This window comes from Osmerus eperlanus, chromosome 19 (genome assembly GCF_963692335.1).
Source record: "Osmerus eperlanus chromosome 19, fOsmEpe2.1, whole genome shotgun sequence".
Lineage (NCBI taxonomy): Eukaryota > Metazoa > Chordata > Actinopteri > Osmeriformes > Osmeridae > Osmerus > Osmerus eperlanus.
The window spans coordinates 958,938-1,091,024 of record NC_085036.1 but is presented as its reverse complement, the minus strand read 5'-3'; the positions used below and the strand labels follow the sequence as shown (position 1 = coordinate 1,091,024).

Genomic DNA, 132,087 nt, shown 5'->3' with positions numbered 1-132,087 from the left:
GGTCTAAACAAATTTCTCAAACTGGCTTTGACTGGCTCTGAAATGAGCTAATACCTACCACCTCTAGGCCTCTTCAGGCCTCTGTTTTCAAAACAAAATCTAGTCGGGGATAGAAACTTTCAGTTTCCTTGTGTTCAAGCTTCTATTACACTAGTAGGACTTACAGGGGTCCTAACAACAGGGGAAATAACTTCAGTGTCACCTTTCAAAAGAGACCATTTACATGCATGTACTCCAAATGGTTAAACAACAGCTTTCAATGTACTTTAACAGGACTATTAAAAGGTTAAACAATTAAAATGCTAAGTTTAATAATGGATTAAAAATCGATATGCTCAGTTTAATAATGTGACACGCGAACGTTTGCTGATAACACACGCCGCCACAATAACGTGAAATGATCAATAAGATCAATACTAATGGGAGATGAATGCCAGAGCTAAAATGTATGCTTCAAACGACGGGACAGAAGATAACTAGATCGACTACACACAATAAATGCAAATTGCTTCACACAGTAACAAATGGTTGTGATCACTTTTGAGAAGTTTAGCTCTACCTTAGATAGTTAGAGATGAAGCGCGAACGTTAGCTGCGCTGCTGCATGCATCGAACACATGACGTTCCACTAACTTCATTCCATGCTGTGTGTTCAAATGCTTCTTCATATTTGTAGTATTTCCTCCCTTCGCCGAAATAGACTTTTTACACGCGTTACAAGTGGCGTTGTTGTCATTTTGTCGTGTGAAATACAACCAAACTTTAGAACGCTTCTTCCTAGTTGCCATGTTTGCTGCAGTCTGTCTATGCGCGAACTTTTATAGTTTATTCAGACAGACGTTCGTGTGTCCCATTATTAAACTGAGCATATCGATTTTTAATCCATTATTAAACTTAGCATTTTAATTGTTTAACGGCACAGAGAATCGTTAACAGAATCGTTAAGGAATTTTGCTAACGATTCCAAGGAATCGATTCACTGGGAACCGGTTCTAAACAAGAACCGGTTCTCGATACCCATCCCTACTGATTAGTGAACACGCATACTTTAGGGTCGATGCTCTGATCAAGCAGACTATTTTTACCTATGCCAGAGTTTCATGTCATTAACTGTTTAGCGCTCAAGGTTACAGGTAACGCACTTGTGCACATTTCAAAAATTGGAGTCAGATATTAACGAGTCAATTATCTCCCTGAACATCTAACCAGAATTGAATTGGGTTTCCCAAGCCGGGGCCAAACACCAAGCGTCTCCGGCCTTATGATCCTCTTACCTACAGTGGTATCTGCTTGCAAGGTCGATTGTTGAAAAGAACTCTGCACCGCAGAGTGCATCCAGACTTTCATCAATGCGAGGCAATGGAAACACGTCACGCCTGGTCTTGAAGTTCAGCCTCCTGTAGTCTACACATAGTCTTAGACTTCCATCCGACTTGCACCAACACGATTGGTGAGGCGTAGGAGCTTGAGTTCTCTTGGATCACTCCTCTCCTTAGCAGCTCAGACATATGCTCCCTTACCTCCTTGTATTGATTGGGTGGTATTCGCCGGTAGGGCTGGGAGACCGGTGTTTCGTCCACCAAAGGGATTTCATGTTCAACTTGAACCATGTATCCCAGATCCTCCTCCTGAGTTGTGAACACATCTGCATACTTCATCAGCAGCCCTCCAAGCTCTGCCTGCTGTGCTGGTGTACCTCCTAGGTGGATGTCACTGTTCGATCCTTTATCGTCCCTCCGGTTTATAGTCACTTCTTCATGGTTACCGTAAATACGCTGAAACTTCACACACCTCACAGGGGTCACCCTCATTACATTCAAACTTGACTATAGTGGGTAGCCAGACACCCTCCGATGAGAAGTTAATTATCTTGACTGAAAATACATGACTGTTAGTCGATACTACAGTAGGGCTCGAACAGAAGGCTGGAGTCTGTATCAGACTGTCTCCTGGTGCCCCTTGTATTGACCGTGGTAACAGATAGAGCGGGTCCCCATCACTTGTACGTCTAACTCTACGTAGCCCAACTAGGGTAGCGGTAATTTGTTGGCTGCTGTTATTCTAAGCCACTTAGCTGTACAGTGCATATCCTCATCTACCCCATGAAGATGGTCTCTGAAAAATCTTTTTGTCAAAGTGCTTACATTACTTCCTGTGTCTAGTAGGAACCTAAAAGAAATGCCACCTATCTGGATGTCTACTTCTGGACACTTGCCTACAACGTTTTCTAAGAAGCACTCTTGGTCTGGTTAACGGATTCTTTGAGCCTTCTGACTTTCCTCGCATTGCCCGACTCGAGCAATGGAGGGGTCCCGTTTCCATGCACCGCCGGACTACACTTCACAGTAGATTGACTTCCTGGCCCACACGTGGGACACTGTCTAGCCATATGCCCCACATCCTCACAACGCAGACATATGGGCTGACCATCATTCGTATACTTTGGTTTCACTCTGGGTCTATCACCTTTACTACCACCTTCTGCACCGGCAGTCTGCAGAGAGTTCCCGGACGGCATTGGGTAGCTCGCCAATTGCTTTACCCTGTTGCGCAATTATTTTTACTACTTCCTGCAAAGCCATTGTCATATCAGTCGGTACATTACTTGTCAAGTTCACCTTTCTCGAACCCTCCTCTGGGCCACCAACTGCTAGATTTCTGTTTCTTGCCACATTAGAGCTACGGGGATGATCCTCAAGAGTCCACATCAGCGCTTCCTCTCGTACATCAAACAAACGCACACCTTCAATTAACTGATTTCTAAGTGCTAGCTGTGTAACAGCTACTGCATTAGGGGATTGTTGGAGGGCCAAAGTAAGTAACTGAGAGAGCGCATGTGAATAATCCCTCAAGTCTTCCCCAAGTCTCCTTCTAGGAGTCAGGTGGTTGAGTTGTTAGGGAATCGGGCTAGTAATCTGAAGGTCGCTGGTTCGATTCCAGGCTGTGTCAAATGACGTTGTGTCCTTGGGCAAGGCACTTCACCCTACTTGCCTCAAGGGGAATGTCCATGTACTTACTGTGAGTCGCTCTGGATAAGAGCGTCTGCTAAATGACTAAATGTAAATCTAACTGTCTGCGGGCATAGAAAGCATGTAACAGTTGAGGCGTAGTGCGCTTCTCTCTAAACGCTTCCCTCAAGTAGAAAAACAGATCACTAGCTTGGATCAGATCACGTATCCTGTCGCCCCATATGAAGCTTAACCTCCTCTAGAGATGAACACTTTAGTGATAGAATAAAGTGTACTTGATCCTCCTCCCCTAGACCCCTCGCTCTCATCACCCGTTAAACCTCTTCTATAAACTCATCCACAGTGTGCATGTCTTTCCCAGATTCCCCACTAAAAGGCACAATCTGTTTTTCCCTTGGACTGTAGACAATAGACCTAGGCTGAACATTACCCAGATTTGCAATACTTGACATTACTGCATCATTTTGCTACTCAGATCAGAAATCTGTGACTGCAGTTGTACCAAAGTGTTACCTTCACCCTTGTACAAAGAAGCAGGTGGGTCATCTCCATCACATCTCCATCTCCATCACGGCTCATTCCAGCCGCATCATACTCCTCTTCTGACATTCTGAAGTGTCTCTTATTGTATCTTTATTATAACAAAGGATAGTGCAGTCCCCAACAGCTGCAATGTCTCTCTGTCCAACAGCTCTAGAAGACTGGAATCAGGCAGTCCCCTCCTCCAGAAGTCCACGGCAAAGATGCAGACACCCCTCTCGTCCTGGAACACCAGCCACACTTCACAAGCAGCCACTCCAGGAAGAACCTCACGGCAGTCGTCACATTCACTGTTGCCGGGACTGGACCCTTCTTCACCACTATTGTTGCCTATACTCACTGTCCCTATCCGACCACATCCCACCGCTGTCACCAAAAGTCTGTTGCCCGGTAATAGTACGACCGGACACAGAAATATAGCGATTATTTATATTTATTTGTGGGGTTTTATTCCCTGACTGCACTTAGTAAGAACAGTGTTAATCTTTAAGCTTTGAGGAGCTTTCGGAACAAAAATACTTATTTCTCTTCCGTTTTCAGCTCAGGTTTTGTATAGGCGGAGCCAAAACCCGACCAATCTACGTCACAGCCACCTATCTACGTCAGATCACAGACGGTTGCATTCTATTACTCAGCTGGTACGATGCAAAGACAAAGTAATTAATACATAAAACACTCAGAGACTGCAGGTAGGTCTGTTCTGATATCTGCAATTGATTTAGCTAGTGTTGCTGTTGTTGCTAAATTCAATAAATTCGAGGGGGCGGAGCTTCAGCTCCTTCAGGTGACACGCCCCCCCCAGTCTCAAGCAGAGAAGACTGCTGATTTTCTCATGATTTCAAAGCCTAATTTAACATACTTGTCTGTGGGGTTTTTTCATTCGAATTTGGATGGGTAGTAAACAACACATTCTTCTGTGGTGTGATGAACTTAAAACCCATTTTCAATTCCAATATACAGGATCTTTAACAATAACTGTAAGCTAGTAATAGTAACTCATCATCATTATAATAGTAACATAGGTATAGGCTTAATTTAGCTTGCTTTGCCGAGCTAGAACAACGACGGAGCCAGATATTAAAGTTTACAGTTTCTTTAATCCGACACAAAACTTAAGCAGTCATACTAAAAACACGAAGCAAAAAGAACAACGTATATTTGGTGAGTCTGAGTCGTATGTGGAACGTATGTTCCATCTAAAATAGTAATATTTATAAAAACCAAGTGAAAGGAATACTACAGTAATAATAGCATTGATTTTTGTAAAGTTGTATCTGCTTCTTGATGCCTTAGCTCCAGCTCACACGCTCACGACTGGTTGTCGCAAAGTATGATGTGTACAGCTAGTTGCAAGCGTGCATGAGTTTCGGAGCTAAGAACAAGCTTCTGCGCAAGACCGGACGAGTCGGTCTGTTAAGATGGCGCGGTCCATTTCGCGCTCTCGCTTGCCTCACTGCACCACTGAGCACTTTTCATAGAAATGAATGGGGACGCCATCTTGGAAGAGAAAATCTGAGTCACATGACGTCACTGTAGCTTTGTGCCGCCATCTTACCGACCGACTCGGTCTTACTCATCCCTGCAATATGTTGTGCAGTTGGCTGCAAAAACAGCCGAAAGAGGAACCCCAGACTGGTATTTCATTCTATACCAAAAGACTAAAGGCCAATTCTCCAACTATTGTTATAATGGATAGCATAATAATAGTTGGGGTCGTAGATCTTCTGTAAACCTTCTGTAGGCCTCCCTTCCCTTCCCTTCATGTTCTTCCAATGAGTATAAACACATCTCATCCGCTTGTCCGGGACAAGTGGATTTTTTGTAGGGCAAGTGGAAGAGAAATGTACTTGCCCCACTGGACAAATTATACCTCAAACATAATAAAATGCCATGTTACTTAACGTTATGTGCAGTGCCATTCATTACGTCTATTTAACCGATTTTAAAGTTGCTAGCTTTTTTCCTCTGTGTTTCGGTGAAGTTGATAATTTAATCTCGGTGAATTCTGCACCAAAAAGGTTGAAGAGGACAGCCTTTAAGAGAGAAAGGGATTCCCCATTGATATGTCGCATCAGCATTTTGATTTGGGTCACGAAAGTCTTGAAATTTGAGTGAGAATGCGTCGTCCGCATAGTAGGCGGCAGCCATGTCTTGGTCCCCCGTTACACTTAATAATGTGCAGCATCAGCTTGTAGTGTTTGCATCACGTCGCGCTACCTTGCCTTATATTGACGTATAATCAGGGTAGGAAATTTACATATTTTTTAGGGGGCAATTTTTCCCCCCACTGACTGAAATCCAGGGACATTTTTTTTAAATTGGGGGCACTTTTTGAAAATTGTGAAATAACATTTAACCTTTGTTCAAGATAATAAATATTCTTATTTAGGCTAACAGTAAATGAGCAATTGTCACCAAATGGCAAAAAATAAGACTAATAAGCAGTAGTCTACAGATTCAAAGTGTTTTCTTAGACTCTTTTTACAAAGAAAAAATCAGACAATCATATTCGTTTAGTTCTTTTTTTTAAGTAACTATTAAGTAACTTTTTTCTTTTTTATAATTATAACTTATTATATTTATATTTTATTATATGTTTTTATTTTGTTACCTTTAATCATGTTGTTCCTACCTAGTAAAAGAAACAGCCAAAGAACAACAACAAAACACAATAAAAGGGCTATACATGGATTAATTGAATTAAATGTCATTTCAGAAAATAAAAAAGTACATATTAAGCTATATGTACAGTGGAGAAAAATTATAAATATGTACGGTCCACTCTGCCATTACATTTTCTACATCACAGCCGTTTTTCATTAGTATTTTCTGGAAATGCTCTAGGAGCAGCAAGACCTCCTCGTTACCATACTCAGTCAGATCTTCAGGCCAGTGCTTAGGGTCCAGTTTACACATGGCCATGAGGATTGTGTCTGTTTGATACCTTTCATCCAGGCAGGCCACAATGTCATGGATGAGTGGCTCTCTGGAACTCTTCAATCTTTCCTCAGCATCTGCATAAGTGTCAGAAAGCGCTACACCTCTGTAACTACCACACCTACACTCCACCTTCACTGCTCTCAGCTTTAGGCCATCACCTTTCGCCATGTATTTTAGCACCTCTTTGGAAGTCTCAATAGCCTCCACAGCTGTGGGGAGAGAGATGCTGTCTTTCTGGAACTGGAGAGATAGATGGGACAACTCACCCAAAACATCCATGTAAAGTCCTACATGGAGGAGGAATTCATTGGACTTAACCTTCTTGAGCCATCTTCTCACTCTTGCAGCATCTGCTTTCTTTATATCTTGCCGCTGATCACTTCCAACCTCACTTAGATGAGCGATGACTGCAGGGATGTTCGTCTTGAGTGCTTTAAGGGCTCTTCTGCGGTGATCCACCCATCTGGTCCCATCTACCCTAGTGGGTGTCAGGACAGACTCGTCTAGCAGTTCAGCCAGCCGGGCCAGCTCCCGTCTTCTTTTCCCTGACCCTTGATAGAAGGATGTATAGAAAGATAGGAACCCATCAATCTGAAAAAGGAAAAGAAACACACAAACAAGGCGTTGAGAATCAAAGTCCCACAATGTTTATACTGTTTGCTTTAGGTGCGTCACAGTCCTGTGTGACAGGACTGTGACGTTTAGGCTATGACAGGGCCTGACAAATGAACGATGAAATTATCTGAATTATGAAGTTATCACTCACCGTAGGCAATTGCGTGTTGCTTGGTCGCCTGGTGACGAAAGGCCACGTATTTCTTGATATTTTCACTCCCCTTGATGAAATCAGCGGAAGAATTTGCCTGTGCTGTATTGACGACTTTGGCAGCAACTCGTTGAGCACAAGATCGACAGGCTTTACAAAAAATGTGTCTTTTTCTCGTCATTTTCCTCCACCCCGAGCCAATCTAGCTTCCATTTTTCTATGGTCGCTGGGTGAGTTCATTAGTCTTTGGAAGCAGAGATGGTGATGGAGACTGTGTTTGATTAACCTCAGGTGTCCTCACACTCGCAGGTCTGATCAAGAAGCGCTCCATTTTTTATTTCCCCACAGATGAAACTGGCCCTTCTAAATGTTAGATCACTAAATAACTAAACATTTCTAGTTAATGATCTGGTCAAAGAAAACAACTTAGACTGCATCTGTCTAACAGAAACCTGGCTAAACAATGACACGGCAACAGCAACTTTGATAAAAGCGTGTCCGCCCGATTACAGCTTTCACCAAGTTTCTAGGAAATCAAAAAAAGGTGGAGGAGTCGCAGCTATTTTCTCCTCTAAACTGTTGTTCAAAATCACTGAGCTAGGTGAAATCACATCATATGAATATCTTGCTATAGAGCTCAAAACCGAATCAATACTTTTTGTTATTATATATCGGCCACCCAAGCACTCGCCAATATTCATACAAGAATTCTCTGAACTATTATCAATATGTGTCACTAGATATGACAAAGTAGTTTTAAACGGAGACTTAAATATCCAAGTAAATAAAAAAGCAGACCCAAGAACTATTGAGCTCTTAAATCTCCTCGACAGTTTCAATCTAACTCAACACATAACAGACCCAACACACCGGCACGGAAACACACTAGATCTAGTGATAACAACTGGACTAAATATCAATAATATTTCAATAACTGATCTACCCCTCTCAGACCATCATTATATACTTTTTAATGTGGAAATTATCCTAACAAAAAACAATTCTTAGTCCATAGAAGATATTTAGACGATACAGCTATGATGACATTTTCTGAAAAATGTGCTCTATATGAGCCGACTAATCATGATTGCTCTCCGAATGAAATGATAGAGAACCTCAATGATGCACTATTATCTGTGTTAGACTCTGTTGCACCACTGAAAACCAAAAAGAAGTGCACAAGCAGAACCTCCCCATTAGTGATGGGTCGTTCGCAAACGATCCGGCTCTAAGAGCCGGCTCTTGAAGGTGAACGTCGGGAGCTGGCTCGCATATCTGAAGAGCCGACTATTTTTAATAGATTAATACAGCCTATAAAAACTAAATGATTATGAAATAATGAATTTTAATTGTATTTAAAATAATTGACTAATTCAAAGAACAACAAAAAATACTTGTAGGCTTAAAGGCGCACACGATCATCCTCACATTCTGTTCCTGTCAATCCTGCATGAGGGAGGGCCGAGCCAACTCACACACAGTCAGAGAGTAGTCAAAACTCGGAGGAGAGCCATGACAAATATATGCATTTTTAAAGATATGTGGTTACGGTCGAGTATGATTTAATTTCATAATTTAATTCAAATTGTTTTCACACCCATCATAGTCAAATTCATAGTTAAAACATGTATTTTTTAAAGAGCCGTTCAGGAGCCAAAAGAGCCGGCTCTTTTTGGTGAGCTGAGCCATACGAGCCGGCTCACGAAAAAGAGCCGGAATGCCCATCACTACTCCCCATGGCTGAGAAATAAAAATGTTAGTGAAACTAAAAGAAAATGCCGTGCAGCAGAGAGAAAATCAAGGAGGAAAACAAAGACAGGGCTGCCAACTCTCACGCATTGGCCGTGAGACACACGCATTTCAACCATTTCACACGCTCTCACGCCACACCTTGTATATCTCACGCTGAAAAGGCAACGCCAACCAAGTAGCCCTGTTAACGTTGTAAACAGGGCCGGTGGGTAATCGGGAGAGTTCCCGGTGGGCCGCTTCACTTTTGGGCCGGTCAAGGATTTTTTGTTGTTGACATTTGTCACGTTAGTATTATCTTCTCTTAAAGTAGGCTACACACGTTCCGCATTCTGACACCTCAGCCTCTGCATGGGTTGTACCATGTGAGGGAGTTCTCCCCTCCCAAATAGAGTTGGTTGGGTCCATAGCCCGTCTTTTCCCAAAAGTTTTATCAGATAGGCTACGGATAGCTAGGCCGGGGGGCCCTACCGTAACGATACGCGTCAGCGAGGATGGATGGGAGCAGGGCCGGAGTGATGGCATCACTAGACAAGGTTTTTTGATAAACGTCTATGTTTATTTTACATAAAGCTCAATTAAACTATTTTGCGCTGGCGCGCTATGCGCGCTCGCATTACGTGTGGAAGTCCCTATCTTGCATCACATCAAACCCATACGTCCTAGGTTTGGGCTAAGCCCATAATGTTTACAAAGTCTGGCTCCGTGCCTGATTAACACTCGGATCGTTAGCAGTCTCAAAAAATTTATCAATATAAAAAATAATACGATCCCTTTCTGTAATCATGATACCCCCCAGAAAAGTTCACTCCATGGTTTTTGCAAAAGTTGGCAGCCCTGCAAAGACTATCCACTACAATATCTACAAAAATACACTAACCACCTATAACAAAACCATCCGTCTAGCAAGGAGAGAATATTTCTCCAACATTATTACAGAAAATGCCAGAAATTCCAGAGTTCTTTTCTCCACCATTGACCAGCTGGCCTCCATCCTCAGCAGTTAAATGTGAAGAGCTTGCTTTGTTCTTCAAGAACAAAATAACTTTGATCAGAGCTAGTATTATTAATAGTGGGGTCGAAACTGACATCAGTAGATTCTGCAACATAACCATGAGCACATTTACCTGTATCACACTTAGTGAACTTTCCAAAATTGTCAGCGAATCTAACTTCACAACCTCAGATATTGATCCTATACCCACAACATTCTTTAACCCTTGTGTTATCTTCGGGTCGTTCTGACCCATCAGTCATTGTGACCCACCGTCGTATTGCGACAACTTTACCGCATACAAAAACAAAGTGAAGCATTTTCTTTTAACCGTTGGGCTGTCTCAGACCCCCCACATTGCGAAGGTTAAAAGAAAATTATTTTTATTTGTTTTTGTATTGGGTAAAATTGGGTAAACACAACGATGGTTCGTTATGAACCTTTGGGTCATGTGACCCGAAGGCAGCACGAGGGTTAAGCGAGTGTTTTATAGTGTCTCAGGTTCGGTGCTAGAGATTATAAACACATCCCTTAGAACTGGCATCTTCCCAGATGCCTTCAAAACAGCTGTTGTAAAGCCCCTATTAGAGAAACCCAAATTGGATAACAGTTTACTTGCAAATTACAGACCAATATCAAACCTTCCATTTATTAGTAAAGTACTGGAAAAGATCCAATTAAATTATTTTCTTGAAGAAAATAACATCCTGGAAGTCTCGCAGTCAGGTTTCAGGAAATATCACAGTACTGAAACTGCTCTCACCAAAATAATTAGCGACCTCAGACTAAACTCTGATGCAAATAAAGTCTCTATCCTTATCCTGTTAGATCTCAGTGCAGCATTTGATACCATTGATCACGACATCCTAATAAATAGACTGGAAAAGCTTATTGGGTTCACGGATAGTGTATTGAACTGGATGAAATCATATATCACAGGAAGGAAGTTTTATGTTAGTTTAGGAGACCATAGGTCCAAGAAACATGAGAACAGCTACGGGGTTGCTCAAGGAAGCTGCTTAGGTCCATTTCTTTTTTCTCTTTATATGTTACCACTCGGCGACATAATCAGAGAACATAACATAGATTTCCATAGCTATGCGGATGACACACAACTATATATATCTGCTGAACCCAATGATGCAACGGCCATCAATTCCATTACCAACTGCCTGTTGGCAATAAACAAATGGATGAATGATAACTTTCTTTGCAGCAAATTAAATGCAGACAAAACCAAAGTCCTACTATGTGGCCCCAAATCCAAAAGAGAGATGCTTACTAAGAATCTAGGAGGCTTAACCCCCTGTCTTAAACCAGAGGTGACGAGTCTCGGTGTAATCCTGGACTCCGATTTGAATTTCAACTCTGACATTAATAAAGTGACCAAAACACCTGAGGAATATAGCAAAGGTACTGTAAAGAACTGATGTCCACTCAATAAGTATAAGTGCAAAGTTCTCTATTGAACAAACGTGAAGGTAACACACAGGCAGGTAAATCCAACTTATCACTTTAGCATCAACATAAGACTAACGTATCTCGCGTGATCTCATTACCGGTGACGTCACTCATAAGGTCACATATACATGTACACATTATATGACATCTCCCCTTTTCAGCTTGTTTCTTTCTCTCAGAACAAAACAAGACAATTACATTTCCTGACTAAACATTCAGAAGATACTGCTTTCATTAAATCAGCAAGACACTGATATTACTTAGCTTATCAAACACTAAATTATCAAAATCAAAATCTGAGCATTTTATCAATTAGATCATTAGAACATTAGCTTATTTCACAGCTTCAGTAAACTTTTAAATTCACAGAATCAACAACCTTATTTTTTTCTCTTTCTTTTCTTTCCCCTCCCCACAGTCCATAGCTTAATTACTGAACAAAATAGCAACATACAGCACAGTGAACATGTGACATTCTTTCTTTTTTTTTTCTCTCTCTCTCTTTTTCACAGATTCAGTCTTTCCCCAGGTTTACTCTGTCTGCCAGACCGGGTATGAAACAGTCCATTCTGTGGGTCTGGTGGTTTGACACTTGCTGTTGGTGAGGTAGTGTCAGTCGAAACTGGAGGGTCGGGCTGCTGTCCAGCAGCTCCCTGCTGTAGTCCATCTGGAGCTAAAGGGTGTGCAGCTCCAGCTGTTTCAGGAACATGTTGCAAGTGACGGCGGTTGCGTCGCAGTGTTGCACCCTGGGGTGTTTCAATGACAAAGGATCGAGGTGTGATGCCTTCTCCAGTGACAATGGCGGGTGTTTTCCAGGACTTCTGATGGTCCAATTTCATGAGGACCGGATCACCTGGTTTTAGTGGTGGTAGGGGTCTGGCTCCATGGCGCTGATTAAAGTAGAATGCTTGTTTCTGTTTTTCCATTGCATCCTTATTCCTGACTAATTCCAGATCAGGCCATCGAGGCTGAAGATTTGCCTCCAGAGTCGGAAGAGTTGTTTTGATCTTCCGGCCCATAAGCAGCTCTGCTGGGCTCACGCCTGTGGTGGCGCAAGGCGTTGACCGATAGCACATAAGGGCGAGCAGAGGATCTTTCTGCTGTAGGATTCTCTTTGCGGTTTGTACTCCTCTCTCAGCATGTCCGTTCCCTTGGGGGTTGTGTGGACTAGAGGTGATGTGCATAAAGTCAAACTGTCTTGCAAACTCTTGAAACTCTTGGCAAGAGAACTGAGGCCCATTGTCTGAAACGACCTCATCTGGACAACCAAATCTTCCAAACACTCCTTTCAGCTTTAAAATCACCTGTGAAGCAGTGGTTGTTGGCAGGTGAAGTATCTCAAGGAACCGGGAGAAGTAGTCCGAGACAACAAGGTAGATGAGTTTGTTATGGTCACACAGGTCAATGGCGAGTCTCTTCCAGGGTCTATCAGGTAAAGGGGTTGAGATCAGGGGTTCCTTTCGCTGTGCGGGTTTCATCTCACGGCATACCTGACAAGACTGGACTTTGTTTTTAATTTCAGATGAGACGCCGGGCCACCACACAGACGCATGGGCCCGCTCTCGGCACTTTGTCAGACCTTGATGTCCGTCATGTATTCGATCCAGGATGTCTGCTCTCATGACATCAGGAATCACCATGCGGTTTCCTCTAATGATGATCCCGTTGTGTTCAGACAGTTCATTTCTGATGGGAAAGTAGTCTTTAATCACTGCTGGAACATTGCCTATATACTCAGGCCAACCGGATCTGACGTACTGCAACACTAACTGAAGATTGTAGTCAGCTGCTGTAGCTGTCTTTATGGCCATCAGTTTATGTGGAGTAGCTGGCATATTATCAACAATGGCTGCTATGTAACACGCTACATCTGAGTGAGTGTCAGCCTCTCTTTCTACGTACTGTAGCGGACTTCGCGAGAGTGTATCTGCCACTGTCAATGTTTTTCCAGGTGCGTATTCAGCTGTTGGTTTAAACCTCATCAGTCTCATGAGTAGCCTTTGGCATCGTATTGGCACATTGTCAAGGTCCTTTTTGTTCATAAGTGGCACCAAAGGTTTGTGGTCTGTGACCAACTTGAAGTTTTCAAGGCCACAGAGGTACTTCTCGAATCTCTCACACGCCCACACACTAGCCAAACATTCTTTCTCAATTTGGGCATATCTGGTCTCGGCCTCCGACAGACGACGCGAGCAGAATGCCACTGGTTTCCAGTCCTTGTCGTGCAGCTGCAGCAGTACCCCGCCAATGCCATAGCTGCTGGCATCAGCTGATACAGCAGTTGGTCGGTTCACATCGTAGAATTTCAGGACTGGAGAGGTAGACAGAATGTCTTTCAGGCGCTGGAATGCCTCCTGTTGAGAATGGTCCCACGTCCAAACTGACTTGGATCTTAACAGTTCATATAGTGGCTGGCCCACTGTTGACAGGTTTGGGATGTATTTCCCTAAGTAGTTAAACATACCCAGGACACGCCTTAGGTCATTCACATTCTGTGGTGGAGGGAGCTCACGGATTGCTTTGACTTTATCAGGGTCCGGCCTCACGCCTGATTTGTCAATTACCTGGCCCAGGAAGTGAAGCTGGTCTTGTCTGAATTTACATTTTTCTTTGTTCAGCTTCAGTCCGGCCGACTCAATCCTCTCCAACACCTTGCTGAGACGCTGGTCGTGCTGCTCAGGAGTGTCACCATACACTAGCACATCATCCATAAAGATTGCCACGCCTTCCAGGCCGTTGAGCGTCTCCGTCATCTTGCGCTGAAAAATTTCAGGCGCGCTCGTGATACCAAATGGGAGTCGTTTGAAGGCATATCTCCCAAAGGGCGTTATGAAGGTGGTTAATTTGGTGCTTTCTGGGTGGAGAGGAATTTGCCAAAAGCCAGAGGCGGCATCCAAAGATGTGAACATGGTTGCGCCACTGAGCTTTGCAGTGATTTCCTCTGCGGTAGGAAGGACATATCTCTCTCTACGTACACCTTCATTTAACCTCTTCAAATCCACACAGATACGCACTTTTCCATTTTTCCGTGGGACTGGCACCATTGGTGCACACCAGTCTGTAGGTTCAGTCACGGCTTCTATCACCTCATTCTCCTCCATTCGCTGCAATTCTTCTTTTACTTGCTGCAACATGGGCAAAGGGACGCGACGGGCCGTGTGCACTGTGTATGGCTGTGCGTTCTCTTTTAACAGGATTTTAACAGGTTCTGTTTTCAAAGTTCCAAGTTCACCGAATGCTTTGTGAACTTCTTCGATGCGCTTCACAAGCCCCATCGATGTTGCTGTGTCTCTGCTCAGCAAGTTATTTGCAGTTTTGCCACTGATGACGTACACAGGAAAAGTGTATGGCTTCCCTTTGTATTTTGTGCTAGCTAGAAATTTCCCTAAACAGTCCAATTGACCACCTGGACTACACAGTGTGATATTAGACGGCTCTAATTTCTTCTTGGGAGTTAATTTGTTAAATGTCTCTTCTCCCATAATGTTTGCATCTGCACCTGTGTCGATCTTAAATTTGACTGGTGCTGCTCCAATTGTTAACTTTATTGTCCATAGTTCGTCATTTCTGTTTGTGTTAGTGACTGCACCCAGGTAATACGGTCTCTGTGAAACTGTCTCTTCAGTTACTTCTCTCACTAATTTACTATAGCATTTATTTTCCCAGTGACCCACCTTTTTGCATCTGTTGCATGTTGAATTCATGGCTGGGCACCTTGCTGGATCGGTGTGTTTCAATTTCCCACATTTTCCACACTTAGAGTCTCCTTGCTCTCCACTTTCCCTCCTTTTGGGTTGCCATTTAGATTTCCCTCTGCCTGCTGCATTTCCACGGACCTCCTGCACCGCAGCGTGTGCTTCACCCTGCTGGTGAACTTGGAGTGTGACCTCTTCAGACTGGCGAACGTTTTGAACGGTTTGAGCAAGCGTCAGTTCAGCCATCAGTTGCAATTTGCGTGACAGTTCTTTATCGACAATGCCCACAACAATCCGGTCACGGATGTGCTCGTCTCTGTTCACGCCAAATTCACAGTGTTCTGACATCTCATAAAGGGCTCTGATGAACATTTCAGCTTTCTCACCGGGCCGCTGCACTCTCTGGTGAAAACAAGCGCGCTCGTGAATCACGTTGCGTTTGGGATAGAAGTATTCGTCATATTTCTTTAACACAACGTCAAACTTTTTCTCATCCGCTGCATCCGCAACGTTGAAAGATTTGAAAATGTTCTCAGCTTCACTGCCCATGGCATAAATCAGTGAACTGACCTGAACTTCGCCACTCTCTTTAGTAAGTTTCGTCGCCATCCGAAATCTCTGGAAACGTTGCTTCCAATCTGCCCATTCATTCGGTCGGTCGAAAGCAAAACTTTCCGGGGGGTTAAACTTGGCCATCCTTTCGAAGCAATGTGTTCGTCAAGCGCTTCTGACACCATGTAAAGAACTGATGTCCACTCAATAAGTATAAGTGCAAAGTTCTCTATTGAACAAACGTGAAGGTAACACACAGGCAGGTAAATCCAACTTATCACTTTAGCATCAACATAAGACTAACGTATCTCGCGTGATCTCATTACCGGTGACGTCACTCATAAGGTCACATATACATGTACACATTATATGACAGGTACGACCATTCATAAACCAAAATGATGCAGAGAAGTTAATTCATGATTTTAAATACAGCCGGCTGGACTACTGTAACGCACTTTTCACTGGTCTTCCCAAGAAAACCACTGAAAGACTACAGCTCATTCAAAATTCTGCAGCTAGATTATTAACCAAAACTAAAAGGAGAGAATACATTAGTCCTGTCCCAGCTACTTTACACTGGCTCCCTGTTACCTTCAGAATTGACTTTAAGGTCCTTTTCCTCACATACAAAGCTCTACACGGACAAGGACCTAGCTACATTGCAAACTCCCTTATAAACTACACACCAGCTAGAACACTGTGATCATCAAATTCAGGCGTATTAGAGGTCACCAGAAGCAGTCATAAGAAGATTGGTGATTCGGCCTTTGTCAATTACGCCCCAAAACTATGGAACAAATTACCCATAAATATTAGGGAAGCAAACACGCTAGACATTTTTAAAAGACAGCTTAAAACCTACCTTTTTACCGAAGCATTTAAGTAATTTTATCTCAGAAGGGTTTTACTACTTTTATTAGTTAAATTATTGTTTTTATAGATTTGCTATTTTAATTATTACTTTTATCACTTGTATTATTGTTTTTATTGATTTTATGTAAAGCACCTTGAGCTACAATTCTTGTATGAAATGTGCTATATAAATAAAGTCTTACTTACTTACTTTCTTTTTTTTAGAATGTTCAATTATATACGCACATGCAACATAGTGACGAGTGATGCCAGTAACGCGTTACTCTAACGCGTTATCTAATCTGACCACTTTTTTCAGTAACGAGTAATCTAACGCGTTACTATTTCCAAACCAGTAATCATATTAAAGTTACTTGTCCATGTCACTGTGCGTTACAATTTTGTCATTAATAGTAAAATATAGATTTGATTTCTTCTTGCGTCTCTGGGAGTTAAGCCTATGCGACAATTAAGTCACGTTTTCAACCCTAACCCTAACCGCAGTTCTAGGACCCTCGTTTTATCTGACAGCGCCACCTTGCGAATTGGATGACGAAATATATGTGCGTGTCACTAGATCGCAACATGATGGGCTATTTGAATGGTTTGAAAGAGGCAAGGAACAAGGAAAACTGGGGAATTTGATTATTCAGATATGGATATATTTAAAATATATATACAATAATAAACAATAACAATTTCAGTATCACATCCATCCACCCCTCCACCAAATACACCTGCTTCGCTCCATCCTACTCTTCATCCTTACCTCCACCTCATCAACTCTTGAGGCCAGGGACGGACTTACCCATTAGGCAAAGTAGGCAACAGCCTGGGGGCCCCAGCTGCCAGGGGCCCCTTGAAAGACTCCATAAAAATACTATATGATCAATAAGAACTATAATAATAATACAAATCCATTAAAAGTCATAACCTTCCCCAAAAGTATCAACAAAGATACCAACAGAGCGTTTATTCTATTTGTGTCAACGCAGACTTCCCCTCCCAACCGATACTACTGTGGACTATTCCATCGATTTCAGCAACTGTGCAGCAAAGCACGTCATATCAGTTGGTTAATATGAGACAGTAGAAGAGTGAATTTAATGCAAAACCCAATTTGCTAAATGAAACACAACTCCCCGAGCGGAGCACAAAAGAGAAAGACAAAAGAGGAGAGTAGACAAGTAGTGCCTTTTTTCTCTCCACTGGTATCAAATGATGCGGCAGCTAGCACAAGTGCTGCTCTATGAAGTTTGGCTAGCAACAGCAGCTAGGCTAGCTTGCTCGTAGCTCTATTTACCGGGGTCAGCTTCTCCACGCAGGGCTCTAGACTGAGACCAAATTTGGCATTGTTACTGACAATGATCGCTTCCAGAAAACTTTTTTGAATTAGCCATTTCCCCGTAAATAAATGTCAATCTTAATTTCTTTTTTGGGGGGCATATTTTCCGTTAGCATATGGTACCGTTTGAATCGCGATTCCATCTGAAATACTGCCGGTGACAACGTTGTTACAACAGTTTGTTTCAAAGGGGGTTCTTAATGAATGAATGCAATATGAGTAGGCGAAATGCTTGAACATATCACTAGAAGGGAAAAACTTAAGGTGACAGAGTCATAGAGGTTATGACCGTTTTACACCGGATTGTCCAATATCTTTGTTTGATCCATTTTTCAACTGAGGCTGCTTATCAATATTCCCTCTTGCAGGGGAAACTAGAGAGGGTACAATTTCTGGGGAAATTGTAGGGTGCTTGCTTGCGTCGGTTGCAGGTGTGTCCGTCCCCTTAAAGGAGCGATTGATTGCAAAACCGATTTTACCTTGTCATAGTTGAAAAATGACAGTTTGGTGTGTAAAATGGACATACAGTGAACCTCAAAGTCCATTGAAACCTATTTCCTTTAACAATTTCACTTCTCACTACTATTTAGAAACTGCAACTTGCAAACACTAGCTTTTGAAACAGTGCATCAACTTTGTCACGCCCCAAAATTTACATTTACCCACCCTCTTGTTTTTTTTCTACAGGTACACTTGCACTTATAGCGGTTCATGTTGTTTAATTGTAACTTGTTTAACTACATGTTCTTATGGTTCTTTCCTTTGGCACTTACTTTGGTTGTTCACAATGTGTGCTTCATGTTTTGAAAGTAGCGACCGCCGACTCAGCCATCCTGAGCGTCACAGCACAACCGAACTACCAGACAAAACGCAACCACTGACCACACACGGACACACTAGCACCAAAACAGCCCCAATCGATACCACGTAGCCAGTCCCTACTCACTCCACATCGAACACCACACCTAAGACACCAGCCACTGATTCGCCGCTAGAGCATTGGGAACCGATCCCGGACGAGCCCCCACCTGTTACGTACGCCACCCCGGAGGGTGGGGACCGACAGCCCGCTGCTCAGCGACAACCAGTGGACAGTGAAAAGAGCATGGAGTCGTGGGTGCGAGCAAGGACACAGAGGCGAGGTGTACAGTGAATCAAAGGGTTTTTTATTTACCCGGTCAATGCTGGACGGAACCAAATCAAAGAACAGAAAAGAAGACGCTCCTGCCGCCTACCCGCCCTAAGCTGGCACACGATCAAGGCGCCCTGTCCAAAACACAGAGGGTGGTCCGCCCAGACCTCGCCTAACGCGTCTAACAGTGTTTGTCCTACGGGAGTAAAAAGAGAAACAGTTAGAGACACCAAAACAGGACTGACAAATGTCCGACCCACCAAATGAGAGAGAGAGCGCGAACTGAACATTGGACGGCTTTTATGTCGTCCCAAACCAGCCTCAGCTGGAAGCGCGCTGATGAGAGGGTGGGGCTTGACGAGCACCAGATCGGAGACACTGGCTGGAATCAAGGTTTCCTCTCCGACCCGAATGGTTCCTGCTTGGTGACTTAAGTGTGATACAAAACACAAAACAGCAACAAGCAGAACAAACAGTAACAGCAACCTGGGGGACGTAACACGCCCACCACAAAACGAGCAAACCACCACGGTTTGCGATCCGCAATAACCATACACAATAGTCTTCAATAAAAGAATCACGAACCCCAGGGTTACGCTCGGGACAAAGCATCCGCAACCACGTTCGCAGATCCCTTGAGGTGCTGTATATCTAGGTTGTACTCCTGTGCCACCAGAGCCCACCGCATAAGCCGGCGGTTCTGATTGTACATCCTATTTAAGAAGATGAGTGGGTTGTGGTCAGTAAAGACCTGTACTGGCTGAGAGCTGCAACCCACATAAACCTCGAAATGTTGTAGTGCCCACAACAAAGCTAGAGTTTCCTGCTCTATTGTGGAATACCTCGACTGACGGGTTAAACTTCCGGGAGAAGAAGCTAATAGGCCTATTTACCCCCTCGACGTCCTCCTACAATAGGGCAGCCCCCACGCCCACAGCAGTGGCGTCCACCTCCAGCTTGAAGGGTTTACTGAAGTCGGGGGCAGCTAAAACAGGTGCACTACAGAGCAGTGCTTTGGCTGCCTCAAAAAAAGCGTTACACTCGGGGGAACATACAAAAGGTACTTTCGGGCTTAGCAGAGACGTGAGTGGCGCCACAACGGTGGAAAAGTTCTTAGCAAACGTGTGATAGTACCCAACCATACCCAGGAACCTACGCAAATCTCTGCGAGTGGTGGGAGCAGGGAACACAAGCATCGCCTCCACCTTACTAGCTAAGGGACGTACCTGACCCCGTCCCACCTGTTTACCAAGGTACGTTACAGTTGCCTTGCCGAACTCACATTTAGCGAGGTTGAGGGTTAGAGATGCCTCCTCCAACCGCTGTAACACCGTTCTCAAGGTGGATAGGTGGTCATGCCAAGTAGGTGAATGGTACTTCACCTACTTGGCGTACTTGGATGACTACGTCATCCAAGTACGCGGTACAGTTCTCCACTCCTGCGAATACAATATTAACGAGCCTCTGGAAAGTAGCTGGCACATTGCGCATTCCAAACGGCATGACAGTATACTGTGCAAAACTGTCAGGCGTCACAAAGGCAGATATCTCCGAGGCACGAGATGTAAGAGGGACCTGCCAGTACCCCTTTAACAGATCTAGCTTACTCACAAAGGCCGCAGACCCAATGGTGTCCACACAGTCATCGATCCTTGGCATAGGAAAAGAGTCAGGCACAGTTACAGAATTCACACGCCGGTAGTCCGTACAAAACCTAGAAGTACCGTCGGGTTTAGGTACGAGGATACACGGCGAACTCCAGGCACTGCTGCTGGTTTTGGCTTTTCCGTTCTCCAGGAGGTAAGCTACCTCTCATCACCTCCCTCTTCGCAGCGTTAGCCCGATAGGGGTGTTGGCGTATCGGGGCAGCACCTGCAACATTCACATCATGCTCCAAGACGGTTGTCACGCTTGGAACATCGTTAAACACATTGGGGAAGCATTTGATAAGGGCCACAAGGTCCTTAGTTTGACTGTCGTCTAAGTGCTCGGTGAGAGAACCCATGCTGTGTAAGCATAATGGAGTTACTCAACCTCTCACACTGCGGGAGTGAATTGCGGAGCTGTAACCCGTCCTCGTCTTGTTCCTCCAGGTCGGAAGAGCACAGTACCACCGTGGCCACACTGGACTTGGTAGACTGGCTCAGAGCACCTGGACATGGAGAAGGTTTACGGACATGATATGGCTTCAGCATGTTGACGTGGCACAGTTGAGTCGTTCGCTCTGGAGTCCTAACCACGTAGTTGGTTTCACTGACTTTCCTATCAACGGTCAGTGGTCCACAAGCCGACAAAGAGGAGCCCTGAACTGGCAACAGCACTAGAACCTGGTCACCTGCTTTCAAACCGCGGCTCACTGACGATTTGTCATAGCGCTGCTTCATGCGTTGCTGAGCGGACGAAAGAGACCCCTGTGCTATGGCACACGCGTCATGAAGCCGGTTACGCATGTGGTGAACATACTCAAACACATTCTTCGGAACACCGGTAGGTGTGTCCGCTGAAAGGATATTCTCCTTCATTACTTGTAATGGACCCTGCGGGGTGTGACCAAAACTAAGTCAGCAGGGCTGAAACCCAGTGACTCCTGCACGGTTTCCCTTACGGCAAACAACACGAATGGCACCCCCTCGTCCCAGTCAGCCTGGGTGTCCCTGCAATACTTGCGTAGCATGACCTTTAGCGTCTGGTGCCACCGTTCCAGCGCCCCTTGGCTTTCCGGGTGGTACGGGCTGGAGACCTGATGTTCGATAGACAGATTCCGCAAAACGTGTCTAAAGAGTTTGGACATAAAGTTACTACCCTGGTCCGACTGAAGGACTCTTGGAAGGCCAAACGTGGTAAAGAACTTTATGAGTGCCATTGTCACTGTCTTAGCGGTGATGGTGCGCAACGGTATTGCTTCTGGGTAACGAGTAGCACAACACATAATCGTTAGGAGAAACTGGTTTCCTGATCTGGTTTTGGGTAACGGGCCTACGCAGTCAATGATCACCCACTCAAACGGTTCCCCCATCACTGGAACCGGACACAGAGGAGCGCGGGGAATGACCTGGTTTGCTTTACCCATTACCTGACACACATGACATGTCTTACAAAACTGCACAACATCCGACTTTAGCCCTGGCCAAAAGAAGTGCTGGAGAATGCGGTTGTACGTTTTAGTTATGCCAAGGTGGCCAAGCCTGGTCATGGGCCACAGACAGCACCTGCTGCCGAAACGAAGTGGGCACCACAACCTGGGAAACGACTCCCCAATCACCATCCGCCACATGCGCTGTCCATTTTCGCATGAGCACCCCGTTCTCTGAGTAGTAGGCATTTCTCTTGGCCTTAGCCTCCTCTGGGGAAACCACTGCTTTAAAGCACTTAGTCAGACTGTCATCCGCTTTCTGGGCCTCACATACCTTGTCATAGGTAGCAGACAACAGTACTTCGCTCAATTCGGCTTTGTCATCAGCTCTAGCCTTGTCACGAGTTGTGACATCACATGGCACCTTGGTGCGGCAAATCCACAACCTCACCCAGCTTACGAGCTTGTGCTCTGGTGACCACAAAAGCGGGGAATACATGGGGAAAAGCGTTGGACAGCTCGTCACCCTCAGCCCCTGTGGGTGGTCCATCTATGACCTCTAGCACAGGGATCACTTTTCCACCGGCGATGTCGTTTCAGAGCAGTAGAGCAACACCACTGACAGGCAACTCGGGGACCACCCCCACACGGAAACAGCCAGAGACAAGGTCGGTTTGTAGGTTAACCTAATGTAACGGCGCAGAGGTTATACCTTTTCCTAACCCCTGTAGGAGGACTTGGGTCCCCACCGACGTACTGTCGGATCACGGCAGCACGCTGGCAAGAATGAGAGATTGCGCAGCCCCAGTATCGTGTAACACGTTAACAGCCCTGGTGTCAGCCACACTGGCGGCTAAAGACACCCAGCCCTTCGAAACGAAGGGTGAATAACTCGGATCGGGCACAGAGGTGGGTTTACATGACCGTGCTACTGACTGAACCAACCCAACCTCTTTGGACTGGCGTTGGGGTGACTTAGGCTTACTCTTCAAGGTAGGACAGTCAGCGATCATATGGCCTACCCTGTGACAATAATAACACTCCCTCTGTTCAGGTCTCTGGCCTGCCTCGCTAGGCAGCGGACGAGTACCACGGGTTGGTGTTGTAGGCTTTCCCTCATAACGGGAAGCCGGGGCCGCCGAAAACACGGTTTTATGGGTCAACGCATACTCATCGGCTAGAACAGCTGCCTGGGATAAGGACTCCACCTTTTTCTCATTGAGATGCACTACAATACGGTCAGGCAAGTGGTTCTTAAGTGGTTCTTAAAATCCTCTAACAGGAGTAACGTGTGGGCCTGGCTAGCAGCGCACCACTTGTCAAACAACGTTTCCTTGTCCCTAGCAAACTCGACATATGTCCTCGTCTGCACTTTCCAATGGTTCCTGAAGCGCTGCCTGTACGCTTCAGGCACCAACTCATATGCCCGTAACACTGTGGCCTTTACTGTGTCATAGCTCAGACTGTTCTCCAGGGAGAGCGAAGCCACGACTTCTTGGGCTTTACCTGACAACCGACATTGGAGTAAGAGGGGCCAAACCTCCTTAGCCCATTTGAGAGCCGTTGCCACTCGCTCAAACGCTGAAAAATAGCTATCCACCTCAACCTCACGGAACGGTGGAACAAGAGCAATGTTCTTGCTCACTTCGAAGTGACCCTGCACACCGCCAGGCGGAGGTACCGCGTCCAAACCAGCGTCCAGCTCCATCTTTCTAATGCGTACCGCCTGATCTGCCTTTATCCTTTGACTCTCCAGTTCGAACTCATGTTGCCTGGCCTGTAACTCAACCTTTCTAGCGTGTTCTCTGTCCTGTTGCTCTGCCTGCAAACGGGCCAAGCGCAGCGCGAGACGCGCTCTACCAACCGGGGTACTCGTAAGGCTGGTAGGAGAGGTCGGATCGAACCTGGGGAGGGTAACAGAAACTTCATCCTCAGTTAGGCTGTCCCTCGACGGCACCGGCGAGAGGTGAGGTAGTGTCACCTTCTCCTCCTCGTCCACCTCCTCTTCCTCCCCCTCTACAGTGAGAACCCCCTGTTCTATCAAAGCAGCCTTCACGGTCTCGAACAATTCCGTTTTACGGGCCTGCTTCCTAACCGCTATCTGGTAGTGGTCTGCAAGCACGTACAAGTCTGCCTTGCACAACCCCACCAGCAACTCCAGAGAAGGGGCCTCAATGAAAGTAGCGACCGCCGACTCAGCCATCCTGAGCGTCACAGCACAACCGAACTACCAGACAAAATGCAACCACTGACCACACACGGACACACTAGCACCAAAACAGCCCCAATCGAGACCACGTAGCCAGTCCCTACTCACTCCACATCGAACACCACACTTAAGACACCAGCCACTGATTCGCCGCTAGAGCATTGGGAACCGATGCCGGACGAGCCCCCACCTGTTACGTACGCCACCCGGAGGGTGGGGACCGACAGCCCGCTGCTCAGCGACAACCAGTGGACAGTGAAAAGGGAATGGAGTCGTGGGTGCAAGCAAGGACACAGAGGCGAGGTGTACAGTGAATCAAAGGGTTTTATTTACCCGGTCAATGCTGGACGGAACCAAATCAAAGAACAGAAAAGAAGACGCTCCTGCCGCCTACCCGCCCTAAGCTGGGACACGATCAAGGCGCCCTGTCCAAAACGCAGAGGGTGGTCCGCCCAGACCTCGCCTAACGCGTCTAACAGTGTTTGTCCTACGGGAGTAAAAAGAGAAACAGTTAGAGACACCAAAACAGGACTGACAAATGTCCGACCCACCAAATGAGAGAGAGAGCGCAAACTGAACATTGGACGGCTTTTATATCGTCCCAAACCAGCCTCAGCTGGAAGCGCGCTGATGAGAGGGTGGGGCTTGACGAGCACCAGATCGGAGACACTGGCTGGAATCAAGGCGTCCTCTCCGACCCGAATGGTTCCTGCTTGGTGACTTAAGTGTGATACAAAACACAAAACAGCAACAAGCAGAACAAACAGTAACAGCAACCTGGGGGACGTAACAGCTACTCGCAATGTTTTTGTGGCTATCTTGTTGTTATTATCAGTGACCTATGCACTTTGTAAAGCTCTCTATTGGAAGTCGCTTTGGATAAAAGCGTCTGCTAAATGAATAAATGTAAATGTAAACATTTCACTGGGTCTTGCAGCTGTTTGATTGACTGAAATTATTATGAAATGTTATGTTCTACTAGCCATTTGCCTACTTTTGCAAGTCACAGTATTTCCAAGCCCTGATAGTGTAACTGAGAAGACACAGTAATTCCTCTTTCAAGTAATAAGCCCCCGTTCAAGTGTTGAGCGTTAAATTAGCTGCACGGTCTGTAGAGATATTGGGACGGAGCTGCAATACAGTACATAACAGAAAGTGTTTCATTCTGCAGAAATTGTGTAAATCTTTAATGTAACATTTTTTTTTTTTATAACAATTGTTATAATTAACAATTATATAATAACAATTACTTCAATTGTTATCATTTGTATAATATTACAGCTCATCTTCGTTGGTCAAAGGCACAATCTTTACCCGGACGTGACTTTTGTGCATGGAAAAGTGAAACGTAAATGTAGGGCTACTTGTCCAAAGATCAAGTGCCTCAAAAATGTAATGTCAGGCCCTGAATGATCACTGTCACTAGAAAACGTTGACTTTCACTCAGTGCTATTCACTGACAGTAAAAAAAAGTTGTATATGTGCACTGCTGTTCGTAGACTAGCTCCAGAGATCGTTGCTGCGTTGCTAAATGATAGCAACTCACCAGGACACCAACTCTCCACTCATTCTCCTCGGACCATCCATTTAATTGGCTTTGACGGCCATCAGGTCTCGGCAATTCCTCTCATGTCTACTTGGTTCAAAATGATACGGCTGCGGGCCATCATACACATTAGTGGTTTTTGCCACCTCTTCTTCATCCCAGTCAGTCGCCATAGTTCTAGTACTAGGCTGAGGCTTCTTTCCTCCACGACTCCCCCGTGACGTCATCACCGATTTGCGCTAATATGCTAATGCTAACACCAAAAACGACAAAAGCTGGTCTTTAACACCATTTGGAGACACCATTTGGAGATATTTTAAATGATATACATATCTTGAGTGCTTCATGTACCTATTAATCAACAGTAGTGTTTAACCTGCCATATGGCCTTTAAACTTTTGTTGCTGTATTATTTTAGTTGCAACCCTGGCAGTGGCAAACGATCGTTGGAGCAAATAAAAAAGAAATATAAAAACATAATTCAAAACGGTAAGTAGCAGTAGGCAATACTTGCACATATTTTAATGCCAACAAGTACGAGGCTGAATTGCCTGAGTCAGTCCCTTTTGTAGGATATTGGTATACAAAGGGCTTATAGAACAATGAAATTGCTTGCAGCTAAATAATATGTTGTGCTTATTAAAGTTATGCATTGTGCTTATTAAAGTTATGAACTTAAATTTAGACGATTACTATGTTTCATCGTACCTAGTCAAACCAACAGTGGTGGGAAATCAACCGTTTTTGTGTATTGTCCTTGTCCAAGGGGAGGTTAGAGTCCTCTCCAGGGGTTAGAGTCCCTAAACTCGTTGTCCTTGTCCAAGGGGAGGTTAGAGTCCTCTCCAGGGGTTAGAGTCCCTAAACTCGTTGTCTTTGTCCAAGGGGAGGTTAGAGTCCTCTCCAGGGGTTAGAGTCCCTAAACTCGTTGTCCTTGTCCAAGGGGAGGTTAGAGTCCTCTCCAGGGGTTAGAGTCCCTAAACTCGTTGTCTTTGTCCAAGGGGAGGTTAGAGTCCTCTCCAAGGGTTAGAGTCCCTGAACTTGTTGTCTTTGTCTAGAGGGAGGTTAGAGTCCTCTCCAAGGGTTAGAGTCCCTGAACACTGTCTATTTGTGTTGAGTCAGATTGAGTTGAATAAAAATAGAGAGGAGTGTGGTGTGTTTTTTCCTTTGACCAAGAAGTTAAAGAAATCCCGAGGAGAGATGGAGAAAGGTGGGGGCTAAAAGAGTCCGTTACGTTGAGATCTTACAAAGGTTATCCCAGAGGATATACCCCTGGTTTATAAATTGGTTCTAATACAATTGGAAGAGTTATACTAGAGCAAACCAGCTGTGTTGGTCAAAGAATGGTTTGAGGAAATGTATGTGAAAAATTATGAGGAAGCAATTGGAAAGTTACATAAAGGATTGGTTTAGAGAGGATCATGGAAGGTTATGAAATAAAACAAGAACGTTTTGTGGATGTGAAGAGATGATTGGTTTAAACACTGATGTTTTGAAGAGGAAACTATGAATATACTTTGATGGTATATGGGATAACATTTTAAGTCAAAATAGTAAAATCTAGGGTTTTTAAGAGTTTTGATAAAGGTATTAGATATAATTTGGTTAAAAATGAGAAAGAGAACATAACTAAATGTACTTTTATTTGGAGTTTAATTGTAATTTGGTTTTAAGTTTTATTTGAGAGTTTTATCAGAGCCTGGCATACTGTTTGGGATAAACAGTTAGGCTGTGATAATGTTGTATTAATAAATGGTATTAGTGCATGAAGAGGATTATTATAACATTCAGTTCTGAAATAATTTGGGAACACTCATCAAGTCTGATAAATTGTGGTTATGATGGTTTGAGCTAATTGGCTCGTTTTGAACTGCAGCAAAACGAGTTATGAAGTTCTACCTATCTGACCTTTATAGAAAATATATTTGGGAAAAATGTTTGGTTAATAGCTGCATTAAGAACATTATTTGGTCTATATTTCATTTAAGAAGCATACAGATTCTGGTTTGGCATAATGAAAATTGCTTTTATCATATCTTTGATAAAAAGAGGTGTGATTTGGTAAAATAGAGAATCTAAAACAATATTGGTCTTAAACTTAACTGTTTTAAAAGACAGAAAAGGTTTTTTGGAGTGAAAGAAATTAGACTAACAGTTGATTTTCTAAAGAAGGGAACAAAGAAACAGATTGTCATTTCTAGGCATGACTAATAGGAGTTGAATATGGGGGCTCGTTATTAGATGCTGTTACATGTGTTTGCTCAACAATAAGAAAACTGAAGGGAAAATACTGCCTGGTAATTATAGATACAGTATGTTTACTATGTGAATTGAAGTCTTTCCCAGTCCTATACCAGGTGCATAACATCATTTGAATTGATTTATTGGAGATCATATGTAATACCACAACTTAAACCTTTCACATAGCATGATGAAGAGGCGAATCAAATGGTTAACCAATTTTATAAAAAAATGCTAACTAGAAAAGAGATGTCTTCTGCTAAATTCTGTTCCAGGTGAAGCAGTAAACCAAAGAGTGGAGGAGTCAAACGAGGAGATTGGGTATTGATTAAAGTTATCAATGAAAGGAGGGATCTTATGAGAACTTTAAAATATCCTGTCTAATTTCTGGTTTTTCTATTTGTTTCGAATTTAGTTATTACAATTCTAAAAGCTTGGCTAAAGTTGTATGTATGTGGTGAAGGGGGCCTGTGAGCATGTCCAGGTCTGCCGTGGATACATGGATGTCGAATGTCCACTCTGGAGTGACGGTGGGTTTTCCCCTATAACATCATTAGGGTTTTCCCACTGTGTCCAGTGTGTCCACACCACTTGGCTATAACGCTGCATAGTCTCATCATTATTGTATGTCAACATTGTGTAATCGGTAATGGGATATTTTTTGAATTTGGGTTTGTTGTCACACCCTATAAGGGTGTGAAAGGAGGGATTTATTTGAACTTTAAAAATATCCACTTTAAATCCTGAAATGGGTTCTTGATTTCAATATCTGTGTTTAATCATTGGTGTTCGACTGTTCGCATCTCATTTGACTCAGTTACTGCTTGATCATGGGAGATAAGGTGATGCTGGGACTGTAACTCTTTTCTGCTTCAGGACGAGTCAGACCGGCGGGTCTGACTACCTAACCCCTGTTCTGAGGCCCCATTCCCCTGGAGACCCTGCCCCATCTGCCCCTATGCCCCATCAGACCTAGGAGTGGTCTGGCCCCCCCCTTCCCCTTGAAGACCCTGCCCCACCTGCCCCAATACATCATCAGATGTTCGGGGAAGCCTGTTGTACATGTATGGACAGGACCATTCAAGGTCATCGAGAGAACCTCGCACGCCCTAAGGGTGGTGGGGAAAGGAAGTACGTGGTACCACTGGAGCATGTGTTGTGCTGCTCCAGAATCCAGTCGTACGTTGCAGGAGTTGGTGGAGAAGGGCCAGTGAACCTTTTGCTATTGCTACGAATGTGAGAGTCCAGAAAAGAGGGTTACGACTAGGCCAAGAGTGATACTGCTTGACAACACTAGAATTGTACTGGACTAAGAAGGTTTCCGCTATTTTACTTAAGAGTGTGCTATATCAATATCAACATGATTGTTGCTGTATCCCATGTATCAGGTCCCTGTGTAACAGGATCATTGTCTCGGCTGAGGAGAACCCGACGAAGGGGTTCCAAATGCCGTTGCTGGGGCTGGCTGACCAGGACGAGGAGGCGGTGGTTGGTCCGGGCTATGTTGATTGATCTCTGGTGTTTTCAGAGATCAAAAGAGGGATTAAAGAATATGTTGTGCTTATTAAAGTTATGCATTGTGCTTATTAAAGTTATGAACTTAGAAGTGTGCTCAGGCTTAAACATTGGGTCTCACACTGGGTGTGGGAAGCAGGCTGTTCTTTGTGTCTCTATCTCTTCATTTTCAGAAACAACCTTGAAACCGGGTGGAGACGGCACCCGAGCAGGTGGGACGCGTAGGCAAGAACAACTCCCTGATGCACGAGAGAACAAGCTCAACCCTTTTTTAATACTTGTGTGTTTCAATTGCACTGTATAAATATATGCTGGGGAGGGACAGATAGCCAGTTGGACTTCGTGAACCAGCCCAAACTCTGTTGCGGGTAGGGAAACTTAGACAACCCCAGAGCTCTGTACTTGTTGATTTCCAACTGCTGCATTAAAGCTGATATTATCGGACCTCTGCGACTCCAGACCACTCTTTCTAGAACACAGATTTGTGTCATTGGATACCATCATTACATATTGGAATAGACACAAAGACTTTGAATCCTTCACAGCCAACAGGAAGAAAAATTATGGAAAGAAAACTGGAGTGGGCCCTCCTCCACAGGACTTAACTCCTGCTGAGGAGCTGGCCCTCTCCAGCTATCAGGGTCGTCCCATGATGGAAGGGGGCATTTCTTCAGACCCTGGTGGCAGCAGCTTGGAAATCCAGGCATATGTATGTTTCAAGTAATCTATGTGACAATGTTCATTCAATAATTATTTATGAATATTGTAGTAGTGAAATGTATTACTGTTCTCTGCAGTGACAGGAAATACAGTGGTGTTGCTGCCACCGCCCACTGTCGTCCCACTGTGCCATACAGAGGTAACAGTGAAACTAATAGTCATACGCCAGTATGTATGCCATATGTAGTTGCTGAATATTGATCAAATATGCCATTTACTTTCTCAAGTTGAGGTCCTAGATGATCAGGAAACTGTGTCTGCCTGCTCAGAGAGCATTTTGGGGGTACACTTTTGAGTTTTTTTTACCACTTGCAACACAGATGGTGAGAGTGTGTGAACGTGTGGCTGTGATTGAAGTGTCTGTAATGACTTGCTAATGGTGGTGGTCTGAACATGAGACACAAGTCCTTAAAGTGCTCATTTCAAATATGACTCAATTGATGAAATTTCTATGGTGTTAAACTCAGCAGGAAGAGGAACGTCTTCCTCCCCCTGAGCCTAGGGCCTCCACTTTAAGGCCAAGACAAAGACACGAGGTATAAGCAATGAACCTTGAAACACAGTAGTCAAATGGACACCTTCAACTTTCTCCAAGTGTGCCTTGCAAAGGGACAATGTTCTTTATTTGTTTCAGGTTGGAGCAGACAATGTGAGGGCCCTGTATAAAAGAACCCTCAAGCTCGATATAGAGTATCCCTTACAGAAGGAAAATATATTGCAGTGTATTGGAAAATATCATGTGATATATTAGGCAATATATTTCCATATAAGGGATTTAATATCTCTATTTTATAAAACATTGCAACATATTTAACATGAATATATAATATATGTGTTTATATATCCCAAAATATATGCAATTTTTTATTTACAAATACCACCATAATGTATTCCGATTTATATGGGAAAATGTATTGGTAATATATGTAACAATATAGTGTCAAAGGTATGTTTAATATATGGTAGAATATATTTTAATTATATGTAAAAATATAGCTGCAAGCAGCATTCCTCCTTCAAAATGGCGAAATGTTGTAAAATTGACATAATAGATAGTTACACTGGGATTACACAGAAGACTGGAAACCTTTCTTTCCAAAAATAATAATAATACCTATGACTGGATTTGAACCTACAACCCTTCGTTCAGTACCGTAACGGAAACACATGAATATCGAAACTCAAGCTTTTCTTTTGAGGGAAATGTATTCAATCAGAAAAAACTGCTCAAACAGAGAACACATGTATTCCAACAGAAAAAAACATAAGCTAGGGCCTATCAAACAGCTCAAACAGAACATATGTTACAACAACATAACAAATATACCTACATATAGTCGATACACCGGTAGGCTACTTTCTACAGGCTTGCAGGTGAATACACATGTGCGCGTCTTTTAGCAAACCTGTGTGCAAAGTCTTTAACCACGCTCTTTACATCTAAACTGCGCGCACGTTTATTCTCTATGCAAAGGATGGCCAGACCTGCCAGCCTCTCTTGTGACATGGAGCTTCTGAGATATGTTTTGATCAGTTTTAGCTTGGAAAATTACCTTGACGGCCCAACAATAACACCAGTCCGCGTAGCAGGATCCGAGCTACGCTACAGTTAGCTACCTATTTGCTGCGGGCTCTCCGGTCTGTGTGACCATCTGACCTATTTCGTCACGTCACTTACCTTGCTAACAAAGAAAGCACAATTAAATATACTTTTCTTTATTTTTATATCAACTCTGGAAACACAGACAAGACAATGAGACCATAGTGTGCATCCCATGTAATTCAAATTGGATTAAAAAAAAAAATAAAACGCAAGGCCCCACCCCTCCCTGCGAGGCCCCTGGGGCTGGGGGGGTAATCTCTAGGGGTTTGCCTTCGTTTACCAGCACAACATCTCATCCAATTGAGCCATTCCCAGACCTGGACTTTGCCATTTTAGGTAACTGAATAAAAAAGTAAGACGTTTCTCCTATGGAAAGCATTGTCAGATTTGGTCCAAGCTCAAACAGCTGTAATTCAGTCATATTTTCACATATCAAGGTTAAACTTTGCAGGGTACTTCAGGGGGGTGTCACCTTAAAGCCTATTCCTGTTGGAGGAATCCTAATTATATGGAAAGATATTGGAAATATATACTGACAATGATCGCTTCCAGCAAACTTCTTTTGAATTAGCCGAAATAAATGTCTTATTTACGTTTTTGGGGGCATATTTTCAGTTAGCAGATGGTACTGTTTGAATCGCGATTCCATTTGAAATACTTCTGGTGACAACATTATTAGAATACCTTCTAGATGGCTGAGTGGTTAGGGAATCAGGCTATTAATCAGAAGTTTGCCGGTTTGATTCCCGGCAGTGCTAAAATGACGCTGTGTCCTTGTGTCCTTCCCCGAGTACTTATTGTAACTTATTGTAAGTCGCTCTGGATTGTCTGCTAAATGACTAAATGTAAATGTATATATCACCATATGTACATATATGAGAACATGTACATATCATACATACACTCATATATATACATATGGTGATATATACTCCTACACATACATTGTACAATATATATGTACATATATTTCATGTATGTCTTTCCATATCATTTTACATATATTTAAAATATATTCTACCATATATGAAGCATACATGACACAGACACTATATCTTTACATATATTATCCATACATTTTCCCATATACTGCGGCATACATTATGGTGGTTATTTATAAATACATAATTGCATATATTTTGGGATATATAAACACATATTATATATTCATGTTCAATATATTGCAATATATTGCAATCATTTGTATATTCTGCAATGTATTGCAATATATTAATAATATATTTATCATCAATATATTATCCCATGTATTTCCATATATAATATATTTCTAAATGTAATAGAAAATAATATAAAACAATATATTACAATATATTTCAAGTTATATATTGGTGAATATATTTTCCTTCCGTAAGGGATAAGAGGCTCGATATAGAGTATAAGAGGCTTTAAAAAAAAAAATTAAAGTCTGGAGATAGAAATGAGGATGAGGATGTACAGTTGCTTACAGTCAGTGTGACCTGTTTTAGACTGAAATCTAAGCACTGTCATGTAATGTGTGGCATTACAGTAAACATGATATTACTGACTATAAACACACGATTTCTTTACCAAAACCCTTTCCCCATGCATAAACCACCATAATTAACATGTTCAATTACTCAGAAGTGATGGGAAAACCTTTGCCCAAAAGTTACAAACAAACCAATGCAATTGCATTGAAAGCGCTATTCAGTATGGAGGATTATAGAGGCCAAAACGAAATAAATAAATACTTGGATAAATAAATAATTATATAACACAAAGCTTAAATAAATGACTAATTATATAATGAAATGCCTAATTGACATACAAAATATATAAATCACAAATTAAATGAGACACTAAATATATAAATGTTACATGTATTTGTGTGTATATATATATATATATATTTACGTTTTAATGTGTTCACATTTATTTATACTTACATTTATTTATTTATCCTTACATTTATTTATTTATCCTTACATTTATCCACGGTGTAACTTGCTGCAGCAAAATAAATCCGTTGTCCGCCGTCACCAAGTCAGGGGGCGGGTTAAAGCCTCTGATTGGTGGTTCAACTTGAATCGTATGCTTTTGACTCATTCAAGATGGCAGCACATAGTGCGGATTCAATGAATGAAATATTGCATGCTACAGTGGTTGGAATTTTGTCGGTAGCTGAAGAGATGGAGGCAACTGCCAGTTCACTTTTTTTTTTACATCATATGGAGAGCTTCACTGAAATAGCAATGATATCGGCCCTGACTGACACAGATATCAATGAAAATGTGTTCATGATCCTCGGCGAGATGGTACAGCATAGGGGTGGGCAAATCGATCTCAAGCCGATAGTATCGATACTAACGTTGGTATCAGTAGCCTATTGATTGATACTGGCGTGATAAGATCGATAATTAAGTTTCAATTTCTGTTCTCTACATTCAGTACGCAATTCTCTTTACATCATAGTGGTTGTAATTTGTGCAAACACCGTCTAACTTCGCTCAAGCTCACTTTGCCCCTCCCCTGCTAGGCTGTGAGTTGTTGCCGGCGTGTACGTGCAGTAACACGACTCAGCGGCACACACTAACAGTATTTTTGACAAAACTCTTTGTCCTGTGTTTTATTATGATCATAATCATGAACAAGTAATTCAAGGAAAAATCATTAAATGATCATCCATCATCCATCCATCCAGCCATCCATTAAATGATCATGAAAATTCAAATTTTAATTCAAATTTTCATATTGATGTTGCATTCACTTCATAAATTATGAGGCATTGCGCCCTCGACACGAAAGTAGATAAACTGCTTTTCTAAGTAAAAAGTAATGTTGCAAATCAGCAATATTGGTATTGGAAGGGGCGCCGTATGGCCCTGTATTTACATTTAGCAGTATCGCACACCCCTAGCAGCTGCAGAGTGAGGCGATAGCCAAACGTGGCTGCCTCCAACACGGCTATCAGGCGACTCCAGTTGAAAACAACAATGGCCGCCAAAAAAGAATTTATATTCGTAATGGCGAGCGGCGATTGGAAGCAAAATGAAAGAGGAGCTAAAAACCGAGGGTGGGGGCTTGGTCAGCACACAATTTCCAGAAAGCATGTGTGTGTGTATCGCCATGCTCGCGCGTGTGTCAAGTAGGGTGCCCACCTGTCCCTCTTTGCGCTGTATCACACATCATTTTCAATATGGGACGTGCGGGGCATGGGGTGATAATGCTGTGCGACACAACGCAAAGCGTGACAGGTGGTCACCCTAGTGTCAAGGGGCAGGATTAGTCTGAGAATTTGGAGCACAGCTATGGAGCAATTCAATTGAATTCAATCATATATTGACATATCAAGGTGAAATTGCATATGGTACTTCAGAATGATGTCAACTTGAAGGCACTTCAATGCACTTAGGAAACTAACATGGGGTCCAGCAAACCATTCCTAAGTACCGTTGTACTCCCGGAACAAGTGTGTCTTGAGCCTTTTCTTAAAGGTGGGGAGACAGTCAGTGTCTCTGATAGATGTGGGGAGTTGGTTCCACCACTGGGGGGCCAGACAGGAGAAGAGCTTGTGTTGGGACCGGGCGCTCTTGAGCGGTGGTACCACCAGGCGGTTGTCTGAAGAAGACCGTAGGTGGTGGGTGGGGGTGTAAGGCTGCAGGAGAGACTTGATGTAGTCGGGTGCAGTCCCGTTCACCGCTCGGAAGGTCAGTACCAGGGTCTTGAATCTGATGCGGGCCGTGATGGGTAGCCAGTGGAGGGAGATGAGGAACGGGGTAACATGGGAGCGTCTGGGTAGATTGTAGACCAGGCAGGCCGCCGCGTTCTGAATCCTCTGGAGAGGGCGGGTTGCGCATGCTGGGAGACCGGCGAGCAGCGAGTTGCAGTAGTCTAACTTTGAGAGGACAAGTGCTTGGACTAGCAGCTGGGAGGAATGCTCAGATAGGTATCTCCTGATCTTCCGGATGTTGTAGAGGGTGAATCTACACGACCGGGAGACCTCAGCAATGTGGGCTGTGAGGGAGAGCTCGTCATCCATAGTCACCCCGAGGTTCCTGGCAGAGGATGAAGGGGTCACCGTCGCCGATCCCAGGGTGATTGAGAGATCGCGGGAGATGGAGGGTTTGGCCGGGATGATGAGGAGTTCTGTTTTGGCGAGGTTCAGCTGGAGGTGGTGCTCGGTCATCCAGGCGGAGATGTCTGTGAGGCAGGCCTCGATCCTAGCTGAGATTCCCGGATCAAGTCGGGGGGAACGACAGGTACAGCTGCGTGTCGTCAGCATAGCAGTGGTAGGAGAAGCCATGGGAGGTGATGATTGGTCCAAGCGAGGTGGTGTAGAGGGAGAAGAGGAGGGGTCCAAGGACGGATCCCTGTGGGACACCAGTGGAGAGCTGGCGGGGGCCTGACACTTTGCCTCCCCAGGAGACCTGGTAGGATCTTCCCGACAGGTAGGATGAGATCCACTGAAGTGCAGTGCCAGTGATGCCCATCTCAGAAAGTCTGGCCAGCAGGATTTGATGGTTAACCATATCAAACGCTGCAGAAAGGTCCAGCAGAATGATGAAGGATGACCTCGAAGCCGCTCTGGCAGACTGGAGGGCAGTGGTGACTGACAGGAGGGCAGTCTCTGTGGAGTGGCCAGTCTTGAAGCCCGATTGGTTGGGGTCAAGCAGGTTGTTCTGAGAGAGGAAGTTTGACAGTTGGTTAGATACAGCGCGTTCAATTGTTTTAGAAAAGAAGGGTAGTAGTGATACCGGTCTGTAGTTCTGGAGGACAGCTGGGTTAATGGAGGGTTTTTTGAGTAGAGGGCTAACTCTGGCCTGTTTGAAGGCAGAGGGGAAAGTGCCGGAAGTAAGAGAAGAGTTAAGGACATGGAGAAGAAAAGTTATGATGGAGGGAGAGATGGTTTGAAAGAGAGGGGAGGGGACTGTATCAAGGGGACAAGAGGTGGGGCGATGAGAGAGAATGAGGTCAGAGATCTCTGCCTCGGACAGGGGAGGGAAAGCGTTTAGACATTTAGTTGGGTCAGACATAGAGGGTGAGTGGGTAGGAAAGGTGGGTTCAGGGAACCGACTGCTAATGTCAGCAACTTTTTTCTCAAAAAAGGAGGAGAAGTCGTCTGCTGTTAGGGTGGAGGGGGAGGGTGGGGGAGGTGGGTTAAGAAGGGTGGAGAAGGTAGAGAAAAGTTTGTGAGGGTTTGAGGCAGAGTTAATTTTGTTCAGGAAGTAGTGTATTTTAGCATCAGTTATGCGGGCAGAGAAGGATTTGAGGAGGGAGTGATACTTATCGAGGTCCAGACCGTCTTTGGACTTGCGCCATCTCCTCTCAGCTGCCCGAAGGATGGACCGTTCTTCACGAATCACATCCATGAGCCACGGGCAGGAGGGAGAAGATCGTGCAGGCCTGGTTGACAGGGGACAGAGAGTTTCGAGTGATGCAGTTAGTGTGGATAACAGGGTGTTGATGGCAGTGTCAGTGGGGTGGCACATAAACTCGTCAATGGGAGGCAGGGAGGATGTTACAATGGAGGAGAAATGGGAGGGGGATAGGGTGCAGAGGTTGCGGCGGAAAGTTACGAGGGGAGGGGAGGTAGGAGGATTTGGAGGGAGAGACAGAGAATTGGATGAAGGAGTGATCAGAAATGTGTAGTGGGGTTACAGAGGTTAAGTCAGTGATACAGTTACGTGTCAGGATGAGGTCGAGCTGTTTTCCTGCCTTGTGGGTCACCGGTGTGTTCAGCAGCTTCAGGTCGAAGGAAGTCAGAAGAGACTTGAAGTCGACGGCCTGCGTTCCTTCGAGGTGGATGTTGAAGTCCCCAAGGAGTATCAGCGGTATTCCATCATCCGGGAGGACGCTGAGGAGCATGTCCAGCTCCTCCACAAAGTCGACTAGCAGCCCTGGTGGGCGGTAGAGGACAACTAAAAATGCTTTGATAGGATCAGTTAGCATCACATAATGGTGTTCAAATGATTTGGCAGTAACAGAGAGTGGGGTGGATGTGTATTTAATATGTGGGGAAAGAAGCAAACCTGTCCCACCACCTCGCCCGGTTGAGCGGGGTGAGTGAGAGAACGAGTGGTTGACGGAGAGAGCAGCTGGAGTTGCAGTGTCCTCTGGGCGGATCCATGTCTCTGTCAGCGCAAGGGCGTGAAGAGAAGCATGGGATGCAAACGCAGGGATGAAGTCTGCCTTGTTCACAGCAGACTGGCAGTTCCAGAGCCCTATAGAAAGAGAGAGGGCAGGTGGAGAAGATCTGGATAGGTAACTAAGATTAGAAGTGGACCGTATATACTTTGTGACATATCTACGTCTGCGAGTGGTGTAATGAACGGGAATGCTGAAGAAACACATGCTAGCTATGAATCTGTTCTAGGTAGAATAGAATACAAATAGGACATACGTCTAGCTGGTGTTCTGGAGGATGTATTGGTGGCATGTCCGGTGCAAGGGTGATCTGTTCGCACCGGTGGCTGTCAGTGTGGATTCTTTTCAGATGAGCTTCAAGATCTTTCCTTGTTGTTATGAGTTTGCCGCTTTTCTCTTTCGTGAAAAGACTCTTTACAAACTTGAAGGGGTCTTTGAAGAAGCTCGATCTTGCATGCTCCTTCCTTTTACGCCTCCTTCTAAGATTCTCAGCCCTCCTCAAAGTTGACAGCCTGTTTTTGATTTCTGCCTGCAGCAGGTTTATTCCCTCCTTCTCCTCCTCTGGGGCTTTCCTCCACTGCTTCTTCAGCTGTCGTCTCTCCTTGACCAGTCGCTCAATCTCCTGCTGTCTCCTGGACTTTGTTGGGATGGTTGATGTTTTTTTCCTTTCCTCTGTGATTCCAAAGCGCTCAGCACCATAGCTGTAAATCAGCTCTCCCATCTTCTCCAGCTTTTTAATTGCAGTTCCCCTCAGTTGTTCAAAGAGTTTGCTGATGTCTGTGTTGATCACTTCCCACTCCTTTTTCTCACAGGACTTAGGCCACTTGATAAGTGGCTTAGGCCCTGGGATCTTTGTTTCTGTTGCGAGCTGAGGTAGACTGGGTTCAAGGGGCTCTGCTGTGCTTGGCTCCTCTTCCTCTGGACCCGGGGGATTGATGTCCTGCAGACTTTGGTTTTGGTCCTGCTGCTGAACTTCACTCGACTTGCTTCGTAAGAAGTAGGGGTCGATGCAAGGTCCCTGTCCGACTTCCTTCAAGCACTTTTTTCGACCTTGATGTATTCTAAGGCCTGCATAGGATGTTACTTTGGCCCAGCCACAGCTGCACCTCTGAAGCTTGATTCCTGGAGTAGATGTTGCAGTCTCAGGTATTGTGCCGATCATCTTTGTCGTTGTCTGTTTCGTTCCTGGGTCGATTACCGTGTTGTCTACCGATGAGTCATCTTCCGCCCCCGCTCTCGCAGACTCTAGGGGTGTTTTCTTCTTTGAATTTTTAGAAGCCAGTAAGTGGGTGGGACCTGTACACTAGCAGTGCCAGGTTCCTCCTACCATAGGGAGCTAGCCTATGGCAGGCCCGTTGGGGTCTTTCCCTCCGGTCAGCTGTCTTTCCATGCTGTCGCTAGGTCTTTCCCTAGTTGCCAGCTGCTCTTTCACATCTAATCTTATAAGGGGAAAGAAGTTCAAGGGGGTGTTGAATAAGCACTATCAGTTAGCTAACCGTAAAGCAACACCACTACACTAAGGGACAATAAAAATGATAATTTCTGTGATCTTATAATATTACTAATACAAATATAAATGGAAAAACATGACTATAGAATCATTGCATTAGTTTATTTATAGATATCAGTAGGTCCTACATCAATTATGAAATAGTAGATGCATTGAATGAAGTTGGAAGGGCGAACTCCCAAGTCAATCAAGAGTAATTGGCAAGTTTATAAACTTGAATAAAATGTAACGGATAGATAACCTATATCGAGTTAGAAGGGGGAAACTTTTACTTTGAAGGAACAGGTAGTGCTGACGACACATTCGGCCAATAACAGGCATTTCACAGTTAGCTCCACCCACGTGAGAAAAATCGAAATATAAAGTAGTTTATGGTTTGTGTAAAAAAAACGAGAAAACAAAATAACATGTCAATATCCGTTTTTCCGTAAAAAAAAAAAAAACGCGAAAACGGACTCACAAACGTTTTTCGTATTCATGCGAGCCTGATGAGACTCTGGAACCATGTCCGATGTAGTCCAATTTTGCATTGAGGCTCGATTGCTCTGCAAGCAATTTTATCGTTCATCTGCTCTGCTATGCGCCCTCTGCTGACATCCTGAATGCATAGAGTTAATATAACTAGAGGAAGCAACTTTTGTCTTCCAAGATGGCGTCCCCCAGGCAAACGAGAGTACGAAACTGGACCGCGCCATCTTTCCACTTCCGACTCTTCCGGTCTAGCTTTAAACAGTGGCTCTTTTTTCCCCTAGCTCCGAGACCTCGTGCACGCTTGCAACTAGCTGTACACGTCATACTTTGCGACAACCAGTCGCGAGCATAGATTTATATGGTTGCGAGCGTGTGAGCTAAGTCCGATAAGAATCAGAGACATGATGCAAACTTTACGGAAATGTATGCTGTCACTGTATAGTATTCCTTTCACTTGTTTTTTATAAATAGGCTATAGGGCTAAATATAGGGCTATTCTAGATGGAACTCATCACATATGTTGTTTTTTTTCTTCGTGATTTGAGTATGATTTCCAACGCATTGTATCGGATTAAATAAACTGTTAACATGAACACTTAGCTCCGTCGTTGTTCTCGCCAGGCAAAGAAAGCTTAATAGTTATTTTTGTAACAGAAATCTTCCATAATGCAGACTTACCATAGCTTACTGTCAACTTTATATTCAAACGAAATGCCACGAAAATCACACTGCTTTCAATTTAACATCAGTTTAGAAATGTGGCTTGTGTTTTATATGTTCAACAAAACCAATTGGTTTTGTAGGGTTAACCCTAACCCAAACGCCTATTAATGGATATAACGTGATCTAACAAGACTTGGTAATAATGTAATAAATTGAGAAGTGTGAGAAGTCTAAAATATAATCTACTTTATTGAACGTGCCTTTGAAAGGGGCATATTAACAGAACTATATACAAGACGTTTCCATCAGATATAGGTGGGGGTGAAACATAGAGTCACTGAGGACCTTCATTGTCCCACAAAAGCAGTCTGGCTTTGACACGATCAAAAAAAGAATAATGAGTGTGTTTAACAAAAGCTTCTGAAGGCAAGACTAATAGTATTTAAATATATACAGTATATCATTTCCTATTGTGGTTATCAGTTAAAGTACTATTAATCTTCGTCTTTGCTCCAGATAGACATGTCAACAATCTATGCTCACGCTTAACATAATATAATATTTGCCATCATGTCATGAACGTTTTTACAAAAAATCAAATCTATTTTAAAATAACAGGATAAACTATATTAACAACATTTCATGTATGTGTGACAACCACTTGCTAAACTTGCTACAACAGGGCAGGCAACTCAAGCCATTTCTTTCAGCTCCAGGTAAATCGGCTATCGGCCAATGTGAACTTTTGTGCTCGTGAATCCGTGTATCATTCGTTCTTTCGTTTTTCAATTGATAAACCAAAAACCAAAAAGTATTCGTTTTTCCGTTATTCAATTGAGAAACCAAAAACGAGAAACGAAAAACGATTGTTTTTCTTGTTATTCAATTGAGAAACCAAAATCCAAAAACCAAATCCAAAAACGGGGCACTGACCGAAAATGATTTAGAAATTTTGTTTTGGGTGACCCGGAAGTTGTGACCCAAATGACTTCTTCGTGTATTCCACTAATGTCTCTTAATCTAGATAGCCTACTCAAACAATCATGGAGAGTTTTATATTGTTTAGAGGAACAAAACGTGCGGCCATGGTGTCGACACCACTGTTACTCAAAGTGGCTCTTAGCGCAGCGCTGGGTTTAAAGGCAAAATAGATAGGCTAACCTGGAAGGTCCTGCCGATTTTTTCGGTTGTCATCAGGGTTGTAAATTAACTTTTTTGATCACCAGCCAATGTGGCTATGGTAACAATTAGAATTTCCACTAACCACATTTTTTTCCCGGTGAAAATAAGAGAAATTATGAGTGCCACTGAATGCATTTGATCATTTTATTAACATTGTTGGCATGAAAAACAAGTACAATACATACAACAAAATATACACTGAAAGTGCAAACATTCCATTTCAAGTTTGGGATCTATCTATATTCTTCCTTGTGTTTTCTGGTGGACGCACGTTTCCATGGTTTCTCGCTCTGGTTACACTGCAAACTGCGCGCAGCCAACGGGCGTATGAGTAACAACTTCCGGGTCACCAAAAACACAATTTCTAAATCATTTTCGGTCAGTGCCCCGTTTTTGGATTTGTTTTTTGGATTTTGGTTTCTCAATTGAATAACAAGAAAAACAATCGTTTTTCGTTTCTCGTTTTTCGTTTCTCAATTGAATAACGGAAAAACGAATAATTTTTGGGTTTTGGTTTTTGGTTTATCAATTGAAAAATGAAAGAACGAATGATACACGGATTCTCGTGCCCTGTTAGTATCCGCGAGCACATTTGCAGGCAACTTTTATTGACGTAAGCCAATAAATGGGGTGCTAGTTTACCCATTTCGGATTGGTTTCAAACTTAGCAAAAATCAGGAAAATTATTCTATGAAAAAGATAGTAGTATGAGCCAGGTTCGAGAATCAAAAAAAATTATTGGGGGAGATAGTTTTGTAAATGTTGACTGGAGTTAGAATAAAAACGACCGGAAGAGTCGGAAGTCAAACACGAAATGCAATACCACCTACATCCACCGGGGCCGTTGCTTCAAGCCGAGGGGCGAGGGGTGGGGGCTTGCCTGAATGTGACTGTCTAGCTCGTGGGAGCAACTTCCGGGTCACAACACAAAAATCTACGCAAAATTGAGAAAGAAGATTTCCACACACTATTTTAATTCCCGATTTCCATGTTTAAGCACATCAAAGAAAATCAGATAACGGGTCGTTTTTTTGTTTTCCGTTTTCTATTATCAAAACCGAAAATGGAAAATGGGTCGTTTTCCGTTTTTTGTTTTCCTATTTCTAAATGGTAGTCGGGAAACAGCTCAGCTCGTTTCCCGATTTTGGTTTTCTTATTTCAAAACGAAAATCCATTGGGCACAAAGTACACGGACCGATGTAGGCTATCCTCGCTTTTCGATATTCGTTGTCTTCGTGGTCGGAAAACACAGCTTCACCGTCGATGAAAACACTTTCTTTTTTCAGACTAATGTAGACTAAACAAATATCCTGCACATACAATTCTTAACTGCCGTACAATCAGGGGCGTCGTTAGACACTTTTTACTGGGGCACGTGCCCAGTATAAATCTGCTGTGCCCAAGTAAAATCTAAAGTTTGAGTTTTAACAATTTACTTTATTAGTCAGTGCATTCATTTAGATTGATAATCTCTGAAAAAATAAACGCAGTATCCCAATCAACGCTTGTAAAAAACAACAACTGTATTTGCGTTCAAATGAATGCAGAGAAATGTGCGCGCTCGCATTAACTATTGATGTCCCTTCCAAAGCAAACTTGCGTCCCTGAACTGTTGTATAGTGGGTTAAGCAAGGGGAGTTCCTATAGCCCAGGGCTCTTCAATTAGTTTGGAGCTGGGGCCGGTTATTGAAACTGAGGCAAAGTCAGGGGCCGGAGGATATGAGTAATCACGGTAACAAATAAAGAAATTACAACAACATACTGAAGGAGTCAATATATTATATTTTTTAAGTGCATATAACAACATATGCCCAAGAGGCCGCATAGGCCCAAGGATTCAAAAATCTTATATCATATTAACAGACAATTGGAGAAAATGCAATTAACTAACAAAAATGGAAGACTAAGGGCGGTGGGGGTCATTTTAGGGCCCTACCAACTATACATGACTTTAAATAGAACAAGATGATGCATACACAAGCTACTATATGTATTTAGAGATCACGATTCTGAACAAACAACTAAACAAAATAACATTATTTATGTGAATTGCTGAAGTATATTTAAAATGTTTAATTAATCTGAATTATTAAAAAAAACTTGCTTTGAATGCATGATTCAACTACTCAAATACTTCACTTGATTCATGGATGAATCAGCATTTTTGAACGAATCTCCTGAATTAACGATTCAATGACTAAATGTTCCCCAATGACAAAACATTTTTTTTAAGTTATTAGGCGCGTTCGACATGGACTGACTTCATGCAGCACCCTTGAATCTGAGAATGCCAATGGCTGCTTCAAGTCAGCCGGGCTGCAGGCGGCTGCAGACGACGCCGGCGCTGCATGAAGTCGAACGCAGAGCCATAGAAAAAGAGAGTTGCGACACTTCCATAGACTCCCATTGTTATCGAGGAATGCGGAAGTAAAGCGTGTCACATGCGACCTGTAGTTCCAAACATTGCATTTTCCACCGTTCAACCCCATTCATTTTCAGTGTTTCCGAAGCAAGTTAGCTGGTAAATTGATGAAAATCCTTCATTTTTTCATATTTTTACCACCACATATCAAATGTTATTAGTAGTATTTCATATAGCTAGCTTTAGATAAAGTTTATCGTAAGATTATAGCTTGTTTGATTCGAAACGCAGCTAGTAACATAAGCAACACTTTTACTGAAGCTACCTAGAGAGCACGTGTATCATAACCAGAAGTCAGTTGGCTTATAGTCTGTCAAATTAGTTCTAATTATTGGTGTTCGTTGGCATACAAAGTAAGTCTTCTATATATAGCTCTTATTAGCCTAGTTAGTAGAGCTAGCAACAATGAATTGCAAATTAAGTGGTCCGAAGCAAGTTAGCTGGTAAATTCACGAAAATCCTGCATTTTTTCATATTTCGACCACCACATATCAATTGTTATTAGTAGTATTTTATATAGCCAGCTTTAGTTAAAGTTTATCGTAAGCTTGTTAGATTCTAAATGCAGTTGGAGCTAGACTGTAGGTCTACGTAAGCAACACTTTTACTCTAGCTAGCTGTACATGTATCATAGCCAGAAGATCACCGGATCACTACAAACAAAAGGAGTGGAAGAACACAGGACATATTGTACAATAAAATGTTTTATTGAATGCAGTTGGTTGCCTTGTTTATTCTGTTCTATTTACCAAACTCCTTTCTTGTCTTAAATTGAGCAGTTGCTGGTGATAATGGTTAGATTCAACTTGCATCAAGTACTACAAATATAAGTGTTGTTAATGTGGTAGGCTAAATAGTAAGTGGATTGATGAATAAAAAAAACGTTTAACAAGACCCATTTACTTCAACCGTCTAAGGTTAAACGTTAAGTGGAACAATATAGTCCTCATTAGGCTACTGTTTGGTATGTACAGTATGGTACAGTACAGTTTGTACAGTATGGTAGCTAGCATAGCCATTTCTAGCTCTGCTTCACAATATTGCGTTATGTATAAGTTCATGTAATACATACATGTTAATAAAGTATCAGACATACATGATACAACACACCAGTAACCAATTGACATTATGTGTTAATATACCGAAAATGTCCGTGAATCGAGATTGTGCTGCTGTCTGTCCCGCCGAAAACCATTTAAACAGGTTGACAGCAGTGGGGGTTTTGTTTAACTACAGGGAGCTACCGGAACCACGTGACAAAAAAGCTCTAGCTTTTTTCCTGTGTTTCACTGGCAGTGAGTGTTCACAATGTTGTATTTCACTCCATTCTACACCAAACACGTCAGGGAGGACTGCCTTTTGTAGATACGAGTCTGCTGAAGATAGCCAGAATATCGGATTTCTTTAACCAAGCCTGTTTCATTCATCATTTGCCTGAGAAAGCGACTTCCGTTGGCCAGCTTCATTGAAAACCATTCAAACCGGTTGACAGCAGTGGGTTTTTTTGGAACTACAGCGAGCTACATGAACCACGTGATCACGTGTCGGCGAGATCAAAGCGTGTCGAAACTCTCTTTTTCTATGGCTCTGGTCAAACGCATCTAAAATACCATGGTCTGGGTGAATACTCGATTCTGATTGGCTGCAGCCAATCAGCCAAGTAGTTCCAGCAAAATTGTTCACCGTTCTAAATTATTGGGCTGGCTACGTTGTATGAGCAAAGAACAGCTTTCCTTGGTATGAGCCTGTACAAAGTGTCTGAAATAAGTAACAATAACATCAGGGACGCAGTCACGCAGTCAAAACCTCCGTTTACAATTTTGAGAAACTTTACCAAGCTAACATGTAATTACAAAAATGAGTGACTTCAATATTTCTTTTAACCTATTTGGAAAATGTTCCTTTTCTGAATTTACTGTGTCAGTCAGTGTCACGTAACCGCTCATCTCACATCCCATTCGATTCACCTCGCTAGTCAACCTAGCTCTACTTTAGACATGCTGCGGCCAACACATAAAAATCTTGATTTGATTTGGGGACAATGACATGGCTAGATTGCTGGCTAGTCTTGTTGTTAAACATACTGTCAAATTATAATTACTGTTTGGAGAATGTCAACTTTGATGCGATCCTCTCACATCCATTTGCTATTCAACCCGCTACACATGCTGCGGCCGTACTGTAGCCTAGTACTAGTATATGGCCGATACCTTGTTCGTGAAAACCTTGATATTGATTTGGGGACAATGACATGGCTTGTTAGCTAGCTAGTCTTCTTGTCAAACATATTGTCAAATTATATTTACGGTTTGTCAACCGTACACAATGTTCTTGTCTATGAATCTTGCTAGCATAACTTAGCTTTCTGGCTAATAGCTCAGTCCTCCGCTGCACGTAAACGGGCAGGGCCCCCTACAGGACGGGGACCATGGGCTGGAGCCCAGTCAAGCCCAATGGTAAGTCCGGCCCTGGTCACGAGTGAATTTTTGTTGTTGTCATAGTCACGAACTGAATGAGGTTACCGGACCACACTCCGGGGGCCAGTCCAAAGCTGCTCGGGGGCCGGATTCGGCCCGCGGGCCGCCTATTGAAGAGCCCTGCTATAGCCTATAGTGCATTGTACGCAGCAAGCCAGACAGAAAAAAAGGAATACTAATAGGGGCCTGTGCCCTAGTAGAGTTTTATGTCTAACAACGCCTCTGCGTACAATACTTGGGCCAACTAACAGGTTAAGTCTCCAAACGTGTATTCTTAGCCGAGCAGCCAAACGTAGCTCCCTCGTCTCTCGTTCTGCAGGAATTCTGGGATACCTCCTCCAAGTGGAAAACTAGTATCGTTAAAAGTAATGGTTATTCTAATTTCTGATTGTCTTATACCCAATCACTGTGCATAGCTAGAATCTAAGCTTTGGGACTCTGGGAAACTGAGTACTGAAACTAAGTTACAGCTTAGTAATAAGAAAACAATAAAACTGGTGCAATAAAACACATTTCTATAGAGAGCCCTACAAGTAGTATGTGGATAGGATGAAATACAGTTGCTTTGAGTCAGTTTGACCCGTTTTAGGCTGAAATATAAGCACTGTCATGTCATGTGTGGCACTGAAATAAACATATTACTGACTAGTAACACTCCATTTCAATGCCAAAACCCTTTTCCCATGTATAAACCACCAAGATTAACATGGTAGAATAGTCAAAGTTGATGGGAAACCATTCACCCAGAAGTTTCATACAAAACAATGCAAATGCATTGAAAATCCAATTCAGGAGCTGAAAAGCACTTTAAAGCAATACAAATAGTCTCTAAAACTGATTCTGAAGCTAAAATCTTGTCAGTAGTATGTGGATAGGATGAAATACAGTTGATTTGAGTTAGTTTGACCTGTCATAAGGCTCAAATCTATCAGACCTGAGACCAGCCTGATAGACCAGCCTGTTAGACCAGATATGAGACTAGCCTGTTAGATCTGATCTGACACCAACCTGTTATACCTGATCTGAATCCAGCCTGTTAAATCTGACCTGGACCAGCCTGATAGACCAGCCTGTTAGATCTGATATGAGAACAGGCTGTTAGTTCTGACACCAACCTGTTATACCTGATCTGAGACCAGCCTGATGTATCTGACCTGAGACCAGCCTGTTAGATCTGATCTGAGACCAGCCTGAAAGACCAGCCTTTTATATCTTATCTGAGACCAGTCTGATAGATCTGACCTGAGACCAGCCTGATGGATCTGACCTGAGACCAGTCTGGTAGATCTGAACTGAGACCAGCCTGATGGATCTGACCTGAGACCAGCCTGATGGATCTGACCTGAGACCAGTCTGATGGATCTGACCTGAGACCAGCCTGATAATGATTACTCTGTAGTCCACCAAATTGGATTATTGCAAATTAATTATAACCTAATGCAAAACAACACATACATTTTCATTTATTAGCCAGGACACAAATGTTGAATATAAAACCTTATATTGATGCATACAAAATACCCAGCATGACAACCCAGCATGACAACTTAACATTCCAATCATGACATCCTGCCCTGTATCTAGGTTAAGACTAGTCTTTAACTTTTAAAAAATGTCAAAGAGTTGAATATGATGGCACAAGCAATTTGCGTAGATGGAATGCATTTATAAAAGTGGTTCAGGACTCTTATTTTAGTGGGGTGTCTGGGCTGTAAAATGGATGAGCAGTCTTTCAGTCTCAAAAACTGAACTGGTTCTTGATGTCCTTGATCTGTTTCATCATTTCAGCTATGTGCTCTCCCCTGGAAAGTAAAAGAAGAGAGAATAACATTCACACAACTGACACAACTTTCCCATGTTTGGTAGGATTCCCCAGAGGTCAACATAGTTACTTAAAGACTAAACTTAAAAAATGTGACATGACAATTAAAATACAATAGACCATCCATATGATGACATGGGTTAAGGCAATCTGATGTTTGTGCCAACTAGAGTTTCCACTGTGCCAATACTTACTGTTCTTTGATGACACCCTGGACACACTTCCTCTGGTGAACGTTGAGGGAGACAGTAGCTCTGGCTGGAGACACGCCTTTATCCATCTGCTTCTTTTGGTAGTCCATCTTCATGTTCACCTAGAGACACCAAGTCAACTCGGGTCATTACAGAAAGCAATTATGTAAATCGGCTGGTACAAAGTCTGACATTTTTTTCTCTCTCCATCACACAAAACGAGCCCCTTGGCGATTATATATTACACTTCTTCCATCAACTAGGCTGGCTTCTCACTGTTGACACCCCCACCACCACCCATACCTGTCAAATCTCCGGTGACAGCGCCCTGGGGTCTCGCTCCCAAGCCCCTCACCTGTTTGATGCCGTTACCCAGGTGTCGTAGCTGGTCGTTGATAGTCTGCAGCTCCTTCTTCATGTCCTTCTCACTGTCTGACAGGACGGGCAGCTGACTCCTCATGCTCCCCAACACCTGCTTCACCCTGGAGGGGGGGGGCGACAACATAGGCTTTCAGCAAGATCAGGGGGAATTTTTTCTTTATTTTTATCCTCAGTTTTTTAACACAAGTATCAAGGGACTGCAGGAAGGGAGTTCGTTAGCGTCAAAGAGTGCAGTCCCATGAAAATGGAAGGCAGACTTTAAATCCACGTTGTGTGAGGCATTACCTGTTCATGATGGCCTCCTGGCGGTACTTGGCGTCTTCGTACTTGTCGGCCAGATGCTCTGCTGCCTCTCGCAGGCTCTTCCTAACAAAGCACCATGTTGGGAATACATCCATTACTCTTGTGTGCTCATCCTAGATACTCTCTCACAATGTGCTAATGTTTAGCTTGCAGTAGCATTATGAGTTATTTTCAATAACATGATCATAGTGGTTATAGATTGCGGGAAACAATTGTCTATTTCAGAACTAGTGATCATTTTCTGTCGTTATCCTTTGGAACAGAAGCCTAGCTGCTTTTGAATATACTAGAGTGACAGCAGGTCTTGGAAAAAGGCACTGTGTCACATTGTATTGTTCAAGTGTTATCCCGTAGTTAGGTGGCATTTCTCTGTCTGCACGTCTGTCTGCTCTGGCTCATCATGCAGTGCTTCACCCTGTATTTTAACTTCACCTCTCTCTGTCAAATCTGGAAAATGGGGGAAAAGGGCAATGTGAGTTAAGATTAAAGAATATATTGTGCTTAGTAAAGTTATGCATTGTGCTTATTAAAGTTCTGTCTTATGAACTGAGAAGTGTGCTCAGGCTTAAACATTGAGTTTCGACCACAGTGTGGGAAGCAGGCTGTTCTTTGTGTCTCTATCTCTTCATTTTCAGAAATAACCTTGAAACTGGGTGGAGACGGCACCCGAGCAGGTGGGACACGTAGGCAAGAACAACTCCCTGATGCACGAGAGAAAAATCTCAACCCTCTTTTCATCTTTCTGTTTAAATTGCACTGTTGGACTTTGTGAACCAGCCCAAACTCTGTTGTGGGTAGGGAAACGTAGACAACCCCAGAGCTCTGTACTTGTTGATTTCCAACTGCTGCATTAAAGCTGATATTAATCGGACCTCTGCGACTCCAGACCACTCTTTCTAGAACACAGATTTGTGTCATTGAATACCATCATTACATATTGGAATAGACACAAAGAATTTCAGTCCTTCAAGATCTGGTGATGTCTTCTTGGGACAGAAGCACAATTGCTGAAGGGGCCTTGGGAAGGTCTTTCTCTGGAGCAGACCTGGGCCACATCAGCCCCACGCTACCTTTGTGCCCTTTCATCAAGTGCATGCAATACAATGAAACCAGTCGAACCGCCCTCCCAAAGGTAGGGCAGTGGTAAGCGTGAGTTTCTGTCCGTGCGTACCTCTCCTCTGTGCACAGAGCCAGGTCCTCCTGCTGCTTGTTCTTCTGTCCCGTCAGGAGTTTCACCCTGTAGGAGAACGGACTGTCAGCCAAAAAAACAACAAGCCTTCGTCCACACACCATATCCAGGAACAATGTATGTGTGTGAGAGATGGCGACCTTCTCTGCATCTCCTCCCGGGCCATGTCCTGTTTAAGAATGTACTCTTCTCTGAACACCTGTGTGGCTCTGCTGAGAAGCTGGAGACACTCTGGGGGGGGGGACAGCATGTCCTTATCGCCCGCCCTGACACAAACACACAAGTATTAGAGAGCAGAGCATGGAGTAGAGCTGTAGACTAAACTAAATTGGAAACCCCACACTCGGTTTACTACATGCTTCAGGGTGCGGGTATAGAGGGAGAGATGGGTGTTTTAATTCTAGAGACATAGTGGGACTCCTGTGCAATGCATTTATCTGAATGCTATGCTTTCATCCATTAACTATATAGGGAAGGCAGTATACAATCCCAATTCCCAAGAAGTTGGGACGCTGTGTAAAATGTAAATTAAAACAGAATGCAATCATTTGAAAATCTCGTAAACTCATAAGTCATTCACAATAGATAACTGAAAACATATTAAATGTTTAAACTTAGGAAATGTACAATTTTAAGGAAAAAATAAGGTAATTTGGAATTTGATGGCCGCAACACGTCTCAAAAAAGTTGGGAAGGGGGTAATAAAAGGCTGGAAAAAGTGTTGCTAAAATTAAACAGCTGGAGGAACATTTTGCAACTAACTAGGTTAATTGCAAACAGGTCAGTAACATGATTGGGTATGAAAAGAGTATCTTAGAGAGGTAAACCTGCATCTACATATTGTGGAACCAATTCAGAATAATGTTCCTCAACGTAAAATTGTGAAGACTTTGAATATCTCATCATCTACAGTACATACAGGGTTTCCCTGCAGCACTTTCCAGCACACGCCTGCCGCCTTATCTACATCGTCGTCAAAAAACAAAACAAAATGTATATCCGCCGTGTTACTCTGTCCTGTTTTCTCCCTTTCATTCCAAACCGTGACCAACGCCAGTCTCCCCTTCTCTGCCGAACGCATGAAAAAAACAAAAAAACAAACGTTCCATGAATTTGAAAAGAATCAGTTTTTACAAGCTTTAAATATGTGATATGCCTCCGAATCGTGTGATGTGTCAGAACAGCGGCATCTGGCGGTGGTTGAATGTCATTGCGCCATCATCGTTCGCCAAACATTCTACAACATTCTTTATCCGGGGAAAAGAAAACATTTGGGGGGGGGGAAGATGCTCATCTGGCATTTGGATAGCCGACAATCAACCTGTCGCATCGAGGTAAGATAATTATTCTAAATTATCTAAATTCTATAAATACTACTAGAACAACCTGTCAACTGTTCGCTCTAAGTATCTGAAATTATTATGATAGGCGTAATGATTTCTTATCAAGGTTAGTTTCGTTTACACGTGATTGTCTCATAGCTATACGTTTGACGATTGCACGTGATTTTCTCTCGCATTGTACACAGCCAAATGGAACGAAAAACAACTTAAAGATCCTGTAAAGTCAATTCCATGATTTGTTTCTCAGTACATTATATACGTGTGAAATGAGTTCCTAAAAGCATGTGCAAAGCATTAAAACTTTGTCGCACCGAAATGTGTAGTTAGACCGTAGAACAGTTTCTCTTACGTTTTCAGATCAGGTTTTAATGGGCGGGGCCAAAAAGTTACCCATCTACGTCATTTCGACCCATCTACGTCAGATCACTGACTGCTGCACTGTTATTGTAGCCTACATCAGATAGATAGCTAGATAGCTTCAGGATGTCTCCCTCCACCTGCAACTGCATCTTCCCTGGATGCAAAAACTTGAGCTGCGCTGCAACACTATTTAATTTCCCTATTGATGAGGAAAGGAAAAATAGGTGGATTGATTGTGTGAAGAGCCACGCTGATGGAAAGCTTCGGATAAACTCCAACAGCCGCCTCTACAGTGGATAAGAGAGTCTGCTAAATGACTAAATGCAGTGACCATTTCACGGAGGATAGTTTTAACATGGACCAGAGACAGACGGGGTTTGCGGACACACGGCTTCTCTTGCAGCGCGGAGCCGTACCGAGCATCGCCCTCCCGGCCGTTCCTCTTCCGGTTGCACCTGGACAATCCACCGCCGCCAGCAGTTCATCACTCTGTTCTGTGTGCTTGTTATAATTATACTAAATAACTTTTCCAGAGGTATCTCTGCTATGAGTTAATGCAAACTGCTAAATTGATATTAGGCTACTCAGTGTAGAATGATGGTATTTTGGTGAAATGGTAGCTAATGTGTTAGAAGTAGCCTAGTTGGGAGCTCACTGTCTGCTGTCTCTGCTGTTACAGCTCAGGGGAACATTTCATTTATATGCATCTGTATGTTTCACTCATTGAACAAATGAATTATAATTCTATACGGTTTTGTTCGGCTTGATGTAGCGTCCATTATCTGGGTCGGAGGTAGGCACTAGGCAGCGAGGGGCGGAGCTTCAGCTCCTTCAGGCGACACGCCCCCCCAGTCTAAAGCAGAGAAGACTGCTGATTTTTTTTCACGATTTCAAAGCCAAATTTAACATACTTGTCTGTGTTATTTTTTCATTCAAATTTGGATGGATAGTTAATAACACATTATTCTGTGGTATGGCAAACTTAAAACTCGTTTTCAGGTCCACTTTATTAGTAAAGTACTGGAAAAGATAGTTTTAGTCCAATTCAATTCTTTTCTTGAAGAAAATAACATCCTGGAAGTCTCGCAGTCAGGTTTCAGGAAATATCACAGTACTGAAACTGCTCTCACCAAAATAATTAGCGACCTCAGACTAAACTCTGATGCAAATAAAGTCTCTATCCTTATCCTGTTAGATCTCAGTGCAGCATTTGATACAATTGATCACGACATCCTAATCAATAGACTGGAAAAGCTTATTGGGTTCACGGATAGTGTATTGAACTGGCTGAAATCATATATCACAGGAAGGAAGTTTTATGTTAGTTTAGGTGACCATAGGTCCAAGAAACATGAGAACTGCTACGGGGTTGCTCAAGGAAGCTGCTTAGGTCCATTACTTTTTTCTCTTTATATGTTACCACTCGGCGACATAATCAGAGAACATCACATAGATTTCCATAGCTATGCGGATGACACACAACTATATATATCCACTGAACCCAATGATGCAACGGCCATCAATTCCATTACCAACTGCCTGTTGGCTATAAACAAATGGATGAATGATAACTTTCTTAAATTAAATGAAGACAAAACCGAAGTCCTACTATGTGGCCCCAAATCCAAAAGAGAGATGCTTATTAAGAATCTTGGAGGCTTAACCCCCTGTTTTAAACCAGAGGTGACGAGTCTCGGTGTAATCCTGGACTCAGATTTGAATTTCAACTCTCACATTAATAAAGTGACCAAAACAGCTTTCTTTCACCTGAGGAATATAGCAAAGGTACGACCATTCATAAACCAAAATGATGCAGAGAAGTTAATTCATGCTTTTATATCCAGCCGGCTGGACTACTGTAACACACTTTTCACTGGTCTTCCCAAGAAAACCACTGAAAGACTACAGCTCATTCAAAATTCTGCAGCTAGATTATTAACCAAAACTAAAAGGAGAGAATACATTAGTCCTGTCCTAGCTACTTTACACTGGCTCCCTGTTACCTTCAGAATTGACTTTAAGGTCCTTTTCCTCACATACAAAGCTCTACACGGACAAGGACCTAGCTACATTGCTAACTCCTTTATAAACTACACACCAGCTAGAACACTGCGATCATCAAATGCAGGCCTATTAGAGGTCACCAGAAGCAGTCATAAGAAGATTGGTGATTCGGCCTTTGTCAATTACGCCCCAAAACTATGGAACAAATTACCCATAAATATTAGGGAAGCAAACACTCTAGACATTTTTAAAAGACAGCTTAAAACCTACCTTTTTACCGAAGCATTTAAGTAATTTGATCTCAAAAGGGTTTTCCTACTTTTTAAAGTTGTTTTCTCTCTTGAACAGAGATCTTATTGGGATTTTTATTTTTGTTTGAATTGTTTATCACTTGTATTATTGTTTTTATTGCTTTTATGTAAAGCACCTTGAGCTACAATTCTTGTATGAAATGTGCTATATAAATAAAGTCTTACTTACTAAAGTCTTACTTTACAGGATCTTTAAAATTGCGGGCTTCTTCGTACGACGAACCAGGCCTACCTCTATGGAGTCAAATTAGGGTAAATAATATTTGGCATCCGTAGAAATCGTTTTGCATCCGTAGAAGTGTTGGTCCAAAATATTTAGCATAATGCCACACTTTTTTACGGATGCTTATCTATTTCTACGGATGCAAAACCTTTTTACAAAAGCACAACTTTCTCTACGGGTGCAAAGCGTTCTCCACGGATGCAAAACTTTCTCTGCGGATGCAATGTTCCCAGACATATACAGACTGTTGTTAAAAGAAGAGGGGATGCTACACTGTGGTAAACATGGCCTTGTCCCAACTTTTTTGAGACGTGTTGCTGCCATCAAATTCAAAATTACCTTATTTGTTACTTAAAATTGTACATTTCATTAGTTTAAACATGTGATATGTTTCCTATGTTCTATTGTGAATAAAATATGAGTTTATGAGATTTGCAAATCATTGTATCCTGTTTTTGTATTGTATTTTACACAGCGTCCCAACTTTTTGGGAATTGGGGTTGTAATAACAAACAGCACTAAGTCATTGAAGTTGTGTTGGCGATGTGTGTGGTGTGTGTCGCGGTACTTCCTGGTTACCACACCTCAGCATTAGGGGATTGGTGGAACTACGGGCCAGGATGCTGCGGATGTGCTGTTCAAAGGAGTCGTCGGCCAATCCCCGCAAAGGGGAGCTGGCCAAATCCATCCCTAACTGGGAGCAGAGTAGGGGGGGCGAGGGGGGGCGAATGGAATTCCTGAAAACACACACGCGTACGCACACTAACACTTAACCAGCGACTTATTTGAGCCTCAATGAATAAAGAATGTTCAACTGCCATGAGAGTCGATTCAATACATTCAGTTAAGGACAGCCAAATATAACTTTGTGGTACACAACTGTCAATTTAGTCAAGGATTGACTACATTCAAATAGAAGTGTTTTGTGTGCGTTTTGACAAACCGTACAGCAATGGCAGCAGAAGACACTCATAAGTGCTGGTGATGCAGACCATGGTGGCTCCCAGAGACAGGTCAGACACAATCCAGAAACCACGCACTGGGGCTGACATGCTGGGGCAAGAGGATGATGTGAGAGGGAGAAGTGAGAGTGAGAGAGGGAGGAGAGAGAAAGAGAAGGAGGGGGCAGGAGGATGACAGTAGAGGGAGGAAGGGGGCAGGAGGATGACAGGAGAAAGGGAAGAGGGAGCAAGATGACAGGAAAGGGAGGAAAAGAAGGAGAACAGAGAGAGAGGAGGGGGCAGGAGAATGACAAGAGAGGAAGGAAGGGGGCAGGAAGATGACAGGAAAGAGAGGGAGGGAGGGACAAAGGATGGAGGGAGCAGGAGGATGACAGGAGAGGGATGGAGCGAAGGAGAGAGTGAGGGAAGGGAAAGCAAAGAGCGAGATACAGACTCCATCATTATCGAGGTGACATGTTGCAGCACATGACAAGAACAACCCAACTTCGAACATATATATCTCGGGGGAGGAGTCGAGTGACGTGGAGCCCTGGAGCTGGCTCTACCTGGTAGTGAGCGGCCGGGTGCAGAGTATGTGCTCCACGATGCAGCGGTGCTCCGAGGCCAGCTCCTGGAGACTATCCTTATCCTCCTCACCTGGAACGGGACACAGACAGGGAGCAGTTTGAATCATGTCGACTCCAATGGGAGACCTGGGCCCTGTTCCATAAAGCGAGTTTACCGAATAAGCCAGGCTTATGTCAGTTAGTCGAACTCATTTCATTCATTCGGTTCCATAAAGCCAGCTCAATGTAGTTCAAACTCAGCTATTATGGCAACTTATGCTGCGAAATTAACCTGGGCTGCGTTCCCTGAAAGTATCGTAAGCCTAAATTGATCGTAGAATTCATCGTACGACGGATCTTAGTTTTACGGCCCGTTAACAAAGCCATCGTAGCTAAAGTGTCTCTTGAAAGCGCTTAGATTAGCCTGCTCCCTACGAGCATGTTTGGGAAACGCACGTAATAAATCATGATGGTTTCGTTATTTGCTCGATCGTTGCTAAGATCCATCGGTATCGAGAAACGCAGCCCTGGTCTGGGGCAGGCTAACACACTTAGCGTGTGTTGTTGCTTAACCAGACGTTACACGTAACACTGACCCAAAGAAAAAACAATGATGGGGTACAACAACAACTGTCTGGGGTAAGGCTTTTTTTTCTTTTTTACACCACTATCAGTTCAATATGTACATTTATTGAAAATCTACAAAAAATAAATGTATGCATTAAACAATGATGAACAATGATTTCAGAACGATACTAACCTACATTGCCTACTTTAAACTTTTGGCTATATGGTAGTTTGTGATGTTTAGGCTGATGCTACATATCTCATTCTAAATGATCCCAGTATAATTATCATAGATACGTAATAGTTAACAGTAGCCTACAATTGCAAAATGAACCTAAATCTTTCCTCCAATTACCCGACACAAAAAACATGTTAAAAAGTTAGGCTACTGGATAATGTATTGGTTAATAGTATTTATTTAAAACAATGTCCAAAAAATCTATCTAGATGTGTTTAGAGGGTGTATGTTTTTTTAATCAATGAAGTAAAGGTCTATAAAAAAAGTACCTCGACCTACGTAGCCAATTGTTCATGTCAATCATGGCGTATCATTTTATTTTAATGAAGTGGTGGATGAGCTGGCATAGCATGGGGCTTAAAGAGAACGTTTTTTTGGGAAGAAGTCACGTGGTTGGGAACATTGCATTTTGCCGTGTTGGATCGATATGATCTTTATTCTACCACTCGGCTGCTAAAGAATGGGGTGCACCCGCAATTATCTTTACTTCTTGAATCTGACTTGAATTAGTGGGATTGCGTGAACTAGAATTGGCCTTTATTGAAACGCTTTAGCCCTGACTGACTTGTTAGTTTAATTCAAGTTTAGGACTTTAATCCGTTTTTGAGCAGCCTTTATGGAACAGAACTGAACGGTTAGAAGCAGTTCAAGTAGCATCCTGTACACAATAAACAACCCAACTTTGAAACCAAGTCAACCTTTCCTGGCCCCCTACTCACCGGACTGAAGGAACTTGTGGAGTTTGTTGAACCAGGTGAGGCCCACACTGTGCACCCCTGCCTCGTGTGTGCAGTGATATCTGTGCTGGCACAGCGGGTCTGAAACAGAAGACAAGCATTGATCAGGGAACATTCTATCGCGTAGGAAAACTTGAAATGACTAAGCACGCCATGAGTAATTTCCATCTTTCCAATAAGTTCTATCTCCAAGCTGGTGTTAAACAGTTGCTCCTGCCCCTCCTCTCACCTCTGTGCAGTCTGATTGGGCAGGTGAAGTCAGAGTCGGTTGGCTCGTCCTCTTCCTCACCAGCAGCCAGTCTGAGGGTGAGCTCCAGCTCCACACACTCAAACACATAAAGGGACGGGACCGCATCCACTCCACGGACCCACCTCTCCACAGCCTGTCCATACAGGCGCAGCCCAAGAGACAGTGGGGGGGGGGAGGAGAAAAAGAGGGCGTGCGGGAGAGATGGTCAGAGTGAGAGGGAGGGGAGAGAGGGCAGGGGGGGAAAAAGAGTGTGGTAGAGAGGGAGAGAGAGAAAGAAACGTAGAGAAGGAGGGAAAGAAGGAGAGAGAGAAAGATAAAAGGGGAGAGAGGGAGGGAAACTGCATTGGTAAACATGGTGCGGGGAGAGAGAGAGCGATAGAGAAAGTTTATTTGTGGTGGTTCGAGTGGTTTCTAGCTCACCCCCACCTCCTCGTCCTCCTCCTCAGCCTCCAACACCACACAGTGGTAGAGCGTGCCCGTCTCAGTGGCTATCACCAGGATGTTGGGGACGCAGGGCAGGCAGAGCACGGCGCAGGCGTCGTAGCCGTAGTTATCCTCCGCTGCTGGGTACATGGGCAGTGGGCCCACAGGCTTGCTGAAACTGTTGCCACTGATAGAAAAGGACGATTGGAGACCAAATAAACAGACCGGTATAACTTCTTGTCACCTATATCTAAATGGAAATTAAATTCCATTCAAACAACTTTATTGTCTATCACATGATGATAGGAAATTGTCTCTGGTCACAAACAGCATGAAACAACCATGAAAGACTCGCATTCAATAACATAAAAACACAAAAAGTCCATGAATAAATAAAGAGGTGTGCAAAGCCGCATTAAATAGTAGAGACTGTATATGATCTCGTTTAAAATGCCTGATAGGAGCATTTGGTTGGAGGCTAAGCTGCATGAATATTAATACCACACCTTGGAGAAGCTACAGTGGAGTGTGTTGATCCCTGTGTGCTATTCGAATTTCTTAAATAATAGTCATATTCAAATTCTTAAGACATTACTTTAAAGGGGGGGGGGGGGGGGGGGGAGTACTGTATTGCTTCCTAAGCCCACAAGCAAGCGCATGAGCAAATATAGGCCCTGCCAAATCAAGCATCGCATTTTTTATTTAAATGAAATTACTTTGTTTAAAGTGCATATAGTTTTTAAACAACCATTCATAAATCTAATATAATTTCCCAAATGTGCATCAGTAATATAAGAAAGCACGCTTCAACAGACAGCATAATGTATTAGGCTATGTTTAGACAAAATGGAAAACTAACATTCCGAAACTCCCATTCGGGAAGAAAAGACTGCATGTGTGTTCTCAAGTTTGATGTTATGGAGTGATATAGCAGCGGTAAAAAAATAAAAAATAAAATAATAAAAAAAAACGTATTTTGTAAGTACTGTAAGAAACGCTGTTATATCACTCCATAACATCAAGTTTTTACACACATGCAGTCTTCTCATCCCAAAGAGTTTTCTTACATTTACATTTAGTCCTTTAGCAGACGCTCTTATCCAGAGCGACTTACAGTAAGTACAGGGACATTCTCCCCGAGGCAAGAAGGGTGAAGTGCCTTGCCCAAGGACACAACGTCATTTTGCACAGCCGGGAATCGAACCAGCAACCTTCGGATTACTAGCCCAATTCCCTAACCACTCAGCCACCTGACTCCCTCTTGAGTGTGTCAGTTTCAGAATGACAATTTGCCATTTTGTCATAAGATCCTCTCCAAGTCCGACTCCTCACTGTCACACTTAAAATTTGAATGCATGAATGTGCAATTTGTATTTATTTATTTCAATTCTAATTTGACAGCACTACAGGTGACACGTTTTTACCTGTGTGTGAGGCTGGTATAGCTCATGTAGGTCTCTCCGTTCTCATAGAGGATGTAGAGGGGGAAAATCAGCATGTTCTCCTTAGAGCGCTGGCCTGAGATGTGGCGAGGGGTGCCAGACACCGGCCCAAAGTCGAACGCCACGGCAATCTCTCCCAGAGACGCTGCATAGGAGCGCCTGTTGGATGGACGAGGGGGAGGGTAGAGGAGATTGGGCAATCATCCCAGTTGGAATTGGAGTAAGTGGTAGAGAGACTTCATAACCCAGAATTCTGTCAGGGTAAGATTCTAAAATAGCCAGTTGTCTCACCCCCGAGTGTGAACGCTGCTGTCATCCTCCGACTGAGACACAGAGAGAACTTTGGAAGGAGTATGAGGCTCTTTCAACCCATAAAACCTACAGATACATACACACAGAAAATAACAACTATTGAGTTAATTTCAGTTCATTAACAACTGAAAACTACAGTTCTGGAAATAGGCGTGCTTACTAACACCACAGCTACAACTCAACGATAAAGAATCCAAAACCCATAATTTTACGTGAATAAGATGGAAACTATTGAAATGCTGTGGATGAATACTTGATAGTGGTACTGTGGACCAACCTGACGGTGTTGTCAGAGGTGAGCAGCACCAGGTGAGGCTCTTCCGTCTCACTGGGGTACCAGGTCGCCTGCCGCAGGGTCACTGACGCCGAGCTGGTGAAGAAACGCTCCGCAACAGGGATAGTCCTGACACACACACAAAATAAAGTAAAAACTCACTTGTGCTAGTAGACATTAGTTTTCCTACTTCTCCGGTCCTCATTTAAACTATTTTTGGAAGCTGCTCTCTTACTTTCTACTTCATGAACATCAAGCTTAGAGATATGAGGAAACAAAACTGAAATACAGTCACTAACCATATCTAAATAGGAACTCTACAGGATGTTCTACAGACTTAAAGTGATCTTGAATAACTAGTGCCCAGTGCCTGTGATGCAGTCGGTGATTAAGATGCCAGTGAAACACACAAATTCAGATTACTTGAACTATGCACAGTGCCCGTGATCAAATTGGTGGCACACACACTGGAATTATGGATAGAGCACAGTGCCAGCAATAATCTCGGTGACACATATTTCTGGAATTATAGATTACAAAAATTCAGCAGCAGCGGCGGGTCAAAATTCCTTGAACATTTTGGGGCATAAATAGACTCGGACCCCATCGCATCTTTCTCTTCTGGGAGTAAAGATTTTAGCTAACAAACTCATCTGAAAATACAATCAAGAATATTAACATATATTTATACCTATCTTAAGTAAACGTTGTTGGAATTTATTTTATTTACAGAAGTTACGTTACTGCTATATTCACTGAGTTTGCTAGTCTAACTAGCTTGAGTAGTGTAGTTCTAGCTCTAGCTCTAGCTCTAGCCAAAGTTACTAAACTAGCTGGAGAAAAAAAATCACAATGAATTAAATGATAATAATTAATTGGCCATCAACATCACAAACATTACATTGTGAATATTAATTTCAACAAATATATAGCTAACTTAACGTTAGCTAGCTAGTTAAATGTACGATTTCTCTTGCGCTAACTGGATGATCCTCTGCCCTGGCTGAGCGGAGATAAGTGGTCCGTAGTGATGGGAAGTTTGGATCATTTTACGGACTCTGTTCTTTGAATCTCGTTCATTAAAAAGAACAAATCCTTTTTCAATTCATTTCACCTGATTCAAATGCATGTTCGTTACCAGGCTTCTACAGAGCTAGATAACGACCCAGTTATTTGAATCAGGTGTGTTGGAGCAGGGAAACATCTAAAACATGCAGGACAGGTGGTACTTGAGGACAGGTTTGAGAACCACTGGCCTATAGGAATGACCGGCACTGTCTAGGTGTGCTTCTCAGGAGGAAATCCTAGTGCATAACTGAGATGAGTAACCTAAAATAATACAACTAGCCGGCTTATCATACAGTGCAATAGGCTATAGTTTATTTGTGCCTGCAACCGAACTAAAGGTTGTTAAAAAACGACACACACAATAATATTAATAACAATAAACTAAACTAGAGAGGGTACAATTTCTGGGGAAATTGTAGGGTGTGCTTGCTTGCGTCGGTTGCACAGGGGTACGTTTTTGAATGACATTTTTACAACTGATATTTCTGTATATTTTATATAAAAATGCATAGGGCCTACTTATTATTTATAGAGATTACATAGATTTTGCTGCTCAGTTACAACTCAAAACACGAGTAAAGTGTAGAATGAAATATGATGTCTTCATTTCCCCTGCAAGAGGCAGCCTCATAGCTGAATCAAAACGAATACATTTGGCAGACCGGTCTAAAAATTGACCTAATCTCTATGACTTAAAACGTCCTTTTAAGTTTTCCCTTCTCGTGATATTTTCAGGCATTTAGCCTACCGCATTCATTCATAATAAAGAACCCCCTTTGAAGATTATTCTACGACGTTACCGGCAGTAGAAGATGGAATCGCGATTCAAACAGTACCATCTTCTAACTGAAAATATGCCCCCAAAAACGTAAATAAGCTTGACATTTATTTAGTGGAAAATCGCTCATTCATAAAAAGCTCACTGGTAGCGATCATTGTCAGTAACAACGCAAAATGCGATATAGCCCTGTGTGGAGAAGCTGCCCCGGTAAATTCTACTACAGTACACTAGACTACTGCTGTGTTCGTCTTGGTAGCGATTGCGCTGGTTGAATTCGATTGAACGTTCCGTTGTACGGTTTAGGCTGAAATTAATTATTTTCATGAACAGATTGACAAAGTTTAGGCTGTGGCAATGAAGTTCAGGTTAGTAGTCAGATAGTTTCACCTATTGAAAGACTTTTGATTTAAGTAAGGGGAGTGCCGAACATGTTCTGTCGCCGTTTGACTTCCTAAACAGCTGTGTACTGTAGATGTTTTTGTAGTGTCTCGCGTAAGCTACAGCGTTGCAGTGAGCAACACTGGTTTGAAACCACAGGTAATGATAATTTCACCAACAAATCGTTTACTTGTAATGTAATGTCATAATAAATCCTACAACGAAAATGTATTTGTGAGGAATGTTTATTTTAACGATTGAAAACAGATGCATCATAGACCACTGTAGTATGTGTTGCCCGGGCAACAGAGGCTAATGTCATGCTAATGCTTCAGTGAAATAGTAGACTACCGTTTCCGAAAGTAGATGTGGGCCTACTTCCTTAATAATATCAGCTAATATTGTACATTACATTTCACAATTGTGTTTCACATCACAAAGTAAAATGAGTAAATAGTTATCACCCTGGCCTCTTTGCTTGTGGCGTTTCTGCAGCTGCCTTGCAGTAAAGCTATAGTTAGCCTAGCTATCCCCCAAGTTAACAGATGCGAAACGAATGTTCTGCTACAGGTAGTCACACGTGTTTTCGTGACGTTAGTGACGTAGTGACGTTAGTAACGTCAGTGACTGTGGTTAGCAAATTAGCCACCGTTAGCTTCACTTTTCGCCACAAAAACTTAACTTCAGCCTAAACCATGCAACGGAACGTAAATAAAAATACAAGCAACTCAATCGCTACCAAGACGAAACTTTTGACACCTAGGTTGTCTATGTAGGCCAAATATTGACAAAGATTTAGGGGGGCAAAAATAAATAATAATAATAAATATATATGTGAGAGAACAAAGGTTGTGCTCTCGCCGAAGGCTTGAGCACACCCAAATATGAACCGGGTGAAATGCGTGAGTGAGACTTGAGATCCCTGCATTAGCTGCGTTACAGACTCTGAAAACAGCGAAAACTAAAATAAATGGTATACCTTAAAGTAAATTGACCTAATTCTGAAAGAAAGTAGGTACACTATAAGTAGAACCGTCGCATGGGTTGTGCCAACTGTGCGACCGCACAGGTCCTCGCGCCACTGGGGGCCTCGTGCCTGCATGGTTTGCAATCACGAAATTCTATTTTAATTTTTTACTTTCAATATTTTTTTTTCCTGTTCTGGACTCGATGTGCACTAAAATGAAATTACTGTTTGTCAAAAAATCGAATATATTTTTTCATTCATGATTTACGTTACGCCACAGGGCGTTTGTGCACGCCCTGTGAGAGTGCGAGGAGGAAGGAGTGTGTGATTCTTGCGCATGCATCACGGTGTATGTCAATAAGCAAGGCCTCGTATGTTAAGTTCGCACAGGGCCTTACACCACCCCTGCGACGGCTCTGACTATAAGATAACACACGTGATGACACGCATGTCCGTTTTCTTGAAGACACAGTAGCCTGCAGCTTTTATCACTGTGATTCAACTGCATGTTTCAGAGCATAAAAGTACTGTTTTTTCTTAATGCCAGTATCGTACTGTTCCTAAAAAGCCAGTACCTTGGAACGGTACCAGTACCAGTATACTGTGCAACACTAATGTACATGTTATATTTTCGTTCTTAATTTTTGCAAATCTATCAAAAATATTCAACAAAATGTTTTCACTTTGACATCATGAGGGAGTCTGTTGGCTGAGCGGTGAGGGAATCGGGCTAGTAATCCGAAGGTTGCCAGTTCGATTCCCGGTCATGCCAACTGACGTTCTGTCCTTGGGCAAGGCACTTCACCCTACTTGCCTCGGGGGAATGTCCCTGTACTTACTGTAAGTCGCTCTGGATAAGAGCGTCTTACTCAGCGTGAGCTATCCCCCTGTGAGCGTCTTACTCAGTAAACTCAACATGACCGAGAGTTGAGAGAGCAAAGAGAACAAAACTGGCAGCAATTTTTTGGGGGGGAAATGTCTAAATGCTTATCCAAACAACGTCAATCGAGGCACTGCACTCTGTTGGATTATAAAATGAACACCTGCAAAATAGGAGTGCCCTGTTCTTTAGATAATCATGGGAAACTCGCTGCCCTAAAATTCCATTCAACATAGGCCTACACACTGTATACAAAAATGACGCGTTCTCACAAATACAAGGACAGAGATTCCTGGCATTATTAGAGAGATCCTGGTGGAAATCCTCAGTCAGTGGTTTGCTTACCTTTTGACTTTTACTTCTAGAGCTAGGTTTCATGACAATAATTCCATTAAAAAGCTTTATTGTAAAAAACAAAATAAAAAAGTACGTTGTTTGATAGATTACTTCTAGCTACTTACTTGCAGTTGATTTTATTTCTTCCACCCTCGAACTCAGACTTTTTGCCCCATCGTTGCGGTAGTTCCAGAACCGTGACACCTCGCTGTCCAATGAGTGCAACATGATACTGTGTTGGACTGAGCAGGACCTGACAGACTTCGAACCGCGGCGGGTTGATGCTGAGTAGAGTCTATGTAAGTTAAGGAGGGGAGAACATTAGTAGCCTATATAAAATGTAGTAAGCCTGGCCACAGTGCAGCGAATATTTGTTATTGGTGGTCTATCCTATGCTCTGAAATGAATGTGTTATATGCTTACAAAAACAACATCAAATCTAGCCAGCCAGTTTGTTATCTACATTACCTGATATTTCGCGCTGTCCGAACTCTGCTCTGTGTTGAGCTGCCTCAAGTTGGTTGTGTAAAAAACGCTGTCTGCATCATTCCATAAGAATACATCTCCGTTCAAACAAAATATTAGATTTTTAGCTGTCCTCTTGTGGTTAGCTTTTGGTTCAGACCCGAGGTTTTCTCGTAATTTAGCAAAAATGTCATGATTTGGCAACTCATTTCGCCAGCACTCTCCAGCAAACGCCGCCATTTTTTCTGTCGTCTGAAGATGACGTATGCTGAAACCCTACCAATGAAAGTGAGTTTGGAAAGATGCTGATACAAAGTTGAAAATGTAAAATATGAAAAGTTTTCAATAAAGTTTCTTTTTCACTTGGAATAATTTACCATTACGTTTACTCATTTAGCAGACTCTTATAGTAAAGGGAAATTAAATGCTGCGAGTCGAGTGGATATTTTGAAATATTTTTGGTTTTGTTCAGGTAGTTAATCTAAATGACACATAATCATGGTTGTTATATTATAATTAGGCCTACACCAAAAAGAGTAGTTAGTATAAAATACCTAATTTAAACCCTTCTGCCTTCAGCATGCCTTGTGGTTGTGAGTGGCATTACAATTAAGTGCTAACGTGGTAAGAATGTGTCACTACATCTTGCATTGTCTCCACCAACAGAAACGTTTCTTCCTCAGAACGGGGTTTGCTTCTACACAACATTCTGTAGTAGCTGTGCCATCTGCAATCGATATGGAAGCGACACTTCAAGTCGTCTGAACCGCTCTTAAAGGAATACAATGTCCCATTTGAACGACTCAAACTCTTACCCAGACGGGTATAGGGCTCTAAACACAAGTGAATTGCAGGAGCTTTTAAAAAATGAAGACAAAATGGACCAAATTGTCAGACTGAATGAAAAGGTATGTGTGAAAGTGGTTTATACTGTACTATGCGTTTTCTAACTACGGTTTCATGTAGATTAATGAAGAATAATTTCATTTAAAAATCCACATTATTCTGGTTTGCTATACACTGCATTGAAATGTCCGGTACCTCTCATCATCCTATGGCACGTGTGTAGGCAATGCATTTGCTCGCTGCATAGTCTGCGCTGGTGAATGGTTTAAGAAGCCTTTCATTTTCGCCTAGATTTTCGTTGTCCGTGTACAGACTTATGAGAATCACAAGTAATGATGTAAACTAAATGTTTTTGAGTGTGACTATAATCAATGCAGACCGTATGTGCTCTGAGCAGGAAATATTTCTGTTCAGAAATGTATTCGCATTCTAATTAAAAGACATGTTCTGTCTCTCGCTCTCTTTCTGTCTCACAAACCCTCTTGCTCTGTCTCACCATCTCTTTCAAAAATACAAACATTCTCACACACAGTGGTCAACATTGCGTGGGCTCTCTGTCTTTCTGTCTCTCCGTGTCTCTGTCTCTCATTTCTTCTCACACCAAGATTGCTTTTGCTGATTGCAATTATGAATAAGAGAGTACGCAGCTTTTGTCATATATAATCCTGCAGTCCACATTTCCGTTGTTTAAAACATTGGGATTCAGGGTACACAGCTGCCCAAACTGAATCAGGTATGACATTCATTCTTGGGTAGAGAGAAAATCATCACTTTTTTGAGACTGGACCCGCTTGTGTCCAATTCTGAGCGAGACATGACATTTAAACCTGCCTCACTGCAGTAAAGAATGAATTAGAGAGATGTTACCAAAGAGGTTGCTTCTCACCAATATGTAGTCCAATTCTCCCACAGGAACAAAGCCAAATTACTGAGGTGAAAGCCACGGTTCATTGATTCCAGCAATGGTTTTAGCTATCTCTATCCATGGTGAAGACATTCTATCCGATATACTGTAGATGTGTTAAGTGTTACATCCAGGTACGTAGTAATATAATATGGGAGTCTTGTAGAGAGGCTTCTCATGCCTATTAAATTACTATTACTAGTTATTTAAAACAATCATCAGTGGGGTGCCTGGGTGTGTCAACCTCTCATTGTCCTTCTTGCAGATGCCATTAAAGTTTAATCTGTAGCCTATATATGCATGGTTGACTAACGTTTTCCATGTGGTGGTTGAGGTCATTGTGGCGGCTGCATCCACAGCCCCTGCGATCCACTGGAGTGCCTCCCTACAATTCATTATAGCTTTGGGGTCTCATAGGGCAACCACCTTGGAAGGGTCATTAATAGCACAGTAAGATGGATGCCCTCGAGTGGCTACATCTCACTAGCTACAACCTAGCTAGCTCCTTCTGGAAAATGTAAACTCCTGAATTCAATAAGATAATCTGGATAATGTCCTTGCTCTATCTGAAGACACTGATTTCCTTTGGAAACTCACTCGCCACAAATAGAAATGGGGAAGAGTGATACATCAGCCTAAGTCCCAAGACAAATGTATCTTACATCTGGGGGGTTATTGTACTTAACAATCTAAGAACAAAATAAATAAATATTTATTTCAAAGTTATTCAAGGCATGTCTGTCATCTTGGAAAAAGACAAAAGTGCTTGAACGACGACGGTACTTTTTAAACCTAAGGATGGTGAAAGTCTAAATTGCAACTCTCAAGTACTCCTCAAGTGTTGTTCACCAGTGATGGTAAACACTATCAGCTTTGCTTTAGAACCAGTGCATCATCACAAACATACAGTCCCCGGGGCTCCTGGAGCTTCCAGATTCGTAAACGAGGGTCGGGGCCCCTAGAGCAGGAAGTGGAAGGTCTGTTTCGATTCCTGTTTGGGGAAGGCATGAGCGATGATGAGTAGCCGTGGGTAGGATGTAGGATTTGAAGCTAAATGAGCGCTACTGTCTTCTTTTAACATGTGAATTTAAAGTAGAACTGTGAATCACATCATCCACTCTTACAGCTTACATGATTGCATCTTAACCCTTGTGCTGCCTTCGGGTCACATGACCCAAAGGTTCATAACGAACCACCGTTGTGTTTACCCAATTTTACCCAATACAAAAACAAATAAAAATAATTTTCTTTTAACCATTGCAATGTGGGGGGTCTGAGACAGCCCAACAGTTAAGAAAATGCTTCACTTTGTTTTTGTAGGAGGTAAATTTGTCGCAATACGACGGTGGGTCACAATGACTGATGGGTCAGAATGACCCGAAGATAACACAAGGGTTAAGACCTCAAATCCTCTAGATTCTATGGAACCTGGTGCTCTTATTGCATTTCACATGTTCATTACATAAACCACAAGTGTGATAGAAATGAAAAATGGGACACTTGTAGATGCATGTACATTTCCTTGGATTTAGAAAGACTGTTAGGGGAGGACAACCATCAGTCACACATTTTTGAAAAATCACAGGAACTCTGATAGTTTAATATTATCTTCAGAACACTCTTAAATGTGCCTCCAAGTTCTGTTCTCCAGCCAAATTGCAAACGAACCACACAGTGTGGCAGCATAAAAGACTTGAAACCCTATAGGCTTTGCCTTCTCGCCTGCTGTGATGTGACAATGCAGATATTTCAAGCTGCTCCCATGACAAGACTTAGGTATGCAAAGAGGACTGACAAGACAGAGAGACTGGTATTTGGCCTACTTATAAAAACTACTGAGACTTCTAGATTGAAGGAATTTGTGTAAGCAACTGTGCTCTCAGAATAACCATAACCCTTTACTACAATTGTAATAGTTTTACTTTTAGGAGTGAACAAGTCAGATGAGAGGCTTCAAGGAGTAAAGTTTAGTCATCCAAGGAATAGTATGTCCACAGGGCTAAGATACCACAGACATGACTGCAACACAATCTCATTTGCAGCTGTGAAGTCCAGAGGTCAGACACAAATCAAAGCCAACTTATTTCTCTCCTTTTAGCTTGTGATGAAAAGCAGCGGGAATGGCATCACTACTTCATTTGATTATATAAATATCATCTTGTACATACTCTGCAGATGGTTCTCAGGATTTCATTCAAGAGATACATTTCCCATGTGTGTACAGTAAGTCATTCAGTGGTTTGGAACATCTGTATGTTCTTACTCGCTCATGTCTCCTGATGATGCTTAGGGAGAGGGATGGGGTTGAGATTGCTCAGAACAGGCCTTCTTATTCATTTGAGAAGAAGGACCCTGGTTTGAGAAAAAGCCCCTTTTCTAATGAAAGAACACCCTCTCATTTTATCGCATTGTAGTGAACCATAAGATGTTTTTGAAAGTCAGTCTTTCTACTCAAATTCTGTGTTTTGAGTATCGAAGGGAAAAGATGGATAATGTTGACCCACAAACCTGCTGTGATTTTTACTGTATAGTCAGTGGCACTCCTAAAAGTGTCCAGTGCCAGTCATCCACTTTCCTCAGGACTGGATTCCCAAGACCGATGACACAGTTTCAAAGTTAGAACCCACTCCAGTTCTCCTCATGTTGAGTGAGACAGAGGTTTTAATTAGCCCTGATTATCACCCAGAGCCAGAAACTATTCCTCTTATTAGATAAGGTGGGCAGTGTGAAATGCTCTCTCATTTGCTGGAAATGTAACTGCCTTCAATTAGCGAAGGTTTTATCTTGCAGCTTGCTCCGGTGTTTTAGCTTGCAGGAATGGAAAATGCCAAGGGATAAAGTCCCAAATCCGTGGGACTTTATCCCTTCCATTCTAGGAGGTGTGAGACATGAAAGGCGCCCTTGCTTAGAGACTAAGATGATTGGATCAGTGGGTTTCTGATTAGCTCTGGTTGGGAATTGACATTCGTCTCACATTGCAACAAAAGTCAATGTTTGTTTTAGGTAAGAGGTGTGGTTTGTCGACTACAGCAACATGGAAACCCATTGCTGAGAAATATTGACTATTTGAACAGAAAGCATCTTGCCAACAGACCTAATAGAATTGAAAGCACCTCTGCCTTCACTGTCTAAAATAGTATTTTGGCAGTCTGGGGTAGAATCTCCAATTAGATAAATGTTATTTTTCCTTATTATTTTTATGAAGAAATTGTCCATCCTTCCTCATGTAACACTGATTATCCTCACCCCAAATAACCACAACACTTTCAGTTTACTAAAGAACATATTTGACTATTTTCAAAGTCAAGTCATTTCAACAGACTTAAGTTTCAAGAAAAGGCTCAAGACGCACTTGTTCCGGGAGTACAACGGTACTTAGGAATGGTTCGCTTGACCCGATGTTAGTTTCCTCAAGGATCACAATGACTCTTGCTTAGAGACTTGTTGCTCTTGTGGTTAGTGGTAACTGATTTACATTTTTGTACTCGCTGTGATATATTGTTTTTATTATTGTTGCTTGCTTTTTCCACAGGTACACTTGCACTTATAGCGGTTCATGTTGTTTAATTGTAACTTGTTTAACTACATGCTTTTATGGTTCTTCCCTTTGGCACTTACTTTGGTTGTTCACAATGTGTGCTTCATGTTTTGGCTACTCGCAATGTTTTGTGGCTATCTTGTTGTTATGATCAGTGACCTATGCACTTTGTAAAGCTCTCTCTTGGAAGTCGCTTTGGATAAAAGCGTCTGCTAAATGAATAAATGTAAATGTAAGTTTGTTGAGTGTAAAAAGATGCTTTAGTGAACATTAATTTGCACATTCCTGCAGGAAAATAATTTTTAATGGAATCCTGCTATCAGGGACACCTTAATCATGTTTTTCTTTCAAAGTAGAATTTGAGACCAAAACATTCTCATACTGTGAAGAAATGAATCAATTATTTTTTCTTGGTGTGGTGGTGGTCTACTAGAGTTAACAATGTGTAAAACAACTGAAAGAAGATAAAAGTCACTGTTTTACTCTGGGCAGATGTTAAATAGTGATTTCTAGTAAATAGTGATTTCTAGTAATGGCAGACAAGCACTTTTCGCCTCACATTTGGTGGGACTATTTGGTTTTGTGTTTGGCTCAGGCCGAGCTGTCTGTTGTTAGCTATGGGGAATGTCTTCCATGAGGACATTGGATGGAATTCCGCTTAAGTTCCAATGCTGAAGTTCTCTGGTGGCTGTCAAATCTGTCTTGAAGGAGCCCATTGTATCATTTTGGGAACAAGATAGAGGGGCATGCATTGATGACAGGCCACATACTTAATCAAGCAACTTTTTTGTCGTTGTTGTTGACAGGTTTAAGTTGAGCAAAAACCTCTGGATGCAACATTTGACACATCCCAACTCTTAATCTTTCCTTTGTTCAAATATTATTGCCATATGAGGCCACATATGATCATATTACTAGTAAGCAAAATAGAGTTGTGTGTAATTGTAGCTGGATCCTGCAGAACTGTCCCCATTAGTTGATGCACAGATCATCAGATTTCTTGAGTTATAGAGATTGATGAGTTCAACTGATCTAAGTTGAGATATCAAGAACGTTAAAGAAGTGATGTATTAAGTAAGCACAATATGACCTCTCAAATGCCACTTCATCACTGCATACCATGCCTTTGTTAAAGCCACAAGCATAGTAATGCAGTCCATTGGTAACATGAGCAAGATTCTTGAGCAGGAATTTAAAAGCAGTTTGCCAGTTGGAAAGTCACCTCAGTTGGAGAATGCAAGTTCTTTTTGCACCAACTTCTACTGATCTGCTTCACTGAAAAACACATCTTGACTTTCACATAAAATCAGGTTAGCCACTGAATGAGTTGATCTGATGTATCAAGTGTTGGTGTGAGAGCTTTATTTAGCTTGGCCAAGGGACTTTGAAAAGTGCTCAGTGTGTAGTATAATGGCTAAAGTTTTGACAGGACTTGTTTAGTAACACCCTCTGCAGTCAAAGATTCACACATTCATTGTTTCCTTTATGAGAGTGGAACTTCCCTGTCTTTTCATACTCTCAGTTTAACACTTTCCTCAGTGACTTACTCCTTTACTGTTTCCATAGAACATGTTCCAACTATATGCAATTGAAACTGTGAGTTAGAGCATTTCCTGCAATTAAGTTAACGATAAGGACTGTGGTCCTTGGCAAGTGTCCTGATTCAAGTAGGAAAAGTGGATACATAGACAATTTCTATATTTTAAACATTCTCTTAGAAATTCAGTTCTCCAATATTGCAAACATTATTGAACAGTGTAAATAAAACATGCTAATAAATATATTTTTAAATAGTTTGATATCACAAGCTCTGAAATGCTCACACTTAATTATTTCATACATTCACTCTCGCAGTCTTTCACTTCCATACCTGTATTGTATTAATCAAATATGAGTAAATGTCACAGTTCATCTACAGACACTATTTTCCCTTGTGCTCTGAAATACGCATCCCTAGCATCCCTTTGACTCTATGTTTCTGTGTCCAGTTTCAGGAGCTGCTGGTGGACAGAGACACCCTGCTGACCTCCAATCGAAGCTTGGCCGAGGAGAGCCTCACTCGGCGACCCTACCTCAACAATGGCAAACTCCAGCTGTCTGAGAAGTACGGGGAGCTATCCAATTTGGCCACTGTCTGCCAGGAAAAGCAGTGCCGGTTGGGTGAGTTTGCACATGTGTTCAAGAAGCATTGGATTGAAGGGTAGGAAGGTGACAAACACAGGGTTTCAATCTCAGACAGGAAGTTGATGGAATATTAGTCTGGATGAGAGTTTATGGAAATTATTATAATAAATTATCTGCATGCTGCATGATCACAGATCGGAGAATTAGGATTTTATCAGCTGCTGTGGCATTTTTTTTTTATGTCCGCCACAGCAACTACAAATACTGGTTTATTAATAACAGCCAAACAACCTCTGGGCATGTGTGCATTTGCGCCGTTGGATCAACATCACCAAAAAACACAATTCCATAATTACACGCCCGGTTGTAGGCTATGTTTATTTATGAGATTGCGTTGACCTGTGACCTCTGTGTGGATTGTTATTCCATATGACTGGCTGACTGGGGGTGGATGATCTCCTGGCATTGTTGGCAATCAAAGCTTGGCCCGGGTCCACCTTTCTATCCCCCTCCGTGTGAAGGATGGTGGTGGTGGTTTAGCACAGCTATCATGTCCCCCCTGGGTGAGCTGGAGTAAAGAGTTTCCCACCTAGCGGTTCCACCCTCCTTTCAACGCGAGCCAAGATTAACTACTGGAGCGTGTATGAAATTGGAGTCCAGTTTCTCCCACGTGTGGTTCAGTCCCCAAATCGAGCTGCCTTCTCACTAAATGAGCAGCTTATTAGGGTTCCTCCGGTAGGAGAACCCTGTTGTTATTGGTGGTATTATTATGTTTTTCCTCTGGGAGCCAATGGCAGCCCCTAGACCAGAACTTTAAACAGTTGAGAAATTTGGCATGTTGATACTGCAGAGCATTAGTAACTACCATACCAAAAATGGGCCACGTGAGACGATAGGTGGCGCTACAGGCCACGCCCCAATATGTCAATTTTCAAAGTGATGCCATTTGCAGGCCATAAGTCCCAAAATTCTGAAATTTAGTATATATGCCTTACAGGTCACGAGGAACAAAAAAGCCTCAAGAACCTATAATGGCCGCCATATTGGATTTTTCCGTACGATAAAGATTAAGGAAACACTTTTTTGCTACTCCTCCTACAATATTCCCCAGAATTGGCACTTCGTCAGAGCAACCCTCACGCAACAAGTTATATATGGAATTTTGATTTTCAAAACCGTTTGTCCGGCAGCAAAGCAACCAAACAGGAAGTTGGGTCATATCTCATCAAATCTTTGAGATATCAACACCAAACTTGGTAATTTATCACTAACGCTAAAATAATGCTTTACACATCCGCCGGTCAAAAAGTGATACTCTGATTCAATCACAAGTTTATATGAAGACTCTTGAGAATGTATAATACACAAATCTGAGAAAAGGTTGAATGTAAGATAAAAAGTAGATTTATTGTGAATATTTGAATATTTATCGATCTTATCACGCCAGTATCAATCAATAGGCTACTGATACCAACGTTGGTATCGATACTATCGATAGCCTACTTGAGATTGATTCGCCCACCCCTATGCTGTTCCATCTCGCCGAGGATCGTGAACACATTTTCATTGATGTCTGTGTCAGTCAGGGCCGATATCATTGCTATAATTTCAGCTAAGCTCTCAATATGATGTAAAAAAAGTGAATTGGCAGTTGCCTCCATCTCTTCAGCTACCGCCAACATTTAGACCACTGTAGCATGCAATATTTTATTAATTGAATCCGCACTAGGTACTGCCATCTTGAATTAGTCAAAAGCAGTCGATTCAAGTTGAACCACCAATCAGAGGCTTTAACCTGCCCCCTGACTTGGTGATGAGTGACAAAAGATTTATTTTGCTGCAGCAAACACCGTGGATACACAGTGGATAAATGTAACTATAAATAAATAAATGTGAACACATGAAAACGTAATAATAATAATAATAATAGTATTTATAATGCACTTTATATTAACTAAAATCTCAAAGTACTACAGGTTAAAAGCAAGAAAGGCCAAATAAGAGGGAGTCAGATGGCTGAGCGGTTAGGGAATCGGGCTAGTAAACTGAAGGTTGTTGGTTAGATTCCCAGCCGTGTCAAATGACGTTGTGTCCTTGGGCAAGGCACTTCACCCTACTTGCCTCGGGGAGAATGTCCCTGTACTTACTGTAAGTCGCTCTGGATAAGAGTGTCTGCTAAATGACTATGTCGAAAAGAGAAAAAAAAAAAAGAGAAAAAAAAAAATTGTCAATCAACAAAAGGCTCTGTTAAAAAGGTGGGTTTTTAGGCCACGTTTAAAAGCATCCACAGTCTGTGGTGTCCTCTGGTGATCAGGTAGAGCATTCCACAGACTGGGAGCGGCGGAGCAGAAAGCCAGAGCTCCCATGGTACGCAGCTTAGTCCTTCGTGGTTTCAGGAGATGTTTTTCAGCAGATCGGAGTGTCCGTGTGGAGGTTTGTGGGGTGAGAAGTTCTATGTTTATATATATATACACACAAATACATGTAACATTTATATATTTAGTGTCTCATTTAATTTGTAATTTATATATTTTGTATGTCAATTAGGCATTAAATTATATAATTAGTCATTTATTTAAGCTTTGTGTTAATATATATATTATGTATTTAACCATTCAATTATTTATGTATTTATTTAGTTAGTTTTGGCCCCTATAATCCTCCATAGGCAGCACCTAGTACGGATTTAATGAATGAAATATTCCATGCTGCAGTGGTCGAAATGTTGGCTGTAGCCAGAGAATGTCGAAACTGCAGCTCTCCGGCTTTGCAGGTACATGCTACCAGAGAATGTCTAATATGGGGAGAACTGCCACTCTCGGGAAACTTCCGGCTTCTGAACTGGTTGCAGTTCCACTCTAGTTCCATATGAGCTATAAGGCTAACGAGCGAGTGCAGAAAGAATGGAGGTCTATGGAGCTATACCCCTCCAAATCCACTTTTCTCAGGGCATAATTTTTTGTCTCGTAATTTGAATGCTGAATTCGAAAGGGGAAGCAAAAAAATACACACTGCTGGGTTTGAGATTTTTTTAAAGTCGCCTTTTGTTCTAAAAAGCCTTTTAAAATGTCGACGACGTCATATACATTGTACGGCCAGAGATACTGCATTACGGCAAGCTCTGGTCACTTCCTTTTTTCTCTCGAGGCATCAACAACACAGCTGACAGGTTAGGTTCACCTTGTCAATACACATGCTAGAAAGAGTTTTGGTTTGCTAATGTTGTTGCTAATGTTGATAATGCTCTGACATTCTGGTTCCGCTTCGGATGCCATCAAGCGGGATCTCTGGTCGTGGTCAGTCCTTCACTAACCAATCAGCATTCATTAGCAGAATGCTAGCGTGTTATGGGCAACAACGACTCACCCTGTAAGTAATCGAAATATATCGACCTATAATCCATGTTTAATATGAAAAAACTACAATAAAATCTGAGATTTCTCAACGACAATCAGATGAAAGAGACAAATTTAGCCGTTTAGCTCCATAGACTCCCATTCATTTTGCACTCGACCGCGATCACTCCCAGTGGAACTTTGGTGGAACTGCAACAAAATTCGGTACAATGGGGCTTAATAGGGAGTGGACAGGCTCTCTGTAGACAGGCTCTGCTGTAGCTGAAGAGATGGAGGCAACTGCCAATTCACATTTTTATTACATCATATTGAGAGCTTCGCTGAAATTATAGCAATGATATCGGCCCTGACTGACACAGACATCAATGAAAATGTGTACAGACATCAATGAAAATGGTTCACGATCCTTGGCAAGATGGTACAGGGTGGGCGAATCGATCTAAAGTAGGCTATCGATAGTATCGATATCAACATTGGTATCAGTATTGATTGATACTGGCGTGTTGAGATCGATACTTAAGTTTCAATTTCTCTTCTCTACATTCAGTAGCCTACACAACTCCCTTTACATCATAGTGGTTGTGCTAACACCACTCCTCTAACTTCGCTCAAGCTCACTTTGCCCCTCCCCTGCTATGCCTAGTGGCCCATGTACGCCCATAGGTGGCGCTATAAGCCCCAAAGTCTACATGATTTCCCCAGCGCCCCATTACTCCAAATTACCTGAAAATTGGTATACTTGCCTTATTTGTCATGGGGAACAAAAAAGCCTCAAAGACCCCTAAAGTCCGCCATGATGGATTTTCCTGTACAGCGACATTTTGCAAAAACCTTCTCGAATCGATCTCCTCTTAAACCAAAGTCCAAATTGACTTGAAATGTTGTACATATATGTATCATTGATGTATTTAAAAACTTTACTTAAGACAGTTGAATCAAATACAAAATGGCTGAAAGAGGTGTATTTATGTAAATGTCCACATTGCCTCATTTAATTGTGTCAATAAATCAAATATAGTTTTGACTGATGGTTTTTCAAACCTAATAGGGTTCAAGATGGAGTCACTCTGAAGTACCATGAACAATTTCACCTTGGTATGTCAAAATATGATTCAATTAGAGCTGTTTCAACTTTGGCTGAATCTAACAATGCTTACCGCAGGAGAAACAGCTTCCTTTTTTATACAGTAACTGACCACATATCCTCTGCCTTGAGGGTAGCTCAATGGGTTGAAACAGTGTCTTGCAAAGTGAAAGGTCACAGGTTTGAATCCAGCCACTGCCTTTGGGCCTATCATAATTTTGATTATTTGTTTAGTTAAACATACTGACATCATTCTGAAATACCATGCACAATTTCATGCAATTTCACCTTGAAATGTCAACCGTTACTTAACCTTTGTCCCAAAGCTGACCAAAGCTAATACTCATATCACGCAGTCGGAGCACAGCTAATCAGCGTCAGCGCCCTTGGGTACCCGGCATGCAATGCGGCATGTCCAAAAACACAAAGTCTTGTGGAAAATAGTTGGGTTACAACAGCCGTGCGAGGGATTTCAGTTGTTGTGTTCGATCAGTTAGATGTTTGTAATGTTATTGTTTGTTAGTTAATATAATCTTGTTGGTCACCCTGATTGTGCATGTTGTGTAGTTTAATGGGACCAGAGTCGGCTGCTGTACTATCAAAAGCTATTCTCGCAAGTAGCTGAACATGAGCTCTGCCTAACCCTGTTGCCCACATGACTATTGTTAATTGTGCATTGACTGACATTCTGGAAAGATCAACTCAAGAAGAGTTTCAATATCCTATAAAAAGCTAAAATCTGAACAGTTGGTGTGTAGCAGAGAGGATAGAGAGACTGAATTGTAACCTTATGCTCATGAGTTCAAATCCCCTTCATCCTATTGTTGTTGGCCAAACATTAAGTCGTTTTGCTCTCTTGTTGTCCAACTCTCGATCTTCTACAGTGTACATGTTTATAATATTTTGCCATTTTGCGGAGGGACCCGCATCGCTGCTTGCAGCTATATTTAAAATTTTAATTTTCAATTTTCATTCAAATTTTCATATTGATGATGCATTCACTTCATAAATTATGAGGCATTGCTTTCCCCGACACGAAAGTAGATAAACTGATTTTCTAATTAAAAAGTATCGGTATTGGCAATCCTGGCCCTGTTACTTGGTATCGGATCGATACCACATTTTGCAGTATCGCACACCCCTATTGAGGCTGCTGACTGAGACGATAGACTAGAGCAGGGGTTCTCAAACTTTTCAGCCCACGACCCCTAAAATAATGGTGCCAGTGACTCGCGACCCCCGCATCCACATAGGTGGTTTACGTATACGTGGGAGTAAAAATAGGCCCTGGACTTTGATCCAGACCGGCCCACCAGAACTGGCCCCCGTATTCGCCACCACAGCTAACCTGCTAATGCATGCACATTCAGAGTTTGATGTGATGCTAGTTCGGGAGTTCGATAGTTAATGCGAGCGCAGCGCCAAATCGTTTTTCAATTGGTAAAACCTTGTCTAGTGAAGGTGATGTCTTTTTGTGTCTTAATTTTTCGGCCCCACCCTTACGTTTCTTAGCCTGGTTTTCCATTGTTATTCTTCTCCCGGTGCTCCCGATGGCCAGTCCGCTACTGTGGGGCTGTGCCGCAGTGGTGGATTTTCAAGTTATATTATTTTAAATTCTCGTGCTGTCAGGGGGTCAGCCCTCAGCCCTTCATCACCCCTAGTTCCCGCAGCCATGGGTATTCCCTCTCCACTGAAATCCAAAACTCAGCCAGTGTCTTGACTGAGAACGCTGCCTTTAACGTTCGGTCGCTTGACAGTTCAACTAATGCATCCTCCTGGTTGGATGTCAGATGGTTTGCCGTACTTACAGTGAATGGAAAATTAAAAGGCTGATGGCTTTTTATTTGCATGCATTAATTTAACTACTAATTTTAACTTGTTAAACTTTTGGCTAAAATATGCAATTTCTAATTGTTTTAAAATGTTTTTTAATGATTTCTGGAAATCATCTTGCGACCCCCCGTCGCTGTCTCGCAACCCCCCACTTTGAGAACCACTGGACTAGGGGATCCCTCTGGATCGAAGAGAGCTTGATCGACTGGTTGAGCCTGCATGGTGTTTAATACTGTTCATTCACCAATCAGAGGCTTTAACCCGCCCCCTGACTTTTGAGGGGGGATGACAGATTTATTTTGATTTAAGTTACACCGTGGATAAATGAAAGTATAAATAAATAAATGTGAACACCTGAAAACGTAAATCTATATAAATACATGCAACATTTATATATTTAGTGTCTCATTTAATTTGTGTATGTTGTATGTCAATTAGGCATTAAATTATATAATTAGTCATTTATTTAAGCTTTGTATTATATAACTAGAGAGGGTACAATTTCTGGGGAAATTGTAGGGTGTGCTTGCTTGCGTCGGTTGCACAGGGGTCCGTTTTTTAGTGACATTTTTACAACTGATATTTCTGTATATTTTATATAAAAATGCATACTTATTATTTTTTTGCTGCTCATTTACAACTCAAAATACCAGTGAAGTGTAAAATGAAATAGATGTCTTCTCATTTCCTTTGCAAGAGGCAGCCTCATAGTTGAATCAAAACCAAATAAATTTGGCAGACCGGTGTAAAAATGTACCTAATCTCTATGACTTAAACATCCTTTTAAGTTTTTCCCTTCTCGTGATATTTTCAGGCATTAAGCCTACTCATTGCATTCATTCATTAATAAAGAACCCCCTTTGAAGATTATTCTACGATGTTACTGGCAGTAGAAGATGGAATCGCGATTCAAACAGTACCATCTGCTAACTGAAAATATGCTCCCCAAAACGTAAATAAGCTTGACATTTATTTAGTGGAAAATCGCTCATTCATAAAAAGCTCACTGGTAGCGATCATTGTCAGTAACAACGCAAAATGCGATATAGCACTGTGTGGAGAAGCTGCCCCAGTAGTATTGTACTACTACGGTACAGTACTAGACTACTGCTGTGTTCGTCTTGGTAGCGATTGCGTTGGTTGAATTGGATTTAACGTTCCGTTGTACGGTTTAGGCTGAAATTAATTATTTTCATGAACAGATTGACAAAGTTTAGGCTGTGGCAATGAAGTTCAGGTTAGTAGTTAGATAGACTTTTGATTTAAGTAAGGGGAGTGCCGATCATGTTCTGTCGCCGTTTGACTTTCTTCTAAACAGCTGTGTAGATGTTTTTGTAGTGTCTCGCGTAGGCTACAGCGTTGCAGTGAGCTACACTGGTTTGAAACCACAGGTAATGATAATTTCACCAACAAATCGTTTACTTGTAATCTAATGTCATAATAAATCCTACAACGAAAATGTATTTGTGAGGAATGTTTATTTTAACGATTGAAAACAAATGCATCATAGACTGCTGTAGTATGTGTTGCCCGGGCAACAGAGGCTCATGTCAGGATGCTAATGCTTCAGTGAAATAGTAGGCTACTGTTTCCTAAAGTAGATGTACTTCCTTAATAATATCAGTTTATATTGTACATTACACTTCACGATTGTGTTTCATATCACAAAGTAAAATGGATAAATAGTTATCACCCTGACCGCTTGTGGCGTTTCTGCAGCTGTCTTGCAGTAAAGCTGGCCTATAGTTAGCCTAGCTCTCTCCCAGAAGTTAAGGAGCTGCTAAATGAATGTTCTGCTACAGGTAATCACACGTTTTCGTGACGTGTCGTTAGTGACGTTAGTAACGTCAGTGACTGTGGCTAGCAAGTTAGCCACCGTTAGCTTCACTTTTCGCAACAAAAACTAAAACCGTGCAACGGAACGTAAATAAAAATACAAGCAACTCAATTGCTACCAAGACGAACCTTTTGACACCTACGTTGTCTATGTAGTCCTAATATTGACTAATCCTTAGGGGTGGGAAAATAAATAATGATAATAATATATATGAGAGAGAACAAAGGTTGTGCCCTCGCCGAAGGCAAAGCACACCCAATTATTTATTTATTCAAGTATTTAACCATTCGATTATTTAATTATTTATGTATTTATTTATTTAGTTTTGGCCCCTATAATCCTCCATAGCCCCCACCCACACTCCTTGGTTTTTAGCATAGGCCCTTGTGGACCTTGGTGTAATTGCATTTCCGATTTTGTATGCAATGGTAAAAAGTTCTAAAAAGCCTGAAACATTGATAGTATAGGCCATGAGTAACTACCATACCACAAATGGCCCACTATTGCCCATAGGTAGCGCTACAGGCCACGCCCCAATTGTCAATTTTCTAAGTGTTGGCATTTCCACCACATCAGTTCAAAATGTCTAAAATTTGCTATACATGCTTATTTATCATTGGAAACCATACAGTGGTGACCCATACAGTCCGCCATGTACGGTGAATATTTTGAAAAACTTACAAATATCTTCTTATGAACCATGACTCAAATTGACTTAAAATTTGGTATGTATGTGTAGGCCACACATGCAGTTATGCTAGTTTGGGACCACAAGAGCTATGGAAATACATGTCTGTGTTGAGTCTATTTTGAAATGGTTTGCAATGTTGATGAGGAACCCACCATAGCTGCCTGCAGATATATTTAGGATTCCTCCATCAGGAGGAACCCTATTGTAATTGTTGGTATTATTATTTTTCTTCTCCTTGCGCCTCAATATCTCAAAAAGTCCCTTGTCATAAATTTTCTAATTTGGCACATTGATACTACATCCAAGTGGGTACCCCCACACCAAATATGGGCCACATCAGACCATAGGGGGCGCCATATGACTGAATTACAGCTGTTTGAACTTCGACCATATTTGACAATGCTCGCCATTGGAGAAACAGCTTTGTTTATTATCCAGTTTTGTGTAATCCATGTCTGGGAATGGCTCAATTGGCTGAGATTTTGTGCTGGTAAGCAAAGGGTTGTAGGTTCAAAGCCAGTCGGAGGCATAGTTTTAAATTTTTGATTCTGACAAAACGGTTTCTAGTCTTCCGATCAATCCTCCGGTTGTGAAAACATAGCAATGCGTGTTTATTTGAGCCCATCACAACACTCTGATCATCTGTTTAGCGAGACTGTGTAAACCACTGCAAAACAAGCCAGGTTCACCACAGTAGCTAGCTACTTGTAGTCTACGCATGGTAGAGATGACTCTAATGGTTATCTCTAATGAAGTAAATTGATTGTTCAGGTGGATCCCTTGCCTGTTGCACAAATTCATTTCAGTAACCTAAGCCAGGACACATTCCCACTGATGCTAGGCATGATTTAAAATTCCCTTCCATGACAAGTTATGGCACTCCAAACAACCTGTTTAAAAAAACGATGAGAAAGTTATTCTTTACAGCAGCAACCCAGTCATCCCGTTGTCCCGTTTTTATAGGAAATGTACAAGCAGTTTCAACTTAGGCTGAATCTAACAATGCTTACCACAGGAGAAACAGCTTACTTTTTTATACAGTAACTGAACATGACAATATTCAACACTGAGAATAGCTCAATGGGCTGGGATGGTGACCTGTAAAGTATATAAGGTCTTAGGTTGGAATCCAGCCATAGTCTTTTGGCCTGTCATAATTTTGATTATCTGTTTAGTTCAACAGGAAGACATCTTTCTGAAGTACCACAAACAATTTCACCTTGGTATGTCAAAATATGATTGAATTAAAGCTGTTTCAACGTTGGCTGAATCTAACAACGCTTACCACAGGAGAAACACCTTACTTTTTTATACAGTAACTGAACATGACAATATTCAACACTGAGAATAGCTCAATGGGCTGGCATGGTGACCTGTAAAGTATAAGGTAGTTGGTTGGAATCCAGCCATTATCTTTTGGCCTGTCATCATTTTGATTATCTGTTTGGTTAAACAGGATGACATCATTCTGAAATACCATGCACAATTTCATGCAATTTCAACTTGAAATGTCAACCGTTTCTTAACCTTTGTCCCAAAGCTGACCAAAGCTAATACTCTGCCCTTTCTATTCATACAATCTCAACAGTTGGTGTGTAGCAGAGAGGATAGAAAGACTGCTTTGTAACCTTATGCTCATGAGTTCAAATCCCCATTCAGCCTGTTGTTGGCCAAACATGAAGTCGTTTTGCTCCCTTGTTGTCCAACTCTCAATCTTCTACAGTGTACATGTTTATAATATTTTGCCATTTTGCAGAGGAACCCGCATTGCTGCTTGCAGCTATATTTATTAGGGTTCCTCCGGTAGGAGGGAACCTATTGTTATTATTGGTATTCTTATTATTATTATTTTACTTCTCCTTGTGCCTCAATATCTCAAAAGTCCCTAGTCATAAATTTTCTAATTTGGCACATTGATACTACATCCGAGTGGGTACCCCCACACCAAATATGGGACACCTTCGACTGTAGGGGGCGCCACAGGCCACGCCCTAAAGTCCGATTTTCAAAGTAATGGCATTTACACCAGATTGCTCCAATTCGTCTGAAACTTGGTGTACATGACTCATTTCCCATGGGGAACAAAAAAGCCTCAAGGACCCATAAGGTCCGCCATGATGGATTTTCCTGTACAGTGATAATTTGGGAAAACCTTCAAAATTCCTCTTCTCTTGAACCAAAGCTCCAATTGACTTGAAATTTTGAACAGATATGCATCATGGATGTATCTAAAAACGTTACTTAAGACAGTTGAATCAAATACAAAATGGCTGAAAGGGGTGTACTTAAGTAAATGTCCACATTGCCTCAATATGTTTGTGTCACTAAATCAAATGTCATTTTGAATGATGGTTTTTCAAACCTAATAGGGTTCAAGATGACATCACTCTGAAGTACCATAAACAATTTCACCTTGGTATGTCAAAATATGATTGAATTAGAGCTGTTTCAACCTTGGCTGAATCTAACAACGCTTACCACAGGAGAAAACAGCTTACTTTTTCAGACAGTAACTGAACATGACAATATTCAACACTGAGAATAGCTCAATGGGCTGGGACGGTGACCTGCAAAGTATAAGGTCATAGGTTTGAATCCAGCCACAGTGTTTGAGCCTGTCTTAAATTTGAATATCTGTTTAGTTAAACAGGTTGACATCGTTCTGAAGAACCATGCGCAATTTCACCTTGATATGTCAAAAGATCATTGAAGTGCGAGGGATTTCAGTTGTTGTGTTCGTTCGGTTAGATGTTTGTAATGTTATTGTTGGGTAGTTAATATAATGTTGTTGGTCACCCTGATTGTGCATGTTGTGTAATTTACTGGGACCAGAGAGTCGGCTGCTGTACTGTCACAGGCTATTCTCGCAAGAAGCTGAATATGAGCTCTGCCCTAGCCCAGTTGCCCACATAACTATTGTTAGTTGTGCATTGACTGAGAGTCTGGAAAGAGATCAACTCAAGAAGAGTTTCAATATCCTATACAAAGTTAATACTCAGCCCTTACTAACCATAAAATCTCAGCAGTTGGTGTGTAGCAGAGAGGCTAGAGAGACTGACTTGTAACCTTATGCTCATGAGTTCAAATCCCCGTTCAGCCTATTGTTGTTGGCCAAACATGAAGTAGTTTTGCTCTCTTGTTGTCCAAGTCTTGATCTTCTACAGTGTACATGTTTATAATATTTTGCCATTTTGCGGAGGAACCCGCATCGCTGCTTGCAGCTATATTTTGAATTGTTATTTCAGTTAGCAAAAATGCTAAATATAATTATGTTTCTGCCTGATTCATTTTTGGCAGTGTACAAAGCTGGCTGTTTTCTCACAGTTGTTTTTATCCGTCTGAGTGAAGCCTGACAGGGTCATGTTGAGCGTATCGAGGGAGAAGAACATATTTTTGAAACACACACAAACAAGTTTATTCTTTGTAGATGCTGCTCATTCTGCTAGCATCCCGTGCCGACATCAAGGCCAAAGCAGACACAAGCCAAAGGTAACTCCAACCCTTAAACCACAGAACCTTAGAGAAAGCCTAACCTCCAGGGTTAAAGTAAGTGTATGGGGATGGTCTGTGGTGGCCCACACTGTCGCTCCTCGCATTTGCGACGAGACCATGAGGCCCCAACAGAAAGTTTGTACTAAGAAGAAATATCAGAATTCAAAGCCTCCCCCTCCCTCTTTCTTCTCTTAAACAGTAATCTCCATTTGAACTCTCTTCTGAGGTTTTTAACACCCAGGGCCAGATGAGCGCTGCGAATGAATGATTTAGATTATGTAGATTTGGGAACAGGGGGGGGGGGATACAAAGTCAAGATTAGTTTTTAGTCTCTCAGGTGCATCAATTTATGCAGTAGATGAGGACAAGCATAGGAAGGAGTTTGCACCTGGCGGATCCCCCGTGTCACGTGCAGTCCCTGGCCCCCATTCCCATACAACCTCCGTCAATGTTCCTCCAGTCAAACCAGACAAGGAGAAATGAATTATTTGTTACTCTTAATCCCCCTCTCCTCCTCCCTACATCTTCCCAGTGTTGTACAGTCTAACTGGTGCCGCAAAGGTTGCTCAAAAGCCCTTTGTCTTCTTGTTCTCCTGCTAGCTGGTAGTTCCAAGACAAGGGCAAGTTTCAGATGATTGTACAGAGTGGCTTCAGAAAGTTGATGAGGCAGGCCCACCCTTTTCAGGATGAGTTTGAGCCTCCAACTGTGTGCAAACCCAACTAGCTAATGGTCATGGGAAACACATTGAGCGCATCAAGTGCCAGCAGGAAGTGAGACCAGTTGTCAGGGGATTTAGAGGCTACGGAAAGGGGCCTTGTCTTTGCTTAGCAGAGTCATGTTGTTGACGGGGACTATAAAACTGCACCAGAGGGTCTGTGCGAGAGTCCACTTGAGCACTTTATCTGAGCTATAGTCATTTTGGAGAGGAAGTCTTATAAACCTCTCTCTCTAAATCCTCAGCCTGACAGGCAAATTATTTAAATGCCTTGAATTGTGATGGTGAAATCTGCTTCTCCACTGATTTTGTCATCCTGACACATGCTGAAGAGTTTGAATTTACTTATTTGTAATATGTGAGGATGAGGGAGTCTCAACAACTCCTGGTTTGAACTGACATGGGTGAACATGCCGCTTGTTTCAGAGACCGGTTTATAAACTGTTGAATAGCTCTAGCAGCTGTCCAATGATGGAAGGAGGGTGGAATGTTCACCTTCCTGTTAACAAAGACACACACACATGCACTAGACACATGTTCTGTACCAACTCTCCAGCTGCAGCAATGAAGCAGGATGGGTGGGAGTCCTTCCTTCCTCCACAAAACATCTGATTTTCATTTGACCCAAGGAGGGGGAAAAAAGGTAAAAAAGTAGATTTCTTGAAGTCAGAGTGTATTTTAGCTGAAGACAGAGAATGGATCCATTGCGTAATGCGTCTTCATGGGAAATATTGAGTGTGGAATGTGGTCAAGGTTGCAGTGGATCCAAGATGGAATTTCAGCCGTGGACTGTGTTGATGTTTACTCATCTTCAAAACTACTGGTGTCAGGCTCTGTTCCTAAAAATGTTTCCACAATAGCTAGGTCTCATTGGCAGTAATGCCTTCCATATTTTGAGATATGCAGAGATTTTCTACCCCTCACTTCAAATAAGTTCCCATAGGTGATATCAAGGCACTTTTCTTCGCTTCTGTAAGTTATTTTCATTTGCCCAAGCTTTAGCTATAACCTCAATCTCATATTATAACGTTTGACAGTGAGTTGGCAGAAAATATGCTTTATTTTCCTCCGATGACCGCTGATCCCTCTGACGTCATCTCCCTCCTTTGAGAATTCATAAAGAACACAAGGAGAAACCTGTGGTCGATTCTCCAGCCCACAGTGAATGTACTCACAAATAGGACTGCTAGAGACCAGTGTTCCACTACCCCCCCCCCCACACACACGCACACACACACACACACACAGTCCTTAGTCTCCAATGTGGACTCTTCCCACTCACAGCTAGAGGTCTTTCAGCATGGCTTGAGAATCCCATCTGGGACCATTCCCAAAAAGGGGGGTGGGGGCGGTGACCCAAGGCCATTGTACATGAAAAGAAGCTCCAGGATGAAAGAAAGTCCACTTCCCTGGCTCTGACCAGCATGTTTTTTCTAATGGCCGCTCACACACCCATGAGGACTGAGAAGAAGTCAGTCTCTTAGTGTGTGGGTGTGGGAGCGGACTGTTAGGATTGGCAGTAACTAAGTCTCAGTTTCATTCTAGTATTTGTGTTGGTGGGGGTTAGTTATCACAGTTGGATTAAAGCTATTAAACTCCCCTTACAGCAGATTTAACCACATTGGGTGGGGAAGGGGCCCTTAGCAAGGCTTTTGATCCCCCTGAGAATCCAACCCACAACTGCAAACCAGACAAAAGACAATGTTCACTTATACAGAGCAAATGATACGTCATTATTTTAGAAATCCTGAACATTCCATACATGTACAATTGATGTACACATGTGGAGCACAAGTCTATTTCTTCATCAACTCAACAAAGGTCCTTTAGAGTTTGGACATGGCTGCGATGTTTCACTAATATTACAAAATGAGGAGCTTCATTGTATTTTTTATAATTTTATATAATTTGTAATATTATTTCCCTGTGCCTCGTCACCACAATTTATTTTCTCTTCATGTCTCACATTGATTGGTTTTCCAAAACAGTAAATATGAAAAAGTCTTAAAAAGTCTTTAAGTAGCCCAAAATAGCTTATACAGCAGTACGTAGTAGTATTTGCCAAAGCTGTAAGTGGAAGTTATCTACAGACTGAATCTTCTACATCAAGCTTAGCCTGCAGGTGTAATTTATCTTGTTGGGTTTGTCTCCAGAATTCTGTATTATTTATTGCTGGTGTGGAGAAACAGTTTCTGCTACTAAGTTGATGAAGACGGAGCGAGATGGTAATGTCGCCACAGTTGTCAGTTTGTGGTGAGGCTGAAGTTGTAGTTGCTGCAGATGCAGCTCTCTTTAGCTCTCAAATGAAAGCACCCCGCTCTAGCATCTACATTTACATTACATTTAGTCATTTAGCAGACGCTCTTATCCAGAGCGACTTACAGTAAGTACAGGGACATTCCCCCCGAAGCAAGTAGGGTGAAGTGCCTTGCCCAAGGACACAACGTCATTTGGCACAGCCGGGAATCGAACTGGCAACCTTCAGATTACTAGCCCCACTCCCTAACCGCTCAGCCACCTGACTCCATCTAATGTTGTCTCCTTGGTTAGGCGGGTAAAAAATAACTGTAGACCACTGTGGACATTTTCTGTGCATTTCTCTCACTTGTGACGGTTAGGGTTAGCTTGGATGACTAGTTGAAAATTGCCAAAGGGAGGGCATAGCTCACTGTCACACTGTCAGAAGAAAAGAAAGGCTTGTAAAGGAACAAAGAAGACAGAGTGACACGCTCAGGAAACGTTGCTGTGTGTCTGTGTACAAAGACAATCAGGCTCATTTTCATCACAGTTGAGAGAGTCAGCAGTGTTTGTCTCAACAGACAAGAAAGAGAAAAACACTTATGACAGGATGTGTGTGTGTTTTGCGAGTGTGTGTATAACACAAAGGGAGAGGGGGCTCTCGTTATGCTGTATGAAGTGGTCTCAAAGCTTGCGTGATTCTTTATCTTTCCCATCCTGACCTAATTAGTCAGAGAGACATGTTGGGGTCCGGAGGAACAGCCTATGCCAAGGTCCTTCAATGTGTTCATTTACTGGATGACCCAGTGGCTGAGAGTCAGGGGTAGAGTACTTTCATGCCCTGCAAGGCCCCACCTGTGAAACTATGACCTATATGCATATTGCATAGTAATAACGCGTCAGTAAGCTCGAGAGCTAAGTAGTACTCTTGACTTGACATCATCTCCCTCTAATACAGTTCCCCCATGTGAGGCCTAGAGTGAGTGTCTTGCTGCTATGCTATATTTGATTGCCACTGATGATATTGACACCAGCATTGCAATTGTGAAATCAGGCGTAATTCCGTAATTTGGCCTAAATGCCAGATGGGATACAATTCGATTATTATGAAGGTGTTGATGCAAAAAAATGCACAAAAACACAATTAAGTTTATCACCATCTTTTTCACTGGGAATTTATTTGAAATTCAATTCCAGTTTAGGTCTTTTCCTGGATTTGTGTTGGAACTGGAACAGCTAAACCAGTTTTTAATTACTTTGTTGGAAAAGCGTCTATGCTGTTCAAATAAATGTTATTTTCCTAAAGCGAAACCTCCCCCAGGTTACAACCATATGAGATTTCAACAGCAATGTGTAATTTACTTCAACCAACTCAACTCAAGTCAGAGGCAAAAACAAGACATTATTCTAGTAAATTTTACATTTACATTTTAGTCATTTAGCAGACGCTCTTATCCAGAGCAACTTACAGTAAGTACAGGGACATTCCCCCAAGGCAAGTAGGGTGAAGTGCCTTGCCCAAGGACACAACGTCATTTGGCACGACCGGGAATCGAACTGGCAACCTTCAGATTGCTAGCCTGATTCCCTAACCGCTCAGCCACCTGACTACTTAAATATATTACTCATATAGTACACAAACAAAAGCATAACAACATTTCATTCATATTCATGGGAACACATTTAGCATGTGAGTCAGTCTTCAGAGGAGAGGGGATAGGGGTCAAAACACACAACACCTCATTCTGTGTTTTAAGTCTCTGTGGCACAATCGGCTATCAGCACATTCAGCTGATAGCTGAAAGGTTGGTTGTCCAAACTCACAAAGTTACAAAGTGATTATGTCACAACCTGTTGTCCGCAGATAACAGTGGCAGCTTAGTGACCCTCAATGGATCTTCTTCACCTGAGCAACAAGACGCAGAGTTGATCCACTGCCGGGTGATGGAGGAAGCAGAGAGCGGGTTTGTTCTAGAAATCCTGGTTCCTGGCTCTAGCTAACAGCTTTCTCTCACAGGAGGACACGCTGGGCTACAGTGCTAACCTGCTAGCCTCTAGGCCGGATGAAAGATTTCTCCCAGTCCCCCATATACAAATGTAGGTCACATGGAGCTACTGAAATGTTTGTTTAGATATATGCCACCTCTCATTCCATTCCCCAACAGCTTGTGGTCATGCATGTGGCATGCCTCGCCACTTTCCTTCAAGCTCGTTTGGCACGTATTTGAGCTCCATGTTTAAATGGTGGTCGGCAGAACCTCAAAGCCCCTAACATTGACTTGGATTATTTATGATGAGGCGATGGAAAGCGTGGAAGTACAGACTGGAGATTGGGCACCTGGGAACCATTCGTCTGCTCTGCGCTCCAGCCTTTTTATCTTATCCACTGGCAGTGTGCTGAATAAATCATTAGCATGTTAAATGCATTCGCATAGGTCTGCTGTAGGGCCATTAAAGCAATCTTGTATAGACAAATTTGACTGCATCTGTGGTAAAAACTGCCATTATGCATCTGTTCAGGTGTTCAAATATGCCCTTACAAATCTTAGATTTGGGCTCTTGTCACACTACAAGGAGACATCTTCCCCTGGCGGAGAAAGATAGTGTCGTCCTGACCTTTTTTTGCTCTGGTTACACTGGCCAACATTTGCTACTCGCCGCCCGTGGTCATAAACAAATGTAAACAATGTGACACGCTGTGTTGCCATGGTAACGGTAAAAGCTACACTTCAAGGGACAAGGCCCCCTTTTCTGTCAGCTGAGTTGAGCTAATAGTATATGATTGCCTTTTTCCCCTTCCCCAGGGCCTAGCGATGACACTGCAAACATTAGTCTATGGGAGCAGAGACAAGCTGTGAGTGTAAACCTCTCCTGGGTTGACTGGGAAAGACAGAAATGTTCAAGGTTTCTCCTCAGCTAAGCAAACCGCTGAAGTGTTTGCTCGCAGGCAACGGTTCTTGCAATTTCACCAGTTCCCCAACACCTTCATAACTCACCCCGTCTTTGTGTGTTTAAGATGATTTATTCTCCTCCGGCCCGCCAGTGGTGACCCGAGTTCTCCCTGAGTTATGAGCTAGTCATAAGTCACTCTTTTTATAAATCTTTTTTAAACTCTTCAGTTTGTCACTGCCATTCTCTGGGAATCCTTTATGTTTCTTTGTCCTTGCAGAGGCCCACAGACAGAAGCACAGTCTGCAAATGGTGCAGAACCTTCTCCAAGAGGAGGTGGCACGTGCTGAGGAACAGTCTGAGGTAAAAAAATAAAATAAAAAGCTCTTATTGTTTGGGTCTTACCCTTAACACAGCAAAGGAATGACAGTGGTTATCAGCAGTTCTATGGCTTCCCAGAATATCCCACGCTCTACTTAACAGAAAGGACACTTCACTGCATTGCTCTCTACCAATAATTCACACATTACTGCATGTTCTAGGAACAGCCCATGAATATCAATAGCATTCCAACCCTTAGGATTTGGCTCACACTGGTTGCTTTTTGAAAAATAAATATACGATTTGAAGAGGAAAGAACATTGCAATGACGTTGCAATGATTTAATTATTGTTAATGTGATATACGGTAGATGTTATCTTAACAATCTATTTACAATATACATTTAAGTTAAAGACAGACATTATCCATCATGCAGTTTAGGAAAATCCATACAGGGAACATTACCCTATGCTTTTTTCACCTTTTCCCTCTGCCAGGCTGAGCAATAGCATAGTCCATGTTCAAATCAATCTGCAGCCTGTGCATTCCAGGGAGAGCGGAAACACAATGAAGCTGAAGTCATGTGGCAGCAGCTATCGGTTGTCTCTCTCCCCGGCCTTCACCAACCCCCAATATCTGGCTATACGTCCTCATCGGCCACATATTTAATTAATAACGCTCTGCATCCCACACAGGCAGATAAGCTGTCTTTTACTATGAACCATTAAGTCCCCCCCCCCCCCCATGTGTAAAATGTGTCTTGTACGTGTGTGCCAAAGCATGGACAGACACTACAATGTTTACAGCGATGGTCCTCTAAATTTCAAGTTTAAATACATGTTGTTTAAGGAGAATGTAACTTACATACATTTTCATATATTTCTAGCTTTTATTTTAAGTTGCTTTAATATGCGTGTGGCTTGCCATGTTGTACAAGTAACTTGCTATAAGCTGCACTACAACAGATTTTGTTTAAATTAAATTTTTAATTATGAATTTCATAAATCCTTACCTCGCTTCTGGTTCTCCATCTTGGAGAACACCATGTTACTGTCTTCACATTTAGTCTGCCCACTTTCTTGGGCTTCAAATATTACATTGAACTCTTAACAATCATGGAGATGCTATTTGTAAGTGGTTAACTTTGATTTCACCAACCTCAAAAGTGACTGAAGGTCTTTGCTTCAGCACATTCCTTTGGTCTAACATGAGGAAATGAGGATGGCTTACTTGCACAGACTTACCCCCCGCTAACTGCCCAGAGAGGGTTTGATTTATCCATGCAAGGCCTTCCTGCCAGAAGCTGTAAATAAACATTGCCCAACCACCTCGCAGGGCTTCAATCGATGACTTTGATGGCTCTATGACTCAAAGTCGTTAACGCGGCCGTCCGCCGATTGATTAGGTGACCCCCATCATGACAGCCCTGCTCTGAGCGATGGCTCTTGGAGAGAGCACGGAAAGACACTGCTACCCTGAAAGTAGACAACACCTTCGCCCATTTGTTTATGAGATGGATTCACACCATCAATATTCCTTACCGGATGGAATTTACGACAAGGAAGCTTTTTATACTTTCCAGAGATTCTACGCCTTTGAGTTTTTGTGGATTGACTCACGTTTATTTATTTCCGTTCCTCTTTGTTGCTTGCAGCCCCCTAGGCTCCAGGCGATACCACAAAGACTTGATGTTGTCAGGGTCTTAACACCTGGTGACTGTCGAGGGCAATTATAAATATGCTGTGGGGCCCAAACACTGCTGCTCAGATATGCAAGAGACAAAAGGAAGGGGCCTTCAGAGGGGGCTCATCAGAAAAATGAGCGTACCATGCAGGCTAAGGCCTTACTGCAGAGGCTTGGATTTGAATCCAGCCCGGGCCATTTCCTGCATGTCCTCCCCGCTTTCTCCCCATTAAATTTAATGTTGCTCCTCACTGTCCTGTACATCAGAAATGCCAGTACATTTTCTGAGAGAGGAACTCTAACAATAGAGGAAGTGCCCCAGACCTCCTTTTGTGCATGGAGCTAGTGTACGCTTGCTAATAGAGTTGTTCCCCTGGGCTATGGCCAAGGAGAGCTTTGCGTGTTTTGGGGAGGTGGGCACAGCAGACGAGACTGTCATAAATAATTCACTGGCCACATACTGGACCAGACAGAGATGACCGTCTGCAGCCTAGTACTTGGGGCACACAAATTACAGTTATTCTTTTAAGGTTTGTTAAGTGTTGTACTGTATCAAGACAAGGTGAAATAAATATTTTGCCAATAATATAAACTGACTAATCTATCTGTTTAAAAAAAGTTAATTGAAAATTATTGCAAGCCATATGAAATTCCCGTTCTACATGGGAGGAACTGAAGTATTTCTGGGGGTTGAGAATCCTTTTGTTTGACTTCTTGTCTCCTCATACCTGTTCATTTGTCCATTTCACAGGACATCCTAGAGAAATTCATGGAGGGGAACATGCCCTTGGAGGAGTTCATGGACTCCTTCCAAAGCTCCAGGAAGTCCTACCACATCCGCCGGGCGCAAGCAGAGAAAATCCAAGAGCTCAGCCGGGCCAAGCGGCAGACGAACAAAGCCAAGACAGCGGAGGAGCAGGAGGAAAGAGAGGAGAGAGAGAGGGAGGTGAAAATGGAACAGGAGCCTCATCGTCCCAATGGCTTTGTGGCCAAGGGCCCACCCCGGGTCTTCCAGCTCCGCTACGGCCTCACCCCAGCGATCCTGCTGCCCCACTTCCCCCTGCCTCCCCCCTCCACCGCCACTTCTCCCTCTGTCCCCACCCACCACGGCAGTCTACCTCCGCTGGACCCTCAGCCGGGCCAGCCACATATCCTGAGCTCCAGTGCCTCGCTGTCTGGGCACGGCCAGCCCGTGGGCCTCAGGGTCATTGGACAGATTCCTGGTGGCTGGCCAGTCAATGGGAGGCCAGTGCGGTTACAGCAGCTCTACAGGCCCAACCCCCACCACCCAGAGCCCCCTTATCGATAACTAGGCCAAAGGTTGGACCCAGTGGTCACCTCAGACATGGAACCAAACAATGGGTGCCAGACTCATGCACGCAAACGGCAGGCTCTCACAGCCTTTTGTGGAATTGATCTGAAACATACGTCCACCAACCATGACACACAAATGTAAACATACCTAAAAAAAATGGGAGAACATGGGAAGCCATTAAACGTGTGTAAGTGTAGCCACGAGAGATATTGATTGAGTGATCGAATGAACAAATAGACAGTGGGTTTTTGTTGTTGACGGTTTTATTTTTATTTGAATGTCACGCTGTCAGGGAGATGCAGGGTTGTGAAGCACAGCCGTGGTGGGGAACTGTCCCAGATGGGCTAGTCTCATCAGCTTGTCATAAAGGACCTCCTTGTCCATTCATATGTCTGAGAACTGGAAGGCTTTTTGAAATGGCTTGGTGTCGTTTTTGCTGATGATCAATAAAGTCCAAATCAAGGTGTTTTACTATGTACCTATCCTTGTTCGTTCCTTATTTCAATGTTGTATTCAGTCAGTGGTATTTATATAGCCTTGAAGCCATTTCCAATGCAGATATAGCACTACGCTGAAAGGAAATGGTGTACAAGCTAATTATAATTGTACTCATACTAGTTTTGTAGGTCAAGTCAGTACAGTGCTGTGCAATACATGTCTCTTTTGCATTACATAACATTTATTTATGTATATTAATAGTTTCATGAATGTAAGAACAACTTGGGAACTAAGGCAAAAATAACACCATGTCATCAACGGGCACTGGAATCCTGCATGTGACAAATATGTCCTCCCAGTCAAACAAAACGCCTTGGAAGTGTCCGATTCAGACGGTTGATCTGAGGACATGATGGACTGTGGATGACCCTGTAGCACAGCTGAATCTAAGGTGAGTGTGTTAACTTGATAGCTCAGATCCTGTGCCCTCCGAGAGGAGACCCCTGCCTGGGCATATCTGAGACCATGTGACTGGCTGTTCTGAGGTCACACACTACAGTAGTATGTATTCCGTATCCCACCCCCAGCTCTAATCAGTTTTCTACAATGACAGATGTGTTAGTGAGCTCTGCCAAGGCATATAGTAAGAGTAGGAGCTGAGGACTCCTTAAATTAACATTGACCTTATTTAGACCTTCTTGTCTAAGTGATGCAGAGACTCTTTTTTTCACTATTATAAGTGACACAGCAGTCCATTATTACCTTTAAGTCAAAGTCAAAGGAAAGAGAAATGAATATCAGCAGTAGGGAAATCATCCCTTCTAAATGTCTATCCATCCATCCATTCATCCAACCAATCAGCACTACATACATAAGTACATACATACATGCATACATATATACAGTCGGGTCCAAAAGTCTGAGATCAGTAGCCAGACACTTCTATTTTGCATTAGTTTTTAATGTAAGTGCATCTGTGTTTCTGCTGAGTGAAAATCGTGACTGTCATCTTACTAGTGGGTTAATCTGACTTTGTTTCATTATTTGTGTTAGCTAGACTTAGTCTCACGGGCATGGCTGTAGGGTACAAGAGCTAGATTGGTTTATGGTAGCTAGCTATAGGTCGAGTTTCAGGGTACTCTCTGCCGCGTGAGACCCTGGCTTTGTTTACATAATTAAGGCCATTGTCAGCTGCGCCTTTAGCATATTTAAGGTGGCTAGCACTGCAGAGGCAGCCTCGTCTGGCAGCCTCGGTGCACGAAGACTTGGTCGAACAAAGACAGGGAGTCTACCTGCGGGAGTCCGCCGACGAGGCCGGATCACCTCTTCTGATAAGTATCACCCTATTTGTATTCTATTCTACCTAGAACATATTCATAGCTAGCATGTGTTTCTTCAGCATTCCCGTTCATTACACCACTCGTAGACGTAGATATGTCACAAAGTATATACGGTCCACTTCTATATTAACTACCTATCCAGATCTTCTCCACCTGCCCTCTCTCTTTCTATAGGGCTCTGGAACTGCCAGTCTGCTGTGAACAAGGCAGACTTCATCCCGGCGTTTGCATCCCATGCTTCTCTTCACGCCCTTGCGCTGACAGAGACATGGATCCGCCCAGAGAACACTGCAGCTCCAGCTGCTCTCTCCGTCAACCACTCGTTCTCTCACTCAGCCCGCTCAACCGGGCGAGGTGGTGGGACAGGTTTGCTTCTTTCCCCACATATTAAATACACATCCACCCCACTTTCTGTTACTGCCAAATCATTTGAACACCATTATATGATGCTAACTGATCCTATCAAAGCATTTTTAGTTGTCCTCTATCGCCCACCAGGGCCGCTAGCCGACTTTGTGGAGGAGCTGGACATGCTCCTCAGCATCCTCCCGGATCATGGAACACCGCTGGTATTCCTTGGGGACTTCAACATCCACCTCGAAGGAACTCAGGCCGTCGACTTCAAGTCTCTTCTGGCTTCCTTCGACCTGAAGCTGCTGAACACACCGGCGACCCACAAGGCAGGAAAACAGCTCGACCTCATCCTGACACGTAACTGTATCACTGACTTAACCTCTGTAACCCCACTACACATTTCTGAACACTCCTTCATTCAATTCTCTGTCTCTCTCCCTCCAACTCCTCCTACCTCCCCTCCCCTCGTAACTTTCTGCTGCAACCTCCGCTCCCTATCCCCCTCCCATTTCTCCTCCATTGTAACATCCTCCCTCCCTCCCATTGATGATTCCACGTCCCACCCCACTGACACTGCCACCAACACCCTGTTATCCACACTAACTGCATCACTCGACTCTCTTTGTCCCCTGTCAACCAGGCCTGCATGATCCTCTCCCTCCTGCCCGTGGCTCACGGATGTTATCCGTGAAGAACGGTCCATCCTTCGGGCAGCTGAGAGGAGATGGCGCAAGTCCAAAGACGGTCTGGACCTCGATAAGTATAACTCCCTCCTCAAATCCTTCTCTGCCCGCATAACTGATGCTAAAACCCACTACTTCCTGAACAAAATTAACTCTGCCTCAAACCCTCACAAACTTTTCTCCACCTTCTCCACCCTTCTTAACTCCCCCCCCCCCCCTCCACCTTGAGGGCAGACGACTTCTCCTCCTTCTTTGAGAAAAAAGTTGCTGACGTTAGCCGTCAGTTCCCTGAACCCACCTTTCCTACCCACTCAGCCTCTATGACTGACCCAACTAAATGTCTAAACTCTTTCTCTCCCCTGTCCGAGGCAGAGATCTCTGACCTCAGTCTCTCTCATCGCCCCACCTCCTGTCCCTTTGATCCAGTCCCCTCTCTTTCAAACCATATCTCCCTCCATCATAACTTTTCTTCTCCATGTCCTTAACTCTTCTCTTACTTCCGGCACTTTCCCCTCTGCCTTCAAACAGGCCAGAGTTAGCCCTCTTCTCAAAAAACCCTCCCTTAACCCAGCCGTCCTCCAGAACTACAGACCGGTATCGCTACTACCCTTCTTTTCTAAAACAATTGAACGCACTGTATCTAAACAACTGTCAAACCGCCCTCTCCAGATGATTCATAACGCAGCGGCCCGTCTGGTCTTCAATCTACCCAGACGCTCTCATGTTACCCCGCTCCTCATCTCCCTCCACTGGCTTCCCATCACGGCCCGTATCAGATTCAAGACTCTGGTACTGACCTTCCGAGCAGTGAACAGGACTGCACCCGAGTACATCAAGTCTCTCCTCCAGCCTTACACCCCCACCCGCCACCTGCGGTCTTCTTCTGACAACCGTCTGGTGGTCCCACCGCACAAGAGCGCCCGGTCCCAACACAAGCTCTTCTCCTGTCTGGCCCCCCAATGGTGGAATCAATCATTGGGGGGCCAGAGCTACAATTAGCAAAAGCAGAGCTAGAATTAGGAAAAGCAAAGCTGGACACTGAATTGAGCACTCTCGCACTTCAAAGAGAGGCAGCTGCAGCTATTGCCCAAGCCGAGGCATTAGAACTAGCTGAACTAGACATAGGAGATTCGATCAAGACCAATCCATCTTCACAAGAAAGTCTGGAAAATGAAATTGCAACTTGCACTAACGAATATGTTGAAGCACAAGCTGGGCTTGGGTATCCGTCCATGCCACATTACCTGAGGTAGCATTATCAGAAGCAAGCTACGTCACATGGCATCCTCCAGCAGAGCACAACTCTGGGCCACAGGAAGAGCTAGTAGAGGATGAAACTCCTTACAGACCATCTAGGCATGATGCAGCACAGAGGCAGCCATTTTTCAGCAACCCTGCTAAATCTAGGCATGTAACTCACATCAGCGCACCACTCAATGGAGGTCATACAGGTCAAGTAAGACGTGATGGACAGCATACAACGAACATTGGAGATAGTGGACATCACACTACACCCGCTAGAGACAGCAGACAACCCAAGTCAACACATCATCCTCGCAAATCACCACTTTAAGGCAACAGCTCCATCATACGCACCCGTGTATGCTCCATCCACTGCAAGCGTGGCACCCAAAACAGAACACCTGGCACGATACTTGGCTCGTCGTGATTTAGTGAGTACAAGTCTCTACCAATTCGATGATAAGCCATCATTCAGTAATGCTACTACAGGCTTAGGTCTCACAGCAACTGAAATGTTAGATCTGCTAATTAAGTGGCTCGGAACGGAGTCCGTCAAGCACATCAAAAGGATCCGCTCTGTGTATGTAGGAAAACCAGACGTAGCATTGAAAAAAGCCTGGGAACACCTCCAAGAGTGCTACGCCGCACCCGAAGTAATGGAGAAGTCTCTATATAAAAGATTGGATGAATTTCCAAGAATATCAACGAAGATTATGGGAAGCTTAGGGACCTAGGCAATCTTCTTATGGAACTCCAGGGTCCCAGAGAAGAAGGTTACCTCACAGGATCAACCTACCTGGACACAGCCAGGGGCATAGGGTCCATCGTGGAGAAATTCCCTCACGGGCTACAAGAAAAATGGCTAACAGTAGGCTCAAGGTTTAAAGAAGAAAACAATGGCTATTTCCCTTCATTTGATTACTTTGCCGACTTTATCTGTCACGAAGCATGCCAGAGGAATGACCCCAGTTTTATCCTTTCATGTGCAAGCAGCAACGGGTTGAAGTCAGACCAAGTAGCCTCAAACAGTTATGGGAGGAAAATATCCGTTCACAAGACAGACATCTCTCTAGGTAAAGACCCACCGGCAAACTCACCTGAGAGAAAGCCTGATAGGCCAGAGAAAAACTGTCCCATTCACAACAAACCACATGCAAACCACCACTCTTTTTTGTCTCGTTTTGTCTGTTAATTCAGTGTTCTGCCAAGATTTCCGGGGTTCTCTAACAAGAGAAGTACTTCTAAACATCAAGACTACAACTCCTGCGGATTTATTTAGACTTTTCTGCTTCCAGCGGCAGAATTTGTGGGAATTATAGTCAAAGCCACCCTCGACTTTGTCCTAGCAGCGAAGCGTCGTAGGAGAGGCAAACGAGCCGGTGCACTGGTGCGACTCCGTCGGCGTGGGGCACGCACAGCGTTACCGGGGATATTTCTCTCCAACGTGCGTTCACTGAGCAACAAACTGGATGAACTTCAGCTACTGGTGTGGAAAAACAGAGACTTTCATTCATCTTCCGTTTTGTGCTTTACGGAGACATGGCTGAGTGAACTGATCCCAGACTCTGCGCTACAGCTAGCAGGTTTCAAACTGCTGAGAGCGGATTGTGACCCTGTGCTCTCGGGCAAATCGAAAGGCGGTGGTATTTGTTTTTACATTAACAGTGGCTGGTGTGAAGATGTGACAGTGATTCTGCAGCACTGTTCTCCTGATCTGGAATCATTTTTTATTAACTTTTTACTCGCCACGAGAGTTTGCATCATTCATTCTGGTTGGCGTCTACATGCCTCCGCAGGCTAGCGTCACCGAGGCTCAACGTGTGCTCGCCAGCCAGATACTGAGAGTGGTGCATGAAAATCCGGATTCCTTGGTTATTGTGCTAGGCAACTTTAACAAAGGAAATCTCACTCAAGAACTCCCCAAATACAGATAATTCATCAAATGCCCTACCAGAGAAGGAAACACCTTGGATCACTGCTACTCTACAATCAGCAAAGCATACCATGCGGTCCCCCGAGCAGCACTGGGTCACTCTGACCACGCCATGGTCCACCTGATTCCTGCATACAGGCAGAAGCTAAAGCGCTATAAGCCTGCTGTGAGGACATCAAAACAGTGGACCAGTGAAGCTATGGAGAATCTGCGGGCGTGCTTGGACTGCACTGACTGGTACATGTTCACGACTGCTACCAATAGTCTGGATGAGCTCACAGAGGCTGTGACATCATACATCAGCTTCTGTGAGGACTGCTGTATACCAACACGCACCAGGGTGAGCTACAACAACGACAAACCCTGATTTACAGCTAAACTCAGAAGGTTGAGGTCAGCGAAAGAGGCCGCGTTTAGGAGTGGGGACAGAGACAGTTTCAAGGAGTGGAAGAACAGGTTTATCAAGGCGGTGAGGGAGGCTAAACGACTGTACTCAGAGAGACTAAAACACCAATTCTCTGCAAACGACTGCTTCTGTCTGGAGAGGGCTCAGGCAGATTACCAACTTCAAGCCCAGAGCCCCCCACTCCACTAACGACTCCCGCCTGGCCAACGACCTGAATGAGTTCTACTGCAGATTTGAAAGACAATTGGACAGTCCTGAACTACCCCTTCCCCCCCTCTACAGTAACGACTCTCTCCATTTAGGAGGGTGAAATTAACAACATTTTCAAGAGGCAGAATCCCAGCAAAGCATCTGGGCCGGACTCTGTCTCTCCAGCCACCCTCAAGCACTGCGCTGACCAGCTGTCTCCGGTGTTTACCTATATCTTTAACACCTCCCTTGAGACATGCCATGTGCCAGCCTGTCTCAAGTCCTCCACCATCATCCCTGTGCCCAAAAAGCCAATGCCAACAGGACATAATGACTACAGACCCGTCGCCCTGACCTCTGTGGTAATGAAGTCTTTCAAGCGCCTGGTGCTGGAACACCTTAAATCCATCACAGACCCTCTACTGGACCCCTGCAGTTTGCCTACAGAGCCAACAGGTCTGTGGACGATGCAGTTAACATGGCCCTCCACTTCACCCGACAGCACCTGGACTCCCTAGCCAGAGTCTCCCTAGATCCTATGCCAGGATCCTGTTTGTGGACTTCAGCTCTGCCTTCAATACCATCATCCCCGCCCTGCTTCAGGACAAGCTCTCCCAGCTGAACGTGCCTGATTCCACCTGCAGGTGGATCACAGACTTCCTGTCTGACAGGAAGCAGTGCGTTAAGCTGGGAACACAAGTCTCTGACTCCCGGTCCATCAGCACCGGATCACCTCAGGGCTGCGTCCTTTCTCCTCTGCTCTTCTCCCTGTAAACCAACAGCTGCACCTCCAGTCATCCGTCCGTCAAACTCCTGAAGTTTGCGGACGACACCACCCTTATTGGGCTCATCTCTGGTGGAGAAGAGTCTGATTATAGACACATACAACCTGGTGCAGCCAGAACAACTTAGAGCTCAATGCTCTTACATTTACATTTAGGCATTTAGCAGACGCTCTTATCCAGAGCGACTTACAGGAAGTACAGGGACATTCCCCCGGGGGAAGTAGGGTGAAGTGCCTTGCCCAAGGACACAACGTTATTTGACACGGCCAGGAATCGAACCAGCGACCTTCTGATTACTATCCCGACTCCCTAACCGCTCAGCCATCTGATCCCCTCTTAAGACAGTGGAGATGGTTGTGGACTTCAGGAAGAACACAGCCCCACTCACCCTCATCACCCTGTGTGACACCCCAGTCAACACTGTGGAGTCCTTCCGCTTCCTGGGCACTATCCTCTCCCAGGACCTCAAGTGGGAACCGAACATCGGCTCCCTCATCAAGAAAGCACAACAGAGGATGTACTTCCTTCGGCAGCTGAAGAAGTTCAACCTGCCAAAGACAATGATGGTGCACTTCTACTCAGCCATCATTGAGTCCATCCTCACCTCCTCCATCACCGTCTGGTACGCTGCTGCCACTGCCAAGGACAAGAGCAGGCTGCAGCATATCATCCGCACTGCTGAGAAGGTGATTGGCTGCAATCTGCCTACCCTCGAGGACCTGCACACCTCGAGGACCCTGAGCGAGCGAGGAAGATTGTGGCCGACTCCTCCCACCCTGGACACTCCCTGTTTCAGTCACTCCTCTCCGGCAGAAGGCTGCGGTCCATCAGGACCAATACCTCACGCCACAAAAACAGTTTCTTTCCTTCCGCTGTTGGCCTCTTCAAGAAGGCCAAGGGTCCACACTGACTCTAATGACTTCCTGCTTAAAACACACTGATTTTTGCACTGCATTACAAAATTGTATCTTGTACATTTGTATTTTTTGTAATATTTGTATTTTGGTATTCTTATATTGTAAATTACGGCAACTTATATTTTATTTTATTGTATATTTTATTTAATTCTAATTCCACTTAGTACTGTTAGTTTATGTACCCTTAGTATAGATAGTCCACATATTTAAAATGTTGGTTCCTATATGTTTATTGTATGCACCTTCCTGCCAAAGCAAATTCCTTGTCTGTGCAAACTTTCCTGGCAAATAAATCCCATTCTGATTCTGATTTAGAGGGAAGATTCTTGAAGAACGAAAAAACCTTCTCAAAGAGCATGGGATTTGTTTCAAATGCTGCACATCAACTAGCCATCTTGCAAGAGATTGTAAAGTAAAAGTAAAGTGTGACAGTGACCGACATCATGCCGCAATGCATCCAGGTCCATCACCCCAAGTCTTCAGGAGGCCTACACCCCCATCAGACAATGGCGGGGAGGAAGAGGAACACAGCGGCAACATCACAGCCATCAGCTCACATTGCACCCAGGTATGTGGCCCAGGGCGAACAGCAAGATCCTGTGCGAAGATTTGTCTGGTTCGAGTATATCCACAAGGTCAACGTGAGAAGGCAGTCAACATGTACGTAATTCTTGACGATCAAAGTAACCGTTCACTTGTGCGATCAGACTTCTTCAAGCTTTTTAACATCAAGGGCCAACCATTCCCCTACTCTCTCAAGACCTGTGCTGGGCTAGTTGAGACGTCAGGCAGAAAGGCAGAGGGTTTTCAGGTTGAATCGCTCGATGGGCAGATCAGCCTACAACTACCATCGCTAATTGAGTGTAATGACATACTCATCGACCGCTCAGAAATACCAACCCAAGACGCAGCCTGTCACCATCCGCACCTGCAAGGTGTAGCGCCGCACATACCTGAGCTTGACCCAAAGGCAGAAATCCTCATCTTGCTAGGCAGGGACATCGTGAGGGTCCATAAAGTCCGGCAGTAAGTGAGTGGATCCCACAACGCCCCCTTCGCACAAAGACTGGATTTGGGATGGGTCCTAGTAGGAGATGTGTGCCTAGGGAACGCACACAGACCAGCTGTGGGCACGTTCAAGACAAATGTGCTAGAGAATGGCCGACCCACTTTTCTCAAACCTTGCGAAGGCTTCATGAAGCTGACTGAAGATGTATCCCATGGCAGGGAGCAGAAGAACCCACCACACAAGGTATCATTGGAAGCCCTTGGACTACAGGCCTTCAATGAGACGGATTCCGACAACAAACCTTCCCCATCCATTGATGACATAATCTTTTTGGAAATCATGGAACAAGAAATGTACAAAGGCACATCAAACAACTGGGTCGCCCCCTCTTCCCTTTAGAGTTCCCCGGCAACGTTTATCCAAAAACCGCAAAGAGGTGTTCACTCGCTTCACCTCCCTGGAGAAAATGCTGAGAAGAAAACCAGAGATGAGAGACCAGTTTGTGGAATTCATGAAGAAAATATTCCACAACGGACATGCAGAAGTGGCTCCTCCACTAGAGGAGAATGAAGAGTGTTGGTACCTGCCAACCTTCGGAGTCTACCACCCGCAAAAGCCTAGCAGCATCCGCATAGTGTTCGATTCCAGCGCAAAGTACTTTCACATCTCTAAATGATGTTCTTCTAACAGGCCCAGACCTCAATAATTCACTCATTGGGGTGCTGATCCGCTTTCGCAAGGAACAGGTAGCAGTGATTGCCGACATTTACATTTAGTCATTTTAGCAGACGCTCTTATCAAGAGCGACTTACAGTAAGTACAGGGACATTCTCCCCGAGGCAAGTAGGGTGAAGTGCCTTGCCCAAGGACACAACGTCATTTTGCATAGCCGGGAATCGAACCAGCAACCTTCGGATTACTAGCCCAATTCCCTAACCGCTCAGCCTCCTGACTCCCGCGACATACAGCAGATGTTCCACTGCTTCCTCGTCCACAAAGACCACAGGAACTACCTTAGGTTTCTGTAGTACAGAGACAATGACATGTCTAAGGACATCGTCGACTACATGATGACTGTTCACGTTTTTGGCAACAGTCCGTCCCCATCCGTGGCCATCTATGGACTGAGGAGAGCCATCCACGAGGGTGCACATAAACATGGAGAAAACACAGTCCAGTTCGTTGAACGTCATTTCTATGTAGACGATGAGCTCATCAGTGTGCTGTCGTGGAAATTTTGGAATACAGTTATAATGTGTGTGTTTCATATATGAGGAATGTGTTTTAACGGAAGTCTAAAGTTGATTAAGAGTCAACTCCATTTGGTGCCATTTGCAGTTTATGACACCTGGGGAGGAAGAGACAGCTGGTCTGGAGACGATGTGGATTCAATTGTATTGTTAACTGATCAAACTGCTCTGACCCTTCCTGTAGACTTGTTTGAAGTGGCCCACACAAAGGACAGTTGACCATTTGACTGGTGAACTCCTGTGGTTTTACTATCTACTGGTTTGGGGAGAGAGGCCACATTAAAGAACCGTGGGAACTTGATAAGTCAAACTGTCACTGAGCAGTGCTGACCAATCAACAGAGTTCAGAGGAATCATTTGATCTAAAGTTTATATAAGGCAGGGTTTTATGATTGTTCTTCATCACTCTGGCGAACGACCTGTGGCTAGCACCTCCTTCGTTATGACTGATCACAAAGTACTTTGTTAAATCATGATCTGTATAAGCAAAATAAATTGTAGTAAACCCACATCTCTTGACTACTCAGATCTACACAGTGCCGCTTGAATTTCCACCATTACACTTGGTGGCCAGTAGGGGGATCCTCATTGGTCTACGGCGTTCAGCAGGCGGCTCCCCTCGGCGAATTGATCTTCCGGCAAAAAGCCGCCTTTCCTTCCGCCATGCGTGAGACAGCAGGGCCAGGGGGGGCGCCCGTTGGACGTTTTGTGGCTGACGCGGGGTCTTCAAAAGAACCGGTGAGATATTCTTTTGGTTACTGTGTGATATTGAATTGTCTAAATGTGTGTTTTTTTTTAGGCTATTGTCAATAATTTGGTTAAGTAAGTAATTGGGCAGAGGTAAAACTGTCTTGTACGTGTAAAGTCGTACGAATTAATAAGGTAAGGTTGTTGAACCTACCATTTACGTGAAAGTCGTAAAAAAAATGTCTGCAGAAGTGTGTCGACGGACACACATAGAGGTAGTGTTGTTGACGAACAAACACATAGAGGGAGATAAATTCACATGTTATATCGTGTTATGTGTCTTTTTGAGACCCTAAGGATTAGAATATGTTGGGTTAGTGATAGTTTGAGAAATTGTATTGGCATTGGTGCAGTTCTTATTTATTAACGGCCTAAACGTGATTCTAAGTCCCGAGAGAAAAGTATACTTGTGAGGAAATCAGCTGTGTGAGTGAGAGTGTTTACAAAGGGTTTGAGTCCCTGAAGGTGGAGAACAAAGAAAAAAAAAGGTTAGGAAGTATAGGCCTGTGAAATTTCAAAGTAGAGGTTTTAAGTTTGCAACACGCGTGTTCAAGTTATGTTTTTTTGAGGTTAAAAGAAGTATGAGTAACTAATGATGTCTACTATTCAAGCTATATACAAATTACAAAAATCAAAATTTTAATTATTTTTCGAAATTTTAATTATTTTTTCGGTTTGAATATTTGTAATTTAAGATTGTGCAGTTATTTTCATTGAAAATTGGGAAGTCGGAATTTAATTGTTTTTAGAAACGAAAAGGAGTAATTGTGTCTTTATTTTCCGTCGTTGGTTATCGTTTATGGATTGTAATTCTGAAAATGAATGGTCTGGAGGCAGAATTGACCTGTCCAAACATCGATTACATGAAACAAAAGTATGGTAACGATAGTTTATTGCAAATGCAAATATGGATTGATAAATGTGGATTTTCGAGTGTGGAGTCGTTTTGTTTTAAGGACCTTATTGTATTGCGAAATGGGTTCGTGGAGAGAAATAGATACACAATTTTTTTTAGGTGGAGAAAAGAATAGATCTTAGCCTGATTGGAGAGCTTTTTCTGATTGGATGGAGATAGGTAGAGAGATAAAGAAATATTAGGACAGAATAGTGTGGGGAATTTTTCATCTATTTCCCCACAGATTCACGATTGAGATTTTCTGGCTGTTCCGCAAACAAATTTCGCCTCATCCGCAGCCAGGGGTGTTGCGGCAGGATGCGCAGGCGCATGAGGGTTTGCGGGAATGCGAGAACAGAATACGAAGAGGTCAGACATTTGCCATTTCTTCTGACAGCCGGTTATATCTAGGAAAAGTCAAGAAAGTAGGATCCTGGAATGTTTTTTATAGATTTGCTTTGGATTCCCGCAAAGATTGAGGCTTGTGCTTTGACTTGCAATTGCATATACTGTGTTTCAAAGAAGGAAAGGTTAAAGTCCTCTCCGGAACAAAGGGTTTGAGTCCCTGTTGTGTTTGGAATAAGTGGTGTTGTGGGCTATGGTCAAAGCTGATGCAGAGCGTGTTGACATGCTGTTGAAAAACATGTAGGCCAACACGAATTGCTAGGTATGGTCAATCCAAAATGCGTGCTTTAATTGTGGGAATTTGAGCAAAATGTACGTGAATGTCCGGAGATGTGTCATCACTTGAAAGTTTTCTGGAAATTGTGAGCGAACTCTCAAATCAGAGGGGTTCGTGACCGGAAGTTGAGTTCCGAACTGGTGACGTACAATGTTTATCGGTTATGACACTGTTGGTAGAGGAGAGACGATTGACTTGTTATATTGTTTTACAACTTTGTGTTAACCGCTATATATTTGATGTTAGACTTTACATCGGTCTGATTACCGCCAGAAGGCATTTGTTTTTGAAGACGGAGACATTCTGTTTTGAAAATGCTAATGTTAATTCTTTGACTGAATTCTCCACTTGAAAAGAGGCGCATGCGCTTGAGCCTAGCGGAAGTTGATTCTTTCAGTAAAGCTCATTCTGCGTGCAGTGGCCCACCCGCCATGAGTGCAAAACAAAAAAAAAGAAAAGAGAATTTGACGTTGAATTGTGAAGTATATTGGTTGGGAAAACAGATGTGTGTTTCTGTTTCTTTGTCGAACTTAAGAAAATATTGTGAGTTGCCATACTCTTGATTTGGAAATTATGTACAGACCGATTTTCTATATTATGAGCTTGATTCGTTGTTGAATAACGCGCTGGAATTTTTTGGGGGGTAGGATAATTGGTAAAAGGCCAGTTTTGGCAATAAAAGCGGTATTCATTTTAAGAATTACAATCCCGGGGTTATTGAAACTTTTATAGAAAGTTATGTGTTCAAACGGAAATGTTATGTTGTTTAAGGAATATTTTTGTTTATGTCTGGAAATGTCAGATGGTTTTAATTTTGTGGGAGTTCACAGATGTTACTGTTGTTTAAAGAAATATGTAAAGGGTTATGAAGAAGTGATTAGAAAGATTGAGCCAATCCGAGGGACTGAAGTGTATACAAGGGGAACTAGTTAGAGAGACTGAATTGCGATTGTTGTTAAGGGCAAAGGTGCTACATATGTGTGTTTATTGCTGCTGAGATGATTTGTTGAAATGTGTTGGGTTTGGTGGTATTCATATTTACCTATTTAAATGGACTTGAAGTTGAAGCTTTGTCCAACCAGAATGCTAATACATGGGTAAACTGTCATTCTCTGACGAGTGATATTAGGTGCATATGTAGATTTCGGAGCCTAATTTATATGTTGAAATTAAAATAGTACTAATGGTTGATAGAATTGTAAAGGTTGTAATTGTAAAGAAAATCCAGGCTGTGATTTTGTTGGTTAATGGCTAATGGTGAAAACGTGGAGGAAGTGCATTTTGCTCTGTCCTGAGACAAAGGAGAGTCCAGGAAGTTGAATTTGCAACTATGGCAACGACATTGGCTAACAAACTAACAGACCGACAGGCGGGTACAGGCTAGTAGAGGAATTGCAGCTTGATATTTGAGATCCAGGATGAGTAAACGCATGCGCAGATGGAAATTGAGAAATTGACTAAGACGAAAATTTAGAGGAATAGATAAATTTGGAGCGAATTTTACATATTAATTTGGGTATTTTTGAAATATGTTGGGTGATGAGTATTTTGAGACATTTGCTAACAAGGTTTTGTTTGTTTGAGGACATTTTAAATGAGTTTCAGAAATTCCGAGGAAAGGTGGGGGCTACAAAAAAAAAAGTCCCGTTACGATGAGTTTTACAAAGGTGATCCCAGAGGGTGTAATTCTGCATAATTATGTGAGTATTAATGGTGAAAGATGTGTCCGTTTAGATGAATTCGAAGTTTGGTGGTTTACGAATGTATGATTTAACATTTGTTCTAAATTCCTAGCTAAACAGGGAGGTAGAAGCCTTTCAGACCAGAACTTGTATTTACGAGCGGAAAATCTGTGGTGTGTGATGGTATCCATAAAAATGCAGAAATTTGACCCTGGTTCATAAATTAGTTCTAATTGTATTGGAAAAGTTATACTTTAGCAAAATTAAGTGAATAGATGGTAAACGCCAACCATCTGTGTTGTTTAAAAGAAATGAAAAAAGGTTGAGAGTTTTTGTTTTGTTCCAGAGGGCGCTGTTTGTTTGATTCGAGTTTTGAAATGCGCGATGGTTTATTTGAGTTGATTCACTAACAAAGAGTAATTGAGATAGCTGGTAAATATAGGAATATTCAAAGGTGTATACATTACATGCTTTGATAAAACTTTTGAGGAGTTAAAGAATAAGGTTTTGTTTTACGGGTTTATGTTAAATTGTGAATTTAAAGGTTTAAAAAGAAAAAGGGAGAGTTTATATTTTCTTTTGTCTTAAGGGCATGGTACAATGTTTTGGGATAAACAGTTAGGCTGTGATGAGGTTGTTTTATTATGCTATTGGTTCATAAAGAGGGTTATTATAACTTTGGTTTTGAAATCATTTGGGAAGACTCATTAAGTCTGATAAATTGTGGTTATGATGGTTTGTGCTAAGTAGCTTGTTCTGGACTGCAGCCAAAGCAAGTTATGAAGTTCTACCTATCTAACCTATATAGAAATATAGATGGGGTATAAGTTTGGTTAATGGTTACATTAAGAACATTTTATGGTCTATGTTTTATTTTGGAATCATACAGATTAAATTCTGGTTTAGGGTAGTGATGCTGGTTTTCTACATGTCTTGGAAAAAGAGAGAGTTGATTAGGTGAATTTAAATACAGAAAAAAAAATTAAAGGGAATCTGAAATATAAAGGTATTCATTTCAACTGTTCCTAAAGGTTTTTATAAGAAAAGATCATATGAGACTAAAAGATGGGGTAATTTGGTTTTCTAAAATTTGGTTTTCTAAAATAGTTTTATTTTATACAAATTGGTTCAAAAGTTGTTTGCTTCAGTGTAAGCTTGTTAATTCATAAAAGGGAAAAGAGTTAAAATATTTACTGATAGTTAAATACATCATTGGTGTTACATATGATTTGGGGAAAGGTATGGAAACAGGAAGTTTCTTATTTTCACTTGTGGAACAACTTGCTGTATGCAAATGTGGAATTCACTCTAACAATTATGATTATTCCACAGGGAAAATGCTAGTGCTGATACTAGCTGGAGCAGTTTCTAGATTGCCTGAATGCATTGATGAACTAACTAGAATATGTTTTTGATGTTGATATGTTTACAGGAAGTGATGAGATGATGTTGCTATGTCCGGATGAGCCTAACTTGACAAATTTGGTCTTACAGGACTCTTTTGAGGAAAATTGTTGTGTGAACTTGATACAACATTTGTTACAGATTCTTTAAGGGAAGCGCAGGCTTCTTAGAGAGGAAGAGGTGACGTTTAGGAATTTATGACTGACTGATGACTGACTGATCCAAACAGAGAGTGACTATGGGGGTTTTATGGTTTTATGTCTTTAGCTTCAGTAGTTTGGATTTGTGATAGGACTGTGAGGGTTTGATATGATATTGCTGAGTTGAAAATATTGGACTGTATTTAACCCTTGTGTTATCTTCGGGTCATTCTGACCCATCAGTCATTGTGACCCACCGTCGTATTGCGACAGATTTACCGCATACAAAGACAAAGTGAAGCATTTTCTTTTAACCGTTGGGCTGTCTCAGACCCCCCACATTGCAAAGGTTAAAAGAAAATTATTTTAATTTGTTTTTGTATTGGGTAAAATTGGGTAAACACAACGATGGTTCGTTATGAACCTTTGGGTCATGTGACCCGAAGGCAGCACGAGGGTTAACCCAGAGTGAGAATTTTGTTTTGTTTGAGTATATTTGATAAGAATTACAGAATACAGCGGACAGATGGAGAAAGGAATGGTGGAATGGAGATTCGAACTTGGACTAATCCGCAAGAAAATGCGTTTTGGAAAAAGGAAGGATATGAGAATAAAAAATGGAGGTTGTATGGTCTGCATAAAACATTTATCTTGAGATTTTGCTAAGTTAACACATGGAAAGATCATGCCTCTACAGTTTGTGTGATATCAAGAAGAATGCATTATTTTAGCATACAAGAGGATTTGTAATGGATGCATAGTCATTTTGTTAATACTTCATATGTGGGCCAAGTATTATGAGAAAAGGAATTTAAACACGATAAGCTTCACAGTTAAGGTTAGAGAAACCATTTGGGTATTGATAGATGGATTTTTTGGAGAAGTGATACTGTTTAATGATTGTTGATGGGAAGAAGTTTTAGACTTCTCAGGGGCTCAGTGATCAAGCTTTTGTTAATTTAGATTATTCTTCGATGGGATTTTTCTTTGAGGTTATGTAATGATAATGGGTCACACTTGTTTATGGAAGTTATTTTGGTGTTGATAGGATTCAACATTGTGTTAATCACTTCAGTTGAATGAGAGAACAGAACTTTGAAGACTAAGTCAGACGACAAGAAGTCAGTTACCTTTAACTGACCTCTGTGAGAATGTGCTTGTTTATCACTGTGCAACCTTTTTGGAGTCTATTTTGTGTGAGATTCACAGGCAGGTGAAGGAGGCTATTCCTATGACTGGACCGCTGCATGATTTGATACCAGATGACTGGATCGTGGTGAAGGACCTGAAACGCCTGGTAAAACCCAAGGTGGACGGGGCCATACCAGATTCTCCTGACGACTAATCCGGTGGTTAAGATCGGAGGGAAGAGCAACGTGGATACACGCTAACCATTGCAAGCGTGCACCTTGTCTGGAGACGGAAGCATTGGATACGCGTTCTGCGTAGTACCAAGGAAATTTCCGAGCTGTGCGCAAAGTGCAGTGTCGTTGAAAGTTGCCCTGAGCAATTTGATCGTCGTTTGCAATCGATTCGACTAGACTACACCGCCTGAAAGAAGTTTGTCTACAAGCCAACTGAAGATGGCATCAGTTCCGACAACCTGGACTTTGTGGTGTACGGGGTACAATGGGTTTTGTCTTGGGACTAGCATTTCTTATGTTAATGTTTGAATTTTATTTTTCTTGATTAATTGTTTGGGTTTATGCTATTGTAAAAAAATAAAATAAAAAATGTGGCATTGTCGTGGAAATTTTGGAATACAGTTATAATGTGTGTGTTTCATATATGAGGAATGTGTTTTAACGGAAGTCTAAAGTTGATTAAGAGTCAACTCAATTTGGTAGAGATGCCATTTGCAGTTTATGACACCTGGGGAGGAAGAGACAGCTGGTCTGGAGACAATGTGGATTCAATTGTATTGTTAACTGATCAAACTGCTCTGACCCTTCCTGTAGACTTGTTTGAAGTGGCCCACACAAAGGACAGTTGACCATTTGACTGGTGAACTCCTGTGGTTTTACTATCTACTGGTTTGGGGAGAGGCCACATTAAAGAACCGTGGGAACTTGATAAGTCAAACTGTCACTGAGCAGTTCTGACCAATCAACAGAGTTCAGAGGAATCATTTGATCTAAAGTTTATATAAGGCAGGGTTTTATGATTGTTCTTCATCACTCTGGCGAACGACCTGTGGCTAGCACCTCCTTCGTTATGACTGATCACAAAGTACTTTGTTAAATCATGATCTGTATAAGCAAAATAAATTGTAGTAAACCCACATCTCTTGACTACTCAGATCTACACAGTGCCGCTTGAATTTCCACCATTACAGTGCCCACCGAAGTGGAAGCCATCAGCCTCCTGCAGAGAATGCAGACTTCTCTCAGTGAATCAAACCTAAGGCTACACAAGTTCGCCTCAAACAGGGAAGCCGTCCTACAGGCATTCACACCTGAAGACAGAGCAGTCCAGAAAGACCTTGACCTCAGTGGTGAAGCCACACCAATGCAACGCAGTTTAGGACTGCAGTGGGAGACAACGACAGACACCTTCACATTTGCAGTCTCGGAGCACAAGAAGGCCTTCACTCGCAGAGGAGTTCTGTCAACAGTGAATAGCGTCTTTGATCCTTTAGGCATGGTCGCACCGGTGACCATTGAAGGCAAAAGTCCCTTGAGGGAACTTAGTGTTGACACATGTGACTAGGATGCACCTCTTCCAGAACAAAAGCTGAAGCAATGGGAAGCATGGCGAGAGTCACTGCACGACTTAAGCAAGCTGCACATCTCACGTGCATACACAGCAATGTCACTTTCCAATGCAGTACATATAGAGTTATGTGTATTCTCCAAAGCGTCCACAAAGGCCATTGGAGCTGTGGCATATCTCAGGACCATTCAAGCAGTAGGATTCATCCTAGGGAAGGCTAAGCTGGCCCCACAGTCTGAACCTACCATCCCTCGGTTGGAATTGTGTGCCGCAGTATTAGTTGTGGAAGTCGCTAAACTCATCCAAGATGAACTGGACACGAAGCTGGATGCAATCAAGTTCTTTTGTGATAGCAAGGTCGTGCTTGGATACATCTACGATCAGACCAAACGCTTCTACGTCTATGTCCATAATCGATTCCGACGAATTCGTCAGTCGACAAGACCCAACCAATGGTTCTACGTCAACACAGAGGACAACCCGGCTGACCACGCATCCAGGTCAGTTTCTGCATCCCAACTGACACAGACAACGTGGTTCACTGGACAATCTTTTTTGCGCAAACAAAAACCAACTGAAGAAGATACAAGTCAGACATTTGGACTTGTAAACCCAGAATTAGATGCGGACATACGCCCTGAAGTGAGTAGTTTCCTGACTCAGACTCAAAACCGAGGTCTTAGCGCTGAACGTTTTCAGCGCTTCTCATCCATGCTGTCCCTCACGAGGACTTTCGCGCTTCTAATTCACATAATCAGAGTTTACAGACACAGCACGTCCAGTGACTGTAAAGGATGGCACCACTGCAACCTTCCACGTACTCCGGATGAGTTGTCTCAGGCAAGACGCGTCATCATCAGAGCCGCTCAAGAAGATGTCTTCACAAAAGAGCTCACAGCCCTGGAGCTCGGACAGGCTGTAACCAAAGACAGTTCCATTCAGGAAGAACAGAGATACAACTCATGGCCGACTTACCTCAAGAACGCCTGCACACATGCCCACCCTTCACATATGTAGGAGTGGATGTGTTTGGACCATGGCAAGTCACCTCCAGGCGCACACGGGGTGGACAGGCCCAAAGCAAGAGATAGGCAATGCTCTTTTGCTGCATGAGTTCCCGAGCCGTGCACATCGAGGTCATTGACTCCATGGACACATCCAGTTGCATAAATGCAATGAGACGTTTCTTTGCCATACGAGGACCCGCGAAGCAGATCAGATCGGACTGCGGGTCTGTCAGTCTGGGGGGCAATGGAGAGGCAAAATGGAACTTTGAAAAACAAGCTAGCCAAGATATGTGAAGAGACTGGCCTAAGATGGCCTGATGCACTCCCACTAGCTCTTATGGCCATGAGGTCCACTCCCCAGAGGAGGAATGGACTTTCCCCACACAAGATTTTTTGTAGTACAAAGGACAAAGTTTTAGGGATACCAATGAAATTGCCTGTCTCTCCCCCACTATCATTGAAACAGATGGATGATACAATGTTAAAAAAAAATTACGCCCTAACTACAGCAGCGAGGGTTGTGCATTCACAGGTGAAAGCTGCCCTGCCTGAACCCGTTGGGGAGCCATGTCATCCCTATCAACCGGGAGACTATGTGTACGTGAAAGTGCACAAACGGAGGACTGCCCTCTCACCGAGATGGGCCGGTCCATACCTGGTTTCTCTTGGTGACTCACACAGCTGTGAAAGTGGAGGGTCGTCCGACATGGATCCATGCGACACACTGCAAAACGGCCCCTCCACCGAACAACACGGTGGAGGGTCCCAAAGGAGAGCCAGGGGCCGGTGGAGGAGCAGGTGCACCTCCAAATGATGCCTGCTCCAACTTGCCATTTGTCTCATTTCCACTAGGTTACTCCTCCAGGAGTACACCAAGGGGGGTGGAGACCCGTTTTGCAGCGGCTGATCCGGGAGCAGGTTCCAGTCCAGCGGACCGATTTGAGCCAGAACCAGGACCCCGCCATTCAGCACTCCAATCCAGGGGCACTGAGAAGGAGGTCCCAAAGAGCACCCTCCCGGAGGTGTTGAAGAGGTCGAACGGTGAGTCACATGTGGAGAAAGCCAGAGAGGGGCTGCTGTTGCTACCATGCCTCTCTTCCCCATGTGTGATTCATGAAGCAGATGACAGCACCCAGATGGGAAACCAGAGAGAGGAGCCTGGAGAGGGGAAGACACTTTCAGTCTTCCTCCGGCCTCTACATGAAGCAGATGACAGCACAAAGAACGGGGACGAGAGGATACTGTGGCAGAGGCCCTCGGTTGTTTCAAGGAAACCGAGGCCGCTGCCTGAGCTACGATGAGAGATGAGATCCAGACATACTGACGCACACACCTGACAGACATTTACTGATACTGGACGCACGAGTCCACAGACATCACATACATGAGCCACACCGAGAGTCACTATTGCACGCTCCCAATTATACTGATGTGAACATTGAGATTCATCATAAAGCACACATGAAGAACAATCTGTACAACAACACCTTACTGTGGACGGAAAAATGACTGGACGCAGCATTAGAGGGGACAGACCTTGCAGGGTTTGTGGTTAGAGTCCCAAACATTCTGGAGGTTATCCAGGGATATCTGTCCCTCTGTCAATGGCTGATATGTGTAAGGTCAAGAAGTGGCCTTGTGTGGGGTTTGATGTAACAAATGTGACTGTTCTGTCGAGCGAGTCAGTCATCTCTTGAATATGCCCCACCTGCATGGTTATGTGTATGGCACAGTGGTACAGTGAGAGTGTTGGAAAAAATACATGCAAGGATACGGTTTCTATGTATGCTCACACTCTACTGGATGATTTGTAAGTTCAATTGTATCTGAGTTCAATGTTACTTGTCCTGTATACCATTTCGGCGGGTGACATAAATTCCTGATGTTGCTGACTATGCTATTCCTACACTTTTAGCATACTACAGAAGATGTAGTATATGGTTGATTAAATGATTAAATAATGATGGGAAGGTATTTGGGAAAATACATGTAACCACACTGTGGTATGTATGCTAACAGCCTGTTGCTGGAGTCCATTGGTAATGAGACAGCCGACGCCTTAACTGTGGTTGCTTCTGAGATGAAGGCCATGAGGCAGGTAGTGCTACAGAACCGTATGGCACTGGATTATCTGTTGTCAGCTCAGGGAAGAACCTGTGCTATGATAGGTCATGACTGTTGTACTTTTATCCACGATGAATCTGCTAATATCACAAATATGGCTGCTCACATTAAAGAGATAATTTCAGTTTTGGGGGAACCTGAAGCTTGGAATTGTGCTGACTAACCTCCTCTGTTGGACGTTTCTTTTTCGACTATTATTCAAATGGGAATCACTGGATTGGGAATGTTAATCGTTGTTGTGCTGATTGTGGTTTGTGCTTGGAAGATGTGTACTGCCTGCTGTGTACAGTGCTGTGCAGTGGGCTCTCGTAAGGCTGCCAGTAAGATGATGGTAGCCCAAATCAAGCTACAGACAAAAGCAAGCAATGATTACTGCATTGCCCTGAGAATGATTGACATGTCTGATATGTAATCTCAAGTACCAAGTGACTATTTTGCCAATGTAATAAAGATGGCCATTTGCCTCCTTCTATTTTCCAACTGATATACAATGCTGTATGCAATCTGAATAGATCTGTCCTTAAACACAGATCGGTGAACAATAATTGGGTGTGCTCAAGCCTTCGGCGAGAGCACAACCTTTGTTCTCTCACATACAGTTAGGTCCATAAATATTTGGACATTGACACAATTTTCATCATTTTGGCTCTGTATACCACCACAATGGATTTGAAATGAAACAATCAAGATGTGCTTTAAGTGCAGACTTTCAGCTTTAATTTCAGGGTATTTACATCCAAATCAGGTGAACGGTGTAGGAATTACAACACATTTTATATGTGGCCCCACCCTTTTTAACCCTTGTGTTATCTTCGGGTCGTTCTGACCCATCAGTCATTGTGACCCACCGTCGTATTGCGACAACTTTACCGCATACAAAAACAAAGTGAAGCATTTTCTTTTAACCGTTGGGCTGTCTCAGACCCCCCACATTGCGAAGGTTAAAAGAAAATTATTTTTATTTGTTTTTGTATTGGGTAAAATTGGGTAAACACAACGATGGTTCGTTATGAAGCTTTGGGTCATGTGACCCAAAGGCATCACGAGGGTTAAGGGACCAAAAATAATTGGACAAACTAACATAATCATAAATCTAATTGTCACTTTTAATACTTGGTTGCAAATCCTTTGCAGTCAATGACAGCCTGAAGTCTGGAACCCATAGACATCACCAGACGCTGGGTTTCGTCCCTGGTGATGCTCTGCCAGGCCTCTACTGCAACTGTCTTCAGTTCCTGCTTGTTCTTGGGGCATTTTCCCTTCAGTTTTGTCTTTAGCAAGTAAAATGCATGCTCAATTGGATTTAGGTCAGGTGATTGACTTGGCCATTGCAGAACATTCCACTTCTTTGCCTTAAAAAACTCTTTGGTTGCTTTCGCAGTATGCTTCGGGTCATTGTCCATCTGCACTGTGAAGCGCCGTCCTATGAGTTCTGAAGCATTTGGCTGAATCTGAGCAGATAATATTGCCCGAAACATTTCAGAATTCATCCTACTGCTTTTGTCAGCAGTCACATCATCGATAAATACAAGGGAACCAGTTCCATTGGCAGCCATACATGCCCACGCCATAACACTACCTCCACCATGCTTCACTGATGAGGTGGTATGCTTTGGATCATGAGCAGTTCCTTCCCTTCTCCATACTCTTCTCTTCCCATCATTCTGGTACAAGTTGATCTTGGTCTCATCTGTCCATAGGATGTTGTTCCAAAACTGTACAGGCTCTTTTAGATGTTTTTTGGCAAACTCTAATCTGGTCTTCCTATTTTTGAGACTCACCAATGGTTTACATCTTGTGGTGAACCCTCTGTATTTACTCTGGTGAAGTCTTCTCTTAATTGTTGACTTTGACACAGATACGCCTACCTCCTGGAGAGTGTTCTTGATCTGGCCAACTGTTGTGAAGGGGTTTTTCTTCACCAGGGAAAGAATTCTTCTGTCATCCACCACAGTTGTTTTCCGTGGTCTTCTGGTGTTGCTGAGCTCACCAGTGCGTTCTTTCTTTTTAACCCTTGTGTTATCTTCGGGTCGTTCTGACCCATCAGTCATTGTGACCCACCGTCGTATTGCGACAACTTTACCGCATACAAAAACAAAGTGAAGCATTTTCTTTTAACCGTTGGGCTGTCTCAGACCCCCCACATTGCGAAGGTTAAAAGAAAATTATTTTTATTTGTTTTTGTATTGGGTAAAATTGGGTAAACACAACGATGGTTCGTTATGAACCTTTGGGTCATGTGACCCGAAGGCAGCACGAGGGTTAAGAATGTACCAAACAGTTGATTTGGCCACACCTAATGTTTTTGCTATCTCTCTGATAGGTTTGTTTTGATTTTACAGCCTAACGATGGCTTGCTTCACTGATGGTGACAGCTCTTTGGACTTCATATTGAGAGTTGACAGCAACAGATTCCAAACACAAATACCATACTTGAAATGAACTCTAGACCTTTTATCTGCTCCTTGTCAATGAAATAACGAACTCCCATGAAGGAATAACATACACCTGGCCATGGAACAGCTGAGCAGCCAATTGTCCAATTACTTTTGGTCCCTTAAAAAGGGGGGGGCCACATATCAAATGTGTTGTAATTCCTACACCGTTCACCTGATTTGGATGTAAATACCCTGAAATTAAAGCTGAAAGTCTGCACTTAAAGCATATCTTGATTGTTTCATTTCAAATCCATTGTGGTGGTATACAGAGCCAAAATTATGAAAATTGTGTCAATGTCCAAATATTTATGGACCTAACTGTATATATTATTATTATTGGGTGTGCTCAAGCCTTCGGCGAGAGCACAACCTTTGTTCTCTCACATATATATTATTATTATTATTATTATTTTTATTTATTTTTGCCCCCCTAAAACTCAGTTAATATTTGGCCTACATAGACAACGTAGGTGTCAAAAGTTTCGTCTTGGTAGCGATTGAGTTGCTTCTATTGGAATTTACGTTCCGTTGCATGGTTTAGGCTGAAGTTAAGTTTTTGTGGCGAAAAGTGAAGCTAACGGTGTCTAATTTGCTAGCCACAGTCACTGACGTTACTAACGTCACTACCGTCACGAAAAGACGCGTGACTACCTTTGGCAGAACATTCGTTAGGGTTAGGGCTAGCTAACTTGGGGGATAGCTAGGCTAACTATAGCTTTACTGCAAGGCAGCTGCAGGAACGCCACAAGCAAAGAGGCCAGGGTGATAACTATTTACTCATTTTACTTTGTGATATGACACACAATTGTCATGTGTAATGTAAAGTATAAGCTGATATTATTAAGGAAGTACATCTACTTTCGGAAACAGTAGTCTACTATTTCACTGAAGTATTAGCATCATGACATTAGCCTGTGTTGCCCGGGCAACACATACTACAGTGGTCTATGATGTAGCGTTATCTGTTTTCAATCGTTAAAATAAACATTCCTCACATATACATTTTCGTTGTAGGATTTATTCTGACATTAGTAAACGATTTGTTGGTGAAATTACCATTACCTGTGGTTTCAAACCAGTGTAGCTCACTGCAACGCTGTTGCTTACGCGAGACACACTACAAAAACATCTACACTACACAGCTGTTTAGGAAGTCAAACGGCGACAGAACATGTTCGGCACTCCCCTTACTTAAATCAAAAGTCTATCTAACTACTAACCTGAACTTCATTGCCACAGCCTAAACGTTGTCAATCTGTTCATGAAAATAATTAATTTCAGCTTAAACCGTACAACGGAACGTTAAATCCAATTCAACCAACGCAATCGCTACCAAGACGAACACAGCAGTAGTCTAGTACTGTACCGTAGTAGTACAATTTACCGGGGCAGCTTCTCCACACAGGGCTATATCGCATTTTGCGTTGTTACTGACAATGATCGCTACCAGTGAGCTTTTTATGAATGAGCGATTTTCCACTAAATAAATGTCAAGCTTATTTACGTTTTGGGGGGCATATTTTCAGTTAGCAGATGGTACTGTTTGAATCGCGATTCCATCTTCTACTGCCGGGTAACGTCGTAGAATAATCTTCAAAGGGGGTTCTTTATTAATGAATGAATGCAATGAGTAGGCTAAATGCCTGAAAATATCATGAGAAGGGAAAAACTTAAAATGACGTTTAAGTCATAGAGATTAGGTCAATTTTTACACCGGTCTTGTAATCTTTATAAATAATAAGTATGCATTTTTATATAAAATATACAGAAATATCAGTTGTAAAAATGTCATTCAAAAACGGACCCCTGTGCAACCGACGCAAGCAAGCACACCCTACAATTTCCCCAGAAATTGTACCCTCTCTAGTTAAAGATAGTGGTTACTTTATTGGGTGTGCTCAAGCCTTCGGCGAGAGCACAACCTTTGTTCTCTCACATATATATTTATTTATTTATTTATTATTGTTTATTTTCGCCCCCCTAAGGATCAGTCAATATTTGGACTACATACACAACGGCGGTGTCAAAAGGTTCGTCTTGGTAGCGATTGCGTTGGTTGTATTTTTATTTACGTTCCGTTGCATGGTTTAACCCTCGTGCTGCCTTCGGGTCACATGACCCAAAGGTTCATAACGAACCATCGTTGTGTTTACCCAATTTTACCCAATACAAAAACAAATTAAAATAATTTTCTTTTAACCTTTGCAATGTGGGGGGTCTGAGACAGCCTAGCTGTTAAAAGAAAATGCTTCACTTTGTCTTTGTATGCGGTAAATCTGTCGCAATACGACGGTGGGTCACAATGACTGATGGGTCAGAATAACCCGAAGATAAACACAAGGGTTAAGTAGAAATTGCGTTTTTGTGGTGAAAAGTGAAGCTAACGGTGGCTAATTTGCTAGCCACAGTCACTGACGTTACTAACGTCACTACGTCACGAAAACACACGTGACTACCTGTAGCAGAACATTCGTTTCACATCTGTTAACTTGGGGGATAGCTAGGCTAACTATAGCTTTACTGCAAGGCAGCTGCAGGAACGCCACAAGCAAAGAGGCCAGGGTGATAACTATTTACTCATTTTACTTTGTGATGTGAAACACAATTATGAAACGTAATGTACAATATTAGCTGATATTATTAAGGAAGGGGCCCACATCTACTTTTGGAAACGGTAGTCTACTATTTCACTGAAGCATTAGCATCATGACATTAGCCTCTGTTGCCCGGGCAACACATACTACAGTGGTCTATGATGCATCTGTTTTCAATCTTTAAAATAAACATTCCTCACAAATACATTTTCGTTGTAGGATTTATTATGACATTACATTACAAGTAAACGATTTGTGGGTGAAATTATCATTACCTGTGGTTTCAAACCAGTGTAGCTCACTGCAACGCTGTAGCCTACGCGAGACACTACAAAAACATCTACACAACATGTTCGGCACTCCCCTTACTTAAATCAAAAGTCTAACTACTAACCTGAACTTCATTGCCACAGCCTAAACTTTGTCAATCTGTTCATGAAAATAATTAATTTCAGCCTAAACCGTACAACGGAACGTTAAATCCAATTCAATCAACACAATCGCTACCAAGACAAACACAGCAGTAGTCTAGTACTGTACTGTAGTAGTAGAATTTACCGGGGCAGCTTCTCCACACAGGGCTATATCGCATTTTGCGTTGTTACTGACAATGATCGCTACCAGTGAGCTTTTTATGAATGAGCGATTTTCCACTAAATAAATGTCAAGCTTATTTACGTTTTGGGGGGCATATTTTCAGTTAGCAGATGGTACTGTTTGAATCGCGATTCCATCTTCTACTGCCGGTAACGTCGTAGAATAATCTTCAAAGGGGGTTCTTTATTAATGAATGAATGCAATATGAGTAGGCTAAATGCCTGAAAATATCACGAGAAGGGAAAACTTAAAAGGACATTTAAGTCATAGAGATTAGGTCCATTTTTACACCGGTCTGCCAAATTTATTCGTTTTGATTCAGCTATGAGGCTACCTCTTGCAGGGGAAATGAGAAGACATCATATTTAATTCTACACTTCACTCGTATTTTCAGTTGTAAATGAGCAGCACAAAAAAAATGCTTTTAAATCTATGTAATGTTTATAAATAATAAGTATGCATTTTAATATAAAATATACAGATATATCAGTTGTAAAAATTTCATTCAAAAACGGACCCCTGTGCAACCGACGCAAGCAAGCACACCCTACAATTTCCCCAGAAATTGTACCCTCTCTAGTTACTTTTATACTGTTTGAAATAATCTGAATTTATGAACAGTGTTTGATCTATACCATGCTGTGTTGAGCTCATGAGAGCATGATACTTGGTTATGTCCAGGAGAGAAATATGCCTATGTTTCTAGTATCATTGATAAACTGTCAGTATGCTGTTTGCTTATGATGTGAATAGCTATAAGCTAGTTCTTTTGTGGGGTCTTAGGAAATGCCTGTGTTACTAGGATGAATCAGAGGTCACAATATCGCCAAAGTGTATAATGCCATGCAACTTTGAACAAGGAAAATAGAAGGAGCGTTAAGGTCTTTTCTGGGAGCCCTATCTTGAGAACTAAGCAAAAAGCTATTCACTTCATTGACTTTGTACTTTTTCACCTGATTGGGTACTACCTAATACTTCTTCAAATCCTATAATCATGTATGCTGTGCTGAGTAGTAACAGATAAAGTATTGTTTGATTGTTAAGGTTTTGAAATGTTATGAAACTTGTGAAATGTAATGCACTACAGCAGGCCTCAGATAAACAATTGATAAATGTTTGTTGTGTTGACGTTAAACGTCAAAAGGGGGGACTGTGGAAGAAATTGGGATTTCTTACATTATTCACTAATCAAAAGAACTAGTCATTGGATACTAGTTAGTACGTTCTCATGTAAGCTTGCTATTAATAAGAGTATATCGTGTCTATGTGTCAGGTTAATAGATGTTTGGGGTCAGGAGAAAGTACTGGCTAAACGTCCCTTGTCATGACTACAAGGAGAGCTCCAACTATGATCTCTCTAGTCTGAGAGTTGTCATGTGTTGGGAGCAGTGAATCTCTTTCTCTGAGACTGTTGTAACGTCATTACTGCCTGACTGTCACTATCTATGTTTACATTCTTATGCCCTATAAAAGATGGACCTCCGGCTTTCCCAACGGAGAGAGACATGATTGAGACCTAAGACTGGTGTTGTGTTGTCATTTATTGTCAGAGGTCTGGTTTTCTCTCCCAATCTGCAGATTGATAAATACATATTAAAATCCAGAACTCAACTGAACTTAGTCACTCTGTTTATGAAGAGACGGACAAAACACTTTCTTCATCAATACCTAGCTATAGCTTAGCTTCGTTTTGCTCCTAGATTCAAACCAAGCCCTGGTAAATTGTAGAGCTAGCTAACTACTAGACTTTTGCCTGGAATTTTACAACATTATTTATTGATTAAAGAGTTTCAATGGACAGTGCGCCAATGGACAGAGCGGCTAGTAAAACTGTCGTTCCGCTGCGAGGGCCAGCCCGATAGTGAGCCAGCCCGGTTAGTGCATGACATGTGCACCAGCAGATACTATTTTAAAAGAAATTCCTGCATTAAAATACTGTATCATGACAGTTTGTATGATTTGGGCATTTATTATCACACTAGCATTTAATTATACCGGCAAACAATTACACTGCACTAAACTGTAAGTGGAAATGTAAAGTGAAAATAACAAAACCAGTCAGTATGATGACTTGAGCGTCTATATCATATCATTCACGTCTTACTAAAACAGCGGCCACGCGAAAGGGAATGAGGAAACTGTTTCCTCTACTAAAAAATACAATGCGGGTCACGTGAAAAAAGGATCCAAAGACTTGTAGAAAGGCCGAGTCGGGAAATGAACAAATCGTTTGTTTCCTCTAGCTACCACTACAGAACCTATGCAGGTCACATGAAAAATGATCCAAAGACTCGTACCCGAAGACCGAGTCGGGAAATGAACGAATCGTTTGTTTCCTCTAGCTACCACTACATAGCCTATGCAGGTAACGTGAAAAATGATCCAAAGACTCGTACCCGAAGACCGAGTCGGGAAATGAACGAATCATTTTTGTTTACTTGGACGAGCCTATGCAACAGTCCCGATGCGCGGCCACGAGAAAATCAACGAATCACTCTTTGAGAGGACTCGTTACTCCCGAGTCCTTGTAAGGATTCGTTCAAAATGAACAAATCGTTCACGAACGACACATCACTACAGCCCAACGTGCACGAATACACCTGTACAAATGCAAACGAAATTTCCACTCAAAATGCTGACAAAGGTTTGATTTACAATTTCCAACGCAACCTCCATTGGTATTCTTAACCTGGAATGATAATATATAGTGCAGTGTGTCCTCTATGGCTAAATTTCTGCCGCCACGGTATCAGAAATCAGGCTGTACAACATTTTAGGCCGTCTATCAGCAGTGATTGTTAGAGTGCATGTCGGAGAATTGCACGGACGCGCTTCACACCGCAGTTGAGATTGCGTGTGTGCGTCCTTGAGAACTGTAAGTCGTATAACTTATGTTGTCAGTTCATTTAAGCCTGTTATTGTATAAGTCTATAGTTCTTGCAAATTTAAATCAAGTTAACTGGTGATTTTCGTTGTTTGTATTCTTCCCCTGCTAGCTAAATTGTCTGTTGATTCGATAGCGATTGCTGCCCTTGCTCAGATTTGTATTTTAGGTGCATTATTATGCTGAAGTAGTTTCAATTAATAAAAAGTGGGTTTATTGTTATTATTTGCTACAGAATGCTTAGCCTATCAAGATCAAATGAAGCAGGCAGTGTACATGCTTCAGAGTGGCCTACCTTAATCGATAGGCTAGGCTACTGACCATTTACAATAAGTTGTTAACATCACTGTGTCCAACTGCGATCGCCAGCAAAGTGTAAGTAGTATTATTTTAGGCATACCAAACAATCTACGTGTCAAATTTCATGAACATATATGGACGTTTACATGTCTAAATAATATAGGAAAGTTACTTTGGCCGAAAGACCACTTGGCGACACTCGGGCAACGCTTGGGCGACAATCTTTACTCTGACAAGTGTGTCTGTGTTGTCATCGTACTGCTACTATATGGGTTAGCATATGAGTGTATTTCAACGCTAGCTTAACACTACTTTGTCTAGCCAATGAAAATACACGATCATGTGTGACGTGATCTGTAGTCGAGGGGAGGAAGGGATGGGGGCTAGAACTTTACTTTACTAAACTTTGAGAAGAGTTCAACAAAACATCCAGCAGGTGGTGGTATACAGTCAAATTGAGATTTTATCGCATAGTTTGGAGATGTTGAAGCGTGATATCTTATTGTGGAGGACATAACTACGTCCCCGGATATGCTGACAGCATTGATGGTCAGTTTGGTGACCCTGGATCAAGTTAATATCCCCGTAAAAACAGCAGCGGCGAGTGTTTACTACGAGGATAGAAGTGCGGTCGGGTTTGGACAAGGGTAGCGCACGGCTAATTTACCGGCGCCAGCGTCTTTTTACCGGCTCTAGTAAAGGTTAAGCTAACTAATTTTTTTAACAATATTTAGCTCGAAAGGTAAGAAGTTAAAGCTTAACGTGAAATCAGTAAATCAGCTGAAAACGTGATACGATTATTTTTATCAATATTTGAAGTGGCATTTTATCAGAATGTTGGCTAAAAACCGTTCGGGATTGGACACAGTGACGTTACGTCAATTATAAATTGCATTTATGCCATTTAGAACATACTTTGAGTGCAAGGTGTTTTTAAGTAGCCTAACTTTATTGCTTATGGGGAAATAGGACGAAAATATGTACAATATTAAATTAGCTATTAGACTATTACATTAACCTGTTCCGAAATATAGGTTTAGTTTCGGCGGTGGGGGGGGTGGGGAATGCAAATAATGCGAATAAATACATTGATTAGAAAAAAAGAAAAGAAAAAGAATATATATATACATATACATATTTTTTTTTTTTTTTTGAGCACCGAAGACCCATTTTGACCCAGGAAAAACCCTGCCATGAAAAAGTTAGTAGTATGAGAATCCGTGTATCATTCGTGCTTTCATTTTTCAATTGATAAACCAAAAACCAAAAATTATTTGTTTTTCCGTTATTCAATTGAGAAACGAAAACCAAAATCGAAAAACCAAATCGAAAAACGGGACACTGACCCAAAATGATTTTGAAATTTTGTTTTTGGTGACCCGGAAGTTGTTACTCATATGCCCGTTGGCTGCGCGCAGTTTGCAGTGTAACCAGCGCGAGAAACCATGGAAACGAACGGAGCGTCCACCAGAAAACACAAGGAAGAATGTAGATGGATAGATCCCAAACTTGAAATGGAATGTTTGCACTTTCAGTGTATATTTTGTTGTATGTATTGTACTTATGTTTTTCATGCCAACAATGTTAATAAAATGATCAAATGCATTCAGTGGCACTCATAATTTCTCTTATTTTCACCAAAAAAATGGTGGAAATTCTGATTGTTACCATAGCCACATTGGCTGGTGATCAAAAAAGTTTATTTAGAACCCTGATGACAACCAAAAAAATCGGCAGGACCTTCCAGGTTAGCCTATCTATATTTGCCTATAAACCCAGCGCTGCGCTAAGAGCCACTGTGAGTAACAGTGGTATGGTGTCGACACCATATGGCCGCACTGGAACGTTACTTTGATGTAATTATGGATTTATTTCTAACTGGGAAGACGCATAAAGAGATTTCCAAAACTCTGCAGCAGATGGGAATCCATCCATGCATATTTTGTTGTATGTATTGTGCTTATGTTTTTCATGCCAACAATGTTAATAATAAGGGGTCTGATGGCTGAGCGGTTAGGGAATCAGCTTCCAATCAGAAGGTTTCCGGTTCGATTCCCGGCCGTGCAAATGATGTTGTGTCCTTGTGTAACAGTGAAGATTTGGTTTTGTTCCACTTGCAAACTTTTTGTGCTATTAAACCACACTGAGCATGCGCATAAGCCATAATGTATTTGAAGTGAGTGGCTCTCCTCAGAGTTCAGAGGATGAGTCACGGTGAGTTGTGTGCAAAGAGAGCTCCTACACTATTGTCTTAAGATGCAAATATTAAACGTCCTAAATTCATATTGATTATGAAAGTTTCAAGGAGACGAAGAACAGGTTTAGCAAGGCGGTGAGGGAGGCTAAACGACTGTACTCAGAGAGACTAAAACACCAATTCTCTGCAAACGACTCTGCTTCTGTCTGGAGAGGGCTTAGGCAGATTACCAACTACAAGCCCAGAGCCCCCCACTCCACTAACGACTCCCGCCTGGCCAACGACCTGAATGAGTTCTACTGCAGATTTGAAAGACAATTGGACAGTCCTGAACTACCCCTTCCCACCCAGGAGGCCTCCCACCTCCCCCCCTCTACAGTGACGACTCTCTCCATTCAGGAGGGTGAAGTTAACAGACTTTTCAAGAGGCAGAATCCCCACAAAGCATCTGGGCCGGACTCTGTCTCTCCAGCCACCCTCAAGCACTGCGCTGACCAGCTGTCTCCGGTGTTTACCTACATCTTTAACACCTCCCTTGAGACATGTCATGTGCCAGCCTGTCTCAAGTCCTCCACCATCATCCCTGTGCCCAAAAAGCCAATGCCAACAGGACATAATGACTACAGACCCGTCGCCCTGACCTCTGTGGTAATGAAGTCTTTCGAGCGCCTGGTGCTGGCACACCTTAAATCCATCACTGACCCTCTACTGGACCCCCTGCAGTTTGCCTACAGAGCCAACAGGTCTGTGGACGATGCAGTTAACATGGCCCTCCACTTCACCCTACAGCACCTGGACTCCCCAGCATCCTATGCCAGGATCCTGTTTGTGGACTTCAGCTCTGCCTTCAATACCATCATCCCCGCCCTGCTTCAGGACAAGCTCTCCCAGCTGAACGTGCCTGATTCCACCTGCAGATGGATCACAGACTTCCTGTCTGACAGGAAGCAGTGCGTTAAGCTGGGAACACAAGTCTCTGACTCCCGGTCCATCAGCACCGGATCACCTCAGGGCTGCGTCCTTTCTCCTCTGCTCTTCTCCCTGTACACCAACAGTTGCACCTCCAGTCACCCGTCCGTCAAACTCCTGAAGTTTGCGGACGACACCACCCTTATTGGGCTCATCTCTGGTGGAGACGAGTCTGATTATAGGTGGGAAGCGGCCAACCTGGTGAAGCCAGAACAACTTAGAGCTCAATGCTCTTAAGACAGTGGAGATGGTTGTGGACTTCAGGAGGAACACAGCCCCACTCACCCCCATCACCCTGTGTGACTCCCCAGTCAACACTGTGGAGTCCTTCCGCTTCCTGGGCACTATCCTCTCCCAGGACCTCAAGTGGGAACTGAACATCAGCTCCCTCATCAAGAAAGCACAACAGAGGATGTACTTCCTTCGGCAGCTGAAGAAGTTCAACCTGCCAAAGACAATGATGGTGCACTTCTACTCAGCCATCATTGAGTCCATCCTCACCTCCTCCATCACCGTCTGGTACGCTGCTGCCACTGCCAAGGACAAGAGCAGACTGCAGCGTATCATCCGCACTGCTGAGAAGGTGATTGGCTGCAATCTGCCTACCCTCGAGGACCTGCACACCTCGAGGACCCTGAGGCGAGCGAGGAAGATTGTGGCCGACTCCTCCCACCCTGGACACTCCCTGTTTCAGTCACTCCCCTCCGGCAGAAGGCTGCGGTCCATCAGGACCAATACCTCACGCCACAAAAACAGTTTCTTCCCTTCCGCTGTTGGCCTCTTCAACAAGGCCAAGGGACCACACTGACTCTAATTGACTTCTTGCTTAAAACACACTGCTTTGCACTGCATTACAAAATGGTATCTTGTACATTTGTATTTTTTGTAATATTTGTATTTTTGTATTTTTATATTGTAATTTACGGCAACTTATATTTTATTTTATTGTATATTTAATTCTATTCTAATCCCACTTAGTACTGCTAGTTTATGTACCCTTAGTATAGATAGTCCACATATTTAAATTTTAGGTATATGTTTATTGTATGCACCTTCCTGCCAAAGCAAATTCCTTGTCTGTGCAAACTTTCATGGCGAATAAATCCCATTCTGATTCTGATTCTGATTAGGTGTTCCACATTCTGTCCTTATGTAAATAGTGTTCGTTTTAGTAATTATGCACATCGTAATGTATATATCATCGAAGTTCAAACTAACACGTGTGGATAGCTAACATTTCATCTCCCTCTTACATTAGCATAGAATGCTGTGATCTACGCTGCTGCATTACGAAGTCCCAACTTGTTGTCATTTGTGCCAGGTACATGTTTTGTATTGTCTTTGAATATTTCTATTGTATTTTGTAAGTTCCATTTGATGTTGTACTTTGTAATTCAACTTGAATTGACACTCAGAGTTCAGAGGATGAGTCACGCATAGAATGCTGTGATCCACGCTGCTGCATTACGAAGTCCCAACTTGTTGTCATTTGTGCCAGATGAATAAAATTGCCGGACTGGAAGCACATCTCCTGACTTCTTGAGAAAGAAACCATACACAACGCAGACGAAATAGAGGGGGTTACAATGGTGCCATGACCCGGATACTTCTTCACATCAGCGCTTGCTGATCTCCGTGGGACATCGCAGTGATTTGGTTCGTCCGACGTCGCTGGAGTCCGAAGCTAGCTGGTTTGCGATCACTCTTAGCAGGCAGCGCAGTTAAGCTAACGTGACCTGGTGGCTACTAGCGAACTAGCAATTTTAATGCTGACGACGCAGCTAGCATTTTGTTCTCTTTCGCTCACCTTTCTATGACACGAATTTGATGAAAACGTAGTGTTGGGGTTTTATTGTGCAGTGAACTTTGAACTGTCAATTTTAGCTTCATATTTCAAGTGGAGTTTGGTTATTATTTTTGGCCAGTGTTTTTGTTTCTGCATTTTTGTTTTCTCTTTGCTTGTCTTTAGTGATGGATAATACTTATTTCCACCACCCTATTGGGAGGGCGAGGGGTTTAATGGGTGTTAGTAGAGCAACTGATTTTGTGGGTGCAGGGAGGGCGTTTTTTGCTCCTCGTGGGAGGGCTCAGCCACGTTATCCGGGGCCACCTGGCCCCATAGATGTGCTTGGGTCAGACACTGAGACACACACACATGGGTGCATGTGGAGGTAGTGAATTATTCTCTGATAGTTGCCCAGCTCCCCTAACGTCCACCCCTATAAGTTCATCTTCTGAGACAGAGAACACACTGAAGCACTTAGGTGTTTTGATCACTGAGTTAGGCAAACACATTGGTGACACTGTCACAGCCCGTTTAATGTCGGACAGAGATGTAGGCACACAAACATTTGCTCCTGATGCATATAATGGCAGCGGCCGCCAGCCGCAGAGCACTACAGTGGACATGTCTCAGGTTAATGTGGTGCTGAAGTCAAAGACCCGCCCATGTTCCGTGGCGATGGCACAGACAAGTACACAGTGAGTGAATGGGTAGATCTCATGGACACTTTCCTGAATAAGAAAAAAGTTGCTAATGCAGACAAAGCGGATGAAATACTAAGTAAATTGATGGGCAGAGCTAAGGATGTGGTCAAGATAGCACTCAGAAGCGACCCCTCTCGTGATTCAAATCAACACCCTGAAGTTATCTATGCCATTCTCAAACGGCACTTCAGTGACATTTTATATTCGTGCATGCCACTTGCAGATTTTTACAGCACATTACCTAAACATAAGGAGAGTGCATTTGATTACTGGGTCCGCTTAAACAAAGCAGCGGATGTTGCTGACGAGTGCTTGAGGTGCCAGGGCAAGAGAATGGAGGATGTGACCAAGGAGGTAGCAATGATGTTTGTGCGCCACTGCCCTGATCAGTCCCTTGCCATGGTGTTCAAGAGTAAAGTTGTTGAACAGTGGACGGCTAAGGAGGTCCTGGAAAGGATTGATGAGCATCAGTGTGAACTGAGGAACAAGCGCACTGAGGTCAGTTCCTTGCCCAGGCAGAATGCAGCGTTCATGCTTGGCAGTGAGGAGAGTCACAGTGAATACAGTCCAGATTGTGCACTGCAGTCCTTTAAACAAAAAATAGAACAGCCCCGCCGTCTTGATGAGTCTGTACCCACTTCACAGACCAGTGTAGACAGAATGGCTGACATGCTCAGCAAAGTTCTTGAAAGTGTCAATGCCCTGCGTGCTTCTAACTCATCCAGTGCTCCGCACCACACTAGGAGGGGTCGTGACAGGTGCCGCTTGTGTAGTGAGGGCACACACTCCACCCTCGAACACTGCCGAACCCACCGTCTGTGCTTTGCCTGTCACCAGCCTGGTCACCTGAAACAGTCCTGTCCCTCTGCCCCCCAGCCGCTCCCCGCCAATGTGCCGTCACCGCACCCCCAGTTAAACTAGATAGCCTGCATTTGGAGAGGGGCAGTGTAGGCATTTCAAATGCATCCCTCGCACATACTGTTGACTTGAAGGTCATGTTTGAATCTGTTAGGCAGTCTTTGCCTGGCACCACCACAGTTATCATGCAGAATACATCACGTCTTCTCACAAGTGATAGTTTGTTTTATACCCCCGTTGTTATTAATGAATCGGTTACTGTGAGGGCCATGCTTGATAATGGGTCTATGGCGTGCACCATTAGTGAAGACGTTGAGAGAAAATTAACTGATGCCGGCTCATTGGATAGCGATGTGGAGCCTAACACCGACATTGTTTTGGTGGGTTGTGGAGGAAAACTTGTCTATCCAAAGAGAGTATGTGACCTCCGCCTTAACCTGTATGGATGTGCT

General features: G+C 42.9%; 2 protein-coding genes across 3 annotated transcripts; one reads left to right on the top strand and one right to left on the bottom strand.

The window, feature by feature from the left end:
• Positions 1-48,199: 48,199 nt before the first annotated feature.
• On the bottom strand, positions 48,200-65,776 carry nup88 (nucleoporin 88). Of its 2 annotated transcripts, XM_062485521.1 has the most exons (18): positions 65,509-65,776; positions 65,166-65,335; positions 60,634-60,759; positions 60,336-60,422; positions 60,027-60,203; positions 58,600-58,789; positions 58,159-58,312; positions 57,912-58,010; positions 56,388-56,478; positions 55,829-55,933; positions 55,465-55,617; positions 50,780-50,905; positions 50,622-50,687; positions 49,883-49,897; positions 49,433-49,513; positions 49,122-49,248; positions 48,770-48,888; positions 48,200-48,555 (listed from the first exon to the last, which is right to left on the bottom strand). In XM_062485521.1, exons 1-18 carry the CDS (start codon positions 65,743-65,745, stop codon positions 48,492-48,494), a joined length of 2,187 nt encoding a protein of 728 aa, XP_062341505.1. In that variant the 5' UTR covers positions 65,746-65,776; the 3' UTR covers positions 48,200-48,491. The 2 variants fall into 2 exon arrangements, with proteins under 2 accessions (XP_062341505.1, XP_062341506.1); XM_062485522.1 differs by lacking the exon at positions 49,883-49,897 and having other exon boundaries at positions 65,509-65,775.
• A 384-nt stretch (positions 65,777-66,160) lies between these two features.
• Positions 66,161-94,848, top strand: vps37d (VPS37D subunit of ESCRT-I). Its single transcript, XM_062485963.1, has 4 exons — positions 66,161-66,413; positions 72,782-72,953; positions 91,334-91,416; positions 93,809-94,848. Exons 1-4 carry the CDS (start codon positions 66,291-66,293, stop codon positions 94,364-94,366), a joined length of 936 nt encoding a protein of 311 aa, XP_062341947.1. The 5' UTR covers positions 66,161-66,290; the 3' UTR covers positions 94,367-94,848.
• The last annotated feature ends 37,239 nt before the right edge of the window (positions 94,849-132,087 follow it).

What these genes read in the sequence shown, in the direction of transcription:
- nup88 (XM_062485521.1), bottom strand. Translation starts at nt 65,745, where the DNA reads ATGGCGGCGTTTGCTGGAGAGTGCTGGCGAAATGAGTTGCCAAATCAT. An exon ending in CCCAATCAGACTGCACAGAG is followed by an intron (nt 58,011 to 58,158) that starts GTGAGAGGAGGG and finishes CTTCTGTTTCAG; the next exon opens with ACCCGCTGTGCCAGCACAGA. An exon ending in TGTCTTCTGCTGCCATTGCT is followed by an intron (nt 55,618 to 55,828) that starts GTACGGTTTGTC and finishes GTGTGTTTTCAG; the next exon opens with GAATTCCATTCGCCCCCCCT.
- vps37d (XM_062485963.1), top strand. Translation starts at nt 66,291, where the DNA reads ATGTCCCATTTGAACGACTCAAACTCTTACCCAGACGGGTATAGGGCT. An exon ending in TTGTCAGACTGAATGAAAAG is followed by an intron (nt 66,414 to 72,781) that starts GTATGTGTGAAA and finishes TTCTGTGTCCAG; the next exon opens with TTTCAGGAGCTGCTGGTGGA. An exon ending in GTGCTGAGGAACAGTCTGAG is followed by an intron (nt 91,417 to 93,808) that starts GTAAAAAAATAA and finishes TCCATTTCACAG; the next exon opens with GACATCCTAGAGAAATTCAT.